Source organism: Theobroma cacao, chromosome 6, assembly GCF_053813885.1.
Source record: "Theobroma cacao isolate CCN51 chromosome 6, ASM5381388v1, whole genome shotgun sequence".
Classification (NCBI taxonomy): Eukaryota; Viridiplantae; Streptophyta; class Magnoliopsida; order Malvales; family Malvaceae; genus Theobroma; species Theobroma cacao.
Window position 1 is genome coordinate 22204495 of NC_142644.1, and position 103357 is coordinate 22307851.

The window sequence follows — 103357 nt, forward strand, 5'->3', positions numbered from 1 at the left end:
ATAACCGAAAATTCCCATCACCATAGGCATTCTTAAGCGATTAGAGGAATCTGCACCGGTAACTGGTAGTTCTTCGCAAGTTGCCCCCTCACATTCCCAAGCGGTTCCCACACGTAGTGTTGCTCAATAGATGGAGTGCAATGATTGTAGATTAGACCATCACGAATGGAAAAATCGGGCGATTGAACAAATGATGAGACCCTATGCCAAACACATTGGGATGGATATGACTACTTTTCCTTCGTTGCCTATGGATTCTAACTTTGAGGACAATTTTGGTGGTGACGATGCAGAGGACATGTAGACTGCAGCTTAGGAGTTAGGGGAGTATCTTTGTCTTTTCTCTTTTATTTTCTTTTATCACATTGAGGACAATGTTTGTTCCAAGTTTGAGGGAGTGGTTTAGAATTTTGTTAGTTTTTTTTTTCATTATGTTTAGTTAGCTTTATTTGAAGATATGTCTTGCATGTTTATTTATGTTTTGCATGTTTTATTTCTGTTTAAAAAAAAAATTTGAGATAGTTGCGCCTCATTCATAATTGTCCCAATCATAGGATGATATTTTAATTATCTTTTTATTCTTAACTTTTGGGAAGCATATAATTATGATTTAATTTTATGTGAAATTCTGGTGTTAGCTTTATTTTAGAATGTGACTTCTAATAATTTGAGCACTATACTTTATTACTTAAAATTTTTATGTGATTTAGATGAAGTTTATGTTGATGAAAAAGTATAGTGAAGTCAAGAATTCTAGAATTTCTTTGATTCTCTCTCAAAGTAAAATCTTAGATAACACTTACGATAGGAAGTGATTTAGGCCATCTTTGGTTCGTTTGAGCCTTTTTGAGCTTATCTTGTTATATTTATCCTTAGTCAACCTTTTTTAGCCTAATTTACCTTTTTCCTTGTAATTACACAATTGAATTAGCCTTGACCTGTTTATTTAAATCCAACAATTTGAACCTTTCACCCTTTAAGGATTTTAATCTTTATAAGGAATGGGTTGAGCTTAAAGATAAATTAGGGGAGAAAGGTGAAAAAAAAAAAGAAAAAAAAGGTGATGGTTGTTAGGAAAATACCCCTTGTTTATAATTGTCAAAAATAAGCTTGGGGATTGAAAAATAAAATAAAATGTGTGGTGCAAAGAAAAGTTACTTCAAGTTTAGGGGTGCTATTAAAAAAAAATGGAGCTCTTTATATGTCTTAGATTGATTAAGTGCTTAGGGTGAATTTGAGCCTAAATATATCCTTTATCATACCTTGACCCTAACCTTACATTACAAGCTCGATAAAGACCTATTGATCCTTGAATAAGTGTTAATCTACATTAGTGGAGAGAGAGATGAAAAGCAAACTTATGGGATCTTAGTACTAATCTATGCTTAGACTTGGCATAAACTAATCCGAATTGCATGATATTCTTTGTAGGAGAGCATTCACACACACACAGGAAGTCCATTTGAAAAATAAGTTGTCACTTGAATTGATGCGTAAATTTAAGGATTAGCTGTATGTTACCTTAAGTTGAAATTTGAGTTAATTTCTGAGGAAATTTTGGAAAATCATGATTTGGTACTTCTATCTCTCGTTCAAGGATTTTTATGTTCAGTTTTCTTTCTGTGATTTTCTTTTGCTCGAGGACTAGCAAAATTTTAAGTTTGAGGGTGCAATAATTCTATTTTATAGAATTATTTTAGTTCAATTTTGTTATGAAATATTAGCTAAGTCCTCAATTTTCAACTATAATTTACTTATTTTTAGTTTTTTTATAATTAGTTTATGTTTAAGTGAGTTATTTTAATCTTATGTTCTTTATTTTAATTTGGTTGTTGTTTATTAGTTTTTATATTTTTTTTGTAGGAGCTAAAGGAATTGGGCTTAATTTTGAAAAGTAAAGTATTGAAAGACCTAGAATTTGCTTGCATATGCTTCAGTGTTTTAGCCATAACTTGTGTTACAGAACTCAAAATGATGCGATTCTTGAACCATTGGAAAGCTAAGAGATAGGGATACAACTTTTCTGAAGATTACTTTACTCAGTTCTACTTTGAATATAGAGAAAATCGTGTCAAAAATGGCTGAATGTACTGTATTAGAATGAAAATTTGTAAAGACTGACAATTGATTTTTTGGGCCTCTCATTACACTTTAAAGCTCAATTAAACCATAGGTCAACTTAGGAACTTTAGGTTAAGTTTATTAGTATAAATAGGATATTTTCAAGAACATTAAGGTAGACAACTTTTGGAAGATTCAAGAAGCTAAAAGTTGAGACTGAAACTTGGAGATCAAGGCGGCAAATATTGTTTTGTTTTCTTTCTTGGCTTTTATTTTTCTTGTTACTTTCAATGCTTGAATTATATACAATGTTATTTGTTTTTGCAATTATGAGTAGTTAATTTTCTTTTTCTAATATTACAATTGAACTCACATGTAATCTAAACTTTTAATCTCTTTCTTACTTATCTTTACTGGAATTTGAATTGTTTATTCCAATTTGTTCTTAATGATTTTTAATTGCCTAATCACCAATTAAATTGATTTAGGAACCTAAACAAACTTGGGAAAGGGAGTTTAGTGTAGACTAAAATTGGGATAGCATATAATCATATTAATTGATTTGCGTATAGAATAAGGATATACCTATAGACCATATATAGCCAGATTAGTGCCTAAACTTAATGAGTCTATTTTAATTTCAATTCACATAGGGATATAGCGTTTTGGTTAAAATAGATATTTTTATAAGATGAGTTGGGAGATCTTTATAAATAATTTAGGACTCTAGGTTAACAATTCAACCCATTGAAATAAGTTAAGGAAGAGAGGTAAGATTTAGATGAAGTGCGAGGGATATTGTAATCCTAGGCTTGTTTGATTTGATATTTTCTCAAGTTATTATTATTTTGATTTTTTCTTGTTGGTTTAAATTTTAGTTAATTAGTTTTAGTTAATCAATTAATTTTGAGTGTTTAGATAAGATTAATTTGTTCTAATTTTAGTACTTAATAAAATTTTAGATCAATTCCTTATGAGATCGATACTCTGCTTGCTTATATACTATCTATTCGATATATACACTTGCGTAGTAGAATTTTAACTGACAGGTTCCTTGATAGTGGATTATCTAGACACATGACCGGTAACAAAGAATCATCGAAAGAATTGAAACCAAAGAAAGGAGAAAATGTGACCTTTGGAGATGACTTAAAAGGTCATATAAAAGGTATTGGTACAATTGGTAAAGATTCTTCATCTCAAATTGAAAATGTTTTATTTGTAAATGGCCTCGAACATAATTTGTTGTGTGTTAGTCAATTATGTGATAAAGCTCTCGCCATGTTGTTGATGTTAAAACAAATAAAATTTTATTTGTAGGAAATCGTCAAGCTAATCTTTATGTTGTGTATCTAGATGACTTATGCTCAAACAATATATGTTTTATGACTATCAAAAATGAAAATAATTGGCTATGGTATAGAAAACTTGGACATGTAAGCATGCACACACTTTCAAAATTATATTTTTTAGATCTTGTAGTAGGATTACCTATATTAAATTTTGAGAATGCTAGACTTTGTGATGCATGTGCCAAAGGCAAACATAAGAAGGTGCATTTAAATGCAAGAGTGATGTCACAACCTCTAGGCCATTACAATTGCTTCACCTAGATCTTTTTGGACCAATTAGAACCACTAGCTTAAAAGCAAAATCGTATGGTTTTGTGATTGTAGGTGACTATACTAGGTACACTTTCTAAAACCCGACCCTATAAATACATGTCATGACATACATGCATTGAGTAGCATGTTATTACGCTAGAAAAGCACCTAAGAATAGACGAAACCTGATATTGTACCTAACGGTACACTTAAATTGATTTAACCTCGAACTAGTTCAAATAGGAATTGTAGGATGAAATTTAATATTTTATAGTCCAGGAATGACTAAAAATGATTGTTCGGAGTTCGGGGGTTCATTTGGGGTAAAATTAGAAATTTTGATATTCAATGGCAAAATCGTCATTTTGCCACTTAAGATAATAATTTGATCATGGAGTGAAATTTTTGACCAAGATTAACTATTTGGAGTATAATTTAATGATAGGAAGTGAAAAAGTTTAATTCTGGTGATTTTTGGAGTGTAGGGGCAAAATCGTAATTTTACCACCCAAGACAAAATTTGAGATTTTGAGAGAATTTAGATCCAATGTGACAAATTGGAGAATGGTATGAGTATAAGGGATGAAAAATATGTCTATGGGCAATTTTCAATTTTTGGGGCAAAAATATAATTTTTGACTTTTACGGGGGTAAAAGTGTAAATTTCAAAAATTACTCCACCGAGACTTTGGATGAGTCTGAGAATTTTATCTAAGCTATGAATATATGAGACAAGTGTATGATGAAAATTTGGAAACAAATGGATGAAATTTTAAAAATGGGCCAATGGGAAAGTGACATGTGGCATTTTTTTAATGATATAATATTATTTTAATGAAAAATCAGCCATTTAAACCCAAATTTTAAGTGCTGGCCCGCCATAAGGAAGAACAAGAGAGGAAATAGAGAGGAAAGGAAGAAAAAAAGAAAAACCAAAGAGAAACAAGAAAATTCAAAGGGAAATTCACGGTTTTCGACCATTTACGCGTCTAACGGTAAGATTTTTCGATTTTAGCTTGATTTCTACCTTTCCTATGCCTTTATTTCCATTTAGCATGCTTGAGGAGAGAGATCAAAAAGTGATATCAAGGTCTGGACGAAATTCTAGGGGAGAGAAATTGAAATTTTTAGGTTTTGATTTTTAGTTAAATTGATAGTTTTAGTTAGTTAAATGTGTTTAGAAATTAAATTGGGCAAGAAATCATTAAATTTTCACAATACCCACTCTTGGCTGGATGCTCAATGCTGTACAATGATGATGAATTGATTTTATTCTAAGGGAAATGAAGAGAAAATGATGAAAAACGATTAAACGTGATAGAAAAACAAAGTAGAAAATTAACCGAGTTAATGTCCCATTTTTGGCCGAATTTTCCAAGGAAGGGAGTGAGCTGATTTTGTTGTTTTTAGAAGGTTATTGGCTGATATTTAATGGTTAGAAATGTTGGAGAGAGAATGGAATGATTTAGAGCTAAAATAGAGCGCGTTAGCAATTTATCGGGCAAAATGCCAAAAATAGGTTAATACCGCATTTAAGCCGGTTTAGGCTATTGCATTTCATACCATGCATTAGTATAGGATTTAAGTTAATTATATAGTGATTTAGCATCAATGTGATGAATTGTGTAAATTTTTGTAATGTGTCTAGGAGGAGAGCGTTCCGAAAAAGGCAAAGAAGTCGTACCCGACGAGTAATGATCGGGGCGCTTAGAAAGCTTTTAGTTTGTACAAACGGTGAGTAAACTTATTATTATTGTAAATTATCTAGAGTTTATTTTTAAATGCCCTTTATGTATTTTATGAAATGAGAACGAGATTAAAACGGGATTTTTGATGTTTTAGGAATAAATGTGACAAATAAAAATATATTGTATTGATTATGAAATTGAGTAATTGGAGGCTGCAAATTGACTTGAAAAATATATATTTTCCTAGGAATGGCTTATGAGAAATGAGTATACGTGGCTATATTTTGTGAATGCATTGGGAAATTTATGTAAGTTGTTTTTACTATGCAGGTTGGATAAATAAATAAAAGCCACATTATACTGTCGAAATTTTATTAAAATTGGTGGGTTAGTCACTGCAGTGACGGGTTTTCGTGGACTGCCTATTAGAGGGCCACGGTAAACCCAGTTATATAGTTACTTCGGTTGTAGAGGCGATGAGGGTAACTCCCGGGGTAGTATTAGAGCTCACTTCACGTCGAACCCCCACGTGAATGTGTAACTCAGCCAACGCCAAGGAACGGCTGGTTTTAAAAAAAAAATTGTGTTTCACGTGTGAATATTTTAACACCCTTGGCGGACTCGGTTATACCTCGACCAAGGTATCCCCGAGGATTGGTTTTGGCTTGAGCCTTGTTTTAATAAAAGACATAAGCCTTAACAACTGTTTTGGTAAATTACAAATATTTATGGTTTAAGAAATAAATTGGAAACATTATGAAATGAGTTGAAATTTGTTGTTTAAACTTGCCTCCATTTTACTCGCCTTTAGATATTTATGATAATGTCTGTTTACTCATTGGGATTGCAAAATCTCACCCAACTCCTTTCCACCCATTTCAGGTTCAGTATAGACTGTAGATAGCTGATCTCATCGAGGACTACCATTGGATCTGCATTTTCCAAACCGTAGGTTCACAGTCCTCTTTACTTTTATTTATTCGGGGGCCCTCTTGTTATTGTAAATTAAATTAAATATTTTGGCTTACTGTATTTCAGTATGTATAAATTTATTTAGCTTTTATGCTATAAAAATTATTCACGTATAACTTTATAAATATTGTTTTATAAGAAAATAGAATATTTCCCTTAATATTTCTTTTATTTTCTTATTATATTCAAATAATCGTAATTTCATTTTAAATGAAGATTTTAGACTTTTAAACTCATTTTTAATATGAATTATGTGTTTTGTACTTGTATATTACGTTTTAGCCAGTTTCAAAATTTTTGAAAAAAAAATGACCAAAATACCCCTGTGTGGCGAAAATTTTATTTTGATTGTTTTTGATCTAAAATAGTATATATTCTCTAAAAACTTGATATTTAATAATGATTGCTCACAGGAAAGGAAAGAAATTGATATGTAAGCCTTGCGGGGTTTCGGTTGGCATTCCGGATAATGAGTGTCAATCGGGACGTCGCGGCGATTGTCATGGGCCTGAGGGAGGTTCCGGGTCGTGACACACTTGGTTTCTATTTTAGCAATAAAAGATGAGGCCTTAAATGCTTTTACTAATTTTTATAGGAAGGTTGAAAATGAGAAAGGGTATACAATAATTAGCGTTAAAAATGATCATGAAAAAGAATTTGAGAATATGGGTTCTAAGGACCTATGCAACGAGAAAAGATATAGTCATAATTTTTTAGCTCTTAGAACTCCACAACAAAATAGGGTAATTGAGAGAAGAAATAAAACATTAAAAGAAACGTCTAGAACTATGTTGTGTGAAAATAATTCACTTAGGTACTTATGGGCTGAAGCTATTAACACATCATGCTACATCATAAATAGGGTAATAGTTAGGCTAATATTGAAGAAAACACCCTATGAGCTATACAAGGGTAAAAAGCCCATCATTGCATATTTTCATCCATTTGGTTGCAAGTGCTTTATGCTAAACAATGGGAAAGACAACCTTGGAAAATTTCATGCTAAAAATGATGAAAGAATCTTTTTGGGATACTTTTTAACTTCTAAAGTATTTAGAGTGTGAAGCCCAGCTCTATAATATACTTGCCATGTCATTCATGTACTTGATAGCATGTCTTCATATTTGGATGCCTCAAAAAATTATTAAAAGTCAGTATCGTACCTAGTGGTACAATTAAGTTGATTAAAACCTCGAACTAGTCCAAATAGAGATTTTTGGATGTATTTGAGAGTTATTGAACGTTATAATGTCTTAATATGGTGATTTGGAGTTCGTAGATTGATTTGGAGTCCAATCGAGAATTTTTATAACGTAGGGGCAAAATGGTCATTTTGCCACCCGAGGGCAAAATTGAAATGTTGGAAGAGATTTTTGATCAAGTTTGACTAGTTGGAACATAATTTGAATTTGAGAAGTGAAAAAAAAAATTCAATTCCGAGCATAAGGGCAAAACGATCATTTCACGTGTCCACGAGGACGTAATTGAAATTTTTAAAATTTTACACCACCATGACACTTGTCAAGCCCATGAATTTCACCTATTATCATTTTTATATATTGGATAATTAAGGTATTATATGTGGTGGTAAGAGAATGCTTAATTGTTAAGTTTTAACCATAGACCAATCAAGTGGCGACACGTGTCAAGTTTTAATTTTTTTTATAATTTCCTTTGTAAACCAACATAAACCTTTCCCAATTCACTCTTCATTGCCGTGGAAGCCAAAGAACAAAGGGGGAAAGAATAGAAGGACCCTAAGGAGGAAAAATTCAAGAGAAATTCATTGAATTTTTGAAAAACGAAGCGATCGGAGGTAAGATTTCACGATTTAGCTTAAGATCTACCTTATCCATGCTTTCTTTTTCATTTTCTATGGTTGAAACTCAAGTTTTCATGATGGAAGCATGTTGGCCGAATCAAGGGGGGAAGGTTTTGAGGATGGGTTTTGCTAGATCTCATGTTATCTAGGCGTTTTTAGTTGTTTGTGATATTCGGTGTGAAAAACAAGCAAGAAAACATGTTCTTTATAAACCCTAATTGGCCAAATTCTATAGGGAATATTTTGAAGATGAATTTTATCATATTTCATGTTATCTAGCTCGTATTTGATGATTCATGATGTTGGATATCGAAAACGGTTATCGAAAAGTATAGTTCCTTTAGTAAACGACTTGAACAATAATGAGAAAATTATAGTAAATGGACTTAGAATTGATTTCTAATGAGGTATACGGACTTATTGGAGTACCAAAAGTGCAATGAATCTATTTGGAGTTGAATTGGATGTTTTGGCTAATTAAACAGTGTATAGTGCGAGTTAGGTCGAATACCATTTTAGTCTAACAACAATTGAACCTACGTAGAACACCATCTTTAAGTGATTATTCAAACACTTCTCATTCAATTTCATACATTCATAAAGAGCCTGAAATAGTCTTATAACAGTTTGGCACAAGTGTATTGAATTACTTATTGTGCATTATGTATAGGTGGTGAGCCCTCTAGTAAGGATAAGGATATCGTACTCGGGGATCGAGAGTAGGAGTACTCCCGTTATTGTGAGTAATCAGACAATCATCTTAACTATCTAAAGTAGTTTATACTCGTTTTTATGATTTTAAAGAATAATGAACTTAAAATGTAAACTATTATGTTTTATAACTGAAGTGTTGGTTAAATGAAATGAGATTCATAATTTGGTTTGAAATTGAATCCTGGTTTTAGAAATTGAGTAAGTGGAGACTATATACTTGTGTTATATATATGTTTTGATTATTGTTAGTTATGTCGACCCTACTTTACAATAAATGTATCAGCATAACGGGATTTGTAATTGACATATGGTTTGAATTGATGGCTTATGACAATGTGACGGCATGAATGGTTGGATTTGTGTTTGTATGGAATATATGAATTGTTTTGTTTTACCTTGATAGGTTGGGTAATATCATATTAGCCATGTCATACTACCTAAATGTTTATTGATTTGGTGGGGTAATTGATTAGCTTACTGCAATGGGCGGGTTTTCGTGGACCAACCTATTAGAAGGGCACGGTAACCCTGTTATTTTTACCTTAGTATGAGAGGCGCGGAAGGTATCTCCTAAGGTAGTTTAGAGTTCACTTCACGTCGAACCACCACGTGAGGGTGAAACTCAGCCAACGCCAAGGAACGGCTACGTTTTTAAACGTAAAAACATGTTTTATGTGTAAATGTTAATTTAATAGCCTTGGCGGACTCGGTTGGATGCCCGACGCAAGGTGTCACCGAGTATGAGTTTTGGCACGAGCCAAGTTTTAAGAAAGTCATAAGCCTTGCTGATTATTTTTGATGAAATGTAATTGTTTTATATGGTTGAAATGAGTTTTAATGTTTTGAATCATATTATGAAAAGATGTTTTAATTGTCTCCATTTACTCAGTTTTAGATGTTATAGATAAACTTTGCTTACTCACTGGGTTTATAAAAACTCACCCCCTTCTTTTCACTCATTTCAGGTTCAAAGCAGTCTGTAGACAATCGATTTTGTCGAGGATTTGCTTTTGGATTTGCACCCTTAGAAATCGTAGGTCTACAGTCCTGTTTATTTTTGTTATTTTAGGGCTCACATGGCATTGTAAAATATTTTTGTATACCTGGCGCTGTGTGCTATTATGTATATAAATTTATTTTGTTACTACACTACAGTAATTGTTTACATAGAATTTTATAAATATTTTTTTATATGAAAATGGAATATTTTATCCAATATTTTTATTTAGTTCTATTTGTTATAAATTTACTTTAAAAAGATGATTTGGACACCTAGATTTATTTTTTATATGAAATGTATATTTTTCATTCATATATTGTATTTTTAGCAGGTTTCAAAATTTTTAGGTAAAATGACCAAAATACCTCTGTGCTGTAGAAATTACTTTTTGATTGTCTTTGATTTGAAAATTGTCTATATTCCTTTAAAACATGATATTTAGTAACTGTTGCTCATAGGGGAGACGGAAAACTGATGTTAGAGCCTTGCGAGGTTTCGATTGACATTCCGGGTAAAGTTTGTCTATCGGGACATCGCGACGGTTGTCACGGGCTCGAAAAGAGTACCGGGTCGTGACATAGAGTTTTTAATAAACAAACATCAGTTGTTGAAGAGTCAATCCATGTATGTACTATTTGATTATTCTAACCCACCTCCTAGATAGGAAGATTTTGATGATCATATAAGTATCCTTCAAAGCAAATTGAGGAACCTGATCTCAACTAAAAAGGATCCAAAGAAAATGAAGAAACATCACATGAAAAAGAGCAACAAACTGAGCAAGTCCTTGAAAAAAATGAGCTTAGTTACCCAATGGTAAAGAAAGAAGTTGATAAAAGTAAGATTATTGGTGATCTTACTCAATGGGTAAAAAGTAGAGCTAAAGTTAAAAATGTTTGTGACTATGTTGCTTTTATTTCTTAAATTGAACCTAAGAACATTGATGAAGCATTAGATGATGACTATTGAATACTAGTTATGTAAGAAGAATTAATCAATATGAGAGGTGTCAAGTATTGGAGTTAGTTTCTAGGCCAAATGATTGTCCAATTGTAGGTACTAAATGGGTCTTTAGAAACAAAATGGATGAAAATGGAGCCATAACTAGAAACAAAGCTAGGTTAGTTACTAAAGGATACAATCAAAAAGAATGAATAGATTATAATGAGACTTATGCTCTAGTAGCTAGACTAGAGGCCATTATAATGCTTTTAGCCTCTACATGCTATATGAATTTTAAGCTATATCAAATGGATGTTAAGAGTGCTTTTATTAATAAACTTATAAATGAATAAGTATATGTTGAACAACCTCTCAGTTTTGAGAGTCTTACTTTTTCAAATCATGTTTTTAGACTAAAAAAAGCTTTGTGTGGGTTAAAACAAGCTCCTAGAATATGGTATGAAACCTTATCAAAATTTTTAATCAAAAATTATTTTAATAAAAGGAGGGTTGGTAAAACTCTTTTCATTAAAAGGAAAGGCAAAGACATTTTAATTGTGCAAATTTATGTTGACGATATTATTTTTTGTGCTACTAATAAGCATCTTTGTCAAGAGTTTGCTAAAACAATGTAAGGAAAATTAAGATGAGCATGATGGGTGAACTAAACTAATTCCTTGAACTTCAAAAAAAACAAAAGAAGGATGAAACATCTATAAGTCAAGCTAAGTACACAAAAGACATGCTCAACAAGTTTGGTATGGAAAGCACAAGGACTTATCACAGTCCCATGAGCACTTCAACAATGTTTGACAATGATGGAAAAAGATACACCCATTGATCAAAAGCTATACAGATCGATGATTGGTTCCTTACTTTATCTAACCGCTAGTAGACCCAACATAAGATTTAGTGTAGGACTATGTGTTAGATTTCAATAATCTCCTAAAGAACCTCATTTTAAGTGCTGTCAAAAGAATTTTTGGATACTTAAAAGACACAACAAATATAGGAATATGGTATCTAAGATGTTCCATTTTTTATCTCCATTCATATTCGAATGTCGATTTTGATGGATCAAAATCAATAGAAAGAGCACATCTAACACATGTCAATTTTTAGGTAGTATGTTGATTTCATGGTTTTCAAATAAACAAAATAATGTAACTCAACCCATTACTGAAGCTAAATATGTAGCTGTCAAAAATTATTATTCTCAAATGTTATGGATGAAACAACAATTAAAAGATTATGGACTAGGTATGAAAATAATTCCCATTAAATGCAATAATATTAGTGCCATAAATCTCACAAAGAATCCCATCCATCACTCTAGAACCAAATACATAGAAATAAGACATCACTTTATTAGAGATCATGTTCAAAAAGAGGACATTGTTCTTGAATATGAGGTACAAAAGACCAATGAGTTGATATTTTCACGTAACCTCTTGTTAGAGAACAATTCTGCAAAATAAGAAGTGAACTAGGTTTTATTAATCAACCTCAGATGATAAAAGTGTCAAATTTAGTCCTACGCACTTCTTTTACTGGAAATATTGTGTTTGATGATGAATATGAAGTATGGTTAATTATATTGTTAACTGAGCATGTTGAAAAATTGTGTATTTTTGTGAAATTGATATGCATATCATTCATATACTGATATGCACACATAAGCATGGCCATCCAATTCAAAGGGTACCTCAATTGTTGTGAAAGAGAGAGTTTATTCTTTTTAATTCAAAGTTTTTGATCCAAAAATTACATTTGCACTGATTCAAAATGATGTTTTAAGTGTTCTTACACCAAGTACAAGCCTATTTTTGGTAAAAAAAAATCATTTATGGACCCTTTCACATGTTTTTAGAAGTCAAAAACCATGTTTTTCAAGACCATACAAGAACATCTATCGATAGTTGATCCATAACTATCGATAGATAGCTTCTAAAGGCCCATATTAAAATTCCCATGCACCATCTATCAATAGATAGTAGGTCAAGACTAAAAACAAAAATCCCATGCATAATCTATCTATAAATAGAAACCCACGACCAAAAATAAAGTGTTTGAATGTCATCTATCGATAGATGTTCACGACTATTGATTGATGAACTATTTTAAGTAGCTTTGATGCTTATTTTTCTCAAAAACCCACGGCACCCAATTTTCCTTTCTCTAAATCCTCTCACCTCAATCATAATATTCTTCAATTATAAATCGTTTAAGGTGTTTTTCTTTAATCCTTAGTATCAAAAACACAAATTTTACACAAATCATACCCAAATTTTTGAAAAATTTGAGTTAAGGTTCCATATAACCTTAAGTTCCAGATTTCTCAAATTCTCAAAATTTATTGCATTTTGAGATGAATTATTTTGATTAAAACACTTTCGTCTCCTCCTAAACACTTCTACCGGTCCATTTCTCACCAAAATACTTCAATCTTCAATATTCCAAAAATTCCCAAAATGAGCCATAGACAAAACGCACAAAAGTGATTACTCAAAGGGGTCATGTGGTTTTACTGGTGCTAAATCCTCCACAGAACCAAGAAGAGACTCATTCTAGCACAATTTCACTTAACTATTCTATGCACAAAAATTCAAAGATGATTTCACTAAACGGAAGGTAATGCTTAGGCATAACATTGATTTTCACTACTTAAAGTCCATTGGTTTTCCATATCTTGTCAATTTTGAACAATTTGGATGGATGCATTTTCTACGGCTAAATAAGAGATTATACAAAAACTTTGTTAGAATCTTTTACTTTAATGCCATTGAAAATTATCCTAATTGTAAAATTGGTGAGTTAGTAAACCATGATGATAAGTTTGTCACTCACGTAATGGGAAAACACATCCTTGTCACTCCTACTATCCTAGATCGAGTCTTTCATCTAAATGTCCAACACGGTGATATGCGTTACGTTTTTTATGATGGTACATTGCATTCTGTGTTTGTTTATCCTCGACTAAATGACAAAGGTGACTTTAGTTGTAAAAAGTTGTCTTTTATAATTGAGTCTTGCATATCACAATCACACACACTGTCCGCACTTACGGCTCAAACTATTCCACTATCACTAGTAAGGACTTTTTGTTTATTTATCACATCAAAAACAACCACCGCATCTACCTTGCCAAATTCATCATGGATGCCATGCTCTGCACTATCCAAGGGGGCATTAAACCTCTTTTACAACATGTTAGTCAGCGAAATCATTGATCATTTTCAAGTTGACACCCGTTGTGATTCACTAAAAAACCATGTCTTGTTTGATCCCATTGATGAGCATACTATCAACAAGCTAGGTTTTGAATTCAAAAACAACGCTTGGATGAGGAAAGGGTTAGTCGATGAACTGATCTTAGTTGATGATGAGAGTGATGAGGGAGATAAGGGTGAGCCAAGTACCTATGTTAATGGTCCATATAGTATTCTGCCTAGTGCACCTTGCTCTAGTTATCCTACGTCCACCACATTCGATGTCGAGCAGACCTTCATTAGCCTTCTCTCATATATGGAAACCATGGACTCTAGGTTGACTGCCCATATGGATGTCTTGGAGGCACAAAATCTTGAGGTCTTGCAACGCCAACAAGACTTAGAGGATGAGTTACGATCTTGGTTTCCACCACCATCTTAAGCTTTTACGAGAGACATCTCATCACATCATTTTGTGGACTTCGTGGTTGGATGGCTATATGAGCATCTTTTCGTCAAGCATCATTTAATTTTGGTTGTTCATACTTATCTAGTTGTTTCGGTTGTATCTACAATAACAAAAAGCAAGTTTTTTCCAATGGAAAAAATTTTGTTGAAAAATTTCAACGGATTTCCAAACAAAATTCCAACAAAAATTTTTTTTGATTTTTTTTATGGATTTTCATTGAAATTTTCTAATAAAAAATTATCCGTTGGAAATCCATCAAAAAGTCTAAGGCACCAAAAAAATTTAAAGCCAAGCAAATTTTCGAACGAAATTTTCCTTTGGAAAAAGCTATCACTAATAGAAATTTTCCAACGAAATATTCTATTGGAAAATTTTGTCAGTATTATTATTTTTTAAATTTTTTATATAAAATATATTAAGAATTTTTATAAATTTTGTTAATCCTTTATGAGAAATATATTAATAAAATTAAATATATGCATACAAAGGTTTACAACATAAAAAATTTAAATATGATTTCCTTTGCTTATTTTTTTATATATTTTGAAAACATTATTGAATTATAAATTATAAATTAATAGTTCCAAATTCTTTAATTTTATAAAATTAAAAAGTTTATAAAAGAACATAATAAATTTTTTTAATTTTATAAAAATAGATGATAAAATCTAATAATAAATTAAATAAAAAGTAATAATACTTTATGTATGTATTAATATTAGTTAATATAAATTAAAAAGATAGATATATAATAAATTTATTGATATAATATATTTAAAATATATTAGTTTATTATATGTAGACTTGTCAAAATGGGCTTGGCCCATTTATTATTGAAAATTGGGTGGGTTGTACTTGAAAATTTAGGCTTATATTAGAACCGGGCCTAAATAGGCCAACCCAACTGATTAGTGAGTAAAGGTGGGCAGGGGTGGGCTATGCTTGTGGGCTAGAAGAAAAAAATTAATAATTTTATATATTTAACTATATAATAATTTAATTACCAATGGTATTATTTATTTTATATATTTCAATGTTTTTAATCTTTACTTGTCAAATTAATAATTTTAGTTTAGACTAAATCTTATTATCTTTTTTCTTTTATAACAATGAATATTAGATGATAAATTGATAATGATTCAGACTTTGAGACATCATTGCTGTCTAAATAAGATTTAAATATTTTGCTTGAAGATTAGGATTTAGGAAGATATAAATAAGTTTTAAAGTTTCTATTATTTGGTTATACACTTATGTTTATGGGATGATACTTTGTGTTAAAGATTCAAACTTTATTTAGGTAATTTATTTGTTTATTTATATTTGGTGTAATTTATTTGTTTATAACATGTTTTTATTATTCAATTTATGGATTAAATCATAGAACAATTTTATTGATAAAAAGTTTGTTAAGTAGAATTATAAAAATGATTTTTTTTTAAAAAAAAAAATGGACTAACCCAACTCAACCTATGGGCTAGCAAGGGGTGGATTAGGTTAAGGTTTTGATGGCCTATGTAAAAATAGGCTGGCCCAGCCCAACTGATATTTTCTCAGCTCACAAGGGTTTGGGTCGAGCCAGCCCATATTGACACCTCTAATTATATGTATATATACAAATTAGAATCATAACAACAGAATGTATTCATATATATATATATATATATATATATATATATATATATATATATATATTGTCACGACCCGGAACCTCCCTCAGGCCCATGACAATCGCCGCGACGTCCCGATTGACACTCATTATCCGGAATGCCAACCGGAACCCCGCAAGGCTTACATATCAGTTTCTTTCCTTTCTTGTGAGCAATCATTGTTAGATATCGAGTCTTTAGAGAATATATACTATTTTAGATCAAAAACAATCAAAATAAAATTTTCGCCACATAGGGGTATTTTGGTCATTTTTTTCTCAAAAATTTCAAAACTGGCTAAAACGTAATATACAAGTACAAAATACATAATTCATATTCAAAATGAGTTTAAAAGTCTAAAATCTTCATTTAAAACGAAATTACGATTATTTGAATAAAATAAGAAAATAAAAGAAATATTAAGGGAAATATTCTATTTTCTTATAAAACAATATTTATAAAGTTATACGTGAATAATTTTTATAGCGTAAAAGCTAAATAAATTTATACATACTGAAATACAGTAAGCCAAAATATTTAATTTAATTTACAATAACCAGAGGGCCCCCGAATAAACAAAAGTAAAGAGGACTGTGAACCTACGGTTTCGAAAATGCAGATCCAATAGTAGTCCTCGATGAGATCAGCTATCTACAGTCTATACTGAACCTGAAATGGGTGGAAAGGAGTTGGGTGAGATTTTGCAATCCCAATGAGTAAACAGACATTATCATAAATATCTAAAGGCGAGTAAAATGGAGGCAAGTTTAAACAACAAATTTCAACTCATTTCATAATGTTTTCAATTTATTTCTTAAACCACAAAGTATTTGTAATTTACCAAAACAATTGTTAAGGCTTATGGCTTTTATTAAAACAAGGCTCAAGCCAAAACTAATCCTCGGGGATACCTTGGCCGAGGTATCTAACCGAGTCCGCCAAGGGTGTTAAAATATTCACACGTGAAACACATTTTTATTTTTAAAACAAGCCGTCCCTTGGCGTTGGCCGAGTTACACATTCACGTGGGGGTTCGACGTGAAGTGAGCTCTAATACTACCCCAGGAGTTACCCTCCTCGCCTCTACAACCGGAGTAACTATATAATTGGGTTTACCGTGCCCCTCTAATAGGCAGTCCACGGAAACCCGTCACTGCAGTGACTAACCCACCAATTTTAATAAAATTTCGACAGTATAACGTGGCTTTTATTTATTTATCCAGCCTGCATAGTAAAACAACTTACATAAATTTCCCAATGCATTCACAAAATATAGCCACATATACTCATTTCTCATAAGCCATTCCTAGGAAAATATATATTTTTCAAGTCAATTTGTAGCCTCCAATTACTCAATTTCATAATCAATACAATATATTTTTATTTGTTACATTTATTCCTAAAACATCAAAAATCCCGTTTTAATCTCGTTCTCATTTCATAAAATACATAAAGGGCATTTAAAATAAACTCTAGATAATTTACAATAATAATAAGTTTACTCACCGTTTGTACAAACTAAAAGCTTTCTAAGCGCCCCGATCACTACTCGTCGGGTACGACTTCTTTGCCTTTTCCGGAAGGCTCTCCTCCTAGACACATTACAAAAATTTACACAATTCATCACATTGATGCTAAATCACTATATAATTAACTTAAATCCTATACTAATGCATGGTATGAAATGCAATAGCCTAAAACGGCTTAAATGCGGTATTAACCTATTTTTGGCACTTTGCCCGATAAATTGCTAACGCGCTCCATTTTAGCTCTAAATCATCCCATTCTCTCTCCAACATTTCTAACCATCAAATATCAGCCAATAACCTTCTAAAAACAACAAAAATCAGCTCACTCCCTTCCTTGGAAAATTCGGCCAAAAATGGGACATTAACTCGGTAAATTTTCTACTTTGTTTTTCTATCACGTTTAATCGTTTTTCATCATTTTCTCTTCATTTCCCTTAGAATAAAATCAATTCATCATCATTGTACAGCATTGAGCATCCAGCCAAGAGTGGGTATTGTGAAAATTTAATGATTTCTTGCCCAATTTAATTTCTAAACACATTTAACTAACTAAAACTATCAATTTAACTAAAAATCAAAACCTAAAAATTTCAATTTCTCTCTCCTAGAATTTCGTCCAGCCCTTGATATCACTTTTTGATCTCTCTCCTCAAGCATGCTAAATGGAAATAAAGGCATAGGAAAGGTAGGAATCAAGCTAAAATCGAAAAATCTTACCGTTAAACGCGTAAACGGTCGAAAACCACGAATTTCTCTTTGAATTTTCTTGTTTCTCTTTGGTTTTTCTTTTCTTCTTCCTTTCCTCTCTATTTCCTCTGTTTTTCTTCCTTATGGCCGGCCAGCACTCAAAATTTGGGTTTAAATGGCTGACTTTTCATTAAAATAATATTATTTCATTAAAAAATGCCATGTGTCACTTTCCCATTGGCCCATTTTTAAAATTTCATCCATTTGTTTCCAAATTTTCACCATACACTTGTCTCATATATTCATAGCTTAGATAAAATTCTCAGACTCATCCAAAGTCTCGGTGGAGTAATTTTTGCAATTTACACTTTTGCCCCCGTAAAAGTCAAAAATTACATTTTTACCCCAAAAATTGAAAAATTGCCCATAGACATATTTTTCATCCCTTATACTCATACCATTCTCCAATTTGTCAAATTTGATCTAAATTCTCTCAAAATCTCAAATTTTGTCCATGGATGGCAAAATTACGATTTTGCCCCTACACTCCAAAAATCACCAGAATTAAACTTTTTCACTTCCTATCATTAAATTATACTCCAAATAGTTAATCTTGGTCAAAATTTTCACTCCATGATCAAATTATTATCTTAGGTGGCAAAATGACGATTTTGCCCTTGAATATCAAAATTTCTAATTTTACCCCAAATGAACCCTCGAACTCCGAACAATCATTTTTAGTCATTCCTGAACTATAAAATATTAAATTTCATCCTACAATTCCTATTTGAACTAGTTCGAGGTTAAATCAACTCAAGTGTACCGTTAGGTACGATATCGGGTTTCGTCTTTTCTTATTTGCTTTCCTAGCATAATAACATGCTACTCAATGCATGTATGTCATGACATGTATTTATAGGGTCGGGTTTTACAATTCTACCTCCCTTAAAATAAAATTTTGACCTCAAAATTTCACTTACCAGATTCGACAAATAGATGCGGGTATTGGTTCCTCATCTGATGCTCTACTTCCCATGTCATTTCCTCCATTCGAGCATTTTTCCACAATACTTTGACCATTGAAATACTCTTGTTTCTCAGTACTCGATCCTTTCGATCCAAGATACTCACAGGTTGTACCTCGAACTTCAAATCGTCATGCAACTCGATCGGAGGTGCTTCGAGGACGTGAGAGGGATCTGGTACATATTTCTTAAGCATGGAGACATGGAAAACGTTGTGGATCCGATCTAACTCTGGAGGTAATTCTAACCGATAAGCCACTGGTCCAATCCTTTCAATTATTCGGAATGGTCCAATATATCTCGGGTTGAGCTTTCCCCTCTTCGCAAATCGAATCACACCTTTCATTATCCAATAAAACACCATAATTTATCATGATAGTATAATCAATAAGATTTAATACTTCAAAGTATTCAAATTATTACCTTTCCAAGGAGAAACCTTAAGAAAAACTTTATCATCGATCTCAAACTCCAAGTCTTTTCTCCGTTTATCTGCATAGCTCTTCTGCCTAGCCTGGGCTACCTTTAGCCTCTCTCGTATAACCTTGATCTTGTCATTAGTTAGCTCGATCAATTCCACACTCACTAACTTTCTTTCACCCACTTCATCCCAACAAAGTGGAGTACGACACTTCCTTCCATACAAAGCCTCGTATGGTGCCATCCCAATACTAGACTGAAAACTGTTATTATACGCGAACTCCACCAATGGCAAATGTCTGTCCCAACTCCCAATAAAGTCAATGACACAAGCCCGTAACATATCCTCCAAGGTCTGGATAGTCCTTTCTGACTGACCATCCGTCTGTGGGTGAAAAGCAGTGCTAAATTTCAATTTGGTTCCAAGAGCTTCTTGAAATTTCGGCCAGAATCGAGAAGTGAATCGAGGATCTCGATCTGACACTATAGAAACGGGAACTCCATGTAGCCTCACAATCTCATCTATATAGAGCTGAGCCAGCTTCTCAATAGAGTATGTACTATGGACAGCTAAAAAGTGAGCGGACTTAGTCAACCGATCTACGATCACCCAAATCGCATCCTTTCCCCTCTGTGTCCGCGGCAATCCCAAAACAAAATCCATAGTTACATGCTCCCATTTCCACTCGGGAACAGGTAAAGACTGAAGTGTACCTGCTGGCCTCTGATGCTCCGCCTTAACTTGCTGACATACGAGACACTTTGCTACGAATTCTGCTACGTCTCGCTTCATACCTGGCCACCAATAATTCTCCCTGATAGTCCTATACATCTTGGTGCTTCCGGGATGTAATGCATAAGCAGATGAATGAGCTTCTTCCATGATCGCCTGTCTCAACTGGTTTCCCTCAGGAACACAAACTCGATCTTTAAACATCAAGACGTTATCCTTTCCAAATCTGAACTCACTAACTCCTCCATCGGTCAGTTTTTGAATTTCTTTTCTTAACTCATCATCAGTCCTCTGAATGTCCTTGATCTGATTAAGTAACGAAGGTCGCACAATGAAGTTTTCCAATAAGGATCCATCCTCACCATTTCTCAACTGGACCCCAAGAGATTTCATCTCTATTAATGCTAGAAAATAACAACTCTGAAGTGCTGCTAAAGACGATGAAGACTTACGACTTAAGGCATCAGCTACAACGTTCGCCTTTCCCGGATGATAGTCTATCACCAAGTCATAATCTTTTATCAACTCCAACCATCGCCTTTGCCTCAAATTAAGCTCCTTTTGGGTGAGCAAATATTTTAAACTCTTATGATCCGTAAATATCCGACAATGCTCACCATACAAGTAATGCCTCCAGATTTTTAAAGCAAACACCACTGCTGCTAACTCTAAATCATGGGTAGGGTAATTTGCTTCATGCCTCTTTAGCTGTCTAGAAGCATAAGCCACAACTTTTTCATCCTGCATCAATACGCACCCTAACCCCAACTTTGAGGCATCACTATATACTACAAATCCCTTACCATTAACAGGAAGTATTAAAACGGGAGCGGAGGTTAACCGGTTCTTTAGCTCCTGAAATCGATTCTCACAAACATCATCCCACACAAACTTAACTCCCTTACGAGTTAGACGGGTCAAAGGAGCTGCTATTAAGGAAAACCCCTGAACAAACCTCCGATAATAACCGGCTAATCCGAGGAAACTACGAATCTCCGTCACTGTCTTAGGTTGCTCCCATTGTAAAATTGCCTCTACTTTCTTAGGATCAACATATATTCCAGTTCTCGATACTACGTGTCCCAAGAATACCACTTCCTGTAACCAAAACTCACACTTCGAAAACTTTGCATACAACTGTCTTTCCCTCAAAGTTTGTAATACTATACGCAAGTGGGCAGCGTGCTCATCATTATCTCTCGAGTAAACCAGTATGTCATCAATGAACACAATAACAAACTTGTCCAGGTAAGGGTGGAACACCCTATTCATGAGATCCATAAAAGCTGCCGGTGCGTTAGTTAACCCGAAAGGCATGACCAAGAACTCATAATGACCGTACCGAGTCCTGAACGCTGTCTTGGGTACATCTTGTTCTTTAATCCTCAACTGATGATACCCAGACCTTAGATCAACCTTGGAAAACACTGTAGCTCCCTGTAATTGATCGAAAAGATCATCAATCCTCGGTAACGGATACTTGTTCTTAATGGTCATTCTGTTAAGCTGTCGGTAATCGATACATAACCGAAGTGTACCGTCTTTCTTTTTCACAAATAAAACCGGTGCTCCCCATGGAGATATACTAGGGCGTATAAAACCCTTGTCCACCAACTCTTGCAATTGTACTTTCAACTCCTTCAACTCTGCTGGAGCCATTCTATATGGAGGGATAGAAATAGGTGCGGTACCTGGAAGTAAATCAATAGGGAACTCAAGCTCTCGATCAGGAGGCAGTCCCGGTAAATCATCAGGAAATACATCAGGAAACTCACTTACTATCGGGACATCCTCTAACTTAGGTTCCCCCTTTGAAGTATCAATTACGTATGCCAAATAAGTCGGATACCCTTTCTGCACTAATTTTGAAGCTTTGATGGCCGAGATTACACAGGACGGTAATACTCGACGTTTCCCTACAAACACAATCTCTGCTCCCTCCGAATTTCGAAGAACAACTTCCTTTCGGAAACAATCCACGTTCGCTCGATGTGCAGTTAACCAGTCCATACCCAATATTAGATCAAAATCTAGGATCTCTAGAGGAATTAAGTCACCCCTCAATTCTTTCTCGCCTACCCTTACCCCACAGTCTCTATAACAACTATTTCTAACTAGCTTTTCTCCTAAAGGGGTGTGAATTACAATTTCTTCCTCTAATGGTGACAAGTTTCTATCAGCAATTGATGCAAATGTGGTGCTCACATAAGACCTATCTGAGCCAGAATCTATCAAAACATAAGCATCTTTATCAAATAAAGACATAGTACCTGTCACTGCTCCAGGTCGGACTTGTGCCTCATCTTCCGTCACAGCGAAAACTCTTGTCGAGGTACGAGTCTGTGGTCTCGAAGGTGGATGTGCCGGGGTATTACTCTCCACACCGGACCGTATGGCCACTCCCTGTCTCGGTGGCAACCCAGAAGAATCTCTCCTCTATATATCAGTGCGAGCTGGTGAAGATGATGCAACTACCGTGGCTCGTCCTAACCGTGGGCAATTACTCCTAATATGACCCGTTTGTCCACATTGGAAACATCTTGTTGGCTCTCTACATAGCCCACTATGATAATTCCCACAATTTCTGCATCTGTCAGAACCTCCGAAACTCTTCCCAGAACCAGTCATAGCAGATCTGCTAAACCTCGAAGGTCTCTGTTGTGATGGTGGAAATGGAGGTCGAGGAGATGTCACGGAAACAGAAGTAGTACTCCCTGAAATCGTTGAGTCCTTGCCTCTTTTTACTGACTGACTATAAGACATACCAGGATTCCTCCTTTTTGCAAACTCAGTCCGAATCCTCCTATTCTCAGTCGCGAGCTTCTCAGGTCGTAAAGCCATCTGTACCACCTCCTTATGCGGCTCCCTACCAGTCACTGTCATCCGCTCTCTAATCTCATTACGGAGCCCTTCCTCGAAATAACTGGCCTGATCCTACTCAGATTTTACCAGATCTGGCACATATAACATTAACTCGTTAAAACGAGTCTCGTACTCCTCTACAGTTAGATTTCCCTGTTTCAAACTCAGAAATTCTCTCTTCTTTTCTTTCTGATGGAAATAAGTGAAATACTGACCATCGAATTCCCTGAGAAAATCAGACCATGTCTGAGGAGTAGCGGAACGGGACTTCACCGAATTCCACCAAGTACGAGCCCTCTTCTCTAATAATCTCGTAGACACCATCAGCTTCATGTCGTCGTCTAATCTCATATCAGAGAGTGTCTCTGAAACCTGATTAATCCAGTCCTTTGCCACAGTGGCATCCAACTCACCCGTGAAAGATACACAACCCAATTGCCTAGCCTCCTTCAGCTTCTTGGAAATGGATACATCCTGTACTGGTGGTGGAACTAAAGGAGTAGTTGGAGGCACTACAGGTGGAACTTGACCAGTTTGAGCTTGACCAGCCATTGCTGCAAAGAAAGCTGCCAATGCTTGTGCTGCCTCAGTAGGCATGGCGGGAATACCCGTAGGTGGCTGAGGAGATGGAGGATGTGGAGGACTATCGGCCTGCTCAGCAGCAGGTGCTGCCCGAATGGTAGATGCAGCTGATTCCTCCTCTACTGTATTTGGCTGATGACGTTGGGAACGACCTTTTCCCCTCCCAACCGATCTAGTGAGAGGTGGACGTCCGCGTCTAGGAGGCATTGTAATCTATAAAAAATACGAGCAAGTTTAGGTAACCTTAGGCTCTATATGCAGATGCATGCATTCTATTCAACCTAACCTAACTTAACTTAATCCGGGGCCACACTGATATTGTAAATTTTTAAAACAACTTTAAAACTAAAAACTTTGATCTTTAAAACCAAAAGCTCTGATACCAATAGAATTGTCACGACCCGGAACCTCCCTCAGGCCCATGACAATCGCCGCGACGTCCCGATTGACACTCATTATCCGGAATGCCAACCGGAACCCCGCAAGGCTTACATATCAGTTTCTTTCCTTTCTTGTGAGCAATCATTGTTAGATATCGAGTCTTTAGAGAATATATACTATTTTAGATCAAAAACAATCAAAATAAAATTTTCGCCACATAGGGGTATTTTGGTCATTTTTTTCTCAAAAATTTCAAAACTGGCTAAAACGTAATATACAAGTACAAAATACATAATTCATATTCAAAATGAGTTTAAAAGTCTAAAATCTTCATTTAAAACGAAATTACGATTATTTGAATAAAATAAGAAAATAAAAGAAATATTAAGGGAAATATTCTATTTTCTTATAAAACAATATTTATAAAGTTATACGTGAATAATTTTTATAGCGTAAAAGCTAAATAAATTTATACATACTGAAATACAGTAAGCCAAAATATTTAATTTAATTTACAATAACCAGAGGGCCCCCGAATAAACAAAAGTAAAGAGGACTGTGAACCTACGGTTTGGAAAATGCAGATCCAATAGTAGTCCTCGATGAGATCAGCTATCTACAGTCTATACTGAACCTGAAATGGGTGGAAAGGAGTTGGGTGAGATTTTGCAATCCCAATGAGTAAACAGACATTATCATAAATATCTAAAGGCGAGTAAAATGGAGACAAGTTTAAACAACAAATTTCAACTCATTTCATAATGTTTTCAATTTATTTCTTAAACCACAAAGTATTTGTAATTTACCAAAATAATTGTTAAGGCTTATGGCTTTTATTAAAACAAGGCTCAAGCCAAAACTAATCCTCGGGGATACCTTGGCCGAGGTATCTAACCGAGTTCGCCAAGGGTGTTAAAATATTCACACGTGAAACACATTTTTATTTTTAAAACAAGCCGTCCCTTGGCGTTGGCCGAGTTACACATTCACGTGGGGGTTCGACGTGAAGTGAGCTCTAATACTACCCCAGGAGTTACCCTCCTCGCCTCTACAACCGGAGTAACTATATAACTGGGTTTACCGTGCCCCTCTAATAGGCAGTCCACGGAAACCCGTCACTGCAGTGACTAACCCACCAATTTTAATAAAATTTCGACAGTATAACGTGACTTTTATTTATTTATCCAGCCTGCATAGTAAAACAACTTACATAAATTTCCCAATGCATTCACAAAATATAGCCACATATACTCATTTCTCATAAGCCATTCCTAGGAAAATATATATTTTTCAAGTCAATTTGTAGCCTCCAATTACTCAATTTCATAATCAATACAATATATTTTTATTTGTCACATTTATTCCTAAAACATCAAAAATCCCGTTTTAATCTCGTTCTCATTTCATAAAATACATAAAGGGCATTTAAAATAAACTCTAGATAATTTACAATAATAATAAGTTTACTCACCGTTTGTACAAACTAAAAGCTTTCTAAGCGCCCCGATCACTACTCGTCGGGTACGACTTCTTTGCCTTTTCCGGAAGGCTCTCCTCCTAGACACATTACAAAAATTTACACAATTCATCACATTGATGCTAAATCACTATATAATTAACTTAAATCCTATACTAATGCATGGTATGAAATGCAATAGCCTAAAACGGCTTAAATGCGGTATTAACCTATTTTTGGCACTTTGCCCGATAAATTGCTAACGCGCTCCATTTTAGCTCTAAATCATCCCATTCTCTCTCCAACATTTCTAACCATCAAATATCAGCCAATAACCTTCTAAAAACAACAAAAATCAGCTCACTCCCTTCCTTGGAAAATTCGGCCAAAAATGGGACATTAACTCGGTAAATTTTCTACTTTGTTTTTCTATCACGTTTAATCGTTTTTCATCATTTTCTCTTCATTTCCCTTAGAATAAAATCAATTCATCATCATTGTACAGCATTGAGCATCCAGCCAAGAGTGGGTATTGTGAAAATTTAATGATTTCTTGCCCAATTTAATTTCTAAACACATTTAACTAACTAAAACTATCAATTTAACTATAAATCAAAACTTAAAAATTTCAATTTCTCTCTCCTAGAATTTCGTCCAGCCCTTGATATCACTTTTTGATCTCTCTCCTCAAGCATGCTAAATGGAAATAAAGGCATAGGAAAGGTAGGAATCAAGCTAAAATCGAAAAATCTTACCGTTAGACGCGTAAACGGTCGAAAACCGCGAATTTCTCTTTGAATTTTCTTGTTTCTCTTTGGTTTTTCTTTTCTTCTTCCTTTCCTCTCTATTTCCTCTGTTTTTCTTCCTTATGGCCGGCCAGCACTCAAAATTTGGGTTTAAATGGCTGACTTTTCATTAAAATAATATTATTTCATTAAAAAAATGCCATGTGTCACTTTCCCATTGGCCCATTTTTAAAATTTCATCCATTTGTTTCCAAATTTTCACCATACACTTGTCTCATATATTCATAGCTTAGATAAAATTCTCAGACTCATCCAAAGTCTCGGTGGAGTAATTTTTGCAATTTACACTTTTGCCCCCGTAAAAGTCAAAAATTACATTTTTACCCCAAAAATTGAAAAATTGCCCATAGACATATTTTTCATCCCTTATACTCATACCATTCTCCAATTTGTCAAATTTGATCTAAATTCTCTCAAAATCTCAAATTTTGTCCATGGATGGCAAAATTACGATTTTGCCCCTACACTCCAAAAATCACCAGAATTAAACTTTTTCACTTCCTATCATTAAATTATACTCCAAATAGTTAATCTTGGTCAAAATTTTCACTCCATGATCAAATTATTATCTTAGGTGGCAAAATGACGATTTTTCCCTTGAATATCAAAATTTCTAATTTTACCCCAAATGAACCCTCGAACTCCGAACAATCATTTTTAGTCATTCCTGAACTATAAAATAGTAAATTTCATCCTACAATTCCTATTTGAACTAGTTCGAGGTTAAATCAACTCAAGTGTACCGTTAGGTACGATATCGGGTTTCGTCTTTTCTTATTTGCTTTCCTAGCATAATAACATGCTACTCAATGCATGTATGTCATGACATGTATTTATAGGGTCGGGTTTTACATATATATATATATATATGTAAATGTATTATTCATAAAAAATATATAAACTTGTATTAATATGAAATTACATGTTATATACTTTAAACGATATAACTTTATAAGTTAATATACATATATGAGATATTAAATATCTTACATATATATTAATATGTTATAATTATTACACATATGTTTTATTTGTAAGCTTATAATAAATTTTATTTATATGATTACAGTTAATAACTTTATTAGTTATTACCTTATTTTTTATAAAATATTATTTATAATTAGTTATTAGTTATACAAACTTTGTAATATATATAATATTATAACATATAATTTGTATCATTAATATATATAATAAAGTAATATAACATTATGTTTTACATTAATTATATTCATATAAGATAATTCTAATATTACTTTGAGTATGTAATCTTTTACCATTAATTTCATATCATAATTTTAATAATTGAAATCATGAGCACTATTTAAAAATATATAACCATATAAGGTACATAAAAATAATAATACTTGATGTATATTAATATTAGTTAATATAAATTAAGAAAAATTGATAGAAAACTTGATTAATAATATACTCACAATTATTAGTTTATTATATATACTTATACAAAGTATAATCATAGCAATTTAATATTAAATATATATATATTTATTTATTTATAAATCTGTATTAATATGAAATTAAAAGTTATATATTTTAAATTATATAACTTACATGTTAATATTGATAAATGATAATAAATATCCTACATATTAATATATTATAAATATATATTTGTATAAATATATTATATATACATATATTTAATTTATACATAAACATTACTATAACTTATAATAAGCTTTATTTATATGATTACACTTATTAATAACGTTATAAGTTATATTCTTAGTTTTTAAAACATATTATTTATAATTAGTTTTTATTTATACAAAATTTGGCATAAAATACTATAATGTATTAGTTGTATTATTAATTTCATACATATATATAATAAAGTAATACATATAAATGTATACTATATAAAATTAAAATATTACTTATACTTATTATAAATAAGTAATTAATATTTTACAAAATAATAAATTTAGTTAATAATAAACAATATATTATAAATAAATAGCAAAATAATGTTGATTTTGTTTATAATCTAATAATGTTAAATTTATTACATTATTTATTAATATCTAATATATTATGAATATGTAAAGATATATTATTAATAATTATTTATTATATAGGAAAGTTTAATATAAATATATTAAAGTGTTATTATTATTAACAATTATTCATTTATTAATAAAATTTAAAATATTTAAATTTTTGTTGATATAAGGACTTAAACATGTGTCTAGAAAAAGAAACCAAGATTTAACCGAGTCTACCACCCACTTTATGGTTTACCAACCTAGGCTAAAAGCAAACCAAACCCATATGACCCAAATCCTGATCCCTAATCCCTCGCCCATGTCCGTGGCTCATTACTTTACCAAATTTTCTCTACTTCGCTGCCCCTTCTGGTGCTGTGACAGACGGCTCAAGCTTCCTTTGCCGTGGTGTGCTGAAGGTCCCTGCTTTGCTCCCCAAACTCTGCACTTCCTCTGCGTTCTGATTTACAGCTTTGGAGCTTCTGGTGCTGAAGGTTTTTGTTCTTCTTCTTCTTCTCTCTTTATTTTTTTTCCTGTTTGGTTACCAAGAAACCAAATCTGATTTTTTTTTTATGTCTGTACCTTGCAATAACAAACTGAATTTTGTTTTATGTCTGATTTTTTTCCTGTTTTGTTGGAATATCTCAGTCTGTGATAATGTTTGAATATCTTTGTTTGATATCTCTTCATTCACCCCATGGAAGGAAGTTGATATCACGGGTCAAGGTGAGAACATTATTTTGTCTACATATATCTCCGAAATAACTGGTTTGGGCTTGTCCGGGAGGAAATGAATGTTTACTTCATTCTTTGGCTTCTTGGACAAGGTCACATGATCGCTAGAAATGATCAAAGAGCCATGTAAAATGTCCTATTTCATCTGAACTTTCTCCTAGAAATTTTGTAACATGAACCAGGAAGTTCTGGTAGCACATGAACCAGGAATTAGTTTTATCACTACATGTTGGACCAGATGCAGATATCAGACTCGGTTAGAGCAGAAGAAAAAAACTGTCAACAAAGGCTAATAATAAATATTAATTTTGAACCATTTTTGTATTAATGCCAGACTTTGACAAAAGCTTCATGCGTAATTGTGGGAAGAATGAAAAGGGAGAATGTAAGAAAAAGAGGAAAACAAAGAGAAAATTATCCCATTCCCTTTTCCACTATCTAGGAGGGACTAGTCTTGCAGTTGCTTGAAAAAGGTGCAGGAGTTGTAAAAATTAAGAGTTAATTTTCATGACCATCTTATGTAAATTTAATTAAAGTAATTAAGCATAAGAACCATTAGGGACACACAGTTACTATTATCTTCTGACTTGGATAACCCTTTTTTCAGCTTATTTCTTGTATGTAATTCGTGTGACCCCCTTCCCCCTCTGAGGCTAAGGCTACCTACTGAGCATTTATTTCCCTTCAAAGCTCAAGCTTTTTGTTGGGTCCGAGAACCCGATTGCCTTGATGTGAGGTTTGGGAGTGTCATCAATTTTTGGTGTTTAGGTATAATATCATATGATGTAAAATTCGATTTATTTAATACGAACGAAAATCTTTTATTAAAAGCATTTCTTGAGTATAAAGTATAATATCATATGATGCAAAATCAGTTTATTTAATATGAAAGAAAATAAAAATTTTTTTATTGAGAATATTTCCCTTCATCCTTTTGTTAAAATTTAAAAATATTTCTCACTTAGAGAGTTCTTGGAGAAAATTTATTATTATAAGTTTTTTGAGAAAGTCTCATCATCAATTATCATTTGTGTACAAAAATATCCACCCAAGTTGAATGCAATGATAAATGAATGTCCATGATGCATATTAAGCAAAGTAATTATTAATTGTTTTTTCATGCTTTCATTTTATTTTTAAAATTTACTGCTTTATTTACTTTGAATAATTCTATAATTGAGAATTCTATAACTTCCTTTAAATAATTGTATTTTTAATTTAGACAACTGTTTGTCAACCTCAAGGTTACTCCCTAAACGGCACCGTTTGGTGAAGAGAAACCCTACCCCACTCTCTTCTCACTCTCCCTTTCTCTCTCTTCAAACGGCGCCTCCACAACACTTTTCTCTCTCTAAAATCAAACGCTGAAAGCCACCCTGGCTTTCGCCTTTCTCCAGCTGCCGGTGATCCAGGTGGCCTCCCCTGACATCTCCTCACCGAGGAAAAACCCTAAAGAGACCCTAAACCCAAATAAACTCTATTCCGAGAGGTTGCAAGGATGAAACCTTCAAAACGAAAGGTTCCCCTCCCCTCTCCTATATTTGCATGTTATTTGGTTGCAATTTTTTTGTTTCTTTTTCCTTTTTGGATTCTGATTGAGGTTTTTCGTTTTGGGTATGGATTCGGCTGCTAGAATGGTTTAGGTTTTTCTTGATTTTTTTCGCAGGGATCTCCAGGGTTTTTTCTTCCTTCCGGTTTCTTTCTCTCCCCTTTTTAAAGTGTAGGCTTGTGGCTTTTAAAGCCGCTCCAGAGGTGGCCCTTTTTGCCACTTCCCGCCGCCAGCTCCAGCACCTTGTGTTTTTGTCTGTTTCTCTTGTTCATTTTCATTTCTGATTTTCAACTTCATTTTTGTTTCTAGATATTTTTATTCTTTTACGCTTTTATTTTTTTTAGGCCCAATTATTATTTTTTAATTAATCTATTTGTTTCCATTTTTCAGGTGTGTACTCTTTGGGTCTTAAGATTTAAGCAGTTTACGAATCACCAAGACCAAATACTATGAAGTAACAGTTGCCCAAGTTTTGGCTCTTCTGTGTTCGATCTGTCGTATAAAACTTTAGGTTCTTATTGGTTTTGGAAGATGGATATAATTTCCCAATTACAAGAACAAGTAAATGCAATAGCTGCCCTAGCCTTCAACACTTTCGGGTCGTTGCAAAGAGATGCTCCACCCGTCAGGCTTTCCCCAAATTACCCAGAACCCCCTGCTAATCCCACTGAGGACTCGGCGAATTTCCCTGACCAACCTAAGCTCATGAGTGCTGCTCTTGTTAAGGCCGCTAAACAGGTGAGGACGGGTTATTGATTTTATCAGAATTATTTTTTTTTAATACCATAATCTTAGGAATCAATTAGTAGTATAATCTGATGATTGGATCAAATCAGTTCCTTTACTCATGGCCTTACGTCGGATGTTTCTGATTGTTACTACTACTTTCAACAGTTTGATGCGTTGGTTGCAGCACTTCCATCTTCCGAAGGAGGTGAAGAAGCTCAACTTAGAAGGATTGCTGAACTCCAGGTAGATAGAGTCTCGACTGGGTTTGCTGATTTTCGATTTTACATGTCTTAATTGTCTTTTTCTTTTGGTTTTTAATCACTGTACCTGTTGTCCAGGCCGAAAATAATGCTGTAGGCCAAGAACTTCAGAAGCAGCTGGAGGCTGCAGGTACTTTTTCCTATCATTTTGGTTGTTTGCTAGATTTGTTGCCTACCATGTTCTAAAGAATGAATTTTGTTTTAAATTCGATTACCCCTTTAATGAATAAAGAACAAGGGAAATAAGTTCCAAAATAGGTGTGGGATTGTTAAGACCTAGTATGCTGCTTAATCTCAAGAAGAAATTTTTTGTGCTAGACATCCCTTCAGTGTTGTATTAGACGAAACTAATAGGATGTTTGCTCCATTGCTGTCATTCTACATACCCATTTCTCTTGATTTTCTAAAAATGGTACATGTGTTGTTTTCAACCTTGCTGTAGGATTAAGTTCCCCACATTAAACTTGGGATCTAAGCTGTACCTTGGGAAACGAAAAGTTGAAATGAAGAAAAATCTAACAATCTATATGCTTTTTTTGTGTTTTTGGTGCCAGAGAAGGAATTGAAACAGGTGCAGGAGCTGTTCAGTCAAGCAACGGATAATTGTTTGAACTTGAAGAAACCAGACTGAAGTCACTACCTACTGAAATCCTCCTTACTTTTTATTGTCTTTAAATGTCTTTAATCCTAAGTACTCAAAGGTTCTATTGTTCGAGTTTAAATTTGGACAAGCATTTTGTTATCCACCAAGAAGTTTTGGTTTGCCTTGTTGGTTCTGATTCCTCGTTAGAATTTAGCTACTCTTTCATGTTTGTGAAGACATGCTTGCTGTTTTGTGTAAGCCATGGTCAGATTGGCTCTATCTTTAGTGACTGAAATTTGGGAGTGGTTTTTCTCATAATGATGGATGGAACAAAATGCAGCCTGTGATGCCACCATGACACTCATTTACTCATCTGTGATGCACCCCATGACCCGACCAAATTTCCTCAATTCCAAAGACGACCTGAATTTTGTGATAAAGGGGGTTTATGCAGTGCATATGCTGTTAGCAAAAAAATAACACAACCTGAATTTATTACCCCGGAAGAGGAACAAGGGGTGATCAAAGGAACTTAAGTTCACCATCCTAGTAAACATAAAAGCAACCATAAATAACAAAGTAGCACTTTTAACTAAATCCAACTTCTTGTTGCTGCTAGGCTGTTGATAATTTCCGTACCCAGGATATTATTCATGGTACATGTTGGGGTCAGGGGGAGCAGCGGTATAGCCAATAATCATATCTTTGGGCTAACCCATAATATCCACCATTCCACTGGTTTGGATCTGCTTGGGCTGCAGTACAAGACATGTCAAAGGCATGGATCAAACTTAAGGTTATACAGAATTACCAAGACCAAGCAATAGGCCATCAAAATCATCAAACTCACTCGTTTGTTTGATGTGCTACGGCCCCGTGACAAGCCTAATACTTTGTCCACACAACTGAGTCCCATTTAGCATTCCTAGTGCTTCTTCTGCACAGCTCCGGATGCCATTGCTCAAGCACAGAACAAACCAATTACATAAGCTATATCTCCCCTTAATAAATCTCTTAAGAAATATTGAGCAGCGTATCTTTACCTATCAGCAAATTGAACAAATCCACATAGTTTGTTTTGTGCTGAAAACCTCTCTCAAATGGTCATCCGGGACATTAGAATCCAAATTACCAACAAATATCTGCATGCAAATATGTAAAATTAAAACCATATAACAAGAAAGAATGTTCCTCGTTGAAACTGAACAAAGTACACACAGTTATATTATTTTGATTATTCTTGTTTTGAGTCCCTTGAGATGAAGCTGCTTATGAAAAATAAAGGCGTAACAAAAAGATAATAAAAAAAGGAATAGGTTTTTCAAGAAACAATGAGAAAACACAAAATCATGTGTCACAATCCTCGCGTGGATGTGAATCTTACATTATCGAGATAATGATCCCAACGGATTGAGTTATAAAGTCTCACATCGAAGAAAAAATCTCAGTAGGGAGTAAGAGAGTATGTCATGGTCCTAAAAAAAGAACCATGAATCTCACATCGATTATGTACTAGAGTGATACTGAAAATATAAGAGTTCACATCACTTTCAACTTGTAAGATGTTTTTTATAAGATAAAACTATGAGACCAACGAGTCAAAACAAATAATACAGATATTGATGTGCGAAATGTGACACCATATGCATTGATAGGATCCTTTTGACGAATCTTGTGCTATACAATAATAACACCAAACATACAACACAATCTCAATTTATGATGACCACTAGGGTGGGCCTTCCTGCGTATCCTCATAATGTAAAAACATACACATGAATTGGTAACCAACAACGAAGAGGGGATAAAATAATCATTTCCCAGAATGCAGTTCCTCTTGGATTCTGAAGTCTGTTTTACAAAATGATTTTGCTGTATAGTTACCGTTGGTAGAGCATATAAAAAATGATGCCATGGCCCAGATGGTTAGTGCATATAAAATAAAATATCTAAAAAAAATAGTAATTAATGCTTCAAATTATTGAACTAATATTGGTGGATGCAAATTAATTTAATATCATATGGATCAATATCCACGTATCAGACATTAAAGTGGTAAAACCATATACTACACTTGATCTTAGCCAAAAGACTGAAAAACGTATGAGATGTAATGTGGCTTGATTTCACTTTTATAAGGCACTTTCACATCACTCTTGTTTGTGCTTTTAATATGAGATATAAACTTAGTCCAAAGAGCTTCAAGTATAATATCCTTATCATAGACAAAACTTTTAAATCATAAAATAAAATATGCACACATGTAACTATCTTATCGATTTGTCTATTAAAACTATAAAATATTTAAATGATTCACATAGTGGATGTGTGAGTCCACATTTATCAACCTGAATACCTTCTAAAGATGTAGGAGATTTAGTCCCACTTTAGTTAATGATGACCTTATAATTAATTTTCCTTGATTGCAAGCAATACATGAAAATTCATTAAATTGAAAAATCTTTTGATTATTCAATGAATGACCATATGAATTTTCAATAATTTTTTACCTCATTATTGATCCGGAATGGCCCAACTAGTCATGCCGAACATTAATATTATTAGTGAACTTCTGGTTTATTATAGTATGAGTTTCAATCATTCTAATGTTTGTGTGGTACAATCTAGATGATGAAGCGGATAAGTTTTTCAAAACACACTTCTTACCCAAGATAATAGATATAATATAGAGATATTCAATGGCTCTTTCATTATTTGTCCCAATATGATATTAATTTAGATGAATATTTTCAAAACTTAATAAATTCCTTTAAAACTTAGTAGAAAATAATACATCTTCTATCATAAATTTCGTTCCACTGGGAAGTAAAATATTGACTCTTCCGAAACTTTCAATTAATCTTGTACTACTAGATATACTATATTGTATAAATGTTATTTTGAATGTGTAATTACAAATGAAGTGAGGTACAATTAACTTCTATAAATTAATACCCTTGGGATCATAAAAATTTATTAATTATCAAGATATTAATAATTTTTTAATTTATACATCAATTAACCTTTTCTGATGCTTAATTGATGTATAAATTAGTGTTTAGCATCACCCTTGACATTGGAACCGATCTCACACAAAGATGCATTCAAAGCAACAATCATATTACATAAATTTCTTTAGCAATACGAGAACACTATACTAAAGCTTTTTAATGCACTAAGAAAAGTTATAGATAAGGTCAAAAGAAACATTAATTTCAAGAGGAAATAAATAACGTTGGAGTCATATTTGACATAGACCTTTTAATTGAGTCTTATATATATATATAATTTTAATGTATAAGGAGATTATTAATTTATATATAAGGTGAGATCTATGTTTTTTTTTAATGTATTATCTTTTAAATTTAACGAATTATTAATTTATTATATTGGTCCCAAATCGGGATCGATCAAAAATATTATTTAATTGAGATTATTAATTTATCGAGTATTAATTTATAAAGGTTATATTGTGCCCATTTATAGATCGATAAACCTTTATCTAGATCGAATTTACAAGATAAAGATAATACTAAAGGATTTAAATTGGATCTATCCAAATTAAATCAACTTAATCCAATCTAATCCACACCCAATTCTATATATACATAATAAAATCTAAGAGTTCTATTTGGCTTTATATGAGTTGCTTGACCTAGTCTAAACTCTTGAATCATAACATAATAGGTATTCACAAATATATTCATAACAATAACTAAAGCCTCTAATTCTTCAAATTATTAAACTAGTATTAATGCACTAAGAAAAGTTATACATGAGGTCCAATGAGACATCAGTTTCAACTGAAAATAAGTAACATTGGAGTCATATTTTACAAAGGCTTCTTAATTGAGTCATGTATATATATAATTTTGATGTATAAGGAGATTATTAATTTCTATATCAAGTGGAACCTATGTGTTCTTTTCTTAAATGTATTATTTTATAAATTTAACGAATTATTAATTTATCAAATTGGTCCTAAGTTAGGACCGACCAAAAATATTATTTAATTAAGATTATTAATTTATCGAGTATTGATTTATAAAAGTTATATTGTATCCATGTATAGACCAAAAACCCCTTATCTAAATAAAATTTATAACATATAGATAATACTAAATCTATATCCAAATCTATATATACATAATTAAATCAAAGAGTTCTATTTGGTCTTATGTGAGTTGCTTGACCTAGTTTGAAATCATAATATAATGGATATTCACACATATAGTTATAACAATAACTAAAGCCTCAAATTCCTCAAATTATTAAACTAATATTAATGCACTAAGAAAAGTTATAGATGAGATCCAAGGAGACATTAATTTCAAGAGAAAATAAGTAACATTGGAGTCATATTTTTTGCAAAGGTCTTTTAATTGAGTCATGTGTATATATATAATTTTGATGTGTAAGAAAATTATTAATTTATAATCAAGCAGAACTTATGTATTTTTTAAATGTATTATCTTATAAATTTAGCAAATTATTAATTTACCACATTAGTCCCAAGTCAAAATTATTAATTTATCGAGTTTTAATTTATAAAAGTTATTTTGTACCTATTTATAGAACTATAATCCCTTATTTAAATAAAATTTACGCGATAAAAATTTTGGTATTATCTAGTTTACCTGACCTAGTTTAAACTCTTAGATCATAACATAATAAATACATATTGGGTGCGTTGAGCAACGAATGAACGACACTTGAGAACTCTAATAGCAAGTTATTGTGATAAGCTAGAAAATTTAATTTAATATCATGTGAATCAATGATCCACATATCAAATATTAAACTGATAAAAATAGATACTACACTTGATCTTAACCAAAAGGCAGAGAAAGGTATGAGTTGAAATGTGGCTCGATTTCACTTTTATAAGACACTTTAGCATCAACCTTTTGTGCTTTTGATATGGGATATAAATTTAGTCCAAAGAGCTTCTAGTATACTATCCTTATGATAGACAAAACTTGAAAGGTATGCTTGATTCGCGGAATGAAATAGAAGAGGAATAAAATAATTATTCCATAAGAATAGAATAAAAATGAATAACTATTATATAATTTGATTCATGAGAATAGAATAAGACAAGAATTATTATTATGATTTATTCCAATAATTGGTTGGTAGAAATAGTTTTAAGAATAATTAAGGAATACGTGGTAAATGACAAAAATACATTTTAATAAAATTAAAGAGTTTTTTTTGAAAGATAAAAATACTCTAATAATAGGTAATAAAATCAAAATACCTTTTACTATAATTAAATAATATTTTCACCAAAATACAAACATATTTATATTATAATTTAATAATATTTAATATTACAAGATAAAATATATTCTCTATTAAATTTAAATAATACTAAATAATATTTTTATTACATTTATTATATTTAAATAATAATATTAAATAATATTCCTTATAATATTTATTATAGTTAAATAATATAAATATATTAAATGATATTTAAATATTTTCGTTTCCATTTTTTTTAAATGAAGTGAAAAATTCTTTGTAAAGGAGTATTTTTGTAAAGTGGAGCGGGGTGGTAGTGACTGGAAGCTTCAAAAACAGAATTGCTTTAGAGAGAGAGGAGTGAGGAAGAGAGAAAAAAGAATGAGTCTAGTATTATTTTATAAGGTAATTTTTGACATTGTAAAAGGATATTTTTGTTTAATTAATTTTTTTTTAATTTTTAAAAATTTGGAATAGCTATTATTAAGAGGTTTGGTAATGGTTATTTAAGCTCCTCTTCGAATGGCTATTTCAAGAAATAACTATTTCATTAAACTAAATGTAACTTTATCTCAAGAATCAAGGTAAGTACAATAAGAAGAAACAAAAAGAGAAAAAATTTTTAAGAGCCTGTCAGACAGCCCTGTGATCATCCCAGCCAAGAACGATCCTCAACGGCTCCCAGACACAAGAAGCTATTAAACACGCTCTGATGACAAGGCATTAACCCATCCACCAGACTTTAAATCCTGAGTCCTTTGTGCTAAAGGACACAGGGGCATGAGCCCATGGAGCAGATCCAATTCAAGTAAGATCGTGCTCCGCGTGTTTTGCCTCAAGAAATAAATAGCAGTGATTAATAATCTGAATTTTCGATGTGGGGCTTCATCACACGTTAGTGGGAATGGCATTGTGTCTGTAGTTGTCGAGAGTTAAAAAGTTTATTTGCAGTAGTGCATTACCTTGCATTAGGATCTAAGCAACAGACATTTGTCAAGAGTTGTGTTTTTGCATGGAGGAAACTTACCGCTGCATCCATCTATAGGTTTATTATTTTGGCCAGAGCATCCGTCTAGGTTTAGAAAACCACACCTTGGCACTTTATGTAATGGGATTTGATCTTTGGTATTGGTAGACAGGGCGTTTGCATTTACCACTAATATGCTTGGCCTCAGAGCCAGTTCAAAATCAAATTCCAAACTTCGGTGGGTTTTAAAATAATAGGGATGGTAATGGGTATCTTATTACAAAGTAATGTGAATACTAAATTCGATTATATAGAGTTAAGATATTTTATAATCGAGTTCAATAGTATTTTAATATTTTTTTTTACATAATTGATTTTTTAAACAGATTCGAATAATTATAGGATAATGAGTATGCATTAGAAAGGTTAGCATTGATGCTTGGAAGAGTGCTCGAGACAGCACTGGCTCTACACCTGAAGATTATGCTCGCTTAAGTGGCCACTACTCACACATCCACCTGGTACAGAAGAAAATTAATAAGAGAACAGGTTCTGGGCATGCGGTGGTTGACATTCCTGGCGCCCTCACAGAGTGCAGCATGAACCAGAAGCAGAATAATGAGTCAACCTCCAGCTTTGAGATTGGCCGGCTTGAATTGAGATCCATGCAACGACATTGCAAGCTTTGTGATCAGAAGCTGGCTTATGGCTGTGGAACAACCAGCAGGTCATTGGTTTACAGGCCTGCAATGCTCTCCATGGTAGCCATTGCTGCAGTCTGCGTCTGTGTTGCTCTACTATTTAAGAGCTGCTCTGTAGTTCTTTACGTATTCCGACCCTTCAGGTGGGAATTGTTGGACTACGGAACAAGCTGAAGTCCAGTAACTCCCAAAATCGGTCACGTCTAATAGGTGGTTTGCATTTGTATCCGTTTATAATAGACTGTAAAGTTGAGATCGGTGCACGACACCAGAGTTTGGACTGAGTTTTCTGATGCAGTAATATTATTGACATATATATATATATATATATATATATTTATTTATTTATTTGTTGTTCAAAAAATATTCAAATAATTTTAAAATTTAAGTATTTCATTTACTAATCAAATTCGAATATCTCAAAATTAACGAATACCCTACACATTTTTACAAAATAAACATTAAGCCTTTCAAAACTAAGAATTGTAGAGCTCTACCCCAAAGGAAGCACTTCCAGAAATTCTCGAAGGACAAGGCTGAACCCAAGCCTAAGAGGGGGTTTGGAAAAAGTTTTCAACCAGCAATAGACGCGCCTCGGTTAGAACCTCACTAGCTGCGTCATTGCCCCAAGCGCAAAGATGGCTTAATCAAGGTTTCAGCTCATATTTTATAATGGATGCAAGGATTCTCGCATTGTTGTCCTATTTATGTGGGATGATTTAACCATTTAGCTTCAATTTTGTATTAACCAAACATTGAAATTGAAAGCAATGGTAATGACAATCATTGTTCTCTATTTAGCTTTTTGATACTGAAAAAAAATTCATCACGATGGAGATTTTTAATCGAAATTATGTATCTTATATACTTGATATTATGTTAATAATTGAAATTTACAATTGAGATTAAATGTGATTCAATCCTAATATCAAATCGATTCATAGTAATAATATAACATATATCGAACAAAATTAGATGATAAAATTTTAAAGAAAACCATATAACTAGAATTAATTCTTTAATTAATTGTACGTGCTTCAAAATTTGAAAAAAGTGAAAATTAATGGAAAAATTACCATTAATGACATTGGCATCTATTTTCGAAACTAACGTGGAAATCCAAATATTTTCATGCAAGTAATAAAGATTATTCAAGATTTTAGAAGGTCTTGAACTCTAGTGCTAAACTTTTAATTTAATGAAAAGTCTGCTCTATTTTGGATATTTATCACTAGTTGGTTTAAGCATAAGTAAAAACAAAGAGTTTCATCCGATAAAAGCATGGTTTATGCAATGAACTTGATTAAACAAAGGGTAACGGAATCATAAATCAACTCTTCATTTCTCAATCGAGGGAGGAGAGCTAACCTTCTTGTTGTAAGGTAGCATCTCAATTTCATATTCAAAGCCTAACACTATAATTAGGCATACTACCACAAATTATGACGTAAGCTCTCCCACTGTAGAGATTTTGGAAAAGTAGCCCTCCCAAGTGCAATGGAAGTCACTATCCTAGGCCATGGGCACGAAAATGGCCATGAGCAACTAGTATGAAATACCTACTTGTTTAAAAGTTAGAAGATTAATCATATATTGTTCGAATTGTGATTGTCTGATTAATTATAAAAAAAAAAGGTGTAATAAGTAATAATTTTATAAGTATTCAAATTTTTTGTTAGTAGTCAAATACATGCTCTAGAAAAAAAAATTGTTGCAAATGTCAAACAAATACGTTAGAATGAATTGTTTATAGAGCAATAACAGTAATGAGAAATCCCAAAAAATAGTGAAGAAAGTTAACAAGGAAGGACAAAGCCGCAAAGACTATGTGGACCCTCCACCAACACTACTTGTTGGCATGCCGCAAAGACTCTATGGACCCTCCACCAACACTACTTGTTGACATGGTGTCACGGTACACACCAACTCTTATGAGATATTGTTCATTTTGGTCATGACATTTTTCGTTAATTCTCCATTAGAAGTTTCTCTTCAAAGTGGGACTTATGGCTTTACCTGTTGGGAAAATATCTCTATGATTCACATGATCCACATTAAGTGTCAAGTACCACACCAACTCCTGTGAGGTATTGTCCACTTTGGCCCGTTAGTCTCATGATTTTGTCTCACAAAAAGCGCCTCACAAGTTAAAGGTGGTGTGAACCCTTATATTTCCAGTATCACTCTACTACATAGCCAATGTGGGATTCATGGCTCCCTTCTCTAAGACCATGACATCCACCTTTACTCCCCGCTGGGAGTTTCTCTTTGATTTCAATGTGCGACTTTATGGCTCACTCGCTGGGAGCATTATATCGATGATATGGAATTCAAGTCCATGTGATGACCGTGATATCTTTCCCCACTTCAACAAAGGTCCACTGTCCTCAGTGGCACATTGCTAGTACTCAGAGTTTGCTCTGATACCAATTGTCACAGTCCACACCAACCCCTGTGAGGTATTGTCCGCTTTAGCCCGCTGGCCTCACGGTTTTATTCCATAAAAGGCACCTCACACGTTAAAGGTGGTGTGAACTCTTATATTCCTAGTATTACTCTAGTACATAACCAATGTGGGATTCATGGCTTCCCTCTCTAGGACCATGACATCCACCCTTACTCCCTGCTAGGAGTTTTTCTTCGATATGGTACTTTGTGGCTCACCGGCTGAGAGTATTATCTTGACGATGTGGGATTCATGTCCACATGAGAACCGTGACACTAGGATTGTGACACATGGTTGAGCTCAAGCTTTAGTCTTTTCTACAAAGCACTTGTAGCTAAGTTCATAGCCACTCTCTTTTTCCTCTATGTTACCATAGCCATTGTAATTGGCCAAAAGAAACAACATGTTGCATGTGACAGGGTTGGTCTCTTGGGTACTGCATAGGCTTTTGGTGGCATGATCTTTATTCTTGGTTACTACATTGTCAGTATTTGTTGTTCTAATTTTTTACCCATGCAAGTATATGAATAGAAATGATAATATAATGACAAGTAGAGTATCTATCTCACAGAGAATTGATATACCATTTTACAAGTTATTAAAATTAACACAATTTATCTTATCTAAACAAACAAAATCAAGTAACTAAATAAATTATAAATTAACTAAATCTAATTAACAAGAATTTAAACTAAAAAATTAAAGCAGTAATAAAATTGGATGAAATCAACTCAAACAAGTCTAAGATTACAGTATCTCTCACATTTCCTATAAATCTTACCTCTCTTCCTTAACTTATTCTAATAAATTGAATTGCTAACTTAGAGTCCTTAATTATTTATAAGGCTCTCTCGATACTCTTATAAAAATATCTATTTTAATCAAAATACTATATATCTAGGGATAGCATGTGGATACTTGACCCGGTTATATAGGGTTAGGGTACCTTATAACTGGGTTTGGGACGAGTTCAAGTAGTGATTTCACTACCCGTATCAAGTTCAGGTAAGATTCAAGTACCATCTATTGGATACTCGCTACTCGAACCCGATTACCATTTATAAATATTTTATTATTATTTCAATAATTAAATTAAATATATACTATTTTTACCAAATTTACAAGCAATTCTTTAATTAAAACTTAACAAATTTATGAAAAGTATGATTACTCTAATTATTAATGTGATAACATTAATACATTTAAACTAAAAAATTATTAAATTATTAATTATGTTTAAATAATATGAATATCATATCATATTATAAAGGAATATAATTACTATTATATATATGTATTTACTTTTAATATAAATATATTTACTTTCTATTTTGTGTTAACATTACAAAAATTATAACTTATTAAATTATTAATTATAATATATATCATTATTTATATAAACTTATAATATATATTCTTAAAGAGAGCTTTTGAGATTAAAATAGTTTTGGAACTTAATTTTTTTTTACTTTCATGAAATTAAGGACAAATTCGTAGAGTTGATTAAATTAATTAATGAAACTATGATTATTAATTGACTTGTAATGTCTTTTAATATATATATACTTTATATATATTGGATTCATTTATAAGAAATATAATTATTATTATATATATACTAAAATACTTTTAGTATATATACACTTTAAATATAAACATATTTACTTTTTATTTTGTGTTAACATTACAAAAATTATAACTTATAAAATTATTAATTATGTTTGAGATATTTGTTTTTGATTATTTAAATTTAAATTTTATTATTTGTGTGTTTTTATTAATTTAATTATTAGTAAATTATATGAAATATGTAAGAAAAATATTATTGTATATGGATACAGACACGAATTCAAGTTCGGATAATTGGGTACCCATGAATATCATTTTAATAATTTTTTTACATAATTGGGTTTTTAAACAAGTTAGGGTAATTATAAGGTAGTGGAGATGTATTAGGGTTATGGTTAGGGTTAGGGTAGTAATTTTCAAAAATATTATGGTAGTTAATAGGGTTTGGGTATTTTATTTTTTATAGGGTTAGGGTTCGGGTACCTCAAAATTAGCAGATACCTTACCTGTTGACAACTTTATATATATTTATGTGAATTGAAATTAAAACAGATTCATTAAATTCAAACTCTAATACTAGCTATATATGGCATACAAATATATTTTTATCCTATACACAAATCAATTTATTCATCTAAGTAAATAAATATGACCATATGCTATTCCAATTTTTAGCCTACTCTATACTCCTATTCTTAAGTTATGTTTAGGTTTCTATATCAATTGGTGACCAGACAATAAAAAGCATTAAAAACAAATTTGAATAAACAATTCAATTTCATTCAAAATAAACTAGAAAGAGATTAAAAATTTAAACTATATGTGAGTTCAATTGTAATCTTCGATAAAAGAAATTATCTATTCATAATTGCAAAAATAAATAAAAACATATGAAGTTTAGCCATCAAGGGTTAACAACAATAATAAACCCTAAGGAAGAAGAAAAACAAATATTGGCAGCCTTCGTGACTATTTGGCTTGGTTTTTTCAACTTATCTACCTCTTAAAAGTAAAAACTATGTCAAATATAATTTTTGAAAAACATTTTTAAAAAAAGCACTTTTTTTTAAAGAAAAAAATTTTTGAAAAAAAAGCTTAAAGAAGAGCTCCAGGGAAAAGCTTTCTCTTTTCTTCTTTTAAAAACACATCAATTTTTCAAGAAATACCCCTCTCTTAATCAATCTCCATCTTTTCTCTTTCCCTCTACAAATCACCAGTCTCCAATGCAAATCGCGATCTTCCTCTCCTCTACCTCTCTCTACAAAAACTACCAAGAAAAAAAAAACAGAAGACCTAACAACAAAATAGCAAAATCTAAAAATTTTTTGTTATTACAATGATTAAGAGAAAAGAAAATCCATAATTAAAATTGTATTAAGATACTATTTAAACGTTTTCTCTCTTCTTCACCAAAAGGATTTTAATGTCAAATATACCATTTCCTTTTTTCTCTTTTTTTTTTTTTCTGGAATTGAAGTATCATGGTCCGATCGCTTGTTAGATCAACAAATATCTAATACTATTGCTACTATACAATTTTGAGAGTTATTTCGTTTCTTTATTAATTTTTTTTATTTTAACACCTAAAATCATATAAAAACTTGAAGTGTTCCGTTATAATTTATTAAGTGATTGAAGATGATATGAATGCCTTTTATGGTAATTTTAACCAAAATTAGAGCTTATATAATTTATTTTATTAAACAGTTTACCAAACAGTTTTAGCTTAATTTTAAAAGTTATTATTTTTCATAAGAGCTTCATAATAGCTTTTAAGCTAACAAAATTCTAGGCCAAAAAGGCTCTTAATCTTCAATCTTCAACCTCAACTCTTAATTTCTTGAATCTCTCTTATGGTTGTCTTCTTGTGACTAACTTCTCCTTGAACTCTCTTTAAATAGCACTAAATTAACCTATTCTCCCTAATTGGCTCTTAATATGGCTTTAGAATAAGTGTAGAAACCTAATAAAAACTTAATCATCTTGCAGCCTATTCTTTTCTGCATTATTTCTTCATATTTTTCATCTCAACGTCACGTGTCACGGTCCTTGCATGGACGTCAATCTCACATTGTCGAGATAATGCTCCCAACGGGTTGAGAGCCACAATGTCCCACATTGAAGAGAAACTCCCAGCGGGGAGTAAGAGAAGATGTCATGATCCTAGAGAAAGGAGCCATGAATCCCACATCGGCTATGTACTAGAGTGATACTAGAAATATAAAGGTTCACACCACCTTCAATCCATGAGGCGTCTTTTGTGGGACAAAACCGTAAGGCCAGCGGGCCAAAGCGAATAATACCTCATAAGGACTGGTGTGGATCGTGACACTGCAGCACATCCCTTCGATGTCGTGGCATTAGCCTAGCTTCAAGTCTTCTCTTATTGACTACTACACTTTATCAAATTCCAATGTGATTTTCTCCATCTTCAATGTAGAATTAAGTAAAGTGATCACATAAAAGTTGTAACTCCATCTCTTATCTTTCCAATGGCTTAAGAATCACTTCATTTAGACGATTAGAGTGAGAGTTATGATCAAAATACTTCAACATGTACGAATAGGGCCTTAGTTCTTTAAACTCCCTTTTTTTCACGAAATTAAGCTTTATTCTTTAGAATCCTGCAAAAACATAAAAACTAATAATTACTAACTAAAGTAAAGCAAGTAAACATAAAAGTAGCACAAAATAAAATAACTCATTAAAAATAAACTAATTAGAAAAACTACTAAAAATAATTAAATCCTAATCTAAATTTAAGAACTTAGCTAGATTTAATAACAAAATGAGACAAAATAATTCTATAAAATAGAATTATTAGTATCTCAAGTAGTCACATTAACCTTACAATGACTTTTGGGTTGTTTTTGGCCCGTAAGTTGTTTCTGATCAAGGTTGTCGCTTACATGGAAGCTCGGTGCTTGGCTGCTATATGGAGTTAGGTTGGCTAAAGCTTTCATGAAGCATGAGTGCAACTCCCTTGGTGGTGGTGTTAACGTTGTGGCTTATTGCTACAACAAGGGAACTACTTTGGGAGTTGAGATTATTAGCACTTTCGTGCTTGTCTACATTGTTTTCTCAGCCATTCACCTTAAGTGGAATGCTTGTGACTCCCACATTCTTGTGTTGGCGCCCCTTGTTATTGGGTTTGCCGTTTTCATGGCTACCATTCCCATCACTAGTAGTGGTATCAACCCTTATAGGAGTAATGGTGCTGCTGTTATCTACAACAACAAGAAAGCCTAGGATAACCATTGGATTTTTTATGTTGGTCTTTTCGTGGGAATCTTGTAACAATTGCATACCACCAATTAACTGCATCTATCAAGGCTTTGGGATCATTGCTCAATGTCACGCTCTTAGCCTGGAAACATGTGAATTTCACATCATTGAGATTTGCTCCCAACAAGTCAAACCATAAGTCCAACATTAAAGAGAAGCTCCTAACGAGGAGTCAAAAGAGGATGTCATAGTCTTAGAGAGGAGCCATGAATCCCACATCGAAGGTATACTAGAGTGATACTGGGCATTAATAGTTCACACCACCTTCAACCTGTGAGGTGTCTTTTGTAGGATAAAATTGTGAGACTAGCGAGCCAAAGTAAACAATATTTCATAGAGGTTGGTGTGAACCATGACACTCAGTGTCACGGTCCTCATGTAGATGTGAATCTGATATTGTCGAAATAATGCTCTCAACGGGTAAGCCACAAAGTCCCACATCAAAAACTCCTAGCAGGAAGTAAGGGTGGATGTCATGATCTTAGAGAGAGAAGTCATGAATCCTACATTAGTTATGTATTAGAGTGATATTGGTAATATAAGGGTTCACACTACCTTTAACCTGTGAGGTACCTTTTTGGGATAAAACCATGAGGCCAACAGACCAAAGCAGACAATACCTTACAAGGATTGGTGTGGATCGTGACACTCAAATTTGAATACCAAAATAACTTTGTCTCCACTTACCTTTTCCTATTCTTTTTCTCCATTTGTTCATTTGCGTATTGAGAGGATGATTATGATGATGACCCTTCTTTCTTTTCTTTCAAAAAAACTGTTAACCATGTTTCACTTTTTGCGAAGAAGTCTTTAGAGCTTGAACAAGGCGGAATGCGCCCCGCACAATAATGCAACATGTAAGTGACGTTTGAGGACTCCAATAAAAAGTTATCTTATGAAGCCTCTTCTAAAATATTTAATTTTTAATCCATGACTGTATTTGGGTTGTGTAGGCGAAATCCCAATACTCTACCCTCATTTCCTATCTTATTTTGTATTCCAATTCTCACAAAGTATCATGTGTCTATTTTTTATTATTAATTAGTATATATTTAGTTTTATTTTTTTTCATATTTCCTTTTTCTCTTTTATACAAGTGAATATTGGTAATAATGCTAGCAGCTCTGAAAGATCTTAATACAATGATGAAAATGGTCAAGCAACAGGAGTTGAATACGATTATCTGGCAGTGTAGACACTAAAATCATAAACAAAAAAAAAATGATGAATTAAAAAATATGTATAACAAAAATAATAAAAATTAAAAAAAATAATAAAGAAGAAAAGAAAAAAGAGGGAAGAGAGGTACGACTGGCAGGGTGCGTCAGAGGTACGACTGGCAGGGTACGGACGCACCCTACCAGGCACCTCCCTCACCCTGCCAGACATAAAAAATTCGCATCTGACAGGGTAGTGGAATGTGCCCCCCAGTGCCTAGGAACAAGGCAGTGGAGCGTGCCCCCTCTAGAGCCCAGGAATCGGGTATAAAGGGGATAGGGCACTGTAGCATTTGGGGGCATTCAAACTCGAGAAAAGAGGGAGAACCTGCAATAGAAAAAAATCTTAGCAGCCAAGAAACCATAACAAAAAATTCCTAAGTTCTCTAGCAGCTCGAGGAATCCACAAGAAAATAAAAAAAATCAAAAAATGTGTGTGCAGTGAGAGTTGGGGCTCTTGCCACCGGTTGGAAGAAAGGTTTTTGAGGTTTTTTTTGGGTTTTCGTTTGGGAAAGAAAAGAAACCCGATTTGGGGCTGCCGGTAAGAAGAGATCAGTAGAGAGAGAGAGAGCCCGATTTGGGCAAAGGAGGAGTAGATCCAGGCATCCGACAGAGGGAGGTTCGGCGTGGGCTAGGTGGTCGACGGTAGGAAGGGAGAGGGAGAATCCAATTTGTTTAGAGAGAAAGGAGAGAGTTAGGCAGCTAGAGAGAGAAACAAAAAAGGAAAATAGGGAGAGAGGAAAAAAAAAAGAGGTTTTTATAGCTAGGGCTCGGAGGGCTTAAACGACGTCGTCCTGTAACTCACCCAAAGTTCGATTTATTCTCTCCAAACGGCGTCGTTTTGGGCGCACCAAGGGCTGCTGGACAAGACACCGAAACGGTGCGTTTTGGGAGAGGTTTGAGGGCCTTGGGAAGCAGACCAATTAGAGTGATCCGATTATCTTGGGCCACTTTAGCCCATAAAAGGTGAATCTTTTCTGATTTGGTCTTTGTGGTTGTGTTTGGCCCAATATTTGATAGAAGGGTAAATTAGTTTTAGTATGTTATTAGGTAAAATAAAAAGATAAAATACTTTTAAAATGATTAGATGTTAAGAGAAAATAGAAATAATAATAAAAAACAGAGAAGGAAAATATAAAAATCAAGGAGGATAAAAATAGAATGTTTAATGATATATAAAAAAATGATGATAAAAAATGAGAGTAGGTAAAAAATATACATATATATTTGCTTATATAATAAATAATAATAAATCAAGTGAAATAGCTATTTAACTATAAAAAAAACAGACCTAAGCATAATATATATAAAAAGAAATAAATAAACATTTAATTATTAAAAGATTAATGAATTTATTTAAGTAGTAAATATGGGGAAAAGTAAACATTTAATGATAAAAATAGATTTATTTAGATTGATAATATATGCACATATTTGGATTTAGAATGTTTGTTTAAAAAATATATAAACGTGGGAAAAGATGAAATGTGGGACATATTTACGAGATACATAGTCATGAAAATTTATGTAGAGATAATAAGAGTGAAAATAAATTAGGAAGAACTAGAATTAAAATATGATGAAACAAAATATGAAAAAAATCAAATTAGGTGAAAAAGGTAGTTCTATACAAATGGAGAGAGAATGAAAATAGGATAAGATAAAGAACTATTTAATATAAATAAGATAATTGCTTAATTTGATACCGATGATGGGATGATCGGTCGAGACGCGAGAAGTCACAATCCCGGGCTCATGTTCCCTAGGTTCGGAATCTGAATCAAAGCTCCACCAGTACGATGGGAGAGCCTCGATTTCAAGATCCTGAAATTTTTAATAAATAAAGAATTTGACTATACAAAATTTACTCAATAAAAATGATAAATAAATAACAATAGATAAAAAAATGATGATAAAAATAATAATAATAATTCAAATATATATAGTAAATAATAAATTTGTGAAAATGCAATACACACGACAAAAATAAAAAATAAATAACAAAAAAATAAATAATAAAAAAAAATCTAAGATAACAACTAATTTAAAATTAAGCATTAAATGGAATCATAACAATTTATCTCATTATAAAAGGAAAATATAAGGGTAACTTAGAATAAAAAATGTAAGGTGTAAAAAATAGTAATTAGAAATAAAATAGAAAATAAAAAGATATAATAAAATAAAAATAATAATTAATTAATAATAACTAAAAAAATATAGATAATTGTATATATATGTTGCATCATACATATCATTGCATATAAATATTTCTATTTTCGAGTTTAAGCCTCGATGATGGGATCTTCCAAGCATCTTGCGAAGGCAAGTATTCCTCGAAAAGTTCCTTAAGTGAAAAAGTGTCCCCGGGTCCCACCAATATGATGGGAGGGCTCGAGAGACATCTTTAATAAAAGGTTTTCGCCCGAATTAGGTTTATTATGCACGAAAACATTATTTTTAAAGAAAAACGTACGATAACTCCGATGATAGGAATTATTCGTTAAATTTGCGAAGGCGAATTTCTCGGATAGTTCCCTAGGTGAGAGAATACCCCGAGTCCCACCAGTATAATGGGCGGATTCGAGACAATATCCTCGATAAAAAGTTATTCGTCTGGCATTTTTTTCACGCCATGCATCTTGCCTCGTATTTGCATTCCATTTTAGGTCAAATAGGAGATTAAAATAAGTGAACAATAACTAAGGAAATATAGCTAACTTAAAATTAAAGCCTAATAGGATAATCTAAGAATTGTACCGTTCATGGAACGGGCGTCCCGAGGATGCTAATCCTTCCTCAGGCGTAACTGTACTCCCGAGCCTAGATCTAGAAAATCGTAGACCAGTTTAAGGTTCTTTTCAGTGGGCTTAAAATTAATTTAAGTTTTCATCGATTAGAATCGAGTCAATAGATGGCCAATCGCACCTAGTAAAAAAGATTGGTGGCGACTCCTAGTTTAATTTTTAGTGAGTTTTCACATTCGCGTCTGGCGATCGGGTTCTTGGACCCGCACATTACGACAGCTGGCGACTCCACTGGGGACAAATTGAGAGTCGAACCATTAAATAATAATAGGTTATCCAAGGCTTTAAATAATTCAATATTTTCTTTGTGTTAATGATTTGTTCTGCATATTTTGTTTGGTGCATTAGTTTATTTCGCATTTATTACTTTATTGCTTTTAATAATTGTGGGGATTTAGGATAGAGAGATGTGAGATTGTTACTCCAAACTCGATGTTCTCCTTCACACACACAGCATATTTTGTATTCATGCATAAACCCTCCCCCCGGGTTATGTCCTTTTTAGGAGGGAGTTTAGTAGCTACGCTCTCGTGGGGTGATAACCTCCGCACGGGCTAGTGAAGACTCCCACTCAAATCGAACCTAGTCCGTTTGAAGCCTGTAATGGGTGAGGACCGGGGTGCCTTACTAGTCCGCGTGGATGACAGTGAGGAACGATTTGGGAACCTTAGCTTTGTCTACAATCCCAACCCAACATATAAAATGTCAAGAGTAGCTTAATCCTAGGTAGAGCCATACTCGTGAGAATATACCCTATAAATAGGTACACATGAAGGAATTTCTTCCACTCCCTTTATTTTAAATCATGCCACGAGATAATAAAGTATCGTGGAGTAGACAATAATACCCATGATATTGCTTATTATTCTTTTCAGCATTCCATTCTTTCTTTTTACCATACTAACTTAAGTTTATTTTGCTTGTCATGCACATGTTACATGTTCATTTGCATGCATCGTAATTGCATATAGGACAAATATTGGCCACACAACATTCAACCTAAGAGATCCCGGTTATATCCATGGCATCGTCATCGGCAGGTCCACTCAACATATACAGAAATGACTATGAGATAGAGTTACAGATGGGGCAGATCCAACAAGAAAAATGAGACTATTTGAACCAAGGACATGTCCCAACTTTACCCGAGAAAGTTCACTTGGACCTTTAGCAGAATGACTTCACAGAGATGGTAGGAATTTGGGGACAGTGGAGACGTGCTCACCGAGACAATTTTCAAAACAAGTATGGACACATTGCATGGCTCCTATATGTACCTATTGATGACCAGATGCTCCGAGCCATTGTCCAGTTTTGGGATCCCTCATACTGTTGCTTTATCTTTAACAAGGTGGACATGACCCCTACCATAGAAGAGTACTCCTCTCTGCTTCGAATAGATCACATGCAGCCTGATAAGATCTATTGGAGGGCTCAAAAGACGGGACATCGGCGAAAGTTGGCCAAGTTGTTAGGAATGACTACGGCAGAGATGGATCAACATTTGAAGAAAAAAGGAGACACAGAATGCCTTCCGTGGAGTTTCTTGAACGGATATATTAAAAAACACATGGAGGATGAACAAGGTCTCCTAGCTTTCACAATGGCGATCTATGGCTTAGTGGTCTTCCCGAAGGTTCTAGGTCATGTGGAGGTGTCAGTCATAGACTTCTTTGATCAGGTGACAAGGAGCATCAACCCGACCCCATCCATCTTAGCTGAAACCTTCAGATCCTTGAATTTTTATCGACGCAAAGGTGAGGGACGATTCATTGTATGTGCTCAACTCCTAACCATATGGATCAAAAGCCACTTCGAATGCAAAGAGAGCAAATTTTGAAAGCTTTATCTGTCTATGAGTTGTCCTATCCTTGAGTTCTGCGAAAGCGAATGGCCTAACTGCAAGAGAAAAGAAGAGTGGGTTGCAAGGCTCCAGAGGTTAATGAGCATTGAAGTGACTTAGAGAGCTCCATGGATGCCACGAATGCAAGTAATGTATAAATGTGGGGACAAGCCATGGGTACCACTGATGGGACCATGGGGAGCCATCAGCTATGCCCCGATAATGGTACGGAGACAGTTCAGATCTGAACAATTTGTGCCCATGACTCATCAGCTCGACCAGTTAGAGTTTACATACGGAGAGTCGAAAACGCTAAAAAGAATTGAGGAAATTGCACAAGACTGGAAAAAAACTTACTGAGTGGATTAGGGAAGGGTTACCGATGAAGTCACCACAGGATATCATACTTGGCACGACCAAATGGTGAAAAATGTGCCCCCCGAAAAATCCATCAAAACATCCCATAAACCCAAAACCTCAAGATGTCCTGCTGGAGAGTGAGTTGACAAGAAAGAGACTTGAAAAGGAGATGACGAATATGAAGTGGAGACATGAGAATGAGCTAGAAGAAGTGAAGAAAGAGACGGTAAGAAAGAATGCAAGAACTCCAAAGTGCCAACAATGCTTTGCAGCACGAGGTACGAAGACAAGAACAAACCATCCAAGAGTTGAAAAATGACTGAAACTTGTTGAAAACTGCCATAGAGGGCTACAAGGCACAGTACGAAGCAGTAAGGCAAGAATATTTCCAAATGAGGGAAAGAAATGATTCGTGCACACAAAGCCTTCAAAGGAAAGAAGCTAAGATACGATGGATACTGAGACAGATGAGAGAAGTGGCATTTAGAGCTCGAGTGATGGCAGACAAGACCGAAGAACTCAGGCGAGAGATTCTTCCCAAGGATGAATTGAGTGAGCAATTGATCGATCACCTTAGGATGGTTAGGGACCAATATGACAAAGTCGATTTTTCCTTTTGATAGTTATGTAATGGTTTTAGACAATGATGTAATCGAATATTTAAGTTTTATGGATGCAGATTTTCTTATGGTAAATGTTGGATGGCCAATATTTTTCCTATTTTTTCTTTTCAATACATTTCATTTGCATCATAATGCATGATTTAAATAAAAGTAATAAATAATAATGCACTCAACATAAATTTCTAACTTATTCTTTGAACTAATAGAACAAAATTCTAGAAAAACAAATTCTCCACAGATACAATACAAGAGCCCGCTCTAAGATCATGGGGGATGAGCATTCAGAGAGGATGGATAAGATTGAGAAGAAGCAAGAAGAAATCATGGGTCAGTTATCAAAAATTTTAGAGTTAATATCTACAGATAAAGGAAAGAGAGCGGTAAGGAGTTTTGGTACACCATAAGAGGTTCAACAGACAGAAACCAATACAGACCCTGTGTATCCACCAGGATTTACACCACCACCTGCAAGGAATGCGTCCATTCCCATGCCATCAATGGGTCAATATCCATTTTTTAGGATGCCAATAGGGCCACCACCGACTTATGCTCAACAAAGGCCAATTGAAGGGACAAGTCCTTCAGATCCCATCTCTGTACCTGATCTAGATGATCCAAAGGAACAAGAGAAGCTCAAATGTGGATCCGTTGAATCGAAGGATAATCCCGATACCCATCAGAAATTTGACCTTTTTGAAGAAAGATTGTGCATGATAGAAGGAATGGGAATGTATTGTTCTATGGATGCAATTGAGTTCTGTCTTGTTCCAGATGTGGTTATACCCGCAAAATTCAAAGTTTCAAACTTTGAGAAGTATGATGGAACTAAGTGCCCGGTCACACACATCACCATGTATTGTAGAAGGATGGCCGCATATGCTCATGATGACAAACTCTTGATACATTGCTTCCAAGATAGCCTTACTGGTGCTGCAGCAAAGTGGTACGTCCAACTAGACCGCAATCGAATCCACACATAGAAAGACCTTGCTCGGGCGTTTGTAGCTCAATATAAGCATGTTATAGATATGGCTCCTGATCGCCTTTCTTTACAAAACATGGAGAAGAAACCCACTAAAAGCTTCAAAGAATACGCTCAAAGATGGAGGAATGTGGCCTCTCAAGTTCAGCCACCATTGATCGAGAAAGAGACCACTGTAATGTTTGTTAACACCTTGCGAGCCCCTTACTATGAACGATTGGTTGGTAGTGCCACAAAGAACTTTACTGATATGGTGATTTCGGGAGAAATGATAGAAACTGCCATTAAACAAGGGAAGATAGAAGGAGGTGATACGACAAACACGAGGAAAAGGGGAACTTTCAAGAGGAAAGAGGGAGAAGCCCAAGCCATCACTTCAAGACAACACCAAGGAGGGATATACAACCCTTACCAGCCATACCCACCATACCCCTATTATCCAGCTATGAACAACACTTCACAAAGCCTATACCTATACCCACCCATGCCAAATGCCTTTCCTAACTTGTACCCATATACTCCTATCCAACGGACACCTTACCCCACAAATATTCACCCACCTACTTCCACACTTGTTACAGCTTCAACCACACAACAAATAACACCTTCAAACAACCATACTACCGATGAATCAAGAGGATGGCGGAACAAGCAAGAGAAAGTGCAGTTTGACCCAATTCCAATTACATATGCTGAACTCTTCACTCAGTTAGTTGCAAACCATCTGGTGGCACCTTTATACATAGAGCCATTAAAACCTCCATTCCCGAGATGGTATGATACTTCCACCCACTGTGATTATCATTATGGAATCGAAGGTCACTCGATCGAGAATTGCACGACATTCAAGTATAAGGTGCAAGGGTTGATCAAGGCAGGAATCCTTAACTTTGAAAAAAAGTCAGAACAGAATGTTAACAACAACCCACTACCAAATCATGCTGGGGCAAGGGTAAATGCAATAGAAATGAAGGTGTATATTAAAAGGAACATTCGGGAAGTGGAAACCCCCATGGAAAAAGTATTTAAAGCCTTGGTAAAAGCCAATATGCTCGAGGATTGGTCGCAATGTCCTAATGTGAATGACTTAGGAGATATCCAAAGACTATGCTGCTTGTATCACAAAGGATGTGTGGGGCATTTAATCCAGGATTGTAGTTTTTTCTGGAAGGAAGTGCAAAGAATGATGGACGAATTAAGGATCGAGTTTTATATGAAAGTTTCAGAGTCAGCAGTAAACATGATATCCAAGGAGTCCACTCACCCAATGAAGATAAAACCTTTAACCATTTTCTATGAACCAAGAAGAGAGTTTATGGAGGACAGAACCCATGCCAAGATGATCATCGAAGTCCCTAAATCTTTCCCCTACAAAGACGACAAAGCTGTCCCATGGAACTACAACTGTAGTGTAAAAATTTCAAAAGCAGAGAAATGGATAGCTGAATCTCAAGATGATGCTGTAAATATAACTGGTGTTGGAGGGATTACCCGCAGCGGACGTTGCTATTCACCGGAAGCATTGGAGAATCTCAAGAATGAGAAGGGAAAGGAAAAAGAGCAAAGTCTGAGAGAAGAAAATGTGCAACCTCCGAAATCGACAGATGACTCAAAAAGACCGGTGACAAAAAAAGAGGTTGTCGAGTTCTTCAAGTTCATCAAACATAGTGAGTACAATGTGGTCGAGCAATTGAACAGGTTGCCCGCTCGTATTTCACTACTATCTTTGCTCCTTAGCTCGGAACCACATAGGAACTCTTTGATGAGGATTCTGAACCAAGCATATGTGGATCACGATATCTCAGTTGAAAATTTAGACCACATCGTTGGGAACATTTCGGTGGGTAACATAATATCCTTTAGCGATGAAGAAATCCCCTCTGGAGGTAGAGAAAATTACAAAGCCTTGCATATCACTACCAAGTGTAAAGGCTGTACCATCGCAAAGGTACTGCTTGACAACGGATCGTCTTTAAATGTGATGCCCATGAGGACCTTGGCCCGTTTACCCATCAACATGTCCTACATGCGAAAAAGTCAGATGATCGTGAGAGCCTTAGACGGAACAAGGACAGAAGTAGTAGGGGATATTGAGATGCTGGTAAAAATTGGCCCGTGTACCTTTACCATTGAATTCCAAGTTATGGATATCGCTCCTTCATACAATTATTTGTTGGGAAGACCTTGGATCCATATGGCTAGAGCCATACCTTCATCTCTTCATCAGCAGGTCAAGTTCATCGTGGAAGGGAAGATTGTTTGTGTTAATGGGGAAGAAGACTTACTCATAAGCAAGCCAGCAGATACTCCTTACGTGGAAGTGACGAAAGAAGTACCTGAATGTTCCTTTTGATCCTTCGAGTTTGTTAACACCACATATGTTGGAGAAGGAACCACACCGCCTATTCCGAGGCTTTCCAAAACCACCAAGATGGCTGTCAGTCAGATAGTAGGGAAAGGATACCGAGCGAGGGCAAGACTGGGAAGAGAACTACAAGGCATTAGAAGGCCCATACGTGCTTCCAAAAATGAAGAAAGGTTTGGCCTGGGGTATAAACCAACTAAGAAGGAAAGAGAAGAAATGATAGCCGAAAGAAGAAATGAAAGGTTGGCTCATTTTAAGGGGCATGAATTGGAAATCCAAGGAATGACATATCCTCATCTCTACGAGACATTTCGATCTGGAGGTTGCATTTTACCTGAATCACTCACTGTTGGGAGCCGAGAATCAGTGTCAGCTTTAGGGGAAGCCTTTTCTGATTTATCAATATGTGCAACAGAGGAAGGTGAAGAACAGTCAGGAAATGTGGATGGGATTCCTACTACATACCTCGAGCCACCGAATCTAAAGTTGAGCAGCTGGACCACTATAAGTTTACCAGTCACTTGTGATTCAATTTCAAAGTAATGCAAACTAAACATTCGTGCTTATGCCCAAAAGCATTGGAATTTTATGTATCGGGCTTTTTATCATTTATCATTCTAATAAATTGACATACGTAGTGCATTTCTCATATCTCTTCTCATGATTAACGATTTCCATTCGTGTCATTTCATCCCTTTATTTTAACTGTTCATCTATACAATAGCTCTACATATTTCAATCCCCTTTACCTTCTAGGATTCCAAATAATGAATGCGAAGATGATAATGACAGTGGTTTAAAAGTTAATTTCAAAAACAGTACAAGTGTCAGTGAACTTGACGATACAGAAAACGTGGAGGATTATGATTTAACTCCGGACTTGTTAAGACTAGTAGAACAGGAGGGGAGACAAATTGTCCCACATCAAGAGATACTTGAAACGATAAATTTGAGAAATGAAGAAAATAAGAAAGAAGTTAGAATTGGCATGACGTTGGTGCCAATGGAAAAAGAAAAACTAATAAAGCTACTCCATGAATATGTAGATGTGTTTGCATGGTCCTATCAAGATATGCCAGGACTCAATACAGACATTGTAACCCATAAACTGCCTTTGAAACCTGAATGCAAACCAATTAAGCAAAAGTTGAGAATAATGAAACCTGAAATGCTGTTGAAAATTAAAGAAGAGGTGAAAAAGCAGTTCGATGCAAGATTCTTGAAAGTAGCTAAGTACCCTGAATGGGTTGCAAAGATTGTCCCAGTACCTAAGAAAGACGGGAAAGTGAGAATGTGTGTGGATTATCGAGACTTGAATAGAGCTAGCCCAAAAGATAATTTTTCTCTTCCCCACATTGACACCCTTGTTGATAATACTGCCCGTCATTCCATGTTTTCCTTTATGGATGGCTTTTCAAGGTATAACCAAATTAAGATGGCACTAGAGGATAGAGAGAAAACTACCTTCATAACTATGTGAGAGACCTTTGTTATAAGGTAATGCCATTTGGTTTGAATAATGCTAGGGCAACTTATCAGCGAGCTATGGTGACTCTCTTCCATGATATGATGCACAAAGAGGTTAAGGTGTATGTGGACGATATGATTGTAAAAGCTCGCAAAACAGAGGACCATGGGACCAATCTTGAAAGATATTTAAGAGGTTACGAAAATTTCAGCTCAAATTAAATCCGGCAAAGTGCACTTTTGGAGTCACTTCAGGAAAGCTACTGGGTTTCATCGTCAGTGAAAGAGAAATAAAAGTTGACCCGGATAAGGTTCAAGCAATCCGTAATTTGCCTCCTCCCAAAACGCAAAAAGAAGTTAGAGGATTTTTGGGAAGATTAAATTATATAGCCCGATTCATATCACAGCTCACACTCAAATGCGACCCGATCTTCAAACTCCTTCGCAAACATAATCCTGAGGCGTGGAATGAGGAGTGCCAAGTTACTTTTGACAAGGTTAAAGAATATCTGTTGAGTCCGCCAGTATTGGTACCACTTGTGGTCGGGAGACCCCTCCTCTTATACTTGACCGTAAATGAAGGATCCATGGGATGTGTGTTAGGACAACATGATAAAACTGGTAAGAAAGAAAGGGCAGTTTACTACTTGAGTAAAAAGTTCACTGAATACGAGTCCAAGTATTCCTCGTTGAAAAAGATGTGTTGTGCTTTAGCATGGACGGCGCATCGACTCAGGCAGTACATGCTATATCATACCACTTGGCTCATTACAAAGTTGGATCCTATTAAATACATCTTCGAGAAACCTTCCTTATCAAGTAGAGTGGCAAGATGGCAAGTGTTACTGTCTGAATATGATATTGTATATATGTCCCAAAAAGCTATCAAAGAAAGTGCAATCGCGAATTTTCTTGCAGAAAGGGTGGAAAAGGATTATGAACCAATGGAGTTTGAGTTTTCGGATGAGGACTTGATGTCAATATGCCAAACAAGTGGGGAGAAATCGGAGAAAGAGAATTGGAAGATGTTTTTCGACGGAGCTTCGAATGCCTTGGGGCATGACATAGGGGTCGTGTTAGTGTCACCAGAAAGAGATCATTATCCCATCATAGCTAAACTCAACTTCTATTGCACCAATAATGTGGCTCAATATGAAGCTTGTGTCATGGGTCTTCAGGCAGCAATCGAGAGGAAAATTCACATTTTGGAAGTGTATGGGGACTCTGCTTTGGTTATTTATCAGTTGCGAGGAGAATGGGAGACACGTGACTCGAAGTTAGTCCGATATCACAAGTATGTTTCAAAGCTAATTGAAAATTTTGATAAGATTTGCTTCACCCATTTGCCCCGAGAGGAGAACCAAATGGCCGATGCATTAGCCACGCTGGCGGCAATGTTCAAAGTTGGTACCAATGTCAAGATTCAACCCATCATGATTAATCTTCGAGAGTGCCCTACACACTGCTCCAGTGTAAAAGAAGAAATAGACGAGAAACCATGGTACCATGATATTGTGCATTATCTCAAGTTTCAGCAGTACCCGGATCAAAGCTCAGAAAATGATAAGAAAACCATTAGAAGGTTGGCAATGAATTTCTTCTTGGATAGGAACATCTTATACAAGAGAAGTAGGGATCAAACGCTTTTGAGATGCGTGGATTCAACCGAAGCTCGGAGAATAGTTGAGGAAGTTCACGAAAGAATTTGTGGAGCACATGCAAGTGGACATAAGTTGGCAAGATAGGCCATGAGAGCAGGGTATTACTGGCTCACGTTGGAAACAGATTGTATAGATTTTGCTCGAAAGTGTCACAAGTGTCAGGTATATGCGGACAGAATCCACACCCCTGCTAATTCACTGCATGTATTGACATCACCGTGGCCATTCTCAATGTGGGGCATGGATGTGATTGGGTTGATAACCCCGAAGGCATCAAATGGGCATCGGTTTATTCTGATGGCAATTGACTACTTCACTAAGTGGGTAGAAGCAGCATCTTATGCCAATGTGACCCAAAAAGTGGTATGTAAGTTCATCCAAAAAGAAATAATATGCCGCTATGGTCTCCCGAAAAGGATCATCACGGATAACTCTAGTAACCTCAATGGTTTGATGATGAAAAAGGTTTGTGCCAAGTTCAAGATCAAGCATCATAATTCAACGCCTTATCGCCCAAGGATAAATGGAGCGATGGAAGCAGCCAACAAGAACATCAAAAGGATAATTGAAAAGGTGACAGATGTATACAAAGATTGGCATGAGAAGTTACCTTTTGCTTTGCATGCTTATCGCACAACAGTCCGAACTTCCACGGGAGCTACACCGTTCTCTTTGGTGTATGGGATGGAAGCAGTTTTGCCAATTGAAGTAGAAATCCCTTCCCTTCGGGTCCTTAAAGAAGTACAGTTGGAAGAAGCCAAATGGGTTAATGCTCGTTATGAGCAATTGAATCTCATAGAAGAAAAAAGGTTGACGGCACTTTACCATGGGCAGTTATATCAAAAGAGAATGATGAGGGCATATGACAAGAAGGCACATCCTTGACAGTTCCAAGAAGGAGAATTAGTATTGAAAAGAATTCTCCCGAACCAGCATGATCCTCGCGAGAAATGGACACCAAATTGGGAAGGACCATTTGTGGTGAAGAAAGCTTTTTCATGAGGAGCACTAATTTTGGCGGAGATGGACGGAAGAGAGTTTTCCAACCCGGTGAATGTCGATGCAGTCAAGAAATATTTTGCATAAAAAAAAAAGAAAATTTTCAAGTTGAAAACCTGAAAAGGCGGCTTGAATCTGGGAGATGTGTTTAGGGCGAAAACCCGAAAAGCCAGTCTAGACACGAAGGAGGTCCAAATACTACAAAAGCTTAACACAGAAAGAGTGAAGATCATGATTCGAGATGTTCATGCAAAAGACAAGGGAGCTGACAAATGTGCCTGTTTCAGGATAAAATTTCGAGACTACTGTTAATATTTATCGAAACAGTCATTAAGAAAGAACTGTATCCCTTTTGTATTAATCAATTTTTCCCTGTTCCTTGTCATTATGCTTGATTGTAGAAACTTCCCTTTTTTCTAATTAAAAGTAGCCTTTCTGCTCCCAACAATGCCATCATTTCCATTTTGCCAAGAGAGGAGATATGAGTACATTGCATTGCATTTGTCATAAAATTAGAATGATACTTAATAAAGAGCATGATAAAGTAAGAAATGTTTGTAATATTTTGAAAAAGGATCGTAATTGATAGGAAATGAAATGGAGTCTGGTAATGTAAGAAAAGAAAAGAGAAAAGACTAAGAAAAGAAATAAAGAAATGGAATTAGCAATAGAATGGAGCACAGTAAAAATGTGAAGAATGATTGGACCATGCATATGATAGAGGAAGAAAACAGTTATGAGCAATGAATTGGGGAAGACGAGAGATCGGAAGCGTGATTGATTCATTTCCCATTGATCAAAGAGAAGGCTCTAAAACACCCAAAAAAAAGGAAACTGATGAAGATGAATTGTCATGTTCAAAATTTTAAAACAATTGAAAAGGAGGGAAATTCATCTTTAAAATCATAGAATTTCATATGAGGAATTGATTATTTTTCACCATCTCAAAAAAGAAAAAAAGGTTACGTTGCCTCAATTTTGAGGAACTCATTTTTAAAGGTACGTTGCCTCAGCTTTGAGGAGCTCATTTGTAAAAAAAATTCTCGTTGCCTCAGTTTTGAGGAGTTTATACTTAAAGTCTTGGTGCCTCAGGTTTGAGGAGTTCATTTTTAAAATCTCGTTGCCTCAATTTTGAGGAGTTCATTTTTAAAGTCTCGTTACCTCAGTTTTGAGGAGTTCGTTTTAAAGTCTCGGTGCCTTAGTTTTGAGGAGTTCATTTTTAAAGTCTTAGTGCCTCAGATTTGAGGAGTTCATTCTTAAAATCCCGTTGCCTCAGTTTTGAGGAGTTCATTTTCTAAAAAAAAAAAGTCTCATTGCCTCAGTTTTGAGGAATTCATTTTTAAAAGTCTCGTGGCCTCAATTTTGAGGAGTTCATTTTTAAAAGTCGCATTGCCTTAGTTTTGAGGAATTCATTTAAAAAAAAAAATTGGTAAAAGAATTAAAGAATTTAGTCAAATACAGTGTCTACGTCTTTGCACTATTTCGAATTTTCGAAATGCGCAAAAAGGGGCAGTTGTAGACACTAAAATCATAAACAAAAAAAATGATGAACTAAAAAATATATATAATAAAAATAATAAAAATTAAAAAAATAATAAAGAAGAAATGAAAAAAGATGGGAGAGAGGTACGACTGGCAGGGTGCGGACGCACCCTACCAAGCACCTCCCTCACCTTGCCAAACGCAAAAAATTCGCGTCTGGCAGGGTAGTGGAACGTGCCCCCTAGTGCCTAGTAACAAGGTAGTGGAGCATGCCCCCTCCAGAGCCCAGGAACCGAGTATAAAGGAGAGGGGGCACTGTAGCATTCGGGGGCATTCAAACCCGAGAAAAGAGGGAGAACCTGTAACAGAAAAAAATCCTAGCAACCAAGAAACCATAACAAAAAATTCCTAAGTTCTCTAGCAGCCCGAGGAATCCGCAAGAAAATAAAAAAAATCAAAAAATGTGTGTGCAGTGAGAGTTGGGGCTCTTGCCGCCGATTGGAAGAGAGGTTTTTGAGGTTTTTTTGGGTTTTCGTTTGGGAAAGAAAAGAAAGCCGATTTGGGGCTGCTGGTAAGAAGAGATCGATAGAGAGAGAGAAAGCCCGATTTGGGCAAAGGAGGAGTAAATCCAGGCATCCGGTAGAGGGAGGTTCGACGTGGGCTAGTGGCCGGCCAAAGAGAGAGCAGATCTAGGCGCCGGCAAAGGGAGGACTGGCGTGGGCTAGGTGGTCAGCGGTAGGAAGGGAGAGGAAGAATCCGATTTGTTTAGAGAGAAGGGAGAGAGTTAGGCGGCTAGAGAGAGAAACAAAAAAGGAAAATGGGGATAGAGGAAAGAAAATGAGGTTTTTATAGCTAAGGCTCGGAGGGCTTAAACGACGTCGTCTTGTAACTCACCCAAAGTCCAATTTATTCTCTCCAAACGACGTCGTTTTGGGCGCACCAAGGGCTGTTGGACAAGACACCGAAACGATGCATTTTGGGAGAGGTCTGAGGGCCTTGGGAAGCAGACCAGTTGGAGTGATCCGATTATCTTGGGCCACTTTAGCCCATAAAAGGTAAATTTTTTCTGATTTGGTCTTTGTGGTTATGTTTGGCCCAATATTTGATAGAAGGGTAAATTAGTTTTAGTATGTTATTAGGTAAAATAAAAAGATAAAATACTTTTAAAATGATTAGATGTTAAGAGAAAATAGAAATAATAATAAAAAACAGAGAAGGAAAATATAAAAATCAAGGAGGATAAAAATAGAATGTTTAATGATATATAAAAAAATGATGATAAAAAATGAGAGTAGGTAAAAAATATACATATATATTTGCTTATCTAATAGATAATAATAAATCAAGTGAAATAGCTATTTAACTATAAAAAAAAACAGACCTAAGCATAATATATATATAAAGAAATAAATAAACATTTAATTATTAAAAGATTAATGAATTTATTTAAGTAGTAAATATGGGGAAAAGTAAACATTTAATGATAAAAATAGATTTATTTAGATTGATAATATATGCACATATTTGGATTTAGAATGTTTGTTTAAAAAATATATAAACGTGGGAAAATATGAAATGTGGGATATATTTACGAGATACATAGTCATGAAAATTTATGTAGAGATAATAAGAGTGAAAATAAATTAGGAAGAACTAGAATTAAAATATGATGAAACAAAATATGAAAAAAATCAAATTAGGTGAAAAAGATAGTTCTATACAAATGGAGAGAGAATGAAAATAGGATAAGATAAAGAACTATTTAATATAAATAAGATAATTGCTTAATTTGATATCGATAATGGGATGATCGATCGGGACACGAGAAGTCGCAATCCCGGGCTCATGTTCCCTAGGTTCGGAATCCAAATCAAAGCTCCACCAATACGATGGGAGAGCCTCGATTTCAAGATCCTGAAATTTTTAATAAATAAAGAATTTGACTATACAAAGTTTACTCAATAAAAATGATAAATAAATAACAATAGATAAAAAAAATGATGATAAAAATAATAATAATAATTCAAATATATATAGTAAATAATAAATTTGTGAAAATGCAATACACACGACAAAAATAAAAAATAAATAAATGATAAAAAAAATCTAAGATAACAACTAATTTAAAATTAAGCATTAAATGGAATCATAACAATTTATCTCATTATAAAAGGAAAATATAAGGGTAACTTAGAATAAAAAATGTAAGGTGTAAAAAATAGTAATTAGAAATAAAATAGAAAATAAAAAGATATAATAAAATAAAAATAATAATTAATTAATAATAACTAAAAAAATATAGATAATTGTATATATATATTGCATCATACATATCATTGCATATAAATATTTCTATTTTCGAGTTTAAGCCTCGATGATGGGATCTTCCAAGCATCTTGCGAAGGCAAGTATTCCTCGAAAAGTTTCTTAAGTGAAAAAGTATCCCCGGGTCCCACCAATATGATGGGAGGGCTCGAGAGACATCTTTAATAAAAAGTTTTTGCCCGAATTAGGTTTATTATGCACGAAAACATTATTTTTAAAGAAAAACGTACGATAACTCCGATGATAGGAATTATTCGTTAAATTTGCGAAGGCGAATTTCTCGGATAGTTCCCTAGGTGAGAGAATACCCCGAGTCCCACCAGTATAATGGGCGGATTCGAGACAATATCCTCGATAAAAAGTTATTCGTCTGGCATTTTTTTCACGCCATGCATCTTGCCTCGTATTTGCATTCCATTTTAGGTCAAATAGGAGATTAAAATAAGTGAACAATAACTAAGGAAATATAGCTAACTTAAAAATTAAAGCCTAATAGGATAATCTAAGAATGGTACCGTTCATGGAACGGGCATCCCGGGGGTGCTAATCCTTCCCCGAGCGTAATCGTACTCCCGAGCCTAGATCTAGAAAATCGTAGACCAATTTAAGATTCTTTTCGGTGGGCTTAAAATTAATTTAAGTTTTCATCGATTAGAATCGAGTCAATAGGTGACCAATCGTACCTAGTAAAAAAGATTGGTGACAACTCCTAGTTTAATTTTTTAGTGAGTTTTCACATTCGCGTCTGGCGGTCGGATTCTCGGACCCGCACGTTACGACAGGCAGGTAAAGACTATGCAGGCGATTTCACTAGCAAAGTCGATGTGTGATAAAGGGAAGTGATTATAATATGGATGGTGATGAAGGTGATGAAAATGATGATGATGATGACATTGCAAAAGAGAAAGGGAATTTTATTGTTTAAGGGTACAAAAACGAGAATTCAGATGAGGAGGAAATCAGGGATATAGATGATATGGAGGACTTAAACCCATATGTAAGCCATACGGGTATTCAACAGACGCATCTTTAGATTTCAGTGCATGAAGACTTGCTGCAAATGCTGAGAGAACTTGTTTAAGCTTTTATAAGTATATTATCAAGAATCATTGCGTTGTTTGAAATGGGGGGAAAGTTACATTGTTTGAAATGCAGACACTCCCCCTCTCCCCCCCCACCCAAAGCATAAGATGACTTATTCTACTAGGCAACCGTACTTCGTTATTGCCCTATACAAAGATTAGCTCATAACATCTTGTCTCAAATCATTGAACTAATATTAGTGGGTTGCGCCAAGCCCATGCTGTAGTGCAACGCATGAGCAACGCCCAGGAACTCTAATAGCAAGCTATTATGATGAGCTCTCCCCTAAAAAGATTTAATTTAATATCATGTGGATTAATAACCCACGTATCAGATATTAAACTGATAAGAACAGATACTACACTTGATCTTAGCCAAAAGGCCGAGAAAGGTATGAGTTGTAATGGGGCTCTATTTCTCTTTTATAAAGCACTTTCACATCTCGCTTGTGTGTGCTCTTGATATGGGATATGAACCTAGTCGAAGGACTAAATTTTAATACAGTATCCTTATGATAGAAACAAAAATCAGTTCTTCCAAATGCTTCTGCATAAAGCACTAACACGCAACTTCTTTGAACTATTCTAAGCAATAAAATTTTCACAATAAATTATTACCACATGAAAATCTATCCAGTCAGTTATATACATAACTAGCTATGTGCTACATGGATCCATTAAAGTTATCAAATTATATCCCAAAAGAATCTAATAAAATTCATTAAAATGATTAGTACAAGCACTTTATTCTCAAAATATTAAATATATACTTTTAATCTTTTAGAGAGGATTTAAATCCATTTCAAGGTAAACATTAAATTTGGATATTAGCTATCTGTCCAGCCTATTCTCCGTGATTTGTTTTCGAGTTCAGTTGCAAAATTTGGAACTCAAACAAGAGTGAGATTTTAAGGTAAGCACCTGAGGACAAGCTGTATATGTTAGATTCATCATCGACCACCAAAGAAACACAGATCGCTTCTGCATAAACACCAACACTCAACTTCTTTGAACTATGTTTGGATAGGGGCCGCGCGAACGCAGGCCCCCACTGCCACAAATTATGACGTAGGCTCTCCCACTTGGGGAGACCTTAGAGCAGCACCCCTCCCACGTGCTATGGAGGTCACTACCCTAGGCCATGGGTCTTTCTGATCGCCCATCGACCCCGTCCAGGTAAGTATGTTTGAATGCTGGAGCTTGCCTCCTATTTATAGCTCCATCGCTTTGCTATTATCATCGTAGAGCCATGTGGGACTTTGCCAATTGAAAGTGAGATTATAGATTGGAGGGGTGCTGATCCGTCTTGTGCAAATCACTTGGCGGGCTGCAGTGTGCAGATACAGTGATATAGTACAGCCCCTTCTCCTTCATCAGAAAACGGATGCAGATAAAATCTCAAGCAAAAGATGGAACTAACAAACAAAGCAGGGCGAGGAAAAGAAAGCAAAGGCAAAGGCAAAGGCAAATGCAAATGGAATCAGCAGCAAAATCACTAAACCTGTATCTCTTACGTTGGTTCTACTCGACTCGATTGTTTGCTAAGGAACTTGAAGTTTCTCAATTTCAAGGGATTATAAAATCAACCTCATTATTCAAGTCCATTACTTTGTTCAATTTTTGCCACCAAAAGGATATTGAATTTGCCTACGAGAAAGTTTTCTAACTCCTAATCGTAAAACTTTTACTTGTAATAATAGCATTTCTTGACTATTTAATTTATTTTTCTTTATTTGTATTTCGTTATCGAATCATTTACAAATTAGAATCGCTAATTGAGCACTCCTGTCCTCTTGCTTCTCTTCTCTTCTTAATCTCAACGACACCGTTTGCGAGCATTGTTAACAGAATAACTGTCTGACATATTTGAAAGGCGCAAAGAGAGTTAGATCAAAAACAGATAGAGAGAGACAGAGAGAAAGATGGCGACGAGCAACGAGAGGGATGAAAGGAGAGCGAGATTCTCAGCGAAAGGGTTGATTCGCATGTCTCACATCACCTCAGGACGGACCCAAAGCATCTCCTCATCTTCTTTACCACCTCTTGATCATGATCATCGGCCTCCAACATCACATCTCTTTGATCAAACCAATGGTAATCTCTTAGTTTTTCTTCCTTTTATGCCTTCATAAACATCTTCGTATGATGGTTTTCGTTGTATATATATCAATATTTTATGTATCTGTGAAAGTTTGGAGAATGGGTTTCTTATGCTTTGTTTTAAATTGGCAAGAAGTAGAGGGAAAAAAAATTGGCTGATAGGTTCGCATTATAGGTTCGTAAGCTGAAATCTGTTAGACAATGCTGAATGAGAAACACGTCAAGGAATATAGGAGCCTTTGTATCCATTAAAAAGATGTGTCTTTTTTTGGGGGGGCATGGTCCGTTTCATGTGAAATCTTCTATTTTTCACTGTTCAATGCTAGCTGACAGACTGAAGGCTTTCAAAGTTGTAAGAGTGCTTCATTTTCAGCAACCTTAGTGACTGAATCTTCAAGATGATGAAATGAAAATAATAAGGAATCCAGCTTATAGGTTTAATGATGTTTCAATTTGAGCAGCTTTTTGAAGAAAATTAAAAAAGTAAATGACTTAACTGTGAGAGATCAGAATAACCCTGTTTGTAACGCGTAATGATTTTGCCAATATTAATGACTTTTCTGACAGATGCAAAGAAACAAAGCTCTGATGCACAGGGAGAGGGAGCCAGGGATGAACGAAGGAAAATTGCAGAAGAACGGCTGAATCTCACGTCTCACATGAGAGGCCAAAGCCAAAGCAATCCTCAAACTCTTGATCATAGTGCATTGTTCTCCAACTATCATCAGGCACCACAAATATATTTATCTGATCAAATTAGTGGTAAGAAATTTAGTTGTCTCTTATTCATCTCCATTGAATAATGCAAAAGATGTTCAACTGTTTCCATATAACTGTTTAAACCCTAAAGTATGCAATATATATTTCTTCATGAAATTTGTACCTTCTGTTTTCTCTTGGATGTCCTTCAATATTGCAACATTAATGTTTAATAAAAAGATCACCTATAATGATGCGTATGGTTGAATGCATTCCCAGTTTTGTATTATGATGCTTCGATATTGACTAGAAAAATGTGTTAGCTGATGGCTTGTTTAATGAGCAGAGAGGTACCTTAACAGCAGTTTAATTCAGCAATTATCAGAATTACTGTTAAAATGCATTACTGATAGATTTTGCCCAATTTTGGTTTGTGATTTTTTATTTTTAAAGTGCATAACTAATTTTGGTTTGTGACTGATGTATATTTATTCTCCTTTTTGATAGTTTATTGTTGTTTGGGGCTGGAAGGAGAGCCTAGTCCTTCTCTTTAGAGAAGCATCCTCAAGAAATCAAGTTGATTAGTCTGCAAGGAACTTGATAGGGTCATACACCATAAATTGATCTACTTTTTTTTTTCAATAGAATATTTGCTTCTTGATTGACAGCACATTAAAAAAGACAACTTTAAATCTGGACATTACCTGGTTCCAAAGATATGTGGAATTCTATCCTCCATTCCTTCTAGTTCACTAAAACTTTTCAGCATGTAACAAAGTACCAAATGTACTCAGTCCTGAAAGAGAAATTGTGAATTTTAAAGAACTGCTCTCTTCCTGTGATCAATTATAAACCTCCATAAGTAGGAAATGTTCACCACAATATGATAACCTTCTTTCAGTTCTACCTCTTTTACCAGCCCTTAGGTAATGATAAATAACCATTTTTTATGTAAAAGTTGATTTTATTAGTGGTCATTGGATCATATAATTTTATGATTTTATACCAATACTATCTTTCCCTCCAATTCATAATCAAGACTTTCAAGTTTAATCCTGGAAACCTACTTTTGATGTCTCTGTGAATCAGTTCACAAACCTGGGAGCGCAACACTCTAAAAGAGCATTAAAGATCAGATTCAGATCATTTCTTGAAAATTGCTTTTAGAATGGTATGAGGGCTGTGCCTGTAATCAAAAGAGTGTTGCTGAACCAGGATTTATTTTGTATTAATGCTTTTTGTCGCCATTGTCAACTATATGTTGAAAAACTGTTTGAAATTAAATAATTGGAATGCTTTGGCAGAGTTTAGATAAATGCCGATCTAGTATCTCTAAGGTTATTGCTCTCAAGAAAAAGAAAAACGCCTACATACAACTTAATTTAAATGAACTCAGATTCATCAGCCATATATTAGTCTGTGCTTCTGTTTTGGCTAGTTCATGGCACAACATTGCTAGCAACCTTTCCAGAACGAATCTCCTAGACTATGGAATGACGACAAAGAAAGTCTTACTTATAACTTTGGAAATATCTTCCCATGCCATGGGTGCACAAGAAAGTGACAATTTCAGATATTAATTATCAATGGCAGAATAGTAAACTGCCATTATTTATGTTACATGGAAGATACATAACATCAAACCTTCATTATTTTATTTGGTTTTGTAGCTGGACCTGTGGTTGCGGGGGACGCCTCTAGTTCTAGTTATCTTAATCATAGAGGTAGCTATGAAATTTCAGGGGCAAACTCTCTTGATGTTGGAGGCCAAGCTGAACTAAAATTTCAGAAACAGGGAACTGATAAAGATGCAATTTCTGCTCTTGTTGTGGGAGAAAGGGGTGAATTACAGCCATTGCAAGAGACATCATCACTCCAAAGGGCATCAAGCAATCTGGAGCCACTCCAAAAACCTTGCAGGAACCAACCTAACTTTTTCTCTTCCAACCGACTTAATTCCTGCATTATAGCTTCTGAAAGAACACGCAGTTTTTGTGCACTGCTCATAGCACTTTTTGTACTTCTGTCTTATATTGATTATCCCCTGCTTGGAATGAATATAGTCAGGTCGGAGAGCATTGTAGCCTCAAGGCCTCTTTACATAATCCTACTGACTGATTTGACAGTTGTGCTTGGACAAATGTTTCTTGACAAGAAAGGAGACTCTGAGGAGGCTGAAAATAAAAAAGCAGGATCTCAAAATAATAGACAGAGCTGGGCGGGTGCTGTTAAGCTTTTGGAGAGGGGTTTAGTGGCCTATCAGACAATCCGAGCACTTTTCATAGACTGCAGCATTTATGCAGTGGTGGTCATTTGTGGCCTTTCTTTGATGTAGTTTTTCTTCTAGATGATACCATTGGTTCTACTCCAATCTCAGCGAATTTTGCCAAGAAACAATTTCTTTTTGTCAATTCAATGTTTATTAACTTTTACCGCATTCACTGAAGGTCATTTATATTCTTTGGCTGCTATCATCTTCTGTTTGTAATCCCAGTATGATTTAGCATAGAATCAAAAGGTTACTTTTCCAAATCATAAATAGTAATTTTTGGTTAAGCTGACCCTTTCAGCTTAAGTTTTTTATCTTTTGTCTAATTGTTTAGATACATTAATTATATTTTGAATGCTACTATTGATTTTGAATCAGTTATTTAGTATCCTTGTGTTGTGAGTGACAAGTTGTAATCAAGCATATTTGTCATCTAGCTTACATGGTAAAATTGATTTTTGTTTTTCCTTTTAATGATGCGTTGGGATTGTAGGTTCCAAGTGTTTCAGAGAGAAATGCTTCTGTGGTTTAGTGCCTAAATGCATATGATATCCTCTTTCTACTACATTCAGCTTTTCCCTAACATCACAATTTACATTACAGAGTGCTTGGAAATGTGTGCCACTATTATATGCACATGCCTTTTGTTGAAAATATGCCCTTGTGTCCAGAATGTCCATGTGGGAAGGGCCTTTCGAAGCATAAGATTCATTAACTGTTGCAGGTGGAATTGGTGAATGACTTATCTAGGTAGGTTACAAGCTTTCAATCTTGAGGCTACTCCAGCTTGTAATTAAGGATCAAGCCATTGCTCTGGTACTTGACATTTTCATTAAATGAAAAGGGGGACCAAGGCAGCGATATTTTCTGGACCACTTATATGTATCAGCAATGAGGCATGATGGCCAAAAAAATAATGGACAGTTCATTTAGTCTTTTACATAACAACCATATGCACAGTGCTAAAAGTAATTAAGGAAGGGATCTGTTTTCAAGGCTTTGCAATCAAACCGTAGTAGTTCTTCCCCTTGATATCAAGTTGGTTTTGTTGGTAAACTTCTATACTCTGTCATTTTGAAGGCCATGGTCTTAATGCAACCAATGTGCAAGATCTCTATGAAGCTACATCCTTTAGGCTGCAGCCAACACTTCGTTTTGAATTAAACTATAGAAAGACTAACTACATATAGTACGCAACCTAATTCTCATTCCGAAGAAAGCTCAAATATTCTGGATATTTTGTGTGAATTTTGTAGAACTTTCTCTCGAGGACCATGGAGATACAACTAAAGATGTAGTTGAGGGTGTCGGCCCTTGAGGCTTTCAAGACATTTTATTTTTTCCCTTTTGGTCAAGAGGCTGTCATGATTCATGATTTCAGCCTCAGCACAATTATACAACTTGAAAAGACAGCTCACATATTGTGGTTGATGATTTCAGTACCTAGAATCACATATTCCCTCTGCGGATGTTTAGGTTCCACCAAGAAGTCTGTCACAAAAGTTCTAGGGGAGATGAGCAGGCAACTTGTTTTTGCATCAGTTAACATTTAGCCCTCCCTGTTAGTACCTACGTTTCACATGGCTTGGAAAAATACAAAATCTCTGGTAAGCACCATAATAGCAACGGAGAATATCTGCTCTGAACTCTAAACTTTAACCCGTACTGGGGCTTTTGCAGTGGCGAGAAAAATTGTATTGTGGTAAAAAGAAGAATCCAGGCCAAAGGATATAATACTTGTTAACAAAATTGGAATTGTAAAAGAGGCATATTGTCATTTCACTTGTTTTTGAAGTTATCCTTTTTCATTTTCCTCCGACCTTATGCTTAATGTTAGTTGAATGGACCTAAACTCTTGCGGATAATAAATAGTACCAAACAACCATAAAGAAGATTCGATCTTATTAGTTGGTTTTGTGTATTGGTAAACTCTTTACAATCAATTTATGCAGATACCTTTTCATTGTTTATCTACTTCACTGGTGTCTTTACAAACAATTGAGGAAATCAACAGAAAGAAGGGGCCTCAGCTTTTTGACAGAAGAATGGGGAGCCAACCCATGCACCAAAATGACACTCAGATTCTCCCTGGGCCTTATTTCTGCATTTCTAACACTTTAAGATGTGACCTAAACCATTGCACAGGACATTCTGGTGAGACAGCTGGGTCCTTATATAAGAAGATATAGTTGCACCATGATTTGTTATATAGTATTAACCATACATACCAGAAGAATCCCAAAAAGATAAGGTGTTTTTTTTTTTTGAAAAAAAAAGAAAATATGAAAAATATTTTAGCTGTATGAAAAGTACTTGCTATTAGATAATTTTTTCACTGTGAGAATTTAAATTTTAGGTAAGACTTGAAACCAGGATGAAAACTACTTTTGCCAAAAATCATTTTCGAAATCATTAATGTGTTAACTAGAGGCACACAGGAAGAGAGAAGGAAAGATGCCTCTGCAACTAACCCTAAAAGGGAATTCCATCATTTCATATATACAAACAGGTTTGGAGTTGCACTAGTGGTATAATTAATCCTGTATAGCAGGCATACGACTATGAGTTCATTCCACCAATAATTAAATCAGCTTATCATGTCACTCTGGCTGAATCCCAAGTTCTGCGCCACTAATCAACATGATTAAAATGGTTTGCTTAGTAGCATATATAAGCACAGCAGAAAGCTAGCAGTGTTCATTATTTAAAGGTTAAAATCAAGGGCTAACAATTAATATAATGCATTGTGATCAATTAATTCGCCTGCTCTATTCCCCAGAAAAAATAATATTTCTATTTGATAATGTGCTTCTTCTTAGAAAGATGAGAAGAAAGCTTGTTAGTTGATTAACAGTCTTCAGTTTCAACTACCTTAACCTATTTATTTTGTTTTCTAAAGCATTCCTGCAAACTAGAGAGAAATAGTAAGATAATCCCCAGTTGAAGATTAAAAATCATTTTCATCATCACTCAGCGTTCTTTACAATTTCGCCAGTCTCACTTAAATCTAAAGACAAAAAGAAGGTGCTCTAGGATCCCCTTTTGCTAGAATGGGTTGCTTCAACTTGTACTATACTAAAAGGTTCAGATAAGAAAGGTGCCACTTCTAAAGCATCTTCAGTTTCTTATGAAGTAATGATCAAGGACAGAAGTGAAGGAAAGAAGAATAAATGCCATCAGTACAAGAAGAGAATGAGATGTTTCCATTAACTAACATGACCAAATATTAAAGCTTGGCGAATCTAAAGTTAATTGATTCAGCCTATCAAAGTCAAGATCAGACACACCATTGTTTTTCTTATCTTAACTTGCATCCACTCTTCTCAAAAACCCTTGAGGGAACAGCAAACCGAGCTGAGAAAGACCTGGAGAGGTCATCAGGATCAGCTGACATCAAGCCCTGATCAAAATTCTGCGCATATGTGTAAGGATCATAAGAAACATGCACCCGCGTACTCGATGAACAATCAAAGATCTTCTTCTTTTCCCTCATCAGCCTTCTCCATAGCATTCTCCACCTTGGCAGCTTTGATCTGGTCACCAACACATTGATTGAATGCATCCGGTCGTACTGGCTTTTTGCATACCCTTGGCTCCATCTCAAATCCTGGGTGCCTGAACTGCACCACTTGCTGAGTTCCATAGTGAAAGAAAATCTATAGAACAGGTGGTTGTAGATCTTGTTCTGACCGGAGTGTAAAGCCTCTGGGTCCATGTACTAGGATACTTATACAGAATAACCATTTTCAAAGTCAAATCGTATGATGCCCCTAGTAATGGATTGATTTTTCAAAATAAACCAAATTTCAATGTTAATTTAACTTCCATATGTGATTTTTTTTATGGGGGTATTTCAATAAGTTGATCCTAAAATTAAGCTAAATGCGATGGTAAGTTTTTTAAATGTTCCTTTGGGTCTACTATTATAATTTATTACACAGCTAGCTACATATGTGGTTGATGCATTGACCTGCAAAGGTGACAATTGGATTAGTTTTGTTGATTTGAACTGTCAAGATTAATTAGAATTGAATTTTAATGCTTTTGCTTCTCTTCAAATCATTATTCAAACTTATTACTATCTTAAAAAAGAAATAATTAATTATGGGTGCATGGGCTTCAAACTGCTGCAGCTTTTCGGTTTGGGATTCAAGGCCCAAACAGGTGGCCTTGTTGTTCCTTCCTTTATTTTACGTGGTACAACCTTTGAATTTATTGGTTTTGTCTTATTCCACCTATTCTATTTATTGGATAGTGGCCTTATTTGATCCAAATTTGACATGATCTGAGCTGAATAATTCCAATAATTAATTCAGAACGATCGACATTTGAATAGTTCATTTAAATTTAATTCGATTAATTTTACCTTGAATCTAAGATAACTTAAATCTCAATGACTAATCCCTAATAATCTAAGCCTGCATGATATAAATTTTAATAATTTAAAAGTCAAACTCAAATTAGTCGAATTTAAAATAACCAAAATTCAAATTTGATTATTATTTTTAAGTCTTTGTCACCTCATGAAAAAAGTTAGATTTCTAAAAAAGTGTTTTATGAAAGATGCTTCGTAATGTGTATGAAAAAATTACTTTGTAATTGAGAAAGTTTCTTTAACCAAGTCTCTCAAAGGTTACCTTAATAATTGACTCTCAACTCTCAATTTCTTAAATTTTAGATGAGCATCTAATTTAAAATAAAATGATAATAAATAGAAAGGCCCTTGTTATATTTATTAGAGAAAGGCTTGCACAATGCTGCAGGCCCGACCAGCTTAAAATGAAAGAAAGCCCAAAGATGCAAAAACAATCCAAGAACAGTGAAGGCTCAAGTCTCAATAAACATAAATCCGAAAAGTCCAAAATTAGCTTGAAACTCCCCACCAATATGAATTTAACTCAAATCAAGCTATCATGTGTTCAACAATTAGACTGTATAGCTGTCAACCAGTTAATCTATTTATGGATAACTTTTAATGTATGTAGATTTAAAATATAATCAACTTAAAAGATGTGAGACTATCACCACTTTAATATTTTCCCTCCGTTCACTTGTAGGTAGTACGAATCTATCACAAGCATGAGACAAACAGAATGGAGACTAATGGAGGGGTCTAGACCTGACAATTCTTGTTTTCGTGTCTTAAACGTGTCAGATACGATTAGACACGAAACACGTTAAGGCTAAACACAAACACGACATGTTTAATATTCGTGTCTTAAATTTAAAACACGTACACGTACACGTTTAATACACGTGTAACATGACACGACACGATTAACACGTTTTATACGTTTATTAAACGTGTCAATATACGACACGACACAATTAATAACACGTTTAACATGATTAACACGTTTAACACGATTAAATAAAAATATTTATAATTAAATATAATTTTATTATTTAAATTTAAAATCTATAATTATAAAAATAATTATAACAAAATAATAATAATAATAACATCAAATATAATTAAATTTAATATAAATAACATACATAAAATTCATTATCATACATAAGGTTAAAATACACATTAAATAATTATTAAAAATTATTTATATAAGGTTAAAATAGTTTTGAACTATTAATGTTTAATAGGTTAATAAACGTGTCATGTATATACGTTTAAACACAATGACACGATTAAGTAAACGTGTTTGTCGTGTCTAACACATTAAGAACAAACCCAAAACCTGTTTAACCCGTGTCTTCTCGTATCGTGTTAACGTATTGTGTCTAAAATTATCAAGTCTAGAAGGGCCAATAACAAACAGCGCAATGCCTTTTCTAATATTGTATTGAATTTTTAGGACAAGTATTCAACCTAAAATCAATTAGCAATAAGTGATGATATTCTTGTTATATTTATACATCCAACATACTCCTAATTTAATAGATGTGGGATTTCTTTTATCACCACTTCAATATTCTCCTTCTTACAAAGACCACAAATCTATCGTACAACATGAATCAACAAAAAGGCCAACGAATGAACTTTAATTCTATATTGAATTTTTAAGAATATATCAAACTTGAAACCAAAATACTCCTAATTTAATTGAAATGGATTTCTTTTATAATCAGGCTAATACTCTCCCTCACATTTAGGGATCACAAATCTATCACATAGCAAGAATCAACGAAAGAGAGTGATAGAGGAGCTAACAAACAGGAGTAGTGCCTACTTATATATATTTACAACAAAAAACAATATTTTTTCTCTTATAATAGCTCTATATGATCTATGTTTTTCAGTTGATTACAACTTATCCTCATATGCTTTGTATTGTCTCAACAAAAAGGCCAACGAATGAACTCTTATCCTATATTGAATTTTTAAGACTATATCCTAACTTAAAACCAAAATACTCCTAATTTAACTAATATAGATTTCTTTTATCATCAATCTAATACTCTCCCCCACATTTAGAACCACAGATCTATCACATAGCATGAATCAACGGAAGAGAGTGATAGAAGAGCTAACGAATAGGAGTAGTGCCTATTCACACTCACACACACACAAAATAATTTTTTTCTCTTAGAATAGTTCCATATGATCTAGGTTTTTCAATTGATTACAAGTTATCCTCATCTGGTTTGTATTGTCTCTTTTTCTTTTTGGGCTCCTTAATTTTCTTTCTTTCCTTCTCCCAAAACACTTTTCTTATCCATATATTGGATGATGTATTGTTTGCTTTGGTATGTTGGATTCATGGGTTGTGTGTCACGGTCCACATCAATCCCTGTGATGTATTGTTTGCTTTGATCCAATGGATTCATGGGTTGTGTGTCACAGTCCACATCAATCCCTTTGATGTATTGTTTGCTTTGGTCCATTGGATTCATGAGTTGTGTGTCACGGTCCACATCAATCCTGTGATGTATTGTTTGCTTTAGTTCATTGGACTCATGGTTTTGTTCAATAAAAAGCACATCGCAAGTTGAAAATGATGTAAACCCTTATATACCTAGTATCATTCAAGCACATAGTCGATGTGGGAGTCATGACTCCCTTCTTTAGAACTATGACATCTTCCCTTAATCCTTATTAAGAGTTTTTATTCGATATGGGACTTTGGGCCTCTACTCACTAGGAGCATTATCTCAATGATGTGGTTTTAGCGTGAACCTTATGAATCCTACATTATAGAGATATGGTCCCAGCAGATATAGCTATAAGTCCCATATCGAATAGAAGCTCTTAACTAGGAGCTAAGAAAGGATATTATGGTCCTAGAGGGAGCCATGAATCTCACATGTATTAAAATAAAAGTTTACACCACCTTCAATTTGTAAGATATTTTATGAGATAAAAATGTGAGACTAACAAGCTAAAACAGACAATATCTAAAAAAAGATTAGTGTGAACCGCATAACTAGTCAAGGAAGTGGACAGCGTGGGTGCGCACAAAAGAAAAGTCTTAAGGTTTAATATAAATAGGGTGATCACCTAGGGAAAAGGTCGGGATATCTACAACTAGTTATTAATTTGATGCTCTTATGAGACTAAAAAAAATATTAAATCACGAGAGGGATGTTCCAAAATTTTAATTTACAAGGGCTGTAATAGCCAATAGGTTTCTATGAAATATAGTTTGAAAAGGAATACTAAATATATGGTTTTATTGAATTTGTACACCAAGAAGATTTTCCCTATAGTTTCACACAAGAAATATATAACTTTTGGCATAAATGGGAATATATTATACTCTTAAATAGTCATAAGCTGATAGGAAAATCCACTTTATACAGATTAATCAATGCGTCCAGTATGATTGAAACAAGATGTGCTAGATTACTATATATCATGATATGCTGCACACGTTTCAAACTTTACAATCCCCAAATCTGTTTCAATGTTTACAAATGCAGGTTTGGGATACCGGTGAATCTTTCAGCTTTGCTGCACTTCATGCAATCATCTGCACTCGAGGTCATATCCAGCGCTTGCAACTTCATTTCTAAACATATTAAAACAATTTAGCAAAACCGATAGAATACTCTTTTCCAGACATAAACTGCTTGTAGACCATCCTAAACAAGGCATGCTCGACTAGTTATCTGACCAACAATTTCCCTGTAATTGCAATGGTAGTGGGTAGTGGCTCCTGGCTGGCTAGCAGCTACCTTTCAAGCATTGAATTCCAAGAAACAATTGAAAATTGTGTCATTTGCAGTCTAATAATGGCAGATGTTTCAGTTTGAGGACTGCAGTCATGACTCATTTTAATAGATGTCAGGGATTTAGTGCATAAGCTATAATGTTTTTGTGATATAAACAGGAAAAGTTCGGTTATGACTCAGAAGAAAAGCAACTTAACTTGTTGATGTATCCTTACCATCGGGTAACAATTTTGGCGGATGATAGTCTGATTGGTTCTATTTACCACAATCTCACATGAGACTCTTGCCTGTAGAAAAATTACAATAAAGACAATGTAAAATCATGAAACAGAAGACAATTCATTTTGAAAAATAAGCTGCTGTAATGATAAGACAATGCAGAAGCAACAAAACTTTAGAATATGACATTAATGCTTCCATTTCATTGTATTTCTCTGCGCAAAGGTTTGAGAATTGAAGTGAGGGTGCTCAATTGCAAACTTGCCATGAGAAGCAACACAAAAAAGGTAACTGATTGAACCCAAAAATGCACATTCAAAATGTAGTCAAAATCATCAAAAGGCAGAAGCAGTCTGTATAGAACATCTGAGACAACATAGCATATCAGCATTTCAACACAAAAACAAGAAATCATGAATCTTCATTCTGTTTGTTTCAACTCCCAAACTTAGGACCATTTATCTTGTGGTCAAAATGGAATGTTAACAGTACAGCTCTAGATGCTCATTTAACAAAGGCTATTACATGAGTTCTTTAACCAATGACTTCCATATCAATAAGTTTCTTCTGAAAAAGGAACTGTGAGACTAAACTCCCTCAATCACTTATATAAAGAAAATAAATAAACTGACTCTGCAAGCACAGTAAGTTTTAACGTGCTAGCTAGTATATTAATCCCACAGGATAGGGCTAACTAATTAATTTCCTTGAAGCAACAAACATTTTGAGAAATGTAGACTAATTAGTCACATAGCCTTGATTCGAAGGACTAACCATCAAAAGTTCAAGATTGAAGAATTGAAGATGAAAACCACTAAGCAACAAATTTTGCTTAGATCATTTTCTTAGGCAATGTTTAGTTGGCGTAAATCAGCTTTGATGGTTAGCCTCAATTGAAAATTTTCCCAGAAAACAAATTCAGTATGGCAATCAACGCCACAAAAACAAAATTTTCCCAGAAAACAAATTCAGTATGGCAATCAACGCCACAAAAACAAACCTTTAAGCTTAATTTAGCTAAAGATTACAAGCAACGGAACCAGCACCAACACGTTTTAGTGCTTCGAAGAGACGCTATCAACATTAATTAAACGAACCTACATCAAGCTTCGACCTTAATATAGCCAGTCTTTAAACCTATAATAAACTAAAAATAAAATTATATAAAATAGCAGAACAGACCCTCATAAGATAAATCTTAACATATACAAATGTAGGTCTTGACAAATAAGGTCTAATTAAGAAAGCAAATATAACAATTCAAAGAAGAAAAGTTTTGGCTTTTTTACCTTCAAAGGGAACTTAAACAAGGACAGACCAAGCCAGCCTGCAACCTCCGTAACAGTATCAAACGGGACAGTTCCCCTGGCCAAGTCCTCCAGCATATACACAACGTCGGACAACACTTCAACCCCATTAAGCTCCAGCTCTGCCTGCACGTAAGACGAACCCCACGCCCTCACGTGACCATGCTCCGACGTCACGTGCCCCAGCATCTTCCCTCTGTACCCAACGGCCACGTCCAAGCTAGTAAAGTCCACGGAATACACGTCCGAATTCCTCACTTTCAAAGTAACCAACAAAGATATATCTAGTGCTATGATGGGTATGGTATGCAGTTGCATGCGGTCTACGTGCATCCTTACAATCTTTACTTCAGGGTCAGACGGCCAGAAAATGTACACCGAGGTAGCTAGCAACACCAAGGAAGCCGTGCATAGTATCCGACAACCGCACCAACGGAGTGTCGGGCGGTAGTAGGGCAAAACTAAGTAGTTTTGATCGGGAGGTTGAGATGGTAAAGCAGTGAAGTAGTGGCATGGGGACGATGGTTCTTCCGGTGGTGGTGGTTGTTCAAGTTTTGAGAAAACCATTGGCGTGTGAGAGAAATGTCAGGACTTAGGACTTAGGAGTGTGTGTGTGTAAGGGAAGAGTATGTATGTTTAGAGGAAGGTGGGTTTTTTGTTTGCTTTCTCTTTATTGAGTTTGCTTTGAGTGTAGCAATCGTGAAAGTTTTGTCTTTCTCCTTTGGGTTAAAAGAAGATATTTGGTTTTTGTCATGAGATAGGAAATAGTAATTAGAAACCATGTGAATGATTAGTTATGTAGTGCCAACCGATGCACCAAAATGACACTCAATGCTCACTGGGCCTTATTCCTGCATTTCTAACACTTTAAGATGAGACCTAAACCATTGCACCGGACATTCTGGTGAGACAGCTGGGTCCTTATATGTAAGAAGATATGGTTGCACCATGATTTGTTATGTACTATTAACCATACTACCAGAAGAATCCCAAAGAGATAAGGTTTTTTTTTTTTTTTTGAAAAAATAAAGCAAATATGAAAAAATATTTTAACTGTATGAAAAGGACTTGCTATTAGATAATTTTTCACTGTGAGAGTTCAAATTTGAGGTAAGACTTGAAATCAGGATAAAAACTACTTTTGCCAAAAATCATTGTCGCGACCATTAATGTTTGAGGAAATTGTGAGAAAAGGACCTCGTGATAAGGTAATTTCAGAAATAATCACCTATATAAAGTTATCTATTTCTAGTCAAAAATAAACATGAGTAGACCAAAATGCCCTTCAAAACATCGTTTCAAATAAATGCTAAGCTGTTTGAGCTATTTGCCTCCTGCTAGAGAGAAAATGAAAAACATTAAAAATAAATGCGTGCAGCTGTTTGGACTCGATCATCTTTCTCTGTCTCAACTCTAGCAAGTCTTTGTTGAGCACCATCGCTGTCAGCTCTCTCAGATCTCTGAACTGTATGAGCTCTGTCAACTCTCTGTTGAGCACCATCATCATCGGGCTATGGTCTATCTCTCGGCATCTGGTCACATTGTCGTAGATTAACACACCTTATAGTAGAGATGACATCAAGGTACCTGTTATTGGGTTTATTTCTGTAACACACTTAAATTTCTGAAACATTTGGTGTAAATGATAAGATGGATTAGAAACATTGCCCAGAGTTGTTACACCCCATGCATCTATAACATGAGTTAGAGTTATTTTAGTGTGTTACGACTGTTCCTGGCGTGTTGTGGGTTAACTAGTTTTTTGGTTGTTAGCGTGTCACGGCTATTCCTAGGGTGTGGTGGGTTAACTGAATTTATGGGTTTTTGGTGTGTCACGGCTGTCCCTGGTGTGTCGTTGGTTAATTGGTTTTTTGGGTTTTTAGCGTGTCACGGCTGTTGGTGTAACCAGTTAGTAATTACAGTGATTGGCGTGTCACGACAGTGATGCATGGCGTGTAACGATACTGATGCATGGCGTGTCACGACATTTGACTTGATATGCATGGCGTGTTACAACATTTTACATTATATGCATGGCATGTAACAACACGACTGACAAATTTTTGATCACGGCATGTATTGTGTAAAATGATTGATAATATATTTTTTTAAAAATTTTAGTGGGGTTCCAATTGTTCGACTTATGATAAGACACGGTGGTCAGTGGGTGGATGGCATTTACAAGGGTGGTGAGTCACGAATACGAGGGGTTATGAGTGATTTGTCGTTTGTCGGCTTGATGAAGCTGGTTGAAGATGTTGTTGGGGTAAACTCAAAAATTGACGAGATTGAGTTACATGCATTGATCAGTACGCCCGGAGAGCTATCACGGCCAATTATCAAGGACGATGAGGATGTTGCATTAATTTTGCTAGAACAGAGGAATGTTTCGGCTGTGTATGTTAGCATTAAGGGACGCCAAACAAATGTTATGTCACATGGAGAAGTTGGACAACATGGTAATCAGCTCAATCAAAATGAGATTTACAATGCTTCACATATACCACAGCATTCGATCCGTAACCCACAACAATGGCAATTAAGGTATGCATAAGAGTTTGTGCAGCTCGGTAGACAGACGACATTCACAGAATAGTTGGCTGCACAATTTCGATCAGGATGTGCATCAAACTAATTTCTTGCTTCTCTTGAACAAATGCAACGATTGGCTGAAACTGTAGAGTGTGTAATGCCATTGTCAAATGATAATACGACAGTTAAGGACAACAAATGTGAGGTTGGAGGGTGACACTGCGACGCTTGAGGATAATACTGCATTTGATGAGGGAAATGAGGATTTGTTTGCTGTCGGTGAAGATAGATTTAATGACACTTCAAATGATGGGCTTCAACAATCGCAAGATGACAGTTCAGACGATGACTACCTTTATGATAGTGACATTCCAATTTGCAATAATGTTGAAGGTGAAACGAAACCTGTTGGAGGTGTTGATGTAGGAGATGTTCAGTGTAATGACCCCATATACAATAACCCCATCGCTGGTGAGAACGGGATTCGTTCCTTTGATACATTGCTCGATGACAGTGATCAGGAAAGGGGAAGTGCAGGGATATCTCGTACGTGGGTAATTACAGGTGTAGAAAGGTTCTCCTTCCAAATAATTACCATTGAGGAGTCGATATGTACCGAAGATCGCTTATACAAAGGAAGAATGTTTTCGTCGAAGGCCGAGTTGAAATGAGCTTTGAACATGTTGGTTATAAAAGAGAAGTTTGCGATAAGAGTAAAAAGGTCATGTAAAGCTCGTTATGAGGTTAGTTGCAAGGACAAGGCATGCAAGTTTAGTGTTCATGCAACGAAGTTACTTGATAGAGGAGAATATTAGAAAGTTTGGACATTCCACAAAGTACACACCTGTACCGTTGATGGTTTGCTAGGGCGGTTTCCAACTACGAGTACGAAGATGATTAGTGAACTTATGTCACACAAAATTCGAGCTAATGGAGTAGCATTAAGACCTAAGGACATAATTTGTGAGATGAGGGTTCAGTGGGGATTGGAATGCTTGGCAAGTGAAGGAGTATGCAGAGAGGCTTGTTTTCGGTCCACAGGAAGAGTCATTTCAACTACTACCATCGTATTTTTATATGTTGGAACAAGAAAATCCTGGCACAGTGACTGTAGTGGCTACTGATGAGGAAAAGAGATTCAAATATTATTTTTGGTCATACGGGGCTTGTATTCGGGGGTTTAGGGATGTAATGCGTCCTATGGTTGCAATTGATACTACACATCTGAAAGGCAGGTTCGAGGGTGTTCTGTTTGTCACTGTATGCAAAGATGCGAACAAGTGCGTATATCCAGTTGCGTTTGGCATCAGCCATGTTGAGGACGAAGACTCGTGGACGTGGTTTTTTAGCAAGCTACGTGATGCAGTTGGTTATCTTGAAAACACTATGTTCATTTCTAATCAGCATCTCGGCATTAAGAAAGCAATCCAAAATGCATACCCAGAAGCGCACCATGGTTTATGCAGTTACCACTTGAAAAAAAAAACCTTTAAAAATAAGTTCAAGCGCAACAATGTTTGTATGCTTTTCACCCTTGCTCGAGATTGCTATAAGGTGGCCAATTTCAACAGACATATGAACCAGATACAGCAGATTCACTTGGGAGCCCATGCAGACCTTATGAGAATAGGGCTTGAGAAATGGGCACGTGCGTGTTCACCGGCAAGGCGATACCAAATGATGACATCCAACATTGCGGAATGTGTTAACACATGCTTGAAGCATGCAAGACAAATGCCGATCACTGTTTTGATCGAGTTCATCAGAGACATATTCTAACGTTGGTTCCATGAACAGTACGAGGAGGCCATTAAGGTGACCACGCCCCTCAGCCCTTGGGTTGCCAAGCAGTTGAGTAAAAGGTTCAATGATGCACATCGCTTTCTAGTTAAGCCTATCAATCGAGTGGAGTTCGAAGTTAAAGATGGGAAAATGGACGAACCTGTAAACCTGTCTAGGAAGACGTGTTCATGTTGTGAGTTTCAAACAGATTTACTGCCATGCAGCCATGCCATTGCAGCAATAAAGTCAAAATATCTTTATTTCTTATTTGAACCGTAATTGACATAGCATTTACATTGTGCTTGAAGATTGAGTTTATTGTGTTTTTCAGTAAATGCAATCGTGAAGCCATTGAATTCTGCACTGACTACTACAAGACAACCATTTTCGTGGAGGGTTATTCAGGATCCATTAGGCCGGTAGGGCATCTTAGTGAGTGGGACATCCCTCCTTATGTGAAACAAATTGTCGTCTTGCCCCTACCTTGGAGAGGCCAAGTAGGAAGACCTAGGAGGAGAAGGATTCCATCAGCTGGTGAAGGCAGTCGAGCACAGAGATGTTCGCAATGCAAGAGGTACGGGTATAACAGACAGAACTGCCCATCCCCATTTGCAATTCCATCCACAAATCCGACACCATTTCCAAGTCAATCGGCGACTCCACGACTGCACCAACCCAAAGCATGTTCAAGTTGCAGACAAACCTGGTCACACACGCAACAACTGTCCAATACGAAGGACAATATCTAAAAATGTAGGGTGTGTTGTGAATGAAGACAGCCTGACCGCCTAACTAAATGTTTCTGAAAATTGTAGTTGAATTCGTTTTGCTTTACGGATTTGTCTGCTCGGTCATTCTATGAGCCACTTTTAGTTACGGACTTTGTTGCCAAACGTTTTAGGCAGATAAGCTTGTCAAGGCCTCTGTATGATCAAGATAATGTTAAAGTACATTCTTACATTGTTTGTAAAAATGTTTCCGATTATAATCTCCATCAGACAGGAGCCTTGACAGACTTATCTGCTTGAAATGTTTGGTAACAAAGTCCGTAACTAAAAGTAGCTCATAGAATGACCGAGCAGACAAAATGTCAAGATCCTCATACTGTATGCGTTGGATCTGCAAAACATGGCACAAATGCACCAGTGAGTTAAGCCATAATGTGCAACAAGGTATACAGAAGAAATAAATAAGGAATAAATATGAGACACGCCATGCATAACAAGTAAAATGTTGTGACACGTCGTGCATATCAAATAAAATATTGTGACACGCCATGCATAATAAGAAAAATTTTATGACACGACATGCATAACAAGTTAAACGTTGTGACACGCCATGCATAACAAGTTAATCGTTGTGACATGCCATGCATAACAAGTAAATTGTGCTGACACGCCATGCATAACAAGTTAAACGTTGTGACACGCCATGCATAACAATTAAATTGTTCTGACCCACCATGCATAACAAGTAAATTGTGCTGACACGCCATGCATAACAAGTTAAACGTTGTGACACGCCATGTATAACAATTAAATTATTCTGACCCGCCATGCATAACAAGTTCTGGTGTGTAATTTTAGACGTACTATTTTATAACGGCAGGATAGAATTTTGGCTTGGAAACAACTGAAAAAATAAGGGAGGATGGATACAGAACAATTTCATGCTGAGAGCAATTAGATGGATGGAAAAATCTATATATTCAATGTTAATCAATGTAATATTGGGCTGGTGCAACCGGTGTGCTTGGAAGAGAAAGATGACGAACCTGAAAATTAATTAATGCCAACCTGGGTTGAGTGCAGAGACCACCAAAGTGAGCGGGGGATAATTACAAGTTGCCAATTCTGATCAATGAGAATTATATATGTCGCCGTCAGAATCGGATTCGCCTAAAATGATCCTGGCGCCTTTGTTTATGGTTTTTATAATATATAAGAAGTGTTTAAAATGAAAATTGGCCTTAGCATATTCCCATTTAGTCGTTTAGGGTTTAGGAATTAATTCAGTTGAAGTCGAAACGGTTTTTATTTTTAACTTCAGTGGAATTCGAAACGGTTACCATGGCGTGTCAGCTGTTGAAGCAATAGCATGTCACAGTCTTCTCACATATTCTAACTGTGGCGTGTCATAAATTCTTAACCCTGCTGTTTCACAATCGTGACTCGATGAGTGCAAGCAGATTTATGGCGTTACACGGCAGACTTGATGCAATATCGTGGGGTCACACGCGACGGCCTAATTCTTATGACACGCCGACTAGAAGCAGATTAATGGCATCACAAGCTGAGTATCTGGAGATTTATGGCGTGACATGGCACGACCCAATTGTTCTGACACGCTGAGTGTAAGCAGATTTATCGGCTAACAAGCCGAGTGTTAGTAGATTTACGGCATCAAACGCTGACTTCTTGTAGATTTTTGGGGTGACACGTTGAGTGCAAGCAGATGTATGTGGGGACACGCTGAGTGGTATCATGTTTATGGCGTCACACGTTGACTTCTTGCGACTATGTATCAAATTAAATATATTGTATATAGAAAAGGAAAAAACTTCTTGGTATCAAATTAATTGTGTATAGGCAAAAAAATTAATTGTATATAAAATAATTGTACAAAGTATATTGTGTATACAGAAAGAATTATTTCTCTTTACAATGAATTGTATAAAATAAATTATGTATACAAAAAATGTGTATAAAATGAATTGTATAAAAAAAATTCTGTATACCAAAAAAATTATATAGACAAGGGCCTACATGTTCAGGGTTGGCTCTCACAACTGTTGAAAAAAATTTTCAGATCATATTGCTGACTCATTTTTGCAATCATATTCTGCTTAATTTCGATCTTTTCTGATTGCAAAATATGTTCTATGTACCCTATCATGAACATACAGCAGTTAACACTATCATTCTGCCGATGCACTTTAGCTTTTGGTAAATGAATATGCAATGGCATCGGTGTCAAATTTCATCTCTTCCGACGTATGTTGTTGTAATAACCAGCTTGGTGGCAGATGAATGGCATCATTGTCGTCAAAGGTGTCATCTGACCCGCACTAACTCCGTTATCCTTAGCATCCGAAGTTCTTGCTGAGTCCACCACCTTGATTGTCCACCTCACCAAGTTGATCTTCGCAACCACCAAATGCCCACTAACGTTGCAAGGCGCGAGGATGAAATCCACATCTTCCCATTTTTTGGCGTACGTTGGCCTTTCACCCTCCACATAGCCCCGCAACTCATCTGGAATTTGCATTGTGGCTCGGGGCATTTTCTGTTGGAAATTTGGTGTGTAGCATACGGATGGTGTCCTGTGAAACATGTAAACATTAGCTTACACTTCATGCAATCAAAAACTTAGTATTTATAGAATTGAACAATTTTCAAATAAACTTACGAAGAATATAGTGTCAACCACGCATGCACGGGTAGTGTACAGCTTTGACTTCGGCCCTGTCATTCGCTTACGGAGTAGGCTGAGGCATGTGTCGATACGTTCACTTGTCAATTCCTCATTGGGATCCTCTAAAGTTATGAAAAAGTCAACCCCTTGATCCCCTAAGATGCTGACGTTATGCTTGCATATGTAACATAATGAATTTCATAAGTCTTGGTGGATAATTGTTTCATTAAAAAACAATATTTGTAATTTTATTTACAAGCTTACCTCGCGGACTTCTCTTTCTTGAAAGCTTCGTAATCTTCTATGATTTTATCTCTCACATCTCGACGGGTTACTAAGGGGTCGACGAATGGGCTTGCCATGTATTTGCTCACCATTTTCAGCCGTGCCCGTTCAGTTGGGTCTGAAATTTCTGCTGCACCATGATGGACAGCAGATGACTCTGGTGACGACCACTGTATCTCAACAGCATCAGAAGTGCTCCCACGATAAAGAACGATAGCTCTTGCTGCTGCGTCGACAAATGCATCAGTCGGAGGAAGATGCTCTCCTTCAGCATCATCTGACTGAAGGGTGACATCCACTGCCACAGCTTTTTCGACGACATCATCAACATGAGTTATGTGCTCTCCGTTAGCACCAAGAACATCGTCGTCAATGTCAACACCAGGTTCATGATGCTGTCCATCATTAGCATCATCGTGCTTCAGACCAGCACCTTGAGATGCACTGCCCTACAAAATTAGAAAAACTGTTAGTTAGCTCATAAAATACCACAAACCATAAACAGTAAAATGTTGTGACACGCAGTGCATACCAAGTAAAATGTTGTCACACGTCATGCAAAACAAGTAAAATGTCGTGAGACGCCATGCATAACAAGATAAACTTGGTGACACGCCAAGGATAACGAGCAAAATGTTATGACACGCCATGAAAAACAAGTAAAATGTTGTGACACGCCATGCATAACAAGATAAACTTAGTGACACGCCAAGGATAACAAGCAAAATGTTGTGACACACCATGCATATCAAATCAAACGTTGTGACACGCCATGAATAATAAGTAAAATGTTATGACACGCTAAGGCTGACATGGCAATAACTAACTATAATACAAATGTCTTGACCCGCTAATGACCAAAAACTAGTTAAACCACTACCACTTAACCCCAAAAACCATCAAACCAGCAAGAAACACAGTCTAAACAGTTGCTAAACGTAAACCATCAAAATACAAGCGAAGATAAAATAACGTACTTGTGATTTAAGGCCGTCAAGAATCCGACCAACGATACGGTCCTCAAGCGCCTGCATTGCTACGCTCAATGACTGAATTGAAGTCTTCAACTCCAACATCTCTTTTTCATGCTTACGCATGATCCGTCGGAGCTGGAGGGTTGTGACTGCTTCGTCATTGACTATTCTCGACTGGGTCAACTACAATAACATATATAACTTTGTTATTCAATAATCATATATGGAATTGTTAAACATTAGCCGTTACAACTTCAATATCCTAACAGGCGGCTCGTTAGCAGTTTACGGTGGAGTCAGACCGATCGGTGCTTGAGAACCTGTCATCGCTTCCGTAAACTGCAATTACATATATAACTGTGTTATTGAATAATCATGTATGGAATTGTTGAACATTAACCGTTACAACTTTAATATCCTTACCATAGGCTCATTAGCTGTCTGCGGTTGAGCTGGACTGATCTGTGCTTGAGGACCTATCGTCTTTTTCGTAAACTGTAATTACAGAAATTACTGTGTTACTCGATAAACATATGTGGGAATGTAGAACACAAACCGTTAGAACCGATCTTACCAATGGGTCGTATCCACTTTGCGTTTGAGGAGGACCGGTGGGTGGTTTTGGAGCTGCTAGCCCATGGTCCAACTGCAAACACAGAAATGTTATTCGATAATCACAAATGGAATTGGAGAACACAAAACCGTTACAATTGTCTTTACCGGCTGTTCACTACCTTGACCATGGTCGTCCCCTTTGTCCATCAACTCATCAATTAAAGCAGCAACGGTGCACATCTGCTTTGTGCCACCAGAGGCTCTTTTCTCCTTCAAGCTTCTCATTTTTTGCCTCGCACCTAAGCCCCAATCCGACCGATCCTCCATGTGCCTTATTAGCAAGTACTCGTGGCCCTCCGATAACGGGACATCAAGGTCTACAAAATACTCCCGGAGGGCCTCATCCGCGGTGGTTTCCAACGTCTCCAATGCCCACAACTATAAAAAAACAAATAAAATGTTGTCATTATCGAATAAGGAAAATTATTATACAAATATAACGCAAAAATTAGCAGTTGTTCACTCATATGGCCAGATGACTCTAACTTCTGAATTGCCTTGTAGAAGTCTTTTGGCTTTTGATTGCAATCCCATCTGCACATTCATGGGTGGACGTTGTCCTTCGGACCAGAGGGGGCAACTATTTTTTGGAGGGCCGCAATTGCCTCCATTGTCCATAATTGTATGTCAAATGTAACCATTATCAGACCGTAAATCATAAACGAGTACATCCATAAATTTTTTGTTCAAAAGGAAACTGAAAAATATTACATGATAGTACCTGTATCACCCATGCGAATCCGTAAATGTTGTAGCGTAACTGAGTTTCCTTTGTCACGCTTGAGTCAGGCACTTTGAACCCATTCAAAAGGTAGTCCAAGGTCAGCTTTCAAACATAGTGCCCCCATGGGAAGACATTCCAAGTGTCGATGTCCTCCACCAATGACAGCAACCAAGGCGTCACCCGTTTACGGTAGTCTTGACCAAATAAAATATTATTCGCGATCAAGACGAGTGCCATCTTGGTCGCTGAAAGTTGCCCTAGCGAAAGGTATCAAGCAAAGCCTGCAACTTAACATTGTCATGCCAGTTCCAGTATCTTGCATGAATTCCCTCCGTAGTAACCTCGTACGGTCATCTGAACACATCGTGCATTGGACCAAACTTCAGCCCGGTGATGAGGCAGAACTCCTGCCTTGGTAGCCGCGCCTTACTCTTGCCAATGGCAAACCATAGCTCGTGGTCCATTGACTAGCTCTCAGTGATCCGATGAATCATGATGCTGTGTAAGAGACCGACATAAAAGTACCCCTGTGGATAGACGTCCAGAAGCATTCCGAAGCAAGTATGCTTAACTAGATCGTACTCCCCCTTCTGTTGGAGAGTCTTTGTGATGTAATGCAGTTGCGACCACTTACAGTGGGTGTTATTGCGACGTTGAACGCCCACTTCTCCCTCAGCACGATCAACAAACTGTCAAGATCCTCATACTGTCTACACTGGATCTGTAAAACATGGCTCACATGCATCAGTGAGTTAAGTAGTCATGTGCAACAAGGTACACTGAAGACATAAATAAGGAATAAATGTTGTGACACGCCATGCATAATAAGTAAAATGTTGTGACACGCCATGCATAACAAGTTAAATGTTATGACACGCCATGCATATCAAGTAAAATGTTGTCACACGCCATGCATAACAAGTAAAATTTTGTGACACAACATGCATATCAAGTAAAATGCTGTCACACGCCATGCATATCAAGTAAAATGCTGTCACACGCTAATAACTAACTATAATAATAATGGCGTCACACGATAAACACCCAAAACCCCTAAAACCACTACGACTTACCTACAACAACCATCAAGTCAGCAAGAAAACACAATCTAAACATTTGCAAAACAAAACAAAAAACCCGAATATATCAAACAAACCCAGGAAAAAACAAAAAAAATAACGAATACAAGAATGTTACGAATTTGAGACTCACTGACCTCTTCATTCATGGCCGACATTTTTGCTGGTGTTATGGTTTCGTTTAGCTTGCAAAGAGCCTTCTTGAACACTTCGGTACCGACGAAAATGAGAAATGAATCACACAAACATTACGAATTTTGAATAACAACTATTTAAAATGAAAAATGGCCTTCTAATATTCTTATTTATTCTGAAAAAGGGGAATTAATTCAATGGAAGTCCAAACGATTACCACGTTAACTACCCGTTTTTTTTTCTCTCTTTATTTCAAACCATGACGTGTCAGCTGCTCAAGCACTGCCGTGTCACACACTCTAAATCATGACCATGGCGTGTCAGCTTTTCAAGCAATGCCGTGTCACACACTCTAAACATGACCATGGCGTGTCACCAACTATGAACTCTGACGTGTCACACCTTCCCTCCATGGCGTGTCATCAACTCTGAACTCTGACGTGTCACAGATTTCCTCCATGGCGTGTCACCAACTCTGAACGCTGGAGTGTCACAAATTCCCTCCATGGCGTGTCACCAACTCTTAACTCTAGCGTCTCACAGATTCTATCCATGGGGTCTCACCAACTCTGAACATTGGCGTATTACAGATTCCCTCCATGCCATGTCACCAACTCTTAATATGGCGTGTCACAGATTCCTTCCATGGCATCTCACCAACTCTGAACGTGGTTGTGTCACAGATTCCCACCATGGCGTGTCACCAACTCTTAACTCTAACGTCTCACAAATTCCCTCCATGGCGTCTCACCAACTCTAAGCGGTGCCGTGTCACACATTCCCAACATGATGTTTCACAAACTCTAAACCCTGTCCTACGACAACCATCTAACATATGGCCTGCTATAGCAAGACCATTTCCTGCTTTGGATTCACATCTTTCTCCTTTCAATTCACCACCGTATCAAGGATTTCTGGTTTCACATCATTAGCCAAGCTTTCCATTCATGACGATTGGTTCCTCGTTCGATTTAATATCTCTCTTCTCCTATTATCTGAATGTCATGTCCCAAATCTCTGAAAACCCGTCTCATGCAACATTATTTTGTTTTGCACAACTTTCGAAAAAAAATTGGGTATTTTGCACAACCAATCTTTGCATATTTATTTTTTTCTCCCATTTTTCACCTGTTTGAGAGTGCACGCTAACGAAGACGGCTCATTAAGGGCATTTTTGTCTCAAAATCTTTTCTGGTGGCTAAAAATAGTTAAAATTATCCTGACGGTTATTTACAAAAACACGTTATTTATAAGGGCTAAAAAAAAATCCCCTTAATGTTTTAACTATAGGCACGCGGATGAGAAAAGGAAAGATGCCTCTGCTACTAACCCTAGAAGGGAATTTTGTTATTTCATATATACAAACAGGTTTGGAATTGCAGTAGTGGTAGTGGTATAATTAATCCTGTATAGGCATACGACTATGAGTTCAATCTACCATTAATTAAATCAGCTGATCATGTCACTCAAGCTGATCCCAAGTTCTTCACCACTAATCAACATGATTAAAATAGTCTTCTTTGTAGCATAAGCACAACAGAAAGTTTGTCGTGTTCATTTTTTAAAGGTTAAAATCAAGGGCTAACAATTAATATAATGCATTTTGATCAATTAATTTGCCTGCTCTATTTCCCAGAAAAAATAATATTACTGTTTGGTAATGTGCTTCTTCTTAGAAAGATGAGAAGAAAGCTTGTTAATTGATTAACAATCTTCAGTTTCAGCTACCTTAACCTATTTTATTTTTTAAAGCATTCCTGCAAACTAGAGAGAAATAGTAAGATAATCCTCAGTTGAAGATTAAAATCATTTTCATCATCACTCAACGTTGTTTACAATTTTGCCAGTCTCACTTAAATCTAAAGACAAAAAGAAGGTGTTCTAGGATCCCCTTTTGCTAGAATGGGTTGCTTCAACTTGTTCAATACTAAAAGGTTCAGAAAAGAAAGGCGTCACTTTTAAAGCATCTTCAGTTTTTTATGAAGTAATGATCAAGGACAGAAGTGAAGAAACGAAGAATAAATGCTATCAGTACAAGAAAAGAATGAGATGTTTCCATTAACTAATATGACCAAATATTAAAGCTTGGCGAATCTAAAGTTAATTGATTCATCCTATCAAAGTCAAGATTAGACACACCATAGTTTTGCTTAGCTTAACTTGCATCCATTCTTCTCAAAAACCATTGAGGGAACAGCAAATCGAGCTGAAAAAGACTTGGAAAGGTCATCAGGATCAGCTGACACCAAGCCCTGATCAAAATTCTGCATATATGTGTAAGGATCATAAGAAACATGCACTCGAGTACTCGATGAACAATCAAAGATCTTCTGCTTTTCCCTCATCAGCTTTCTCCATAGCATTCTCCACCTTGGCAGCTTTGATCTAGTCACCAACACATTGATTGAAAGCATCCGGTCATACTAGCTTTTTGCATAGCCTTGATAGTTAGATAGTTTGTTAATGTTGGACTTATTAATGAAAAGTTGTGACTCAAGAATTATAAATAATTACCTTATTAAAATATAACTTTTGAAAGGTTATTAGATATAATTATTGAATAATTGTATTATGAAAGGAAATAACTATTTGAAGAGTTAATTCTGAAAAGAAACAAGTCTTTTCATACTTTTGAAAAGTCATATTATGAAAAGAAACAAGTCTTTTCATACTTTTGAAAAGTCATATTATGAAAAGAAACAAGTCCTTTTATTGAAAGACATATTCGTTAGTTTATTATATAAACAATGTTCTTACACTGCGAATTTTACAATTCTAATAAGTGTATTAAGGACTTTGTTGTATCTTGGAGGTTGAAAAAAATACTTTAAGGAAAGTGACAATTCACGCCCTCAAAGTCATACTTTTTCTTCTTCTGAAAATATTATTCTTCTTCTCAAATTTTTTAACATTCTTAAGGTATTTTTTCAGAACTTTTTCGCAATTATTTCATGATGGAGACTGGGTTGGATTCAAGTGTGAAGGTTCACTTCCAAAATCAAGAAGTGATCAAACTCGATAAATTCAATGAAACGAATTTCACTAGAAGGAGGGATAAGATGATATTCATATTAACCACATCAAAAATTTATTATGTTCTTGAGATGGATCAAACATTAAATCCAAAAAAATCACATCAATAGAAGCAACATTTTTTGAAAATATCGCTGCACAACAATTACTACCAGAACCATTCATGATGTTAACATGGAGAAACGGAAACATGATGAGATTATATGTCTTGGATACATTCTCAATTCTCTCACTGATCGACTGTATGATCTCTTCAGACATAAGACTTTAGCAAAAGAAATTTAGACTGCACTTAAGGAAACGCACAAAAAGGAGAAAAAAGGTGCAGATAAATTTTTTGCATTGAGATACTTTGAGTTTACCATGACGGATATCAAACCAATTATAGATCAAGTACATGAGTTACGAATTCTGGCCTCTAAATTAAGCGAATTGGAAATCAGAATTCTTGACTCACTTCAAGTGGGAGCAATTCTATCCAAACTTCCACCTTCTTGGAATGGATATAAGAAGAAAATTTTGTACTCTCCAGAAAGTTTTACTATTGAAGAGTTTCAAACTCGTTTGCATATTGTGGCAAAAAATCATGCTAGAGATGCACTCATTCTTGGGTCAAATATAAATTTCATCAATGAAAAAGAAAAAGGTTCTGGAAAATTAAAAAGAAATAGAACCAGAAAATAGATTTCAAGAAATCCAAGAAATATACAAGTGATAAAATGTGTTATCATTGTGGAAAGAAAGGACAATTTATCAAGGAGTGCAAGTTCAAAAATTATGAAAATCTTGAAAACAAGATTACTACTTTCGGTTCTAGAAAGAAGGTAAACCTCGTTGAACATGATGTTGAAGAGCTTGTTGCGATGGTGATTGAAATACATATTGGAATGGTTACCGAAGTAAATATAGCTACTGCAACAAAACATTCAGAATGGTGGTTAGATTTTGGTGCTACTATTCATGTTTGCAATGACAAAGGCAATTTAAGAGTTATGAAGAACTCAAGAAACCGAAAGAATTTCTAATGGGGAACCATAATCCTACTAAGGTACTTGGCAAAGGAACGGTTGAGTTAAAATTTATCTTAAGGTAGAAATTAACTTTACTTAATGTATTCCATGTTCTTGAAATTAGAAACAATCTTGTATCTGCACATTTATTATGTAAGCATGGTTTTATGATTGTACTAGAATACGATAAGGTTGTAGTATCGAAAAATATTGTTTTTGTTGGAAAAGGATATTCTTATGACGAAATGTTCAAACTCAGTATCAATGAAATGAATAATTCTTTTGCATATACTGTTGAGCATTCTTCTGACTTACGGCATGCTATATTAGGTCATTTAAATTTTCAATCTTTAAAATTTATGTCAAAACATGGTTATATTTCATGTCAAAAAGATAGTTTTGAAAAATTAAAATTTGTGTCAAGGCAAAATTGACTAAAAAACTTTTTCCAAAATTTGAAAGAAAATTAGAATTATTAGAACTTATACATTCTGATATTTGTGAACTAAATGGTTTACTAACAAGAGGAGGAAAAAGCTATTTTATACGTTCATTGATGATTATTCTCACTTCACTGATATTTATTTAATGAAAACAAAAGATGAAGCATTTGACAAATTCAAAGAATTTAAAACTATTGTTGAAAAATCAAAAGGAAAAGAAGATTAAAATTATTCGAAGTTATAGAGGAGGAGAATATTTTCCAAACTCATTTTCTCTATTTTGTAAAGAAAATGGAATAATTCATCAAAGAACAGCTCCTTATACACCCCAACATAATGGATTAGCTTAAAGAAACAATAGAACATTGACAGATATGGTAAATAGTAGGTTGTTAAATGCAAAGGCTCCTTTTAATCTTTGGAGAAAAGCACTTTTAATAGCGTGTCATATAAGTAATAGAGTTACTTTAAAGAAATTACTTATGACATTATACGAATTATGGAATAATGGTAGAAAACTAAATTTGAATTATTTTAAAGTGTGAGGATGTATAGTTTATTATAAAGTCACAGATCCTCATAAAACGAAATTAGGACCTATAGGCATTAAAAGTATTTTTGTTGGTCATGCACAAAATTCAAGAGCATATAGATTACTTGATTTAAATTCTAATGTTATAATTGAATCTATATATGTTGATTTCTTTGAAAATAAATTTATTTACAATTCTATTAATGTTAAAAAAGAAAAGCAAGTTAAAATGGCTCCAATAGTTGGTGAAAAAAGAAAAGAAATTAATGAATCTATTGAGCCAAAAAGAAGTCAAAGACTGAGAAAAGAGAAACATTAGATTCTGATTATGTTTCCCCAGATTCAATTATTTTTCTAGTTAAAGGAGATAGAACTAAAATAATAAATAAAACACCACTTCTACTAAGTGTAGATGAAGACCCAAAGGTTTTAGTGAAGCAATGTCTTCAAGAGATGCAGTTTTTTGGAAAGAATCTGTAAATGATGAAATGGACTCAATATTGTCTAATAACACATGGGTCTTAGTTGATTTAGCTTCAGGTTCTAAACCAATTGGATGTAAATGGGTGTTTAGAAGAAAATATAAGACCTATGGTTCTTTAGAAACCTTTAAAGTAAGATTAGTTGCTAAAGGTTTCAAACAAAGGGAAGGCATAAACTATTTTGATACATATGCTCCAATAGCTAGAATAACATCTATTAAAACACTTATAGCATTAGCTTCTATCTATATGTTACATATACATTAAATGGATGGTAAAACAACCTTTTTAAATGGTAATTTAAAGAAAGAAGTATACATAGAACAACCAGAAGGTTTACTACTTCCTGAAAATAAGAAAAAAGTTTGTAAATTGGTTAAATCACTTTATGGGCCAAAGCAAGCTCCTAAACAATGATATGAAAAATTTGATTCATCCATATTATCTTATGGTTTTAAACATAATGGAGCTGACAAGTGTGTTTACTCAAAATTTACCAAAGATTATGGGGTAATAATATGTCTTTATGTTGATGATATGCTAATATTTAGCAATAACAGGATCTGCACAAATGAAACAAACACATACTCAACCTTTAAAATGAAGGATTTGAATGAGGTTGATATCAATAATAATGGTTATATTATCAATCAAAGTCACTATATTGAGAAATTGATCAATATAAAAGAATTTAGTACTCCATATGACTCAAGTATGAAAATCCATGAGCATGGTGACCAAGTAATTGCACAACTTGAATATGCTAGTGCTATTGGAAGCATTATGTATGTTATGCATTGCACTAGGCCAAATATTGCATTTGTAATCTGCAAATTATCAAGATATACAAGTAGGCCTAATAAAATTCATTAGAAAGCCATTGGGAGAGTTCTTGGATATCTTAAAAGAACAAAAATTTTGGCTTACATTATTTAGACTATCCAGGAGTATTAGAAAGATACTCTGACGCAAGTTGAATTACTAGTGCAAATGATAATAAGTCCACTTCATGTTGGATTTTTACACTAAGAGGTGGTGCCATTAGTTAGGCATCTAAAAAAAAAACTTGCATATCACATTCAACAATGGAGTTTGAGTTTATAGCTTTAGCTACAACAGGAAAGGAAGCAGAATGGTTGAGAAACTTGTTATTAGATATAGAGTTGTAGCCACAACCGATGCCAGCCATTTTCTTATATTGTGATAGTGCTACTACAATGTCTAGAGCATATAGTGATGTCTATAATGGAAAATCTATACATATTAGTTTAAGGCATAATTATATTAGAGAATTAATCTTCAGTGGGGTAATTACCATAACATCTGTTAAATCTGTAAGTAATTTTGTAGATCCTCTAACAAAAGGTTTACCAAGGGATTTGGTAAGTAGTGTTACAAAAGGAATGGGTTTAAGACCCTTATTAGACACCAATAACAAGAACCTAACTTTTAATTAATAACCTCTAATTACAAAGTTCAATGGGTAAAAATAAGTCATTGTTATGTGTCTGTGATGCACTATTAGAATCCATTCCTCAAAATCTTGTTTGAAAATAATTCAGTCCTTTGCATATAGAGGTTGAGTTTATACTCTTAATGGAGTTGAATATTATATTATGGAAAGAAAAATGTCTAGAGCAATGGGGACATTAATGAAAACTCCACCTACATAAACATAAAGAGTGGTGCCGCTTCAATAAGAAGAATTTGGGAGATTCTCTTGTAAATGTTTATTATGGACAGGATAAGCTCATGGCTATTATGGTGCTAAAAGTGAACAACCATTTACAGAAATATAAATGAATACTATGTATGGTATATCTTCAATTCTAACACTAGGAGTCGAGGTTCAATCTACAAACACCATCTACTTCATTAGGGTCTTGAGATGCATTCGCTAATTGATGGTTCAAATCGAAAGATACCTTCTTGTATGCATAATATTTGTTTGTGTGAAAGGCACAAAATAAGTAAATAATATATATATATATATATTATAAAAAAAAACCAATATTTCAAACTAGTGGGGGATTGTTAGATAGTTTGTTAATGTTGGATTTATTAATGAAAAGTTGTGACTTAAGAATTATAAATAATTACCTTATTAAAATATAACTTTTGAAGGGTTATTAGATATAATTATCAAATAATTGTATTATGAAAGGAAACAACTATTTGAAGAGTTAATTATAAAAAGAAACAAGTATCTTCATACTATTTGAAGAGTCATATTATGAAAGGAAATAAGACTTTTTATTAAAAGACATATACGTTGGTTTATTATATAAACAATGTTCTTACACTGCCTATTTCACAATTCTGATAAGTATGCTAAGGACTTTGTTATATCTTAGAAGTTGAAAAAATACCTTGAGGAAAGTGACAATTCACACCCTCAAAGTCATACTCTTTCTTCTTCTCAAATTTTCTAGCATTGGCTCCATCTCAACTCTTGAGTGCCTAAGCTGCACCATTTGTTGAGTTTCATAGAGAAAGAAAAGCTATAGAATAAGTGGTTTTAGATCTTGTTCTGGCTTGAGTGTAAAGCCTCTAGGTCCATTCAATAGTGTACTTGTACAGAAGGAACATGTTCAAAGTCAAACCGTATGATGCCCCTGATAATGGAATGATTTTTCAAAATAAACGAAATTTCAAGGTTAATTTTACGTACCATACTTGATTTTTTTTATGAAGGTATTTCAATAAGTTGATCTTGAAATTATGCTACATGTGATGGTAAGTTTTTTAAATGTTCCTTTGGGTCTACTACTATAATTTATAACACAACTATCTACATATGTAGTTGATGTCGACTCCATGAATTTTTGATGATAACAAAATATTTCCATTCATTAATGTCTAACTATACTACTTAAGTGTGCGGGATAAAAATGTATGTCACGTAATAAAATAATCACTTCAAAGCAAACATCAAAACTCATCAGAATAAGGGGTCACAAAATGAATTACAAACAGAAGCCTCTTAGTCGGTTAACTAAAGGAATTAGTTAGTTAAAATCCAAAAGTGAAAATCCAAGGTGAAGGCAGTCAAATTTGTGAAGAACAATTCAAGAAGTCTTGGGTGACTAACATATCTCATGACTAATTAAAGGCAATGGAAGATTAGCATTAATAAGCTAAGAGAAGAATTAGTCAAACAAAGAAAAGTTGGTGAAGCTGGTTACTCTAGAAACAGAAAGCTCTTAATCGATTAAAGTCTTTCTTAACCGATTAACAGAGTAAAGCAGACTAGAAGACAGAGAAGACTTAACTGATTAAAAAGTATGGTTAGCCAGCTAAAAGCTCATTGTCAAAAAATTTGAATTTGAATGTCTGAAGACAAACTAATGACTAGAAAGGATTTTAAACTGTTTCCAACAATTTGAAGTTGTCAAACATCATCAGTGTTGATTTTTCAAGTACAAAAGACATCTCTAACGACTAAGAAGATTATGAGATGCTTCCAAGAACCAAAGAGAATTAAGAATTGCAAAAATCCTCTCACTCCTTCTTCTTATATTTCACTCAAATCTTTGTAATAGAATTTAGCACTTCATCTTGTATCATTCAGATCAAGTTAGTGATTATAGGTACATCTTCATATCTGTATTCGTTAATTACTTAGAATGTGCGAGGCACTCTAAGGGATTTGATCAAGCTTAGGATAGCTTGGTTGTCGTTTTAGGTTCTAACTTACCCTTAGAAAAGTTAGTTTAGACTTTGGTTGATCCCGAAAAAAATCATTGTTAAAGGTTGTGGCTGAGCCTATGAAAAGCCATTGTAAAAACTTGGTGGAAGCTTGTGAATTTTACTGAATTTAATGAAGTAACTTAGAAATCCTAGATTAAGAGATCAAGGTAGTAGATATAGGTTAAAGGGATCGAACCACTATAAATCATTGTGTTTTGTTTACTTTCCTTTAACTCTTGACACTTAAATCATTCTTCCAACAAGCTTTAAACTTCTACTTTCAAATTACCTCCATTAGCTCTTAACTTAGAAAGAATTTTTTTATCATTCAGAAAGTGCTATTCACCCCCTTTAACATACTTTTTAGGACCAACAACTGATGCATTGCCCTGCAAAGTGACAATTGGAATAGTTCGGTTGATTTGAACTGTCAAGATTGATTAAAATTGAATTTTAATGCTTTTACTTCTCTTCAAATCATTATTCAAACTTATTATGTACTCATAATTAATGAAAATGCTAATTATCCTAAAAAATATACTATCTTGAAAAAGAAATAATTAATTATGGGATGCAAGGGCTTCAAACTGCTGCAGCTTTTAGGTTTGGGATTCAGGGCCCAAACAAGGTGTCCTTGTTGTTCCTTCCTTTATTTTACTTGGTACAACCTTTGAATTTATTGGTTTTCTTTTATTCTACCTATTCTATTTATTGGGTACTAGCCTTATTTGATTCAAATTCGACATGATCTAAGTTGGACAATTTGAATAATTAATTCAAAATTATCCAAATCTGAATAATCAGTATAAATTTAATTCGATTAATTTTAACTTGAATCTAAGATAACTTAAATCCTAATGACTAATTCCTAATAATCTAAACCCGCATGATATAAATTTTAATAATTTAAAAGTCCAACTCAAATTTGTCGAATTTAAAATGAACCATATTAAATCTGAATTTGATCATTATTTTTGAGTCGTTGTCACCTCATGAAAAAAGTTAGATTTCTAAAGAAGTGTTTATGAAAGGTGCTTCGTAATATGTATAAAAAAATTTACTTTGTAATTGAGGAAGTTTCTTTAACCTTTTGGCAAGTCTCTAAAAGGTTACCTTAATAATTGACTCTCAACTCTTAATGTGTTAAATTTTAGATGGGCATCTAAAGTGATAACAAATAGAGAGGCCTTTGCTATATTTATTTAAAATATAAAGAATTTAAGAGATGCGAGATTATCACCAATTTAATATTCTCCCTCCGTTCATGTGTACGTAGTACAGGCTTATCACATGCACGAGACAAATAGAAAAGAGACTAAAGGAAAGGCCAATAACAAACAAGGCAATGCCTTTTTTAATATTGTATTGAATTTGTAAGACGAGCATTCAACCTTAAATCAATTAGTAATAAGTGATGATATTCTTGTTATATTATATACCCAACATACGCCTAATTTAATAGACTTGGGATTTCTTTTATCACCGCTTCAAGATTCTCCTTTATGCAAAAATCACAAATCTATCACACGACACGAATCAACGAAAAGGCCAGTGAATGAACTCTACTACTATGTTGAATTTTTAAGACTATATCCAACTTAAAACCAAAATACTCCTAATTTATCTAGTATAAATTTCTTTTATCATCAATCTAATACTCTGCTTCACATTTAAGGGCCACAGATCTATTACGTAACGTAAATCAACGAAGGAGAGTGACAGAGGAGCTAACAAATAGGAGTAGTGCCTACTTATATATATATATATATATATATATATATATATATACAAAAAGAAACAATTTTTTCTCTTAGAATAGTTCAATATGATCTATGTTTTCAGTTGGTTACAATTTGTCCTCATCTATTTTGTATTGTCTCTTTTTCTTTTTGGGCTCCCTAAACACTTTTCTTATCCCCAGATCAAATTTAAAATTTTTAAAAAAAATTTATCCATACATCAAACTTAAAATCTAAAAAGAAAGGGCTCCCTAGACACT

General features: G+C 34.8%; 4 protein-coding genes, 4 non-coding genes and 3 pseudogenes across 12 annotated transcripts; 3 read left to right on the forward strand and 8 right to left on the reverse strand.

The window, feature by feature from the left end:
• Positions 1-28887: 28887 nt before the first annotated feature.
• MED21 (mediator 21) lies at positions 28888-32794 on the forward strand. Of its 4 annotated transcripts, none has more exons than XM_088807771.1 (6): positions 30648-30874; positions 30989-31157; positions 31295-31642; positions 31799-31876; positions 31972-32023; positions 32448-32794. In XM_088807771.1, exons 3-6 carry the CDS (start codon positions 31436-31438, stop codon positions 32522-32524), a joined length of 414 nt encoding a protein of 137 aa, XP_088663897.1. In that variant the 5' UTR covers positions 30648-30874; positions 30989-31157; positions 31295-31435; the 3' UTR covers positions 32525-32794. The 4 variants fall into 4 exon arrangements, with proteins under 4 accessions (XP_017979477.1, XP_088663897.1, XP_017979479.1 ...); XM_018123990.2 differs by having other exon boundaries at positions 31022-31157; XM_018123988.2 differs by lacking the exons at positions 30648-30874; positions 30989-31157 and adding an exon at positions 28888-29114.
• A 1672-nt stretch (positions 32795-34466) lies between these two features.
• On the reverse strand, positions 34467-34581 carry LOC148762168 (U2 spliceosomal RNA; annotated as a pseudogene).
• A 2575-nt stretch (positions 34582-37156) lies between these two features.
• LOC148762169 (U2 spliceosomal RNA) lies at positions 37157-37330 on the reverse strand (annotated as a pseudogene).
• Positions 37331-38245: 915 nt separating this feature from the next.
• On the forward strand, positions 38246-46882 carry LOC148762170 (aquaporin PIP2-7-like; annotated as a pseudogene).
• On the reverse strand, positions 38351-38541 carry LOC148762171 (small nucleolar RNA U3). The gene has a single exon (XR_016027273.1). It is a non-coding gene; the product is annotated as a small nucleolar RNA U3 (small nucleolar RNA).
• On the reverse strand, positions 39881-40031 carry LOC148762172 (U4 spliceosomal RNA). Its single transcript, XR_016027274.1, has one exon. It is a non-coding gene; the product is annotated as a U4 spliceosomal RNA (small nuclear RNA).
• Positions 46883-66104: 19222 nt separating the features above from the next.
• On the reverse strand, positions 66105-66300 carry LOC148762173 (U2 spliceosomal RNA). Its single transcript, XR_016027311.1, has one exon. It is a non-coding gene; the product is annotated as a U2 spliceosomal RNA (small nuclear RNA).
• A 627-nt stretch (positions 66301-66927) lies between these two features.
• LOC148762174 (U1 spliceosomal RNA) lies at positions 66928-67088 on the reverse strand. Its single transcript, XR_016027289.1, has one exon. It is a non-coding gene; the product is annotated as a U1 spliceosomal RNA (small nuclear RNA).
• Positions 67089-67701: 613 nt separating this feature from the next.
• LOC18595909 (uncharacterized) lies at positions 67702-71278 on the forward strand. The gene is made up of 3 exons (XM_007024068.3): positions 67702-67998; positions 68572-68766; positions 70374-71278. Exons 1-3 carry the CDS (start codon positions 67827-67829, stop codon positions 71036-71038), a joined length of 1032 nt encoding a protein of 343 aa, XP_007024130.3. The 5' UTR covers positions 67702-67826; the 3' UTR covers positions 71039-71278.
• Positions 71279-74270: 2992 nt separating this feature from the next.
• On the reverse strand, positions 74271-74687 carry LOC18595910 (uncharacterized). The gene has a single exon (XM_018122813.2). It carries the CDS (start codon positions 74685-74687, stop codon positions 74271-74273), a length of 417 nt encoding a protein of 138 aa, XP_017978302.2.
• A 3972-nt stretch (positions 74688-78659) lies between these two features.
• LOC18595912 (uncharacterized) lies at positions 78660-81317 on the reverse strand. Of its 2 annotated transcripts, none has more exons than XM_007024071.3 (3): positions 80611-81301; positions 79318-79389; positions 78660-78939 (listed from the first exon to the last, which is right to left on the reverse strand). In XM_007024071.3, the coding sequence occupies exons 1-3, from the start codon at positions 81193-81195 to the stop codon at positions 78934-78936; spliced, it is 663 nt and encodes a 220-aa protein (XP_007024133.1). In that variant the 5' UTR covers positions 81196-81301; the 3' UTR covers positions 78660-78933. The 2 variants fall into 2 exon arrangements, with proteins under 2 accessions (XP_007024133.1, XP_017978081.1); XM_018122592.2 differs by lacking the exon at positions 78660-78939 and adding an exon at positions 78952-79105 and having other exon boundaries at positions 80611-81317.
• Between the last annotated feature and the right edge of the window lie 22040 nt (positions 81318-103357).

What these genes read in the sequence shown, in the direction of transcription:
- LOC18595910 (XM_018122813.2), bottom strand. Translation starts at nt 74,687, where the DNA reads ATGGACCCAGAGGCTTTACACTCCGGTCAGAACAAGATCTACAACCAC.
- LOC18595909 (XM_007024068.3), top strand. Translation starts at nt 67,827, where the DNA reads ATGGCGACGAGCAACGAGAGGGATGAAAGGAGAGCGAGATTCTCAGCG. An exon ending in TCTCTTTGATCAAACCAATG is followed by an intron (nt 67,999 to 68,571) that starts GTAATCTCTTAG and finishes CTTTTCTGACAG; the next exon opens with ATGCAAAGAAACAAAGCTCT. An exon ending in TTTATCTGATCAAATTAGTG is followed by an intron (nt 68,767 to 70,373) that starts GTAAGAAATTTA and finishes TTGGTTTTGTAG; the next exon opens with CTGGACCTGTGGTTGCGGGG.
- LOC18595912 (XM_018122592.2), bottom strand. Translation starts at nt 81,195, where the DNA reads ATGGTTTTCTCAAAACTTGAACAACCACCACCACCGGAAGAACCATCG. An exon ending in TGTTTAAGTTCCCTTTGAAG is followed by an intron (nt 79,390 to 80,610) that starts GTAAAAAAGCCA and finishes ATTTTTCTACAG; the next exon opens with GCAAGAGTCTCATGTGAGAT. An exon ending in GCCAAAATTGTTACCCGATG is followed by an intron (nt 79,106 to 79,317) that starts GTAAGGATACAT and finishes AATGCTTGAAAG; the next exon opens with GTAGCTGCTAGCCAGCCAGG.
- MED21 (XM_018123988.2), top strand. Translation starts at nt 31,436, where the DNA reads ATGGATATAATTTCCCAATTACAAGAACAAGTAAATGCAATAGCTGCC. An exon ending in TTGTTAAGGCCGCTAAACAG is followed by an intron (nt 31,643 to 31,798) that starts GTGAGGACGGGT and finishes TACTTTCAACAG; the next exon opens with TTTGATGCGTTGGTTGCAGC. An exon ending in GAAGCAGCTGGAGGCTGCAG is followed by an intron (nt 32,024 to 32,447) that starts GTACTTTTTCCT and finishes TTTTGGTGCCAG; the next exon opens with AGAAGGAATTGAAACAGGTG.